Below are 144,179 nucleotides of genomic sequence, written 5' to 3'. Positions count from 1 at the left end.
CATTTGTGGGCTACATGCAAAAGGAGCCAATACTTACCTTGCGCAGAAAAAAATATAAATGTATTTGCTCCTCTTGCATAGCAACATGGTTTGTTCCAAAGACAGTTACTTGCTTTTTTGCTTTACTTACAAACATGAATCAGGCCCAGTGTACACAATATGGAAACTTAGATGCAAAACTGAGGAAAAATTAGCGAATTTGCGGAAACCGCGCACAGCAGGGAAATCGTGCCAGGCGTCTCGCGTCATATGGTGCAAAAATGAAAAGTGGATGAGGGACACATCTGTAATATGTGTGTATATGTTCCTCTGTTTTACCTATATACAATATCTAATACACGTCAAATAAAAAAACAAAAAAACGTTTTTAGTGAAGTTACGTTAGTAAGAAGGTGCCAAGTAGGCCGAGGTTTATGTGAGGGGAAGCCTTCACCCCCTTTGCTTTCCTGCCGACTACGCCACTGGTGCGAATCAGTATGGAATATACTCCAGCTGACTTTGCTGCATCCTGTTGTGTTCTAACTCTCACGATTCTTTTATTCTTCTAGGTTACTCTCAGGTAACAAAGGAAAAGTGGGACCATCATCGACTCTCTTCCATTTGCCGATCGGTAATTGTCTGTGTAGCAGTACTAGTAATACTACTAGTTTCTTCCTATGCATTCCACCGACTGCGTACAAAGTAAGTTCACTGAGCTGTAGCAATATTGGCCCTCATTCCGAGTTGTTTGCTCGCTAGCTGCTTTTAGCAGCCGTGCAAATGCTAAGCCGCCGCCCTCTGGGAGTGTATTTTAGCTTAGCAGAAGTGCGAAAGAAAGGATCGCAGAGCGGCTACAAAAAAAAATTTGTGCAGCTTCAGAGTAGCTCCAGACCTACTCAGCGCTTGCGATCACTTTAGACTGTTCAGTTCCTGTTTTGACGTCACAAACACGCCCTGCGTTCGGCCAACCACGCCTCCGTTTCCCCCGGCACGCCTGCGTTTGTATTTAGACACACCTGCGTTTTTCCGCACACCCCCTGAAAACGGTCAGCTGACACCCAGTAACGCCCACTTCCTGTCAATCACTCTGCGGCCAGCAGTGCGACTGAAAAGCGTCGGTAGACCTTGTGTGAAACTACTTCGGCTTATGTGAAAGTACGACGCGCGTGCGCACTGCGCCCCATACGCATGCGCAGAACTGCCGCTTTTTGACCTAATCACTGCGCTGCGAACAACGGCAGCTAGAGAACAACTCGGAATGGCCACCTATATTATCCTCTGTATTACATTAGCACCAATAAGGTTGTTACTTTATCCACTAGTATGACTGTAGCTTGCTAAAGCGTGACTGTAGTCACAAGTCAGAAATACTGTAGTACTGATGTGACGGTTACATTACCAGGCACCAGGCCCTGCAGGTCCCAGCTGGTGGGACAAACCCAACATCAGATATAATGAGATCTATGCAGATAAAGCTGCTTCTTACAGCCAGCACCCATTAGAGTCTGAGCTCACACTGACAATGTATCATGGGATATATGTACAAAATCGACATCTCTCATCTTACTGCACACCCCTACGGGTAAGATGCGCTATGGTGAGGTCATGATGTACCTTTGTTACGAGTGTCCATGCCATTCCGCCGGCACATGGCAAATTACTGAATTTCCCCCTAATATTCAATTATTTACAAATTTTAATGCTGGTAATTACCGTAGCCCGTGCTTTATATATGTATTGGTGTCTGTAGCCATCTTCTTGTGTGTACGTCTATTTTACTAACAACTTTTTATGACGCGGTGGCTTTTGTTAGCCGCCGCTTCCTTGCCGGTTGGTGCTGACTGTGAGTGCTGCTTGAAAATTTAAGGCCCATACATATGCCAGGTTTTGCGGCAATTCCCCATTCTGCCAATGGTGGTCATTCCGAGTTGTTAGCTCGTTGCCGATTTTCACTGCGCTGCGAATAGGTGAAAAATGCGCATGCGCATGGTACGCAGAGCGCATGCGCTTAGTAATTTTACTAAGAACTTAGTAGATTTACTCACGAGCGAACAAAGTGATGGTAGTGTGATTGACAGGAAGTGGGTGTTTTTGGGCAAAAACTCAGCGTTTTCAATGCGTTTGCGGAAAAACGCAGGCGTGCCAGGGAAAAACGCGGGAGTGGCTGGAGAAACGGGGGAGTGGCTGGCCGAACGCAGGGCGTGTTTGTGACGTCAAACCAGGAACGAAACTGACTGAACTGATCGCTAATCGTGAGTAGGTCTGGAGCTACTCAGAAACTGCTAAGAATTATGTAGTAGCAAATCTGCTAATCTTTCGTTCGCTATTCTGCTATTCTAAGATACACTCCCAGGGGGCGGCGGCCTAGCGTGTGCAATGCTGCTAAAATCAGCTAGTGAGCGAACAACTTGTAATGAGGGCCAATGTCTGGGTCGGGGCAAAGCTGGATTAAGGGGGGGGGGGCCCAGGGGGTACGTACCCCGGGCCCCACAGTTTTAGGGGGCCCCCCAGCTGGAGTAGCTCTGTCCCAGCTCTGAAGCTCCCCCGTCCTGCCAGCAGCAGCAGCAGCATTGTGCTACAGTCAGCACACTCTGCTGTGTGTTGGCAGGTCTGTGGTGTTGCTGGGAAGCAGCAACCTCCCTGCTTTCTTCTGCCTGTGCGGGTGTGTAGGGGGGAGCGACCACCCCCTCTGGATTTACCCCTAGCTGAGGGGCCAAAATCCCATTTAAAAAAAATAATCCGGAATTTGCATAAGGGGACGTGGCCATTCGGGCGCGATTAGGCCACACCCCCGAACCCGCAGCAGGCACAGCAATGAGATAGGGCCCCCCTGTCTCAAGTACCCTGGGCCCCCCAGACTCATGATCCACCCTTGGGTTGGGGGATCAGGGAAATCGAACTTTTTGTAAATCCTCGATTTGCCAATTGTAATCTTAGATGTATCGCTCACATAAGTCACTACCAATTAAATTGACCCCATTGTATTTAATCTGCCTATAGTATGTGGACAAAAGATCTGGGCTTTTGGTACTTTTGCTGTCAGGTGATAATAAATAAGGTTACCTTCATTTCTGCCTAATTCATATCTCATGTAAAAATGAACTGCGGTTGTTTCTTGATGGAAATGGCAATAATGCTTAAAGTTGTGAAACTATTGATGAATACATTTCCTTTTTATTTTATTTGAATAGACCTACAACTTCTGCTTCACAACCAGAGACGCCACAATTGCGGTAAGGAGGCACAGAGCGTAAATATTCCCTGTTACATTTCTCTACCCCCAGTGTTGGGGAAATCTGACCTTTGCAGTATAAAACAAGAAATCTGAGTGCCTGAATTGTTAAATCCCCTTTCTAATATACTGTACTGGAACATAAACAAACTTAAAAAAACGATTAATTTGCTTCTGTTCTGCGCTGAGATTCTTGGACTTCTGTATGACGGAAGGGACATCTCCGCCACTGAAGAAGAGGCCACTTTACACCCCTTCGTGACGAGAAAGATCATCATTCTGCAGACTTTCACCATTGGGCTACTCCCAGTGAAATGATCCTATTCCTTGTATTACATCTTTGTGTGGGGCTTTCTGATATTATAGAACAGGGTTAGACAACGTATTACTCTTTGGGTTCCAAGGGTTGCCCAGTCCTGTTACAGAAGATACCAAGATATGTCCTTCCGCATATAGGGGGTCATTCTGAGTTGTTCGCTCGCTAGCAGTTTTAGCAGCAGTGCAAACGCTATGCCACCTCCCACTGGGAGTGTATTTTAGCTTAGCAGAAGTGCGAATGAAAGGATGGCAGAGCGGATACAAAATGATTTTGTGCAGTTTCAGACCTACTCAGCGCTTGCGATCAGTTCCTGTTTTGACGTCACGAACACGCCCTGCGTTCACCCAGCCACGCCTGCGTTTTTATCTGGCACGCCTGCGTTTTTCCGAACACTCCCTGAAAATGGTCAGTTGACACCCAGAAACGCCCTCTTCCTGTCAATCACTCTGCGGCCAGGAGTGCGACTGAAAAGCTTTGCTAGGCCCTGTGTGAAACGGCATCGTTCGTTGTAATAGTACGATGCGCGTGCGCATTGCGCCGCATGCGCAGAAGTGCCTTTTTTTGCCTCATCGCTGCGCAGCGACCGAAAGCAGCTAGCAATCAACTCGGAATGACCCCCCCATAGCTTTCTTCCTGTGCAAATCACAGATTTCTCAGAAGAACCTGTGTGGCTAGGCTGTATAGTAGTTACCGCTAGGCTCTTCCAGCGGGGCATCGCGTCCTGCCCGGTTTTAAAAAAACTAAAATGTGTCTTGCCCTTACGGAGGCACCCCGCTAAAACAGCCTACCAGGTGCCATCCACACCCCCGGGTCGCATTGTCCCTTGGGTGGGAATAGTTGCGGTGTAACACTCATCACTGGTTGAATAGATGCGCATGGCATCTGTTCACAGTGTGGTTAGCACTTGGGGGCAGCGCAGCATCTCCGTAATTGCTGGGCATGCCCCCTAGAGTGACGGACAGTGGGCGTGTCACAAAACCACACCCCGTCCCAGAGCAGCAACGCCCCCTTTTCACCCTGCACTATGTTCACCCTATAGTGAACACTATAAAGGCTTATCCACGCAGGAGACTCTGGACGTTATGTACCAAGCAATTGTCGCATCGCAGTGCTACTACACAAAGGACCGCTGTCCCGTTAAGAGCGGTCCTATACAATCTAAGAACTTCCGGGTTTTGACCCCGGGAGTCCCACGGCAGATAAGCAGACGGCAGCGGGGGGTGTTGAAAGGGATCTGATTGGATACCTCTCACAGCACAATGTGGAAAGAAGCCCATAGACTTCTATAGGGCAGGGACGTGCAGTCAGGGGAGGCAGTGCCTCCCCTGTCATTAATGATTAAAATAATATAAAGAAGATATTTATGACACATATACGATATATATAATATGCCTTCGGAGCTTGCAGGGGTAGTGGTGGTAGCCAGTATCAGCTCGGAGGCGGTAGCGGGCATCGGCGGGACTCGACTGACATTATAGCTGCAGTGCCTCACCAGCCACTGACCTCACCGCACGCCACTGCTATAGGGTAATGCCAGCAAAAGCTGTCGATAATCTCTGCAATGGAGCCATGCGGGGCTTAGTACTCTACAAAGGGAAAATGCGACCAAAGTCCAACAAAAACCAAACGTGCGTTTTCAGGGTTTTGGCCGCATTTCCATTTAGTACATTATGTCATTAAACCTTCGGTCCATCCTCTACTGTTGTGGAAAAGGTCAGCTGGTTAGAGCCTATCCGAAAACTACAAAATACCAATATTTAGATGGGCAGAGCAATAGCTGTATAAATGGAGAAATCCATCTAAATAATCGGGTGCCTTCTCCAGATTTGATAAGCAGATCTATCAGTGGAACTTTGTTGGGACTTTATTAATGTCTAAGCGTTCCTAGACTGCATGTCTATGTAGATATTGAGTTTTGTAAAGAGTTATTTGTTCTATTGGGTGGTCTTCAGGTTGCCGACTGTCGGGATCCCGGCGCACAGTATACCAGCGCCGGAATCCCGACAGCCGGCATACCGACAGATATTCTTCCTCGTGGGGGTCCACGACCCACCCGAGGGAGAATAAATAGCGTGGCGCGTGTAGCGCACCACCGTGCCCACAGCGTGGCGAGCGCAGCAAGCCCACAAGGGGCTCATTTGCGCTCGCCACGCTGTCGGTATGCCGGCGCTGGTATGCTGGTCGCCGGGAGCCCGGCCGCCGGCATACCATAGTACACCCGTTCCATTTTGGTTTCTTGAAAATGCTGATTTATTAAGGGCTGCAGCTGGTGATACTTGGTGGTGGCCATCGCAACCTTTGTAACAACAAATACCGTTGCTGTCCCATCGCTATCTCCATCTCCGGATGGGGACTGTATCCCTGGTGCAACTGAAAGTGACGCCGGGAGCTAAATTCTGTCTCCCACCATGGCCTGCTATTGTGATTGGGCTATGGTGACTCACGCCTGTGATTGCCCGGTAGTACCGCTGCCAGCCAGTATCACCATGGTAGCTGAGCATCGGTCAGATGCCCCAGTAACAGGGTTACACATAAAACACAGAAACATAGGGGGACTTTTACTAAGCAGTGAGAAGAGCGGGGAAGTGAGCCAATGGAGAAGTTGCCTATGGCAACCAATCAGCACTGAAGTAACATCTATAATTTGCATACTATAAAATGATACAGAGCTGTTGATTGGTTGATGGAGCCACTTCTCCACTGGCTCATTTCTCTGCTCTTATCACTGCTTAGTAAATGTCCCATATAATTTTACGGCAGATAAGAACCACTTACCCTTTTTTACCTCAAGCCTCGTTTGATCCTTATTACTTTGTAAGGATATCCTTATGTCTATCCCATGCATGGTTAAATTTCTCTACAGTCTTAGCCTCTACCACCTCTGATGGGAGGCTATTCCACTTGTCCACTACCCTTTCTGTGAAGTATTTTTCCTCAAATTTCCCTGAACCTCCCTCCCTCCAGTCTCAGTGCATGTCCTCGTGTCCTATTGCTTCTCTTCATTTGGAGAATGTTTCCCTCCTGGACTTTGTTAGAAACTTTTATATATATATCAAGGGTTTTATCATGTCCCCTCTTTCCCTTCCCTGCTCCAATCTATGGTTCTAGGAACAGTTCAAGCAGCCGGCTCAATACAAGATCTTAAATACCATCCAACAGATTGGGAATTGTGCCAATAGTTATAGATTTTTCATTATGTATTGATCTTCATTAGTTTAAACCCATTTCTGCTTGTGTCTATACATGCATAGTGAATAAGAACAAAAGAAGGCGCTCGCTGGATGGTAGAGATGAGCGCCTGAAATTTTTCGGGTTTTGTGTTTTGGTTTTGGGTTCGGTTCCGCGGCCGTGTTTTGGGTTCGAACGCGTTTTGGCAAAACCTCACCGAATTATTTTTGTCGGATTCGGGTGTGTTTTGGATTCGGGTGTTTTTTTCAAAAAACCCTAAAAAACAGCTTAAATCATAGAATTTGGGGGTAATTTTGATCCCAAAGTATTATTAACCTCAAAAAACATAATTTACACTCATTTTCAGCCTATTCTGAACACATCACACCTCACAATATTATTTTTAGTCCTAAAATTTGCACCGAGGTCGCTGTGTGAGTAAGATAAGCGACCCTAGTGGCCGACACAAACACCGGGCCCATCTAGGAGTGGCACTGCAGTGTCACGCAGGATGTCCCTTCCAAAAAACCCTCCCCAAACAGCACATGACGCAAAGAAAAAAAGAGGCGCAATGAGGTAGCTGACTGTGTGAGAAAGATAAGCGACCCTAGTGGCCGACACAAACACCGGGCCCATCTAGGAGTGGCACTGCAGTGTCACGCAGGATGTCCCTTCCAAAAAACCCTCCCCAAACAGCACATGACGCAAAGAAAAAAAGAGGCGCAATGAGGTAGCTGTGTGAGAAAGATAAGCGACCCTAGTGGCCGACACAAACACCGGGCCCATCTAGGAGTGGCACTGCAGTGTCACGCAGGATGTCCCTTCCAAAAAACCCTCCCCAAACAGCACATGACGCAAAGAAAAAAAGAGGCGCAATGAGGTAGCTGTGTGAGTAAGATTAGCGACCCTAGTGGCCGACACAAACACCGGGCCCATCTAGGAGTGGCACTGCAGTGTCACGCAGGATGGCCCTTCCAAAAAACCCTCCCCAAACAGCACATGACGCAAAGAAAAAAAGAGGCGCAATGAGGTAGCTGACTGTGTGAGTAAGATTAGCGACCCTAGTGGCCGACACAAACACCGGGCACATCTAGGAGTGGCACTGCAGTGTCACGCAGGATGTCCCTTCCAAAAAACCCTCCCCAAACAGCACATGACGCAAAGAAAAAAAGAGGCGCAATGAGGTAGCTGTGTGAGTAAGATTAGCGACCCTAGTGGCCGACACAAACACCGGGCCCATCTAGGAGTGGCACTGCAGTGTCACGCAGGATGTCCCTTCCAAAAAACCCTCCCCAATCAGCACATGATGCAAAGAAAAAGAAAAGAAAAAAGAGGTGCAAGATGGAATTATCCTTGGGCCCTCCCACCCACCCTTATGTTGTATAAACAAAACAGGACATGCACACTTTAACCAACCCATCATTTCAGTGACAGGGTCTGCCACACGACTGTGACTGATATGACGGGTTGGTTTGGACCCCCCCCAAAAAAGAAGCAATTAATCTCTCCTTGCACAAACTGGCTCTACAGAGGCAAGATGTCCACCTCATCTTCACCCTCCGATATATCACCGTGTACATCCCCCTCCTCACAGATTATCAATTCGTCCCCACTGGAATCCACCATCTCAGCTCCCTGTGTACTTTGTGGAGGCAATTGCTGCTGGTCAATGTCTCCGCGGAGGAATTGATTATAATTCATTTTAATGAACATCATCTTCTCCACATTTTCTGGATGTAACCTCGTACGCCGATTGCTGACAAGGTGAGCGGCGGCACTAAACACTCTTTCGGAGTACACACTTGTGGGAGGGCAACTTAGGTAGAATAAAGCCAGTTTGTGCAAGGGCCTCCAAATTGCCTCTTTCTCTATCGTCCTAGTGGATGCTGGGGTTCCTGAAAGGACCATGGGGAATAGCGGCTCCGCAGGAGACAGGGCACAAAAAGTAAAGCTTTTTCCGATCAGGTGGTGTGCACTGGCTCCTCCCCCTATGACCCTCCTCCAGACTCCAGTTAGATTTTTGTGCCCGGCCGAGAAGGGTGCAATCTAGGTGGCTCTCCTAAAGAGCTGCTTAGAAAAAGTTTAGCTAGGTTTTTTATTGTACAGTGATTCCTGCTGGCAACAGGATCACTGCAGCGAGGGACTGAGGGGAGAAGGAGTCAACTCACCTGCGTGCAGGATGGATTGGCTTCTTGGCTACTGGACATCAAGCTCCAGAGGGACGATCACAGGTACAGCCTGGATGGTCACCGGAGCCGCGCCGCCGGCCCCCTTGCAGATGCTGAAGTCAGAAGAGGTCCAGAATCGGCGGCTGAAGACTCCTGCAGTCTTCTAAAGGTAGCGCACAGCACTGCAGCTGTGCGCCATTTTCCTCTCCGCACACTTCACACGGCAGTCACTGAGGGTGCAGGGCGCTGGGAGGGGGGCGCCCTGGGAGGCAAATGAGTACCTATAAAGGCTAAAAATACCTCACATATAGCCCTAGAGGCTATATGGAGATATTTAACCCCTGCCTAATTTTTCTAAATAGCGGGAGACGAGCCCGCCGGAAAAGGGGCGGGGCCTATCTCCTCAGCACACGGCGCCATTTCCTCTCACAGCTCCGCTGGTCAGGACGGCTCCCAAGTCTCTCCCCTGCACTGCACTACAGAAACAGGGTAAAACAGAGGGGGGGGGCACATTTATGGCGATATTTTGATATAACAAAGCAGCTATAAGGGAGCACTTATTATAAGGCTATCCCTGATATATATATAGCGCTTTTGGTGTGTGCTGGCAAACTCTCCCTCTGTCTCCCCAAAGGGCTAGTGGGTCCTGTCTTCGTTAGGAGCATTCCCTGTGTGTCTGCTGTGTGTCGGTACGTGTGTGTCGACATGTATGAGGACGATATTGGTGTGGAGGCGGAGCAATTGCCAAATATGAGGATGTCACCCCCTAGGGAGTCGACACCAGAATGGATGCCTTTATTTATGGAACTACGGGATAGTGTCAACACGCTAAAGCAGTCGTTTGACGACATGAGACGGCCGGACAATCAATTAGTGCCTGTCCAGGCGACTCAAACACCGTCAGGGGCTGTGAAACGCCCTTTGCCTCAGTCGGTCGACACAGACCCAGACACAGGCGATGACTCCAGTGGTGACGGTGACGAATCAACCGTATTTTCCAGTAGGGCCACACGTTATATGATTTTGGCAATGAAGGAGGCGTTACATTTAGCTGATACTACAGGTACCACTAAACAGGGTATTATGTGGGGTATGAAAAAAACTACCTATAGTTTTTCCTGAATCAGAAGAACTAAATGACGTGTGTAATGAAGCGTGGGTTGCCCCTGATAAAAAGCTGATAATTTCAAAGAAATTATTGGCATTATACCCTTTCCCGCCAGAGGTTAGGGAGCGCTGGGAAACACCTCCTAGGGTGGACAAGGCGCTAACACGCTTATCTAAACAAGTGGCGTTACCCTCTCCTGAGACGGCCGCACTTAAAGATCCATCAGATAGGAGGATGGAAAATATCCAAAAAAGTATATACACACATGCAGGTGTTATACTACGACCAGCTGTAGCGACTGCCTGGATGGGCAGTGCGGGGGTAGTTTGGTCAGAGTCCCTAATTGAAAATATTGATACCCTGGACAGGGACAATATTTTACTGTCGTTAGAACAAATAAAGGATGCATTTCTTTATATGCGTGATGCACAGAGGGATATATGCACACTGGCATCACGGGTAAGTGCTATGTCCATTTCGGCCAGAAGAGCTTTATGGACGCGACAGTGGACAGGCGATGCGGATTCAAAACGGCATATGGAAGTTTTGCCGTATAAAGGGGAGGAGTTATTTGGAGTCGGTCTATCAGATTTGGTGGCCACGGCTACAGCCGGGAAATCCACCTTTCTACCTCAAGTCACTCCCCAACAGAAAAAGGCACCGACTTTTCAACCGCAGCCCTTTCGTTCCTTTAAAAATAAGAGAGCAAAGGGCTATTCATATCTGCCACGAGGCAAAGGTCGAGGGAAGAGACAGCAACACGCAGCTCCTTCCCAGGATCAGAAGCCCTCCCCGGCTTCTACAAAAGCCTCAGCATGACGCTGGGGCTTCTCAAGCGGACTCGGGGACGGTGGGGGGTCGTCTCAAAAATTACAGCGCGCAGTGGGCTCACTCGCAAGTAGATCCCTGGATCCTGCAGATAATATCTCAGGGATACAGGTTGGAATTAGAGACAGATCCACCTCGCCGTTTCCTGAAGTCTGCTTTACCAACGTCCCCCTCCGAAAGGGAGACGGTTTTGGAAGCCATTCACAAGCTGTACTCTCAGCAGGTGATAGTCAAGGTACCTCTTCTGCAACAAGGGAAGGGGTATTATTCCACTCTTTTTGTGGTACCGAAGCCGGATGGCTCGGTAAGGCCTATTCTAAATCTGAAGTCCTTGAACCTGTACATAAAGAAGTTCAAGTTCAAAATGGAGTCACTCAGAGCAGTGATAGCGAACCTGGAAGAGGGGGACTTTATGGTATCCTTGGACATCAAGGATGCGTATCTCCACGTTCCAATTTACCCCTCACACAGGGGTACCTCAGGTTCGTTGTACAAAACTGTCACTATCAGTTTCAGACGCTGCCGTTCGGATTGTCCACGGCACCTCGGATCTTTACAAAGGTAATGGCCGAGATGATGATTCTTCTTCGAAGAAAAGGCGTATTAATTATCCCATACTTGGACGATCTCCTAATAAGGGCGAGGTCCAGAGAACAGCTAGAGATGGGATTAGCACTGTCTCAAGAAGTGCTAAAACAGCACGGGTGGATTCTGAATATTCCAAAATCCCAGTTAATGCCGACAACTCGTCTGCTGTTCCTAGGGATGATTCTGGACACGGTTCAGAAAAAGGTTTTTCTCCCGGAGGAAAAAGCCAAGGAGTTATCCGAGCTTGTCAGGAACCTCCTAAAACCAGGAAAGGTGTCTGTACATCAACAAGAGTCCTGGGAAAAATGGTGGCTTCTTACGAAGCAATTCCATTCGGCAGATTCCACGCAAGAATTTTCCAAAGGGATCTGTTGGACAAATGGTCAGGGTCGCATCTTCAGATGCACCTGCGGATAACCCTGTCTCCAAGGACAAGGGTGTCTCTTCTGTGGTGGTTGCAGAGTGCTCATCTATTGGAGGGCCGCAGATTCGGCATACAGGATTGGATCCTGGTGACCACGGACGCCAGCCTGAGAGGCTGGGGAGCAGTCACACAAGGAAGAAACTTCCAGGGAGTATGGACGAGCCTGGAAACGTCTCTTCACATAAACATTCTGGAACTAAGAGCAATATACAATGCTCTAAGCCAGGCAGAACCTCTGCTTCAGGGAAAACCGGTGTTGATCCAGTCGGACAACATCACGGCAGTCGCCCATGTGAACAGACAGGGCGGCACAAGAAGCAGGAGTGCAATGGCAGAAGCTGCAAGGATTCTTCGCTGGGCAGAGAATCATGTGATAGCACTGTCAGCAGTGTTCATCCCGGGAGTGGACAACTGGGAAGCAGACTTCCTCAGCAGACACGATCTTCACCCGGGAGAGTGGGGACTTCATCCAGAAGTCTTCCACATGCTGGTAACCCGTTGGGAAAGACCAATGGTGGACATGATGGCGTCTCGCCTCAACAAAAAACTGGACAGGTATTGCGCCAGGTCAAGAGATCCGCAGGCAATAGCTGTGGACGCGCTGGTAACGCCTTGGGTGTACCAGTCGGTGTATGTGTTTCCTCCTCTGCCTCTCATACCAAAAGTATTGAGAATTATACGGCAAAGAGGCGTAAGAACGATACTAGTGGTTCCGGATTGGCCAAGAAGGACTTGGTACCCGGAACTTCAAGAGATGATCACGGAAGATCCGTGGCCTCTACCTCTACGGAGGGACTTGCTTCAGCAGGGTCCCTGTCTGTTTCAAGACTTACCGCGGCTGCGTTTGACGGCATGGCGGTTGAACGCCGGATCCTAAAGGAAAAAGGCATGCCGGAAGAAGTCATTCCTACTTTGATTAAAGCAAGGAAGGAAGTAACCGTGCAACATTATCACCGAATTTGGCGAAAATATGTTGCGTGGTGCGAAGATCGGAGTGCTCCGACGGAGGAATTTCAACTGGGTCGATTCCTACATTTCCTGCAATCAGGATTGTCAATGGGTCTCAAATTGGGATCTATTAAGGTTCAAATTTCGGCCCTGTCGATTTTCTTTCAAAAAGAATTGGCTTCAGTCCCTGAAGTCCAGACCTTTGTTAAGGGAGTGCTGCATATACAGCCTCCTGTGGTGCCTCCAGTGGCACCGTGGGATCTCAATGTGGTTTTGGACTTCCTAAAATCTCATTGGTTTGAACCACTAAAAAAGGTGGATTTGAAATATCTCACATGGAAAGTGACCATGCTTCTAGCCCTGGCTTCTGCCAGGAGAGTGTCAGAATTGGCAGCTTTATCTTACAAAAGCCCATATCTGATTTTCCATTCGGACAGGGCAGAACTGCGGACTCGTCCGCATTTTCTCCCTAAGGTGGTGTCAGCATTTCATCTGAACCAGCCTATTGTAGTGCCTGCGGCTACAAGTGACTTGGAGGACTCCAAGTTACTGGACGTTGTCAGAGCATTAAAAATATATATTGCAAGGACAGCTGGAGTCAGAAAATCTGACTCGTTGTTTATATTGTATGCACCCAACAAGATGGGTGCTCCTGCGTCTAAGCAGACGATTGCTCGTTGGATCTGTAGCACAATCCAACTTGCACATTCTGTGGCAGGCCTGCCACAGCCTAAATCTGTAAAGGCCCACTCCACAAGGAAGGTGGGCTCATCTTGGGCGGCTGCCCGAGGGGTCTCGGCATTACAACTTTGCCGAGCAGCTACGTGGTCAGGGGAGAACACGTTTGTAAAATTTTACAAATTTGATACTCTGGCTAAGGAGGACCTGGAGTTCTCTCATTCGGTGCTGCAGAGTCATCCGCACTCTCCCGCCCGTTTGGGAGCTTTGGTATAATCCCCATGGTCCTTTCAGGAACCCCAGCATCCACTAGGACGATAGAGAAAATAAGATTTTACTTACCGATAAATCTATTTCTCGGAGTCCGTAGTGGATGCTGGGCGCCCATCCCAAGTGCGGATTATCTGCATAAATTGTACATAGTTATTGTTAACTAATTCGGGTTATTGTTGAAGGAAGCCATCTTTCAGAGGCTCCGCTGTTATCATACTGTTAACTGGGTTTAGATCACAGGTTGTACGGTGTGATTGGTGTGGCTGGTATGAGTCTTACCCGGGATTCAAAATCCTCCCTTATTGTGTACGCTCGTCCGGGCACAGTACCTAACTGGAGTCTGGAGGAGGGTCATAGGGGGAGGAGCCAGTGCACACCACCTGATCGGAAAAAGCTTTACTTTTTGTGCCCTGTCTCCTGCGGAGCCGCTATTCCCCATGGTCCTTTCAGGAACCCCAGCATCCACTACGGACTCCGAGAAATAGATTTATCGGTAAGTAAAATCTTATTTTTTCCTGCCAGTATAAGTACGGACTGTGTGACGTGCCTACTTGGATGCGGTCACTCATATAATCCTCCACCATTCTATCAATGTTGAGAGAATCATATGCAGTGACAGTAGACGACATGTCCGTAATCGTTGTCAGGTCCTTCAGTCCGGACCAGATGTCAGCATCAGCAGTCGCTCCAGACTGCCCTGCATCACCGCCAGCGGGTGGGCTCGGAATTCTGAGCCTTTTCCTCGCACCCCCAGTTGCGGGAGAATGTGAAGGAGGAGATGTTGACAGGTCGCGTTCCGCTTGACTTGACAATTTTGTCACCAGCAGGTCTTTCAACCCCAGCAGACCTGTGTCTGCCGGAAAGAGAGATCCAAGGTAGGCTTTAAATCTAGGATCGAGCACGGTGGCCAAAATGTAGTGCTCTGATTTCAACAGATTGACCACCCGTGAATCCTTGTTAAGCGAATTAAGGGCTGCATCCACAAGTCCCACATGCCTAGCGGAATCGCTCCGTGTTAGCTCCTTCTTCAATGCCTCCAGCTTCTTCTGCAAAAGCCTGATGAGGGGAATGACCTGACTCAGGCTGGCAGTGTCTGAACTGACTTCACGTGTGGCAAGTTCAAAGGGCATCAGAACCTTGCACAACGTTGAAATCATTCTCCACTGCACTTGAGACAGGTGCATTCCATCTCCTATATCGTGCTCAATTGTATAGGCTTGAATGGCCTTTTGCTGCTCCTCCAACCTCTGAAGCATATAGAGGGTTGAATTCCACCTCGTTACCACTTCTTGCTTCAGATGATGGCAGGGCAGGTTCAGTAGTTTCTGGTGGTGCTCCAGTCTTCTGTACGTGGTGCCTGTACGCCGAAAGTGTCCCGCAATTTTTCTGGCCACCGACAGCATCTCTTGCACGCCCCTGTCGTTTTTTAAAAAATTCTGCACCACCAAATTCAAGGTATGTGCAAAACATGGGACGTGCTGGAATTTGCCCATATTTAATGCACACACAATATTGCTGGCGTTGTCCGATGCCACAAATCCACAGGAGAGTCCAATTGGGGTAAGCCATTCCGCGATGATCTTCCTCAGTTGCCGTAAGAGGTTTTCAGCTGTGTGCGTATTCTGGAAAGCGGTGATACAAAGCGTAGCCTGCCTAGGAAAGAGTTGGCGTTTGCGAGATGCTGCTACTGGTGCCGCCGCTGCTGTTCTTGCGGCGGGAGTCCATACATCTACCCAGTGGGCTGTCACAGTCATATAGTCCTGACCCTGCCCTGCTCCACTTGTCCACATGTCCGTGGTTAAGTGGACATTGGGTACAACTGCATTTTTTAGGACACTGGTGAGTCTTTTTCTGACGTCCGTGTACATTCTCGGTATCGCCTGCCTAGAGAAGTGGAACCTAGATGGTATTTGGTAACGGGGGCACACTGCCTCAATAAATTGTCTAGTTCCCTGTGAACTAACGGCGGATACCGGACGCACGTCTAACACCAACATAGTTGTCAAGGACTCAGTTATCCGCTTTGCAGTAGGATGACTGCTGTGATATTTCATCTTCCTCGCAAAGGACTGTTGAACAGTCAATTGCTTACTGGAAGTAGTACAAGTGGGCTTAAGACTTCCCCTCTGGGATGACCATCGACTCCCAGCGGCAACAACAGCAGCGCCAGCAGCAGTAGGCGTTACACGCAAGGATGCATCGGAGGAATCCCAGGCAGGAGAGGACTCGTCAGACTTGCCAGTGACATGGCCTGCAGGACTATTGGCATTCCTGGGGAAGGAGGAAATTGACACTGAGGGAGTTGGTGGGGTGGTTTGCGTGAGCTTGGTTACAAGAGGAAGGGATTTACTGGTCAGTGGACTGCTTCCGCTGTCACCCAAAGTTTTTGAACTTGTCACTGACTTATTATGAATGCGCTGCAGGTGACGTATAAGGGAGGATGTTCCGAGGTGGTTAACGTCCTTACCCCTACTTATTACAGCTTGACAAAGGGAACACACGGCTTGACACCTGTTGTCCGCATTTCTGGTGAAATACCTCCACACCGAAGAGCTGATTTTTTTGGTATTTTCACCTGGCATGTCAACGGCCATATTCCTCCCACGGACAACAGGTGTCTCCCCGGGTGCCTGACTTAAACAAACCACCTCACCATCAGAATCCTCCTGGTCAATTTCCTCCCCAGCGCCAGCAACACCCATATCCTCCTCATCCTGGTGTACTTCAACACTGACATCTTCAATCTGACTATCAGGAACTGGACTGCGGGTGCTCCTTCCAGCACTTGCAGGGGGCATGCAAATAGTGGAAGGCGCATGCTCTTCACGTCCAGTGTTGGGAAGGTCAGGCATCGCAAACGACACAATTGGACTCTCCTTGTGGATTTGGGATTTCAAAGAACGCACAGTTCTTTGCGGTGCTTTTGCCAGCTTGAGTCTTTTCAGTTTTCTAGCGAGAGGCTGAGTGCTTCCATCCTCATGTGAAGCTGAACCACTAGCCATGAACATAGGCCAGGGCCTCAGCCGTTCCTTGCCACTCCGTGTGGTAAATGGCATATTGGCAAGTTTACGCTTCTCCTCCGACAATTTTATTTTAGGTTTTGGAGTCCTTTTTTTTCTGATATTTGGTGTTTTGGATTTGACATGCTCTGTACTATGACATTGGGCATCGGCCTTGGCAGACGACGTTGCTGGCATTTCATCGTCTCGGCCATGACTAGTGGCAGCAGCTTCAGCACGAGGTGGAAGTGGATCTTGATCTTTCCCTAATTTTGGAACCTCAACTTTTTTGTTCTCCATATTTTATAGGCAGAACTAAAAGGCACCTCAGGTAAACAATGGAGATGGATGGATTGGATACTAGTATACAATTATGGACGGACTGCCACGGTTAGGTGGTATAAAAAAACCACGGTTAGGTGGTATATATTATAATAATAATACAATTATGGATGGACGGACTGCCTGCCGACTGCCGACACAGAGGTAGCCACAGCCGTGAACTACCGCACTGTACACTGGTTGATAAAGAGATAGTAGTATACTCGTAACAACTAGTATGACACTATGACGACGGTATAAAGAATGAAAAAAAAACCACGGTTAGGTGGTATATATTATAATAATAATACAATTATGGATGGACGGACTGCCTGCCGACTGCCGACACAGAGGTAGCCACAGCCGTGAACTACCGCACTGTACACTGGTTGATAAAGAGATAGTAGTATACTCGTAACAACTAGTATGACACTATGACGGTATAAAGAATGAAAAAAAAACCACGGTTAGGTGGTATATATTATAATAATAATACAATTATGGATGGACGGACTGCCTGCCGACTGCCGACACAGAGGTAGCCACAGCCGTGAACTACCGCACTGTACACTGGTTGATAAAGAGATAGTAGTATACTCGTAACAACTAGTATGACACTATGACGACGGTATAAAGAATGAAAAAAAAACCACGGTTAGGTGGTATATATTATAATAATAATACAATTATGGATGGACGGACTGCCTGCCGACTGCCGACACAGAGGTAGCCACAGCCGTGAACTACCGCACTGTACACTGGTTGATAAAGAGATAGTAGTATACTCGTAACAACTAGTATGACACTATGACGACGGTATAAAGAAAGAAAAAAAAATACCACGGTTAGGTGGTATATATTATAATAATAATACAATTATGGATGGACGGACTGCCTGCCGACTGCCGACACAGAGGTAGCCACAGCCGTGAACTACCGCACTGTACACTGGTTGATAAAGAGATAGTAGTATACTCGTAACAACTAGTATGACACTATGACGACGGTATAAAGAATGAAAAAAAAACCACGGTTAGGTGGTATATATTATAATAATAATACAATTATGGATGGACGGACTGCCTGCCGACTGCCGACACAGAGGTAGCCACAGCCGTGAACTACCGCACTGTACACTGGTTGATAAAGAGATAGTAGTATACTCGTAACAACTAGTATGACACTATGACGACGGTATAAAGAATGAAAAAAAAACCACGGTTAGGTGGTATATATTATAATAATAATACAATTATGGATGGACGGACTGCCTGCCGACTGCCGACACAGAGGTAGCCACAGCCGTGAACTACCGCACTGTACACTGGTTGATAAAGAGATAGTAGTATACTCGTAACAACTAGTATGACACTATGACGACGGTATAAAGAATGAAAAAAAAACCACGGTTAGGTGGTATATATTATAATAATAATACAATTATGGATGGACGGACTGCCTGCCGACTGCCGACACAGAGGTAGCCACAGCCGTGAACTACCGCACTGTACACTGGTTGATAAAGAGATAGTAGTATACTCGTAACAACTAGTATGACACTATGACGACGGTATAAAGAATGAAAAAAAAACCACGGTTAGGTGGTATATATTATAATAATAATACAATTATGGATGGACGGACTGCCTGCCGACTGCCGACACAGAGGTAGCCACAGCCGTGAACTACCGCACTGTACACTGGTTGATAAAGAGATAGTAGTATACTCGTAACAACTAGTATGACACTATGACGACGGTATAAAGAATGAAAAAAAAACCACGGTTAGGTGGTATATATTATAATAATAATACAATTATGGATGGACGGACTGCCTGCCGACTGCCGACACAGAGGTAGCCACAGCCGTGAACTACCGCACTGTACACTGGTTGATAAAGAGATAGTAGTATACTCGTAACAACTAGTATGACACTATGACGACGGTATAAAGAAAGAAAAAAAAATACCACGGTTAGGTGGTATATATTGTAATACAATTATGGATGGACGGACTGCCTGCCGAGTTCCGACTGCCGACACAGAGGTAGCCACAGCCGTGAACTACCGCACTGTACTGTGTCTGCTGCTAATATAGACTGGTTGATAAAGAGATAGTATACAATACATACAACAATATACTACTATACTGGTGGTCAGGCACTGGTCACCACTAGTCACACTGGCAGTGGCACTCCTGCAGCAAAAGTGTGCACTGTTTAATTTTAAATTAATATAATATTATGTACTCCTGGGGGCTCCTGCTATAACAACCTGCAGTGCTCCCCAGTCTCCCCCACAATTATTATAAGCTTTGCCTTTTATACATTGATGTGCAGCACACTGGGCTGAGCTGAGTGCACACAGACTGAGTCACACTGTGTGACTGGCTGCTGCTGTGTATCGTTTTTTTTCAGGCAGAGAACGGATATAGCAGAGAACGGATATATTATATTAAAATAAATAAAAGTTAACTAACAACAACTGCACTGGTCACTGTGGTAAACTCTGTCTGACTCTGCACAATCTCTCTCTCTCTTCTAATCTAATTTCTAATGGAGAGGACGCCAGCCACGTCCTCTCCCTATCAATCTCAATGCACGTGTGAAAATGGCGGCGACGCGCGGCTCCTTATATAGAATCCGAGTCTCGCGAGAATCCGACAGCGTCATGATGACGTTCGGGCGCGCTCGGGTTAACCGAGCAAGGCGGGAGGATCCGAGTCTGCTCGGACCCGTGAAAAAAACATGAAGTTCGTGCGGGTTCGGTTTCAGAGAAACCGAACCCGCTCATCTCTACTGGATGGGTGCAGATCAATGCTTCATTTTGGCTGCTGACCTATTATAATTCTAAATATTCAATAACATTTTACTTTACACGTCTAGACCTCGTCTTTTTTAACGCAAGTAACAACAGGTGTTAGGTCCATCTGCCGTTATGTGATTTTATGTTGCATGGTGCTGCCTTTGACCCTATTATTAAAACATTAACTGTTGCCTACATGAAATGTACCCTCATGATGGTGACCATGTGAGATACTGCTGCCTCATACCAGTATCTGATCCCGTTTGCACCTAGTTTGAATAACTTTCATATTTACTAAACTAATCTTAAAGTACTAGATTGTTTTCATCTGGGGTACTTTCTTCTGCCTACTATAGGTCACCGCTCAGTAACTCAAATAACATATATAAGGATGAGATTTGCATAAAGCGTGGAGAAGTGACACCATCCAACAGCACCAAGAAGAGTGACAGAGTGAGTTATTAGGATTATGTTGCTGTAGAGAAAGAACTGTCTGTTGTTCTCATCTCAGGGTTCTATTTTTCTCTGACGTCCTAGTGGATGCTGGGGACTCCGTAAGGACCATGGGGAATAGACGGCTCCGCAGGAGACTGGGCACATCTAAAGAAAGATTTAGGTCTATCTGGTGTGCACTGGCTCCTCCCCCTATGACCCTCCTCCAAGCCTCAGTTAGATTTCTGTGCCCGGCCGAGCTGGATGCACACTAGGGGCTCTCCTGAGCTCCTAGAAAGAAAGTATAGTTTAGGTTTTTTATTTTACAGTGAGACCTGCTGGCAACAGGCTCACTGCAGCGAGGGACTAAGGGGAGAAGAAGCGAACCTACCAAATGTGGTAGCTTGGGCTTCTTAGGCTACTGGACACCATTAGCTCCAGAGGGATCGCACACAGGACCCGACCTCGTCGTCCGTTCCCGGAGCCGCGCCGCCGTCCCCCTTACAGAGCCAGAAGCAAGAAGGTCCGGAAAATCGGCGGCTGAAGACTTCTGTCTTCTCCAAGGTAGCGCACAGCACTGCAGCTGTGCGCCATTGCTCCTCATGCACACCACACCCTTCGGTCACTGATGGGTGCAGGGCGCTGGGGGGGGGGGGCGCCCTGAGCAGCAATATTAACACCTTGGCTGGCAAAACGGACACCATATATAGCCCCAGGGGCTATATAGGTGTAAATTACCTCTGCCAGAATAACACAAAAAGCGGGAGAAAGCCCGCCGAAAAAGGGGCGGAGCCATCTCCCTCAGCACACTGGCGCCATTTTCCCTCACAGCTCCGCTGGAAGGATCGCTCCCTGGCTCTCCCCTGCAGTCCTGCACTACAGAAAGGGTAAAAAAGAGAGGGGGGGCACAAATTTAGGCGCAGTATAATATATATGCAGCTATAAGGGAAAACACTCTTTATAGGTGATATCCCTGTGGTATATAGCGCTCTGGTGTGTGCTGGCATACTCTCCCTCTGTCTCCCCAAAGGGCTTTGTGGGGTCCTGTCCTCTGTCAGAGCATTCCCTGTGTGTGTGCTGTGTGTCGATACCGCTGTGTCGACATGTATGATGAGGAAAATGATGTGGAGGCAGAGCAAATGCCTGTAAATGTGTTGTCACCCCCTGAGGGGTCGACACCTGTGTGGATGGACTTATGGAAGGAATTACGTGACAGTGTCAGCTCCTTACATAAAAGGTTTGACGACATAGGACAGCCGGCTACTCAGCTTGTGACTGTTCCAGCGTCTCAAATGTCATCAGGGGCTTTAAAACGCCCGCTACCTCAGATGGCAGACACAGATGTCGACACGGATACCGACTCCAGTGTCGACGACGATGAGACTAGTGTACCCTCCAATAGGTCCACCCGTTACATGATTGAGGCAATGAAAAATGTATTAACACCACAAAAAAAAAAAAAGGGTATTATGTTCGGTGAGAAAAAACTACCAGTAGTTTTTCCTGCATCTGAGGAATTAAATGAGGTGTGTGAGGAAGCCTGGACTTCCCCCGATAAGAAATTGATAATTTCTAAACGGTTATTGGCAGCGTACCCTTTCCCGCCAGAGGATAGGTCACGTTGGGAAACGTTCCCTAGGGTAGATAAAGCGCTTGCACGTTTATCAAAACAGGTGGCACTACCGTCTCTGGATACGGCCGCCCTAAAGGATCCTGCTGATAGAAAGCAGGAGGCTACCCTAAAAGCTATATATACACACACGGGCATTATATTGCGACCAGCGATTGCATCAGCATGGATGTGCAGTGCTGCTGCTGCGTGGTCAGATTCCCTGTCGGATAATATTGTTACCCTGGATAGGGACACTATTTTGCTGACAGTAGAGCATATAAAGGACGCTGTCTTATACATGCGTGATGCACAGAGGGATATTTGCCGGCTGGCATCAAAAATAAGCGCAATGTCCATTGCCGCCAGAAGGGGGTTATGGACTCGGCAGTGGTCAGGTGATGCCGATTCAAAAAGGCACATGGAAGTTTTGCCTTATAAGGGGGTGGAACTGTTTGGGGATGGTCTTTCAGACCTCGTTTCCACAGCTACGGCTGGGAAATCGACATTTTTGCCACAGGCTACCCCACAGCAAAAGAAGGCACTGTATTATCAAGTACAGTCCTTTTGGCCCCATAAACACAAGAGGGCTCGAGGCGCATCCTTTCTGCCGAGAGGCAAAGGTAGAGGGAAAAAGCTGCAGCATACAGCCAGTTCCCAAGAGCAAAAGTCCTCCCCCGCGTCCGGTAAGTCCACAGCAGGACGCTGGGGCTTCACAGGCGGATCCGGGTACGGTGGGGGCCCGTCTCAGAAATTTCAGCACACAGTGGGCTCTCTCACAGGTGGATCCCTGGGCCCTTCAAGTAGTATCTCAGGGGTACAGGCTGGAATTCGAGACTCCCCCCCCCCCCCCCCCCCCCCCCCCCCGCCGTTTTCTAAAATCTGCCTTACCAGCAACTCCCTCTGCCAGGGAGGCAGTGTTGGTGGCTATCCAAAAACTGTATTCACAGCAAGTGATTGTCAAGGTACCCCTCCTTCAGCAAGGGAAGGGTTACTATTCCACAATGTTTGTGGTACCGAAACCGGACAGTTCGGTGAGACCCATCTTAAATTTAAAATCCTTGAACACTTATATCAAAAGGTTCAAGTTCAAGATGGAATCGCTCAGGGCGGTTATTGCGAGCCTGGACGAGGGGGATTACATGGTCTCCCTGGACATCAAGGATGCGTACCTGCATGTCCCCGTTTACCCTCCTCACCAGGAGTACCTCAGATTTGTGGTACAGGACTGTCACTATCAGTTCCAGACGCTGCCGTTTGGGTTATCCACGGCACCGAGGGTCTTTACCAAGGTAATTGCCGAAATGATGATACTCCTTCGCAAGAAGGGAGTTTTAATTATCCCGTACTTGGACGATCTCCTGATAAAGGCGAGGTCCAAGGAACAGTTGGTAGTGGGGGTAGCACTTTCTCGGGAAGTGCTCCAACAGCACGGCTGGATTCTCAATATTCCAAAGTCACAGCTGGTCCCGACGACACGTTTTCTGTTCCTGGGAATGATTCTGGACACAGACCAGAAAAAAGTGTTTCTTCCAGTGGAAAAAGCCGAGGAGTTGTCATCTCTAGTCAGAGACCTCCTAAAGCCGGGACAGGTGTCGGTACATCAATGCACACGAGTCCTGGGAAAAATGGTAGCTTCGTACGAAGCGATTCCATTCGGAAGGTTCCACGCAAGGACTTTCCAGTGGGACCTGTTGGACAAATGGTCCGGGTCCCATCTCCAGATGCAACAGCGGATAACCCTGTCGGCAAGGACCAGGGTGTCGCTGCTGTGGTGGCTACAGAGGGCTCATCTACTAGAGGGCCGCAGATTCGGAATACAGGACTGGGTCCTGGTGACCACGGATGCCAGCCTTCGGGGCTGGGGCGCAGTCACACAGGGAAGAAATTTCCAAGGACTGTGGTCAAATCAGGAGATTTCGCGTCACATAAATATTCTAGAGCTAAGGGCCATTTACAATGCCCTAAGCCAAGCAAGGCCCCTGCTTCAGAACCAGCCGGTACTGATCCAATCAGACAACATCACGGCGGTCGCCCATGTAAACAGACAGGGCGGCACAAGAAGCAGGAGGGCAATGGCAGAAGCCACAAGGATTCTCCGATGGGCGGAAAATCATGTGTTAGCACTAACAGCAGTGTTCATTCCGGGAGTGGACAACTGGGAAGCAGACTTCCTCAGCAGGCACGACCTCCACCCGGGAGAATGGGGACTTCATCCAGAAGTCTTCCAAATGCTGGTAAACCGGTGGGAAAGACCACAGGTGGACATGAAGGCGTCCCGCCTCAACAAAAAGCTAAAAAGATATTGCGCCAGGTCAAGGGACCCTCAGGCGATCGCTGTGGACGCTCTAGTAACACCGTGGGTGTACCAGTCGGTTTATGTGTTTCCTCATCTGCCTCTCATTCCCAAGGTACTGCGAAAAGGGCATTCCGGAGGAAGTCATCCCTACCCTGATCAAAGCCAGGAAGGATGTCACTGCAAAACATTATCACCGCATTTGGCGGAAATATGTTGCTTGGTGTGAGGCCAGGAAGGCCCCAACGGAGGAATTTCAACTGGGTCGATCCCTGCATTTCCTGCAAGCAGGGGTGACGTTGGGCCTCAAATTTGGGTCCATTAAGGTCCAGATTTCGGCCCTGTCGATTTTCTTCCAGAAAGAACTGGCTTCACTGCCTGAAGTTCAGACTTTTGTCAAAGGAGTTCTGCGTATTCAGCCTCCTTTTGTGCCCCCAGTGGCACCTTGGGATCTCAATGTGGTTTTGGAGTTCCTGAAATCACATTGGTTTGAACCACTTAAGACTGTGGATTTCAAATATCTCACGTGGAAAGTGGTCATGCTGTTGGCTCTGGCTTCGGCCAGGCGTGTGTCAGAATTGGCGGCTTTGTCCTATAAAAGCCCTTATCTGATTTTCCATATGGATAGGGCAGAGTTGAGGACTCGTCCTCAGTTTCTCCCGAAGGTGGTATCAGCGTTTCACTTGAACCAGCCTATTGTGGTGCCTGCGGCTACTAGGAACTTGGAGGATTCCAAGTTACTGGACGTAGTCAGGGCCCTGAAAATTTATGTTTCCAGGACGGCTGGAGTCAGGAAAACTGACTCGCTGTTTATCCTGTATGCACCCAACAAACTGGGTGCTCCTGCTTCTAAGCAAACTATCGCGCGCTGGATTTGTAGCACTATTCAGCTGGCGCATTCTGCGGTGGGACTACCGCAGCCTAAATCTGTAAAAGCCCATTCCACAAGGAAGGTGGGCTCATCTTGGGCGGCTGCCCGAGGGGTCTCGGCTTTACAACTTTGCCGAGCTGCTACTTGGTCAGGGGCAAACACGTTTGCAAAATTCTACAAATTTGATACCCTGGCTGAGGAGGACCTGGAGTTCTCTCATTCGGTGTTGCAGAGTCGTCCGCACTCTCCCGCCCGTTTGGGAGCTTTGGTATAATCCCCATGGTCCTTACGGAGTCCCCAGCATCCACTAGGACGTCAGAGAAAATAAGAATTTACTCACCGGTAATTCTATTTCTCGTAGTCCGTAGTGGATGCTAGGCGCCCATCCCAAGTGCGGATTGTCTGCAATACTTGTAAATAGTTTTGTTACACAAATCGGGTTGTTATTGCGAGCCATCTGTTCAGAGGCTCCGTTGTTATCATACTGTTAACCGGGGTTCCTATCACGAGTTATATGGTGTGATTGGTGTGGCTGGTATGAGTCTTACCCGGGATTCAAAATTCTTCCTTATTGTGTCAGCTCTTCTGGGCACAGTGTCCTAACTGAGGCTTGGAGGAGGGTCATAGGGGGAGGAGCCAGTGCACACCAGATAGACCTAAATCTTTCTTTAGATGTGCCCAGTCTCCTGCGGAGCCATCTATTCCTCATGGTCCTTACGGAGTCCCCAGCATCCACTACGGACTACGAGAAATAGAATTACCGGTGAGTAAATTCTTATTTTTTTAAGTATATAAATTGAACTCTTACCTACACAGGTGCGGCCATGGGAATGTACACACTACAGTGGACATACAGTAGTGCTTGAAAGTTTGTGAACCCTTCAGAATTTTCTGTATTTCTGCTGAAATTTTGGCCTAAAACTACTTCAGATGTTCCCACAAGTCCTAAAAGTAGATAAATAGAACCAAATCAAAGAAATTACAAAATAAAATTAGACGTGATAAAAAAAATTATTGTGGAAAATGCTCCAATATAACATATCTGTGAGTGTCAAAAGTATGTGACCCTTTGCTTTCAGTAACTGGTATGACGCCTTTGTATAGCAATAACTGCATGTAAACGTTTCTGGTAATTGTTGATTAGTCCTGAACATCTGCTTGGATGAATTTAACCCCATTCCTACAAAACAGCTTCAACCCTGTTATGTTGGTGGGTTTCCTCCCATGAACTGTTCACTTCAGGTCCTTTCACAACATTTCGATTGGATTAAGGTCAGGACTTTGACTTGGCCATTCCAAAACTTTACATTTATTCTTTTTTAACCATTTTTTGGTGGAATGACGTGTGCTTTGGGTCGTTGTCTTGCTGCATGACCCACGTTCTCTAGAGATGCAGCTCATGGACAGATGTCCTGGCATTTTCCTTTGGAATATTCTGGTATAATTCAAAATTAATTGTCCCATGAATGATGGCAAATCATCCTTGGCCAGATGCAGAAAAACAGGCCTAAACCATGATACCACCACCACCGTGTTTCACAGATGGTATGGGGCTTTCATGCTGGAATGTAGTGTTCTCCTTTCTCCAAACATAATGCTTCTCATTTGCTGTAATCCAAAAAGATCTAGTTTGGACTAATCTGTCCAAAAGTATTGTTCCAATTACTTTCGGACTTGTCCAAGAAATCTTTAGCAAACTGCAGATGGGCAGCAATGTTCTTTTTGGAGAGCAGTGACTTTCTTCTTGCAATCCTGCCATGTACACCATTGTTGTTCAGTGTCCTCCTGATGGTGGACTCATAAACATTAGCTAATGTGAGAAAGTCCTTCAGTTGTTTAGAGGTTACCTTGGGTTCCTTTGTGACCTTGCTCTTGGTGTGATCTTTGTTGGTCGACCACTCCTGGGGAGGGTAATATTGGTCTGGAATTTCCTCCATTTGTAGACAATCTGACTGTTGATTGGTGGAGTCCAAACTCTTTAGAGATGGTTTGTAACCTTTTCCAGCCTGATGAGCATCCACAGCTCTTCTGAGATCCTCAGAAATCTCATGTGTTCATGGCATGATACAATTCCACAAACGTGTTATGAACATCAGACTTTGATAGATTCCTGTTCTTTTAAAAGACAGGTTGTCCCCTCACACCTGGCTGTCATTGCATAGATTGAAAATACCTGACTCTAATTTCACCTTCAAAATATCTGCTAAGCCTAAAGGGTCACATACTTTTGCCACTCACAGATATGTGATATTGGATCATTTCCTCAATAAAAAGAGCAAGTCTAATTTTTTTGGTCTCATTAGTTTGAGTTAGTTCTCTTTTTAGGACTTGTGTGAAAATCTGAGGTAGTCTTAGGCCAAATTGAAATATAGAAAATTCTGAAGGGTTAACAAACTTTCACGTACCACTGTAGATCACAGTATGAATACATCTTAGTGCGTAGATTTGCACAAGAGCTCCTAGAGTCCCTCCAGTTGTGTGGCACCAGGTGGGCTGACTGGTAGAGAATGACAGGATTAGAGGTTTTGTGGGAGAAGCAGCCATACATTGGGAGGGGTGGTGGATGCAAATTGTTTTGTTTTGGAACACATATAATTGTAATTGTATCAAGTGTGTAATTATGTGAGTCTCAGGGACCAAACATTTAAAAAACGTAAGGTCCTATTTCAATGTTTCTGGGTCCCAACATAATTTATGGTTTTTACTTGCCCACATGCCACTTAAATGCCACTCAGTCCTCCTGACATGCTCCTCAAACCTCCCCACATACCGTCGGACCTCCTCAAATGTCAAGAGACTTCTCCACATGCACCTTAAATGACCCCCAAATCTCCCCATATGCCATGAGATCTCCCCATGTGTCCCATAAATTCCTCTTATCCCCACATGCCCTGTAAATGCCCCCCAGACCTCCCCACATGTCATCAGACTTCCCCACATGCCACATAAATGCCCCTCAAACCTCCCCACAAGTCAACAGACTTCCCTACATGACACGTAAATGCCTCTCAGACCTTTCCACGTGTCAACAGACTTCCCCACATTCCCTGAAAATGCCCCTCGGACCTCACCACATGTCATCAGACTTCCCCATGTGCCACGTAAATGACCCTCAGACCTCACCACATTTCATCAGACTTTCCCATGTGCCAGGTAAATGCCCCAGACCTCCCCACATGTCATCAGACTTCCCCACATGCCGTGTAAATGCCCCTGGGACCTCCTGACATGCTCCTCAGACCTCCCCACATCCCATCAGACCTCTCCACATGTCATCAGACTTCCTATCATGTCCTGTAAATGCCCCTCAGACCTCTCCACATATCAGACTTCCCCACGTGGCATGTAAATGCTCCTCAGACCTCCCCACATGTCACCAAACTTCACCACATGCAATGTTAATGTCCCCAGTCCTCCCTGCATGTCATCAGACTTCCCCACATGCCATATAAATGCCCCCAGACCTCCCCACATGTCATTAGACTTCTCAACATGCCCCGTAAATGCCCCTCAAATGGTGAACTGGCCACATGTCATCAGACTTCCCCACATGCCACTTAAATGCCCCCAGACCTCCCCACGTATCAGACTTCCCCTTATTTCCTGTAAATGCCCCTCAGACCTCGCCACATGACATCAGATTTCCCCACTTGCCCCGTAAATACCCCTTAGACTTCTCTGCATATCATCAAGACTTCCCCTTAAGTGTCCATCAGATTTCCTCACTTGCCATTCTATGGGTGAGATTCAAATGATATATCACGCCCAATTTCCTTTCTAAAATAATCTCCGTTATCGCGCATATTGCGTCCATAGTAATCAGGTTTAGCTGTGTAAAGGGTTGGGTGCCTCGCTACTGCGGGGGTAGCGAGCTGAAATAATGATACAACGTCCCTGAGGGCAGAAACAGAACGGGTGTGGAAAGGGGTGAAAATAATTGAATCCCACCCTAGCATAATCATAACCTGGTGCTTGGCGCACCCTGCCGCTAGCATAATCATAACCTGGTGCTTGGCGCACCCTGCCACTCGCATAATCATAACCTGGTGCTTGGCGCCCCCTGCCGCTAGCATAATAATAACCTGGTGTTTGGCGCACGCTGCTGCTAGCATAATCGTGACCTGGTGCTTGGCGCCCCCTGCCGCTAGCATAATCATTACCTGGTGTTTGGCGCACGCTGCTGCTAGCATAATCATTACCTGGTGCTTGGCGCACCCTGCCGCTAGCATAATCATTACCTGGTGCTTGGCGCACCCTGCCGCTAGCATAATCATAACCTGGTGCTTGGCGCACGCTGCTGCTAGCATAATCATAACCTGGTGCTTGGCGTACCCTGCCGCTAGCATAATCATAACCTGGGGCTTGGCGCACCCTTCCGCTAGCATAATCGTGACCTGGTGCTTGGCATACCCTGCCGCTAGCACAATCATAACCTGGTGCTTGGCGCACGCTGCTGCTAGCATAATCGTGACCTGGTGCTTGGCGCTCCCTGCCGCTAGCATAATTATAACCTGGTGCTTGGCGCCCCCTGCTGCTAGTATAATCATAACCTGGTGCTTGGCGCACCCTGCCGCTAGCATAATCATAAACTGGTGCTTGGCGCACCCTGCCGCTAGCATAATCATAACCTGGTGCTTGGCGCACCCTGCCGCTAGCATAATCATAACCTGGTGCTTGGCGCACGCTGCTGCTAGCATAATCATTACCTGGTGCTTGGCGCACGCTGCTGCTAGCATAATCATAACCTGGTGCTTGGCGCACCCTGCCGCTAGCATAATCATTACCTGGTGCTTGGCGCACGCTGCTGCTAGCATAATCATAACCTGGTGCTTGGCGCCCCCTGCTGCTAGCATAATCATAACCTGGTGCTTGGCGCACACTGCTGCTAGTATAATCATAACCTGGTGCTTGGCATACCCTGCCGCTAGCATAATCATAACCTGGTGCTTGGCGCACCCTGCCGCTAGCATAATCATAACCTGGTGCTTGGCGCACCCTGCCGCTAGCATAATCGTGACCTGTGCTTGGTGCACGCTGCCGCTAGCATAATCATAACCTGGTGCTTGGCGCACCCTGCCGCTAGCATAATCATAACCTGGTGCTTGGCGCACACTGCTGCTAGTATAATCATAACCTGGTGCTTGGCGCACCCTGCCGCTAGCATAATCATAACCTGGTGCTTGGCGCACACTGCCGCTAGCATAATCGTGACCTGGTGCTTGGCTTACCCTGCCGCTAGCATAATCATAACCTGATGCTTGGCGCCCCCTGCCGCTAGCATAATCATAACCTGATGCTTGGCGCCCCCTGCCGCTAGCATAATCATAACCTGGTGCTTGGCGCCCCCTGCCACTAGCATAATCATAACCTGGTGCTTGGCATAGCCTGCTGCTAGCATAATCCTAACCTGGTGCTTGGCGCACCCTGCCGCTAGCATAATCATAACCTGGTGCTTGGCACACCCTGCTGCTAGCATAATCATAACCTGGTGCTTGGCGCACCCTGCTGCTAGCATAATCATAACCTGGTGCTTGGCGCCCCCTGCCGCTAGCATAATCATAACCTGATGCTTGGCGCCCCCTGCCGCTAGCATAATCATAACCTGATGCTTGGCGCCCCCTGCCGCTAGCATAATCATAACCTGATGCTTGGCGCCCCCTGCCGCTAGCATAATCATAACCTGATGCTTGGCGCCCCCTGCCGCTAGCATAATCATAACCTGGTGCTTGGCGCCCCCTGCCACTAGCATAATCATAACCTGGTGCTTGGCATAGCCTGCTGCTAGCATAATCCTAACCTGGTGCTTGGCGCACCCTGCCGCTAGCATAATCATAACCTGGTGCTTGGCACACCCTGCTGCTAGCATAATCATAACCTGGTGCTTGGCGCACCCTGCCGCTAGCATAATCATAACCTGGTGCTTGGCGCACCCTGCCGCTAGCATAATCATAACCTGGTGCTTGGCACACCCTGCTGCTAGCATAATCATAACCTGGTGCTTGGCGCACCCAGCCGCTAGCATAATCATAACCTGGTGCTTTGGGTACCCTGCCGCTAGCATAATCATAACCTGGTGCTTGGCGCACCCTGCCGCTAGCATAATCATAACCTGGTGCTTGGCATACCCTGCCGCTAGCATAATCATAACCTGGTGCTTGGCGCCTCCTGCCGCTAGCATAATCATAACCTGGTGCTTGGCGCACCCTGCCGCTAGCATAATCATAACCTGGTGCTTGGCGCACCCTGCCGCTAGCATAATCATAACCTGGTGCTTGGGGCACCCTGCCACTAGCATAATCATAGCCTGGGTGCCACAGTTCATCCAGATTTACACATGTCCCCAGCACCACACTCCCCAACTTGTAGTAGGCTTTTCTCAATCACCGGGCCCAGCACTTTGCTCCAGGAGCGGCCATTCTGCATTAGTGGGTCATCATATGCTCCAGCATCCTGTGGGACGTGGACTGTTTGTGGGGACTCCCACAGCTATTTCTGAGTAAAAGATGCAATACGGTAAATGTAATGCTACCACTGCATGATAAAGCAAATAGCCAGTCTCCTACTTTGCCTTCACCTCGTAGGGCTCCGGTGTTCACCCTGTACCCCTTGTGCATGAGTCTTTAGTGAGCATGAATGGAAATTAGGGCTTCCCAGTTGTTTTACAGGCCACAGTTGCGAGTATCATATTATTGGGATTTTTGTTTCATTTTATTATAGTAAAATAATAATTAAGAAAACATTAACAATCCTCCCTGCATCCAGATGACTAGTTCACTCTAAGTGCATTTATATACAAAGTGGAAAGTGAGCTACACTGATAACGCGCATTAGCATACAGTAGTAAATCGGGCTTCTGCGGCTACAGACACTTTACAGGCGACTCAGAATAAGCCCCACTATAGGGTGATTACCATATATATCCGGTAGGCAGAGCCGGCCCTAACCAATATGATGCCCTAGGCAAGATTTTGACTGGTGCCCCCTAGCACCACCGCTAGTTCTGCAGGAGATGATGGCATGAGTCAGCTGGCAGCTCTGCTAACATCGGGCGCCTATTGTTTATGAAAATGCATTTTATTTGCATTGCTATGTGGCTAGGATGCACAAACAGCGTATGCTGATTAAAATGATATGCTGTATCTGCATATGAAATGTACATTACAGTGATTTCCAGGAATACACTGCAACGTAGCATTTTGTATGCAGATAAAGCCTCAGTTACACACAGAATATAGGCATGGCACATATAATTTTAATCAGCATAAGCTGCTGGTGCCCCTAAGCACACCAAATGCCCTAGGCATTTGCCTAGTTTGCCTATGCCTAGGGCCGGCTCTGCCTGTAGGGCTCTCACTGTGTGAACTCTGTATATTTGTTTCAGCATTGTAAATAGAATGATTCTTCTGATTTTCAGTCAGACCAAGGAAGCTCGGTGACAAAAAGGAATCCGTCCAGCATCAGAAAAGAGAACATCCAAAACATCCAAAGGAGACTAGACTATAACGGTCTTTGAAAGGTCCCGGTTGGTCCGCGGTCTGCTGGGGCCATATGTCAGAAAGCGACTTCTGCCGTCCTGACGCGGGGAGAGGCGAGACCCAATTCTCTGGTTTACATTATCAGGAACCTATTCTATAAATGTGACTGGATAAATGACCGGGCAGCATGTCCGCCCCCATCGCTGGACGACCTTTGCAGCTGGGTCTGATGCCGACACAGATTCCATGGAGCGCCTTAACTAGAAAAGTGCTGCATCAGATTAAGAAGTTATTATGCTCATACCTGTATTATAATAGGTATATTTATATGTATATAGCTGTATATACTTGTGTGTGTGCTTTTATGTTATCCACTGTTGACTTGCTGGTGTGCTTGTCTATGCTGGCCTTCTGTATCGTGATGTCCTGCAATAACATTCTGTACCATGTATGATGTATTATATGATGAATTGGAATACCAAGTGATATATTTTTGTAAATTTGATGTAATACTACGTGATGAGCCATTTTTTAAATTAAATTTATAATTTTTTTATTTGCTACAATATTTCTTTAAACAAACCAGAGACAGGGGTCTTTATGGTAAGCCTGGGAGAGAGAAAAAGTGGACGGAGCTAAAGTATGGGCCAATCAGCTCCAAAAAATGACAGTTAAGAGCTGATATGCTGGTATTTATCTTTGTCCACTTAATCTATTTCCAAGGCTTAGTACATACAGTAGACCCTGCAGTGATGTATTTAAAGCCCACAATTATCCAGATACTAAGTAGAAAGCACTACGTATATGACATCAAGATGGGATCGCAGCAGAATCGCTAATTGGGGGTCACGCACACGCAATGTGATCGCAGCGCATGATGGAGATGGAGGATAATCTGCTGATCTGCCATTTTGCAACTGAAGCTGAATAAGGCCCTGTATGCAATACAGGGGGGCACTGTGGGGCATATTGGGGAGGAAGGGGGGTTGGTGTTGCATACAGGCAGGGGGTCTACTAAGATATCCCGGCTGTCGGGACCCCGGTGCCCAGCATACTGGCGCCGGACTCACAACCGCCGGAATATCGGCAGTGGGGCAAGTGCAAATAAGGCCCTTGCGGGCTTGCTACACTTGCCACGCTGAGGGCACGGTGGCGAGCCACACTATTTATTCTCCCTCCAAGGGTTGTCGTGGATGCCCCAAGAGGGAGAATAGTTGTTGGTATTCCGGCGCCGGTATGCTGAGCGGGAATATGCTGGAAGGAATTGTGGGGTATACAGTGGGCATATTGGGAGGGATCAGTGTCTGTCTGTCTGTCTGTCTCCTCCTTTTCATGTCCCGGTGGCTCCTATTTGTGGCATAGAGCACATAATGGCATGATGTCACTCCAGTGCAGTGAATAGAAGCAAGCACTGTGTGCAGAAGACAAGATGAAGGTGAGAGGGGTCTGGGGTAGAGTAACGGGGGTGAGTGGCTGGAGGAACACAGGTTTAGAACAATATTTCTCTAACGTCCTAAGTGGATGCTGGGGACTCCGTAAGGACCATGGGGAATAGCGGCTCCGCAGGAGACTGGGCACATCTAAAGAAAGCTTTAGGACTATCTGGTGTGCACTGGCTCCTCCCCCTATGACCCTCCTCCAAGCCTCAGTTAGATCTCTGTGCCCGAACGAGAAGGGTGCACACTAGGGGCTCTCCTGAGCTTCTTAGTGAAAGTTTTAGATTAGGTTTTTTATTTTCAGTGAGACCTGCTGGCAACAGGCTCACTGCATCGAGGGACTAAGGGGAGAAGAAGCGAACTCACCTGCGTGCAGAGTGGATTGGGCTTCTTGGCTACTGGACATTAGCTCCAGAGGGACGATCACAGGCCCAGCCTGGATGGGTCCCAGAGCCGCGCCGCCGGCCCCCTTACAGAGCCAGAAGGCAGAAGAGGTCCGGAAAATCGGCGGCAGAAGACGTCCTGTCTTCAACAAGGTAGCGCACAGCACTGCAGCTGTGCGCCATTGCTCTCAGCACACTTCACACTTCGGTCACTGAGGGTGCAGGGCGCTGGGGGGGGGGCGCCCTGAGACGCAATAAAAACACCTTGGATGGCAAAAAAAATGCATCACATATAGCTCCTGGGCTATATGGATGCATTTAACCCCTGCCAGAATCCATAAAAAAAGCAGGAGAAAAGTCCGCAAAAAAGGGGCGGAGCCTATCTCCTCAGCACACTGGCGCCATTTTCCCTCACAGCTCCGTTGGAGGGAAGCTCCCTGTCTCTCCCCTGCAGTCACTACACTACAGAAAGGGTTAAAAAAAAGAGGGGGGGGGGGCACTAATTAGGCGCAGTATTAACTATACAGCAGCTATAAGGGGAAAAACACTTATATAAGGTTATCCCTGTATATATATATAGCGCTCTGGTGTGTGCTGGCAAACTCTCCCTCTGTCTCCCCAAAGGGCTAGTGGGGTCCTGTCCTCTATCAGAGCATTCCCTGTGTGTGTGCTGTATGTCGATACTTTTGTGTCGACATGTATGAGGAGAAAAATGATGTGGAGACGGAGCAGATTGCCTGTAATAGTGATGTCACCCCCTAGGGGGTCGACACCTGAGTGGATGAACTGTTGGAAGGAATTACGTGACAGTGTCAGCTCTGTATAAAAGACAGTGGTTGACATGAGACAGCCGGCTACTCAGCTTGTGCCTGTCCAGACGTCTCATAGGCCGTCAGGGGCTCTAAAGCGCCCGTTACCTCAGATGGCAGATATAGACGCCGACACGGATACTGACTCCAGTGTCGACGGTGAAGAGACGAATGTGACTTCCAGTAGGGCCACACGTTACATGATTGAGGCAATGAAAAATGTTTTACACATTTCTGATAATACGAGTACCACCAAAAAAGGGGTATTATGTTCGGTGAGGAAAAACTACCTGTAGTTTTCCTGAATCTGAGAAATTAAATGAGGTGTGTGATGATGCGTGGGTTTCCCCCGATAACAACTGATAATTTCTAAAATGTTATTGGCATTATATCCTTTCCCGCCAGAGGTTAGGGTGCGTTGGGAAACACCCCCTAGGGTGGATAAAGCGCTCACACGCTTGTAAGGGCTCTACCTTCGCCTGAGATGGCCGCCCTTAAGGATCCTGCTGATAGAAAGCAGGAGGGTATCCTAAAAGGTATTTACACACATACTGGTGTTATACTGCGACCAGCAATCGCCTCAGCCTGGATGTGCAGTGCTGGGTTGGCGTGGTCGGATTCCCTGACTGAAAATATTGATACCCTAGATAGGGACAGTATATTTTTGCCTATAGAGCATTTAAAAGATGCATTTCTATATATGCGTGATGCACAGCGGAATATTTGCCGACTGGCATCAAGTCTAAGCGCGTTGTCCATTTCTACCAGTAGAGGGTTATGGACACGTCAGTGGTCAGGTGATGCGTATTCCAAACGGCATTTGGAAGTATTGCTTTATTAAGGGGAGGAGTTATTTGGGGTCGGTCTTTCAGACCTGGTGGCCACGGCAACAGCTGGGAATTCCACGTTTGTACTCCAGGTCGCCTCTCAACATGAGAAGACGCCGTATTATCAGGCGCAGTCTTTTCGTGGACAAGGTTCCTCATTTCTGCCCCGTGACAGAGGGAGAGGAAAAAGGCTGCAGAAATCAGCCAGTTCCCAGGAACAGAAACCCTCTCCCGCCTCTGCCAAGCCCTCAGTATACGCTGGGGCTTTACAAGCAGAATCAGGCACGGTGGGGGGGGCCCGTCTCAATGAATTTCAGCGCGCAGTGGGCTCACTCGCAAGTAGACCCCTGGATCCTTCAGGTGATATCTCAGGGGTACAAATTAGAATTCGAGACGTCTCCCCCTCGCCGTTTCCTAAAGTCGGCTTTACCGATGTCTCCTTCTGACAGGGAGACAGTTTTGGAAGCCATTCACAAGCTGTATTCCCAGCAGGTGATAATCAAGATACCCCTCCTGCAACAGGGAACGGGGTATTATTCCACACTGTTGTGGTACCGAAGCCGGACGGCTCGGTGAGACCGATTCTAAATCTAAAATCTTTGAACACTTACATACAGAGGTTCAAATTCAAGATTGAGTCACTCAGAGCAGTGATTGCGAACCTGGAAGAAGGGGACTACATGATGTCTCGGGACATCAAGGATGCTTACCTTCATGTCAAAATTTACCCTTCTCACCAAGGGTACCTCAGGTTTATGGTACAGAACTGTCACTATCAGTTCAGACGCTGCCGTATGGATGGTCCACGGCACCCCGGGTCTTTACCAAGGTAATGGCCGAAATGATGATATTCCTTCGAAGGAAGTGAATTTTAGTTATCCCTTACTTGGACAATTCCCTGATAAGGGTAAGATCCAGGGAACAGTTGGAGGTCGGTGTAGCACTATCTCAGGTAGTGTTGCGGCAGCACGATTGGATTCTCAATATTCCAAAATCGCACCTGGTTCCGACGACGTGTCTTCTGTTCCTAGGGATGATCCTGGACACAGTCCAGAAAAAGGTGTTTCTCCCGGAGGAGAAAGCCAGGGAGTTATCCGAGCTAGTCAGGAACCTCCTAAAACCGAGCCAAGTCTCAGTGCATCAATGCACAAGGGTTCTGGGTAAAATGGTGGCTTCCTACGAAGCAATCCCATTTGACAGATTCCACGCACCAGTGGGACCTGCTGGACAAATGGTCCGGGTCGCATCTTCAGATGCATCAGCGGATAACCCTGTCACCAAGGACAAGGGTGTCCCTCCTGTGGTGGTTGCAGAGTGCTCATCTTCTAGAGGGCCGCAGATTAGGCATTCAGGACTGGGTCCTGGTGACTACGGATGCCAGCCTGCGAGGCTGGGGAGCAGTCACACAGGGAAGGAATATCCAGGGCTTATGGTCAAGCCTGGAGACATCACTTCACATAAATATCCTGAAGCTAAGGGACATTTACAATGCTCTAAGCTTAGCAAGACCTCTGCTTCAAGGTCAGCCGGTGTTGATCCAGTCGGACAACATCACGGCAGTCACCCACGTAAACAGACAGGGTGGCACAAGAAGCAGGAGGGCAATGGCAGAAGCTGCAAGGATTCTTCGCTGGGCGGAAAATCATGTGATAGCACTGTCAGCAGTATTCATTCCGGGAGTGGACAACTGGGAAGCAGACTTCCTCAGCACGACCTCCACCCGGGAGAGTGGGGACTTCACCCAGAAGTCTCCCACATGATTAAAAACTCGACAGGTATTGCGCCAGGTCCAGGGACCCTCAGGCAATAAGCTGTAGACGCTCTGGTAACACCGTGGGTGTACCAGTCAGGGTATGTGTTCCCTCCTCTGCCTCTCATACCCAAGGTACTGAGATTGATAAGATGGAGAGGAGTAAGCTCTATATTCGTGGTTCCGGATTGGCCAAGAAGAACTTGGTAACCGGAACTTCAAGAGATGCTCACGGAAGATCCGTGGCCTCTACCTCTAAGAAGGGACCTGCTCCAGCAAGGACCCTGTCTGTTCCAAGACTTACCGCGGCTGCGTTTGACGGCATGGCGGTTGAACGCCGGATCCTGAAGGAAAAAAGGCATTCCGGATGAAGTCATCCCTATCCTGATCAAAGCCAGGAAGGATGTAACCGCAAAAACATTATCACCGCAATTGGCGAAAATATGTTGCGTGGTGCGAGGCCAGTAAGGCCCGACGGAGGAAATTCAACTGGGTCGATTCCTACATTTCCTGCAAACAGGAGTGTCTATGGGCCTGAAATTGGGGTCCATTAAGGTTCAAATTTCGGCCCTGTCAATTTTCTTCCAAAAAAGAACTAGCTTCAGTCCCTGAAGTTCAGACGTTTGTAAAAGGGGTACTGCATATACAGCCTCCTTTTGTGCCTCCAGTGGCACTTTGGGATCTCAATGTAGTTTTGGGTTCCAAAAGTCACATTGGTTTGAACCACTTAAATCTGTGGAGTTAAAATATCTCACATGAAAAGTGGTCATGCTTTTGGCCCTGGCCTGGGCCAGGCGCGTGTCAGAATGGGCGGCTTTATCCTGAAAAAGCCCTTATCTGATTTTCCATTCGGACAGGGCGGAATTGAGGACTCGTCCTCAGTTTCTCCCCAAGGTGGTTTCAGCGTTTCACCTGAACCAACCTATTGGTGGTGCCTGCGGCTACTAGGGACTTGGAGGCCTCCAAGTTGCTAGACGTTGTCAGTGCCCTGAAAATATATGTTTCCAGGACGGCTGGAGTCAGGAAATCTGACTCGCTGTTTATCCTGTATGCACCCAACAAGCTGGGTGCTCCTGCTTCTAAGCAGACTATTGCTCGTTGGATTTGTAGTACAATTCAGCTTGCACATTCTGTGGCAGGCCTGCCACAGCCAAAAATCTGTAAATGCCCACTCCACAAGGAAGGTGGGCTCATCTTGGGCGGCTGCCCGAGGGGTCTCGGCTTTACAACTTTGCCGAGCAGCTACTTGGTCAGGAGCAAATACGTTTGTAAAATTCTACAAAATTGATATCCTGGCTGAGGAGGACCTGGAGTTCTCTCATTTGGTGCTGCAGAGTTATCCGCACTCTCCCGCCCGTTTGGGAGCTTTGGTATAATCCCCATGGTCCTTACGGAGTCCCCAGCATCCACTTAGGACGTTAGAGAAAATAAGAATTTACTTACCGATAATTCTATTTCTCATAGTCCGTAGTGGATGCTGGGCGCCCATCCCAAGTGCGGATTGTCTGCAATACTTGTACATAGTTATTGTTACAAAAATCGGGTTATTATTGTTGTGAGCCATCTTTCAGAGGCTCCTCTGTTATCATGCTGTTAACTGGGTTCAGATCACAGGTTATACGGTGTGATTGGTGTGGCTGGTATGAGTCTTACCCGGGATTCAAAATCCTTCCTTATTGTGTACGCTCGTCCTGGCACAGTATCCTAACTGAGGCTTGGAGGAGGGTCATAGGGGGAGGAGCCAGTGCACACCAGATAGTCCTAAAGCTTTCTTTAGATGTGCCCAGTCTCCTGCGGAGCCGCTATTCCCCATGGTCCTTACGGAGTCCCCAGCATCCACTACGGACTATGAGAAATAGAATTATCGGTAAGTAAATTCTTATTTAACATACCATGAACCCTTCACCCACCACCACCAGGGGTGCGTGTTTAGCCCCGGGCTTTTCATGCTGGTTATCGCTCAGGAGGACACCATTTTATTTTTGGGGTCCCCACTTTCTGAGGAATTTCAGCCCTGGGCTGACCAGATTTGGGTCTGGTTAAAGTGATGACAGGGGCACCCCACACTGACTGTTCCGCTGCTATGGCATTATCACCCTGCTGGTTCAGCCTGGTGCTGTTCGTTGTAAAATAAAAGAAACAACACAATTTCTCTAACGTCCTAGTGGATGCTGGGAACTCCGTAAGGACCATGGGGAATAGCGGGCTCCGAAGGAGGCTGGGCACTCTAGAAAGATCTTAGACTACCTGGTGTGCTCTGGCTCCTCCCACTATGACCCTCCTCCAAGCCCCAGTTAGATTTCGTGCCCGGCCGAGGTTGGATGCACACTAGGGGCTCTCCTGAGCTCTTAGAAAGTTATAGTCTTAGAATTTGTTATTTTCAGTGAGACCTGCTGGCAACAGGCTCACTGCAGCGAGGGACTAAGGGGAGAAGAAGCGAACTCGCCTGCTTGCAGCCGGATTGGGCTTCTTAGGCTACTGGACACCATTAGCTCCAGAGGGATCGACCGCAGGCCCAGCCTTGATGTTCGGTCCCGGAGCCGCGCCGCCGTCCCCCTTACAGAGCCAGAAGCAAGAAGATGGTCCGGAAAATCGGCGGCATGAAGACTCTGTCTTCACCAAGGTAGCGCACAGCACTGCAGCTGTGCGCCATTGCTCCTCTCACACACTTCACACTCCGGTCACTGAGGGTGCAGGGCGCTGGGGGGGGCGCCCTGAGGCAGCAATAAAAACACCTTGGCTGGCTAAAATACCTCAATATATGGCCCCAGGGGCTATATATGAGGTAAATACCCCTGCCAGAATTCCATAAAAAACGGGAGAATAGGCCGCGAAAAAGGGGCGGAGCCTATCTCCTCAGCACACTGGCGCCATTTTTCCCTCACAGCTCGGCTGGAGGGAAGCTCCCTGGCTCTTCCCTGGAATTCTACAGTACAGTAAGAGGGAAAAGAGAGGGGGGGGCATTAAAATTGGCACTGTATACAGTATATTATATAAAAGCTATTAGGGACATAACTCAGTTAGTCCCTGTATATATATATAGCGCTCTGGTGTGTGCTGGCATACTCTTACTCTGTCCCCCCCAAAGGGCTTTTGTGGGTCCTGTCCTCGTTTAGAGCATTCCCTGTGTGTCTGCGGTGTGTCGGTACGGCTGTGTCGACATGTTGAATGAGGAGGCTTATATGGTGACAGAACAGAGGCCGATATATGTGATGTCGCCCCCTGTGGGGCCGACACCAGAGTGGATGGATAGGTGAAAGGTATTAACCGACAGTGTCAACTCCTTACATAAAAGGGTGGATGACGTAACAGCTATGGGACAGCCGGCTTCGCAGCCCGCGCCTGCCCAGGCGTCTCAAAGGCCATCAGGGGCTCAAAAACGCCCGCTCTCTCAGATGGCAGACACAGATGTCGACACGGAGTCTGACTCCAGTGTCGACAAGGTGGAGACATATGCACAATCCACTAGGAACATCCGTGACGTGATCCCGGCAATAAAAAATGTGTTATACATTTCTGACTTTAACCCAAGCACCTCTAAAAATGGGTTTTAGGTTTGGGGAGAAAAAAAACAGGCAGTGTTTTGTTCCCCCATCAGATGAATAAATGAAGTGTGTGAAAGCGTGGGTTCCCCCGTTAAGAAACTGGTAATTTATAAAAAGTTACTGATGGCGTACCCTTTCCCGCCAGGTGGATAAGTTACGCTGGGAGATATCCCCTAGGGTGGATAAGGCGCTCACACGTTTGTCAAAAAAGGTGGCACTGCCGTCTTAGGATACGGCCACTTTAATAGGTACCTGTTGATAAAAAACAGGAGGCTATCCTGAAGTCTGTATTTACACACTCAGGTACTAGACTGAGACCTGCAGATAGTGCTGCTGCAGCGTGGTCGGTGACCCTGTCAAACAGGGATACTAGTTGGCAAACATAAAAACATATTAAAGACGTCGTCTTATATATGGGGGATGCACAGAGGGATATTTTGCCGGCTGGCATCCAAAATAAATGTAATGTCCATTCTGTCAGGAGGGTATTAGAGACCTGTCACTGGACAGGTGATGCTGACTTAAAAAGCGCATAGAGAGCCTTATAAGGGTGAGGAATTATTTGGGGATGGTCTCTGGGACCTCGTATCCACAGCAACTGCTGGGAAGAAATAATTTTACCTCAGGTTTCCTCACAGACAAAGGTACAGTCCTTTCGGCTTCAGAAAAGCAAGCGGGTCAAATGGCGCTTCCTTTCTGTACAGAGACAAGGGTAGAGGGAAAAAAGCTGCACCAGTCAGCCTGTTCCCAGAATCAAGATTCTTCCCCCGCCTCCTGTGAGGCCACACCATGACGCGGGTGCTCCACAGGTGTAGCCAGGTACGGTGGGGGGCCATCTCAAAAATTTCAGCAATTATTGGGCTCGCTCACAGGTGGATCCCTGTTTCTTTCAAGTAGTATTTCAGGGGTACAAGCTGGAATTCGAGATGTCTCCCCCCAGCCGTTTCCTAAAATATGCCTTGCTGACAACTCCCTCAGGCAGGGAGGCTGTGCTAGAGGAAATTAATAAGCGGTATTCCCAGCAGGTAATACTCAAGGTGCCCCTACTTCAACAAGGACGGGGTTACTATTCCACACGGGTTGGGGTACCGAAACCGCATGGTTCGGTGTGACCCATTTTATATTTAAAATCCTTGAACACAAAAATTCAAGTTCAAGATGGAATCGCTCAGGGCGGTTATTCCAAGCCTGGACGAGGGGGGTTACATGGTATCCTGGGACATCAAGGATGCTTACCTGCATGTCCCCATTTACCATCCTCGCCAGGAGTACCTCAGATTTGTGGTACAGGATTACCATTACCAAGTCCAGACACTGCCGTTTGGACTGTACTTGGCACCGAGGGTGTTTTATCAAGGTAATGGCCGAAATGTTGATACTCCTTCAAAAAAAAGGGAGTTGTAATTATCCCGTACTTGGACAATCTCGTTATAAGGGCGAAGTCCAAGGAGCAGTTGGTAGTCGGGGTAGCACTATTTTGGAAAGTGCTACAACAGCATGGTTGGATTCTAAACAGTCCAAAGTCACAGCTGGTTCCTATGACACGTCTACTGTTCCTGGGGATGGTTCTGGACATAAACCAGAAATAGTGTTTCTCCCGGAGGAGAAAGCCAAGGAGTTGTCATCTCTAGTCAAAGACCTCCTGAAGCCAAAATAGGTAGCGGTGCATCATTGCACGCGAGTCCTGGGAAAAATGGTAGCTTCCTACGAAGCAATCCCATTAGGCAGGTTCCATACAAGAACTTTTCAGAGGGACCTGTTGGACAAGTGGTCCGGATCGCATCTTCCGATGCATAGGCTGATAACCCTGTCTCCAAGGACCAGGGTATCTCTACTGTGGTGGCTGCAGAGTGCCCATCTTCAAGAGGGCCGCAGGTTCGGCATACAGGACTAGGTCCTAGTGACCATGGATTCCAGCCTTTGAGGCTGGGAGGCAGTCACACAGGGAAGAAATTTCCAGGGACTTTGGTCAAGTCAGGTTATTTCCCTACACATAAATATTCTGGACCTGAGGGCCATTTACAATGCCCTGAGGCCGGCAAGGCCTCTGCTTCAAAACCAGCCGGTACTGATCCAATCAGACAACATCACGGCAGTCGCCCATGTAAACCAACAGGGCGGCACAAGAAGCAGGATGGCGATGGCAGAAGCCACAAGGATTCTCCGATAGGCGGAAAATCATGTGTTAGCACTGTCAGCAGTGTTCATTCCCGGAGTGGACAACTGGGAAGCAGATCTTCTCAACAGACACGACCTCCACCCGGGAGAATGGGGACTTCCTCCAGAAGTCTTCCAATAGGATTGTACACCATTGGGAAAGGCCACAGGTGGACATGATGGCGTCCTGCCTCAATGCACCGGGTCAAGGGACCCTCAGGCGATAGCTATGGACGCTCTGGTAACACCGTGGGTGTACCAGTCGGTTTATGTGTTCTCCCCTCTGCCTCTCATACCAAAGGTACTGAGAATAATAAGAAGGCGAGGAGTAAGAACGATACTCGTGGATGGCCAAGAAGAGCTTGGTACCCAGAACTTCAAGAATTATATCAGAGGACCCATGGCCTCTGCCACTCAGACAGGACCTGCGGCAGCAGGGGCCCTGTCTGTTCCAAGACTTACCGCGACTGCGTTTGTCGGCATGGCGGTTGAACGCCGGATCCTGAAGGAAAAGGGCATTCCGGAGGAAGTCATTCCTACGCTTACTAAAGCCAGGAAAGAGGTTACAGCAACTCATTATCACCGCATATGGCGAAAATATGTTGCATGGTGTGAGGCCGAAAGGGCCCCAACAGAGGAAGTTCAACTAGGTCGATTTCTGCATTTCCTGCAAGCAGGAGTGACTATGGGCCTTAAATTGGGTTCCATTAAGGTACAGATCTCGGCTCTGTCGATTTTCTTTCAAAAAGAACTAGCTTCAGTACCTGAAGTTCAGACATTTATAAAAGGAGTGCTGCAGAGTCAGCCCCCGTTTGTGCCTCCTGTGGCACCTTGGGATCTCAACGTGGTGTTGAGTTTCTTAAAATCACATTGGTTTGAACCACTAAAAACCGTGGATCTGAAATATCTCACGTGGAAGGTGGTTATGTTATTGGCCTTGGCTTCTGCCAGGCGAGTATCAAAGTTGGCGGCTTTGTCTTGTAAAAGCCCTTATTTGATTTTCCATATGGATAGGGCAGAATTGAGGACTCGTCCCCAGTTTCTCCCAAAGGTGGTGTCAGCGTTTCACCTGAACCAGCCTATTGTGGTGCCTAGGCTACTAGGGACTTGGAGGACTCCAAGTTGCTAGACGTTGTCAGGGCACTGAAAATATATGTTTCCAGAACGGCTAGAGTCAGAAAATCTGACTCGCTGTTTATCCTATATGCACCTAACAAGCTGGGTGCTCCTGCTTCTAAGCAGACTATTGCTCGTTGGATTTGTAGTACAATTCAGCTTGCACATACTGTGGCAGGCCTGCCACAGCCAAAATCTGTCAATGCCCATTCCACAAGGAAGGTGGGCTCATCTTGGGCGGCTGCCCGAGAGGTCTCGGCTTTACAACTTTGCCGAGCAGCTACTTGGTCAGGGGCAAACACGTTTGCAAAAATTCTACAAATTTGATACCCTGGCTGAGGAGGACCTGGAGTTCTCTCATTCAGTGCTGCAGAGTCATCCGCACTCTCCCGCCCGTTTGGGAGCTTTGGTATAATCCCCATGGTCCTTACGGAGTTCCCAGCATCCACTAGGACGTTAGAGAAAATAAGAATTTACTCACCGGTAATTCTATTTCTCGTAGTCCGTAGTGGATGCTGGGCGCCCATCCCAAGTGCGGTTTATCTGCAATACTTGTACATAGTTATGGTTAACTAAATCGGGTTATTGTTGAGCCATCTGTTGAGAGGCTCTATTGTTTCATACTGTTAACTGTGTTTCATATCACGAGTTGTACGGTGTGATTGGTGTGGCTGGTATGAGTCTTACCCGGGATTCAAAATCCTTCCTTATTGTGTACGCTCGTCCGGGCACAGTACCTAACTGAGGCTTGGAGGAGGGTCATAGTGGGAGGAGCCAGTGCACACCAGGTAGTCTAAGATCTTTCTAGAGTGCCCAGCCTCCTTCGGAGCCCGCTATTCCCCATGGTCCTTACGGAGTTCCCAGCATCCACTACGGACTACGAGAAATAGAATTACCGGTGAGTAAATTCTTATTTTTCCCCTGCTGTTTTCCACCAGATCAGGCTCAAGGGTCGAGGGCTGGTTATTGGCCGAGGGAGCCCCACATTTTTTTTTATCACAACAACCATTAATGATAAAAATTCTGTCTCCAGCCACTATGATATCAATAGTTCTCCCACCGCCTTCAATATTATCATAATTTCCCCCACCACATAATAACTCCCCTTTCGCCAGCAAAAATTAAATGTATTCATCAGATTGTTTCAGCAGACAAAAAATTGGACAAGTGTGTAGGCATGGATTGGCTGCAGAATCTGGGAACAGGTCTGCAGTAGCATTGTATGAATAGTCTGATCTGCCAAGGATTGGACAAGTGTGTACCCATCTTAATCCTTGATGTATTGGTGATGGGCTGGCAGTTAGCCTCAATCTAAGCTTTGAGGTATTGGTAATGGGCTGGCAGTTGGCCTTAATCTAATACTTGAGGTATTGGTAATGGCTGGCAGTTGGCCTCAGTCTAAACCTTGTGGATTGGTGATGGTCTGGCAGTTGGCCTTAATCTAAACCTTGAGGTATTGGTGATGGTCTGGCAGTTGGCCTCAGTCTAAGCCTTGAGGTATTGGTGATGGGCTAGCAGTTGGCCTCAGTCTAAGCCTTGTGGATTGGTGATGGCCTGGCAGCTGGCCTTAATCTAAACCTTGAGGTATTGATGATGGTCTTGCAGTTGGCCTCAATCTAAGCCTTGAGGTATTGGTGATGGGCTGGCAGTTGGCCTTAATCTAAGCTTTGAGGTATTGGTGATGGGCTGGCAGTTGGCCTTAGTCTAAGCCTTAAAGTATTGGTGATGGGCTTGTAGTTAGCCCCATCTATACTTTTTATTAGATTATTTGGTCAGGATGACCATGCTATGTGTAGGGCTGTTCTGTCTATGTCACTATACCTTTTCCCTCCTTTCAATAAATAAATGCTGTAAGTCTGATGCTTTTCCTCTCCGATATGTTTCCGTGGCTTTGTTGTAAATATGTTTTTTCATTCAACTGGTTGAGAAATGTAGCCTGACATCACTCAATTGGAAGTTTAAGTAGATTCTGTCAAGAATCTTATACTGTACATGGTCTTGGTACTGCAAGGCAGCGAGTGATAGCTGAAGCAGAGGGAGGCTGAGAAAGCTCCTGTTTAGAAACGTAACAGTCAAGAGCTTAACTAAGCAGATGGCCGGAGCACAGTTGCTCTGCAGATGAAGAACTAAAGGCATCCACTACTGCTTGGGAGCTGCTGTGACGGTGGCAGGGTCCTCAACTGGCTGTATGATCTAGCACACATTCAGAGAGGAGTAGATTAGAATATACTGATGTGAGGTATCCGTTTAGATGGTCGACAATGTTAAGGTCGACACTCATTAGGTTGACCACTATTGGTCGACATTGACGGGGTCGACATGGACAAATGGCTGACACATGAAAAGGTCGACATGCTTTTTTTAATAAAAAAAATAGATTTTTAACTTTTTCATACTTTACCATCCACGTGGACTACGATTGGGAATTTGGTTGCCATGCAAGGGGACGCGGTACACTAATTGGGGTTCCTGGTCATGTTACGGAAAAAATGACACCAAAAACTGTTCAAAAATCCATGTCGACCTTTTCACGTGTTGACCATTTTCATGTGTCGACCAATAGTGGTTGACCTAATGACTGTTGATCTTAACATTGTCGACCATTCATACCGGAACCCTGATGTGATCCTTTTTGAGAAAGCATTGCAGGTGATCTTAGCTCTCAGAATTCCCCTAAAATTGAAAAGTTTGTGTCTGGGCATGAGAGGGAGCCCTATTTAGTGATGTGTAATGTAAAGAGAAACGATCAAGGACACTTAATAAAGCCTAAGAGAAGGGCACTGACTACAGCTACCAAGCCTCAACCAAACTTCACCGAAATGAGAACCGATGCTCTATAGAAATAACCAATCAGAAACTAGCCACTGGATTGGACAGGCCCATTTCAATAATTTGCTATGGTAACTTTCTAGGAGCAAGTCTCCCCTGTGGGTTTAGAAGCGGGTGGAGGACTAAAATGTAATGAATTGAGGCATAAAGTACAATTAAGAGGAACATTAGGGGTTTAGATGTGTGTTTATTTCAAATAAAGTGTGTTTGTTCTTTGGTAGGTTTTTGGAAGTACGTGTTCCAGTGGACCCTGGCTACCAGAGCATGCTGGCACTTGTAGTTTGAGTAGAAGCATGCATTCATGGCCATAACAAATGGGTTAGAACTTAGAATATAAAGTAATGATATCCCTTAGTGAAACTCTTTGGGGCTACAGTGCTACAATGTTGACTCAGTATATATGCCTGATATGGGTAATTCTGGCCAAGCACAGTAGCAAAACTGGATAATAGTATTTTCTCTTTAGTAAATTACAAGGCTATTTCACCCAGTGTCAGCTGGAACATTTGTGAGCAGCAGGTGTTTGGAGGACAATGTGTGCTCAGTGTCAGCTATTTAGGCAAGCAATGACCTTGATGGATATATAGGAGTAAGCATGGGTAGTGATGTTGGTGATTGTGAAGTATCCATGGCTTGAACTTTTCAAGAAACTTCAGAATCCCCCAGTGAACAGTGAAAGCCATATAGTGACTCAGACCATAGTTATTTGATGGATTTCACATCTATAATTCCAGAACTGTCACAGATGAAACAAATGTGAAATAGTCTCTGATTTCATTTTTGCTAGTTGCACATTTAAGGGGAGTGCTCTGTGATGCTCTACAGTTGGAATTTTTCCATAAAATTGTTACAAACCTTAATTGATGACTACAAATTTACAGTTTGAACTTAACACTTATTGTTACAGAGAATCTTCTAGAACATGCTCATATTGTCACCCTTATCTTGTACCCCCAACTCCCTACCTGAGCTCATATGAAAGTTGTCCACGAGAGGTCTGCACTTCTGTCCCCAGTTCCCTGCAGGAGGTAGTGGCCCCTCTTGTAGCTTCCCCCCCACAGCCAAAGAAACATGAAATCAGCAATACCACACACTGGAGGTGCCACAAATTGCCACCCGCTCCCTGGATGTCCTGTGAATTGGTGCCTTCTGCATCACCCAATCCCCCTTCTCCCCCACACCTGAGGTCCTGTGACATTCTGGAAGTCCCATGAATTATCATACCTCCAACCCCCACCAGAAGTACCTCACACACATCAGAGGTCCCGTATATCAGTAAACCCCCTCCCCAAGCTGGTCAGCTCTTCCTACCACCCAAAGCTGATCAACCCCCCCCCCCCCCCCCCTTTTGAAGGTCTTATGGCTTGGCACCTCCTAAACTTTCTTCCCCCTATGCCAGAGGTACTGCAAATTAGCATGCAGAGTGGGAGATGGGAAAGAGCAAGATGGAAAGTAGAGGGGGAGTGAGTGAGATGAAAGGAAGAGGGAAAGGTGTTGGAGAGAAATGGGTAAGTGGGGGAAGAGAGAAGAAAAATATCTCATAGTCCAGCAAATAACAGGTCCAATATACTAGTAAGAAATATCCTCTCTATAGCACTGTATAATTGGTGGCAATACATAAATCCTATATAATAAAAGGCTAACGCTGCTCCTTACCTCTCTGGTGGGAATTCAAGTGTTTTGCACGCCGGTGGCCACTAGGTGGTACCAGATGGAGTAATTCAATTGTTGCTCTGTTCGGGCGAGCACAGCCGCCGGCGCTGACATTACAATTATGTTGCTCCGTCATTTTGACCGGTTGGTAACTAGTAAACTATAATTACTAAGGGGGACATTTACAAAGCAGTGATAAGAGTGGAGAAGTGAGCCAGTGGACAAGTTGCCCATAGCAACGAATCAGCACTGAAGTAACATCTATAATTTGCATACTATAAAATGATACAGAGCTGCTGATTGGTTGATGGGGCAACTTCTCCACTGGCTCACTTCTCCGCTCTTATCACTGCTTAGTAAATGTCCCCCTAAGTCTTTTATCCAAGCATGAGGTAGACCAACAGATGGCAGCAGTGTGCACTTTTCCTATGGTCTACGTCTGGATGCTAAAGGAAATGGCTTACAGACGTGTCCAGAACTTGCAATGGGCTGGAAGGTAAGGAACGACTTGTATGTGTCTCTCCTACTAAATTAATTTATGCTCTGTGCATTGTTTTGCTACATTTACAATTAAGAGTAAGAAGCCCTCGTACAGTATGTATGATTACAGTTGCTATAAATGTGGGAAATGGAATTGTTTCTCTATCTCACTCTCATCCAAACGATCAAAGTTCTTTACAGTTTCTTTTCTTTATTATGTCTTTAAAATTCGGTCTGAATTTCTAGTACATCCAATTTATTTCACAAAGGGGATTACACATGAAAACTTAACAATCAATTATTTTGCTGAACAGAACATGGGCGCGCTAATTATATTTTACACATTTCTGCTTTTATGATATTTTGTTGGCTTTTTGCTAAATGGTTTAAGTGATTTTCGGATGCAGTCTGTCTCCAGATTGTTTGCACCCTTAGGCGTGAGTGCTGTACAGTACAGTATGTTGGTGCATCCAATGCTTTGTATTATAGCTACAACTAATGTATAATACTGCCATAAAAATGTGTTTATGACCCGACATTGAAGTAACGTAGTAAATAAAACATTTCATATGACTTTATTATTAGACAATGTTAAAACGATCGGTTTCCTGTAGGAAACTCTATAACCCTTTCCCTCCGTGCCGTGATTGCAGCACTTTCTTTCTCCACACTGCGCTGGTTTTATTTCCCAGCAAAACTCTATTTTCTAAATAAAATATAGTTTATTTCAGCATTTACATCAGTGGTTCCCAAACGCAGTCCTTAAGGCACCCCAGCAGTTCAGACTTTAAGGATATCCCTGTTTAGCAGCAGGTGATTTAATTAGTACCTTACTCCGTTTGATTATACCATCTGTGCACAATCAGGGACATGGATTGATGGGGTGGCCTTGTGGACCACACCAACAATCCAATCCAGTCCTCACATACCCCCAACAGGTCATGTTTTGTGGATTTTTTTAATCATGCACAGGTGATGTCATCTTTGTTGCTGGGTCAGTAATTATCCCACCTGCTTCCACAGACAGAAATCCTGAAAACATGACCTGTTGGGAAAACCCGAGGGTTGAGAATCACTGCTATAAATCTTGCTTAAAAATTAATGCAGAGGGTTAAATAAAAATGATTAGGATGAAGCTACTTGTGCTGTAATGTGAACATACTGAAAACCTGGACTGCTAGGGTGCCTTGAGGGAGTTTGGGAACCACTGCCTTAGGCGATTGTGATGAATAATCCCCAAACTGAAAGGAAAACCCTATTTCTTGATGTCACTTTCCTCAGATGATCCTAGCGTTTCACTTTCCCCGCTACCGGTGTCCGCGGAGAATTTCCTGGTACCAGGATCTATTATAACAGCGATTAATCTACTGCTCTAATATACTCTGTGCAGGAAAATCATTAATGTTTTAATTGCATAAACCTAATCATTGCATAACTGTGCGAATGAGTATAATCATCACTCTACGTTGCAATTAAAAATCATATAACAAGGTGATCCCAGAAGGTGCGCGAGATGTTTAGAGATTAATCACTAGCAATCAGGAAACTTATTTATTTATTAACATTTACTTACAAAGCGCCAGCATATTATGTTACGCTTACATGTAGTTGTGTGCGACCATTAACTAGGATACATTGTTGTGGCAGATGTATTAAGCTTGGAGAAGAGATAAAGCAGTGATAACGCACCAGCCAATCAGCTCCTAACTGTAATTTTTCAAAACCGTAATGATTGGCTGGTGCATTTTCACCTTGCGCTTATCACTGCTTTTGTTACTTTATTATGATCACTGCAGCGTTTGCCCTTTGGATGTATAACTAAGGGGCATATTCAATTGGGCGTGTTAAAATTTTTATATTTTATTTTTGGATGACCGTAGTGTTTTTGGCGTTCGATTGACAATGACCATTTTGGCCGCAGTAATTTCTATAGGACTTCTTGCTGCGTCAGATCAGACGCAAAGCAGGGAAAATCATTAAGTTAAAAATGTTGGCATTAAATTAGGCATTTGGAAGTTTTCAATAATTACATGTCAATATTGGAGTTTTATTCTGCAAAGTGCAGAATTATGGGTTAAAAGATGTGGGACAGGTATTCGGGGACGCTGTATAGATGGGAAATGTGTTTTTAAGATTGCAGGTGGGAGTTACAGGTGGGTTTTTTTTTTTTTTAAATAACATTTCTCTATCGTCCTAGTGGATGCTGGGGTTCCTGAAAGGACCATGGGGAATAGCGGCTCCGCAGGAGACAGGGCACAAAAGTAAAGCTTTCCGATCAGGTGGTGTGCACTGGCTCCTCCCCCTATGACCCTCCTCCAAGCCAGTTAGATTTTTGTGCCCGGCCGAGAAGGGTGCAATCTAGGTGGCTCTCCTAAAGAGCTGCTTAGAAAAGTTTAGCTTAGGTTTTTTACTTTACAGTGAGTCCTGCTGGCAACAGGATCACTGCAACGAGGGACTTAGGGGAGAAGAAGTGAACTCACCTGCGTGCAGGATGGATTGGCTTCTTGGCTACTGGACATCAGCTCCAGAGGGACGATCACAGGTACAGCCTGGATGGTCACCGGAGCCTTGCCGCCGGCCCCCTTGCAGATGCTGAAGTAAGAAGAGGTCCAGAATCGGCGGCAGAAGACTCCTCAGTCTTCTAAAGGTAGCGCACAGCACTGCAGCTGTGCGCCATTTTCCTCTCAGCACACTTCACACGGCAGTCACTGAGGGTGCAGGGCGCTGGGAGGGGGGCGCCCTGGGAGGCAAATGAATACCTATTTTGGCTAAAAATACCTCACATATAGCCTCCGGAGGCTATATGGAGATATTTAACCCCTGCCAGAATCCGTTAAGAGCGGGAGACGAGGCCGCCGAAAAAGGGGCGGGGCCTATCTCCTCAGCACACAGCGCCATTTTCCCTCACAGAAAGGCTGGAGGGAAGGCTCCCAGGCTCTCCCCTGCACTGCACTACAGAAACAGGGTTAAAACAGAGAGGGGGGGCACTAATTTGGCGTTAGAAATATATAAAAAATGCTATAAGGGAAAACACTTATATAAGGTTGTCCCTATATAATTATAGCGTTTTTGGTGTGTGCTGGCAAACTCTCCCTCTGTCTCTCCAAAGGGCTAGTGGGTCCTGTCCTCTATCAGAGCATTCCCTGTGTGTGTGCTGTGTGTCGGTACGTGTGTGTCGACATGTAGGAGGACGATGTTGGTGAGGAGGCGGAGCAATTGCCTGTAATGGTGATGTCACTCTCTAGGGAGTCGACACCGGAATGGATGGCTTATTTAGGGAATTACGTGATAATGTCAACACGCTGCAAGGTCGGTTGACGACATGAGACGGCCGACAAACAATTAGTACCGGTCCAGACGTCTCAAAAACACCGTCAGGGGTTTTTAAAACGCCCGTTTACTTTAGTCGGTCGACACAGACACAGACAGGGACACTGAATCCAGTGTCGACGGTGAATAAACAAACGTATTCCTTATTAGGGCCACACGTTAAAGGCAATGAAGGAGGTGTTACATATTTCTGATACTACAAGTACCACAAAAGAGGGTATTATGTGGGATGTGAAAAAACTACCATAGTTTTTCCTGAATCAGATAAATTAAATGAAGTGTGTGATGAGGCGCGGGGTTCCCCCGATAGAAAATTATTGGCGGTATACCCTTTCCCGCCAGAAGTTAGGGCGCGTTGGGAAACACCCCTTAGGGTGGATAAGGCGCTCACACGCTTATCAAAACAAGTGGCGGTACCGTCTATAGATAGGGCCGTCCTCAAGGACCAGCTGACAGGAGGCTGGAAAATATCATAAAAAGTATATACACACATACTGGTGTTATACTGCGACCAGCGATCGCCTCAGCCTGGATGTGCAGAGCTGGGGTGGCTTGGTCGGATTCCCTGACTAAAAATATTGATACCCTTGACAGGGACAGTATTTTATTGCCTATAGAGCATTTAAAGGATGCATTTCTATATATGCGAGATGCACAGAGAGATATTTGCACTCTGGCATAAAGAGTAAATGCGATGTCCATAACTGCCAGAAGATGTTATGGACACGACAGTGGTCAGGTGATGCAGATTCCAAACGGCACAAAGGTGTATTGCCGTATAAAGGAAGAGGAGTTATTTGGGGTCGGTCCATCGGATCTGGTGGCCACGGCAACTGCTGGAAAATCCACCGTTTTTACCCTAAGTCACATCTCTGCAGAAAAAGACACCGTCTTTTCAGCCTCAGTCCTTTCGTCCCTATAAGATCATATCTGCCCAGGGATAGAGGAAAGGGAAGAAGACTGCAGCAGGCAGCCCATTCCCAGGAACAGAAGCGTTCCACCGCTTCTGACAAGTTCTCAGCATGGCGCTGAGACCGTACAGGACCCCTGGATCCTACAAGTAGTATCCCAGGGGTACAGATTGGAATGTCGAGACGTTTCCCCTTCGCAGGCTCCTGAAGTCTGCTTTACCAAGGTCTCCCTCCGACAAGGAGGCAGTATGGGAAAAAATTCACAAGCTGTATTTCCAGCAGGTGATAATTAAATTACCCCTCCTAATACAAGAAAAGGGGTATTATTCCACACTATATTGTGGTACTGAAGCCAGAAGGCTAGGTGAGACTTATTCTAAAAAAATTTTTGAACACTTACAAAGGTTCAAATCAAGATGGAGTCACTCAGAGCAGTGATAACGAACCAGGAAGAAGGAGACTATATAGTGTCCCGGGACATCAGGGATGCTTACCTCTATGTCCCAAATTTGCCCTTCTCACTAAGGGTACCTCAGGTTCGTGGTGCAGAACTGTCACTATCAGTTTCAGACGCTGCCGTTTGGATTGTCCACGGCACCCCGGGTCTTTACCAAGGTAATGGCCGAAATGATGATTCTTCTTCGAAGAAAAGGCGTCTTAATTATCCCTTACTTGGACGATCTCCTGATAAGGGCATAGTCCAGGGAACAGTTGGAGGTCGGAGTAGCACTATCTAGGATACTGCTACAACAGCACGGGTGGATTCTAAATATTCCAAAATCGCAGCTGATCCCGACGACACGTCTGCTGTGCCTAGGGATGATTCTGGACACAGTCCAGAAAAAGGTGTTTCTCCCGGAAGAGAAAGCCAGGGAGTTATCCGAGCTAGTCAGGAACCTCCTAAAAACAGTGCATCATTGCACAAGGGTCCTGGTAAAAATGGTGGCTTCCTACGAAGCAATTCCATTCGGCAGATTTCACGCAAGAACTTTTCAGTGGGATCTGCTGGACAAATGGTCCGGATCGCATCTTCAGATGCATCAGCGGATAACCCTATATCCAAGGACAAGGGTGTCTCTCCTGTGGTGGTTATAGAGTGCTCATCTTCTAGAGGGCCGCAGATTCGGCATTCAGGATTAGATGCTCGTGACCACGGAGCCCAGCCCGAGAGGCTGGGGAGCAGTCACACAAGGAAAAAATTTCCAGGGAGTGTGATCAAGTCTGGAGACTTTTCTCCACATAAATATACTGGAGCTAAGGGTAAATTTATAATGCTCTAAGCTTAGCAAGACCTCTGCTTCAAGGTCAGCCGGTATTGATCCAGTGGGAAAAACATCACGGCAGTCGCCCACGTAAACAGACAGGGCGACACAAGAAGCAGGAGGGCAATGGCAAAAACTGCAAGGACTTTTCGCTGGGCGGAAAATCATGTGATAGCACTGTCAGCAGTGTTTCATCCCGGGAATGGAAACTGGGAAGCAGACTTCCTCAGCAGGCACGACCTCCACCCGGGAGAGTGGAAACTTCATCGGGAAGTTTTTTCCACATGATTGTAAACCGTTGGGAAATACCAAAGGTGGACATGATGACGTCCCGTCTGAACAAAAAAACGGGACAGGTATTGCGCCAGGTCAAGAGACCCTCAGGCAATAACTGTGGACGTTCTGGTAACACCGTGGGTGTACCAGTCGGTGTATGTGTTCCCTCCTCTGCTTCTCATACCTAAGGTGCTGAGAATTATAAGACGTAGAGGAGTAAGAACTATACTCATGGCTCCGGATTGGCCAAGAAGGACTTGGTACCCGGAACTTCAAGAGATGCTTACAGAGGTCTTATGGCCTCTGCCGCTAAAAAGGGACTTGCTTCAGCAAGTACCATGTCTGTTCCAAGACTTACCGCAGCTGCGTTTTGTCGGCATGGCGGTGGAAAGCCGGATCCTAAGGGAAAAAGGCATTCCGGAAGAGGTCATTCCTACCCTGGTCAAAGCCAGAAAGGAGGTGACCGCACAACATTATCACCACATGTGGCAAAAATATGTTGCGTGGTGTGAGGCCAGGAAGGCCCCACAAAGAAATTTCAACTCGGTCGTTTCCTGCATTTCCTGCAAACAGGAGTGTCTATGGGCCTCAAATTGGGGTCCATTAAGGTTCAAATTTCGGCCCTGTCGATTTTCTTCCAGAAAGAATTGGCTTCAGTTCCTGAAGTCCAGAAGTTTGTCAAGGGAGTATTGCATATACAACCCCCTTTTGTGCCTCCAGTGGCACTGTGGGATCTCAACGTAGTTCTGGGATTCCTCAAATCACATTGGTTTAAAACCAGTCAAATCTGTGGATTTGAAGCATCTCACATGAAAAGTGACCATGCTCTTGGCCCTGGCCTGGACCAGGCGAGTGTCAAATTGGTGGTTTTTTCTCAAAAAAGCCCATATCTGTTTGTCCATTCGGACAGGGCAGAGCTGCGGACTCGTCCCCAGTTCTCTCCCTAAGGTGGTGTCAGTGTTTCACCTGAACCAGCTTATTATGGTGCCTTGCACCTACTAGGGACTTGGAGGACTCCAAGTTGCTAGATGTTGTCAGGGCCCTGAAAATATGTTCCAGGACGGCTGGAGTCAGGAAAACTGACTTGCTGTTATCCTGTATGCACCCAACAAACTGGGTGCTCTTGCTTCTAAGCAGACTATTGCTAGTTGGATGTGTACTACAATTCAGCTTGCACATTCTGTGGCAGGCCTGCCACAGCCAAAATATGTAAATGCCCATTCCACAAGGAAGGTGGGCTCATCTTGGGCGGCTGCCCGAGGGGTCTCGGCTTTACAACTTTGCCGAGCAGCTACTTGGTCAGGGGCAAACACGTTTGCTAAATTCTACAAATTTGATACCCTGGCTAAGGAGGACCTGGAGTTCTCTCATTCGGTGCTGCAGAGTCATCCGCACTCTCCCGCCCGTTTGGGAGCTTTGGTATAATCCCCATGGTCCTTTCAGGAACCCCAGCATCCACTAGGACGATAGAGAAAATAAGAATTTACTTACCGATAATTCTATTTCTCGGAGTCCGTAGTGGATGCTGGGCGCCCATCCCAAGTGCGGATTATCTGCAATACTTGTACATAGTTACAAAAATCGGGTTATTATTGTTGTGAGCCATCTTTTCAGAGGCTCCGCTGTTATCATACTGTTAACTGGGTTTAGATCACAAGTTGTACGGTGTGATTGGTGTGGCTGGTATGAGTCTTACCCGGGATTCAAAATTCCTCCCTTATTGTGTACGCTCGTCCGGGCACAGTACCTAACTGGCTTGGAGGAGGGTCATAGGGGGAGGAGCCAGTGCACACCACCTGATCGGAAAGCTTTACTTTTGTGCCCTGTCTCCTGCGGAGCCGCTATTCCCCATGGTCCTTTCAGGAACCCCAGCATCCACTACGGACTCCGAGAAATAGAATTATCGGTAAGTAAATTCTTATTTTTTTAAAGTGGCTTAAAATGACTAAAAAAATAAACTTTTTTATGCAGAACAAATTAAAATACAGCATTTAATTTAATGGAAAGAAAGCGTTCTAGCATTTTTTCACTCTATTAAAAAATGCACAAATTGGCCATTAGAAACATTTTAATAGCGCAAAACATGTTTATTTGGGACTATAATAGATGTCTATACTGTTATATTAAAGTTTTTAGGGTACAGACTGATTCCCCATGTTTTTAAAAAAATTGCCACTGGTTTTTGAAGAAAAACATACAGTATTGCGCCAATTTTAAAAAAATCGGATAGCACAAGAATCGGAGTCACACATAGCGACGAGAATTGGGAATTGGCCAGAATAGAAGCATTACGTTTTGCGGCAAAATCATGCGGTCAATTGAATATGCCCCCAACTCTAGAATGTAATTAATTTGATTGCATTCTCTATGGGTCTGTAATTCTTTACATTACCCTTATTGATCTACAGTAGATACAGAGTATCAGCAGAACCATCATTTGTAGCTGTATAACTAGAAACAGTGTATCTGCAGATATTCTTATAATGAACCAACTGAGATTCGATAAATGTGATCCGTCAATATAATAGTATATTGTACACAGGGTCTTTTTACCTATTTATCTGTCAGTTATTACTAGAGATGAGCGGGTTCGGTTCTCAGAGAACCGAACCCTACCGGATTTTGCCTTCCGAGCCCGGATCCGAGTCAGGCTCGGGTTTTCCCGCCTGACTCAGAAACCCGACCGAGGCAAAACGTCATCATCACGCTGTCGGATTCTCGCGGGATTTGGATTCCATATAAGGAGCCGCGTGTCGCGGCCATTTTCACTCCAGTCTCGGAGAGTGTATTGAGAGGACGTGTCCTCAGTGTTCAGTGTCTGTGTGGGGGCGGGAAAGTGGGATGGCGAGTCTTGTGCTGTGTTGTGCTGTACAGTCCAGTGTAGTCAGTGTATTGTGCTGCATCAGTCCAGCCAGTCACAGTGTTGGTGTCCTCTGCTGCTATATGTCCCCAGTGCTGCTGGCTTGCATTTTTGCTGTGTTGTCCTGCATTAGACCAGGGGAAGTCTCCTGTGCATCAGTCCAGTGACCAGTCACAGTGGTGGTGTCCACTGCTGCAGTGTAGCTGTACAGGTCCCTTACAGTGTTGTTGTGTTGTGCTGCATCAGACCAGTGGTAGTGTCCTGTCCATCAGTCATTCCAGGGACGAGGCATAACAACAACCACAAGTCCCTTACAGTGTTGTTGTGTTGTGCTGCATCAAACCAGTGGTAGTGTCCTGGCCATCAGCCATCAGTCATTCCATCAGCCGCATATTTTGTTATATAACTCCAGAAACATAATGGAGAACAAAAATTTAGAGGATAAAATAGGGAAAGATCAAGAACCACTTCCTCCTAGTGCTGAAGATGCTGCCACTAGCCATGACATAGACAATGAAATGCCATCAACGTCGTCTGCCAAGGCCGATGCCCAATGTGATAGTAGAGGGCATGTAAAATCCAAAAAGCAAAAGTTCAGTCATAAGAACCAAAAAAAGAAAATTCAATCGTCTGAGGAGAAACGTAAACTTGCCAATATGCCATTTACGACACGGAGTGGCAAGGAACAGCTGAGGCCCTGGCCTATGTTCATGGCTAGTGGTACAGCTTCACATGATGATGGAAGCCCTCATCCTCCCGCTAGAAATATTAAAACAGTTAAGCTGGAAAGAGCACAGAAAAGAACTGTGTGTTCTGAGATGGTATCACAAATCCCCAAGGAGCGTCCAAGTGTGTCGGCAGTTGCGATGCCTGACCTTCCCAACACTGGACAGGGAAGAGGTGGCTCCTTCCACCATCTGCACGCTCCCTGCAAGTGCTGGAAGGAGCACCCACAGTCCAGTTCCTGATATTCAAATTGAAGATGTCACTGTTGAAGTACACTAGGATGAGGATATGGGTGTTGCTGGCGCTGAGGAGGAAGTTGACGATGATGATTCTGATGGTGATGTGGTTTGTTTAAGTCAGGCACCGGGGGAGACACCTGTTGTCCATGGGATGAAGAAGCCCATTGTGATGCCTGGGCAAACTACCAAAAAAGCTACCTCTTTGGTGTGGAATTATTTCTCCACAAATCCAGACAACAGCTGTCAAGCTATCTGTTGCCTCTATCAATCTGTAATAAGTAGGGGTAAGGATGTTAACCACCTAGGAACATCCTCCCTTATACGTCACCTGCAGCGCATTCATCATAAGTCAGTGTCAAGTTGTGAAACTTTGGGTAAGAGCGTAAGCAGTCCACTGACACCTAAATTCCTTATGTACCCAAGCTCCTGCAAGCCACATCACCAACTCCCTCAATGTCAACTTCCTCCTCAGTCAGGAACATCAGTAGTCCTGCAGGCCATGTCACTGTCAAGACTGAGGAGTCCTCTCCTAACCGGGATTCCTCCGGAGGATCCTTGAGTGGTACGCCTGCTGTTGCTGCCGCCGCTGCTGTTGTTACCGCTGGGAGTCGATCGTCATCCCAGAGGGGAAGTCGGAAGACCACTTGTACTACTTCCAGTAAGCAATTCACTGTCCAACAGTCCTTTGTGGGGAAGATGAAATATGACAGCAGTCATCCTTTTGCAAAGCGGATAACTGAGGCCTTGACAGCTATGTTGGTGTTAGACGTGCATCCGGTATCCCCCATTAGTTCAGTGGGACTTAAAGAATTGTTTGAGGTACTGTGTCCCAGGTATCAAATCCTATCTAGGTTCCACTTCTCTAGGCAAGCAATACCGAGAATGTACACAGATGTCAGAAAAGAGTCACCAGTGTCCTACAAAATGCGGTTGTATCCAGTGTCCACTTAACCATGGACATGTAGACATGTGGAACAGGGCAGACTAAGGACTATATAACTGTGACAGTCCACTGGGTAGATGTATTGCCTCCCGCAGCAACATCAACAGCAGCAGCACCAGTAGCAGCATCTTGCAAACGCCAACTCGTTCCTAGGCAGGCTACGCTATGTATCACCGCTTTCCGTAAGAGGCACACAGCTGACAACCTCTTACGGAAACTGAGGAACATCATTGCAGAATGGCTTACCCCAATTGTACTCTCCTGGGGATTTGTGATATCGGACAACGCCAATAATATTGTGCGTGCATTACATGTGGGCAAATTCCAGCATGTCCCATGTTTTGCACATACAATTCATTTGGTGGTGCAGAATTTTTTGAAAAATGACAGGAGTGTACAGGAGATGCTGTTGGTGGCCCGAAAAATTGCGGGCCACTTTCGGCATTCTGCTACTGCGTGCCGAAGACTGGAGCGGCAGTAAACACTCTTGAACATGCCCTGCCATCAACTGAAGCAAGAGGTGGTAACGAGGTGGAATTCAACACTCTATATGCTTTAGAGGATGGAGGAGCAGCAAAAGGCCTTTCAAGCCTATACATCCATCTACGATATAGGCAAAGAAGGGGTAACGCACCTGACTTAAGCGCAGTGGAGAATGATTTCCGTCTTGTGCAAGGTTCTCCAACCCTTCGAACTTGCCACACGTGAAGTCAGTTCAGACACTGCCATCTTGAGTCAGGTCATTCCCCTCATCAGGCTTTTGCAGAAGCAGCTGGAGAAATTGAAGGAGCAGCTAAGACGGAGCGATTCCGCAAAGTATGTGGGACTTGTGGATGAAGCCCTTCATTCGCTTTGCCAGGATTCAAGGGTGGTCAATCTGTTGAAATCAGAGCACTACATTTTGGCCACCGTGCTCGATCCTAGGTTTAAAGCCTACGTTGTATCTCTCTTTCCAGCAGACACAAGTGTGCAGAGGTGCAAAGACCTGCTGGTTAGTAAATTGTTAACTCAAGCGGAACGTGACCCGTCAACAGCTTCTCCTTCAATTTCTCCCACCACTGGGGCTGCAAAGAAAAGGATAAGATTTCCTAGCCCACCCGCTGGCGGTGATGCAGGGCAGTCAGGAGCGAAAGCTGACATCTGGTCTGGACTGAAGGAGCTGCCAACAATTACTGACATGTCTACTGTCACTGCATATGATTCTGTCACCATTGAAAGAATGGTGGAGGATTATATGAGTGACAGCATCCATGTAGGCGTGTCTGACAATCCGTATGTATACTGGCAAGGAAAAAGATGCAATTTGGATGCCCTTGCACAAACTGGCTTTATTTTACCTAAGTTGCCCCCCTCCAGTGTGTACTCCAAAACAGTGTTTAGTGCAGCTGGTAACCTTGTCAGCGATCGGCGTAGGAGGTTACTTCCACTAAATGTGGAGAAGATGATGTTCATCAAAATGAATTATAAATTCCTCCAGGAAGACCTTTACCAGCAATTGCCTCCAGAAAGTACACAGGGACCTGTGATGGTGGATTCCAGTGGGGACGAATTAATACTCTGTGAGGAGGAGTATGTACACAGTGAAAGGGGTGAGGAGGATGAGGTCGACATCTTGCCTCTGTAGAGCCAGTTTGTTCAAGGAGAGATTGATTGCTTCTTTTTTGATGGGGGCCCAAACAAACCAGTCATTTCAGCCACAGTCGTGTGGCAGACCCTGTTGCTGAAATGATTGGTTTGTTAAAGTGTGCATGTCCTGTTTATACAACATAAGGGTGGGTGGGAGGGCCCAAGGACAATTCCATCTTGCACCTCTTTTTCTTCTTTGCATCATGTGCTGTTTGGGGACTAGTTTTTTTAAGTGCCATCCTGTCTGCCACTGCAGTGCCACTCCTAGATGGGCCAGGTGTTTGTGTCGCACACTTGTGTCGCTTAGCTTAGTCATACAGCCACCTCAGTGCAACTTTTAGGCCTAAAAACAATATTGTGAGGTGTGAGTTGTTCAGAATAGACTGGAAATGAGTGGAAATTAATGTTATTGTGGTTAATAATACAGTAGGAGCAAAATTACCCCCCAAATTCTGTGATTTTAGCTGTTTTTATGTTGTTGTTTTTTTTAAATTATCCAGATCCAAAACCAAAACACGAAAGGGTGGTTTTGGCAAAACCAAGCAAAAACCAAAACACGAAAGTGGAATTAGAACCAGAACCAAAACACAAAACACGAAAAGTGCCCGCCGCACATCACTTACTACACAGTCTTGTTTTATTTCTATTGTGTTACTGAAGTGCAATGGAATATGTTGGCGCTATATAAATAACTGGTAATAATAATGATATCTTGATAAACAAAATAGATTATAATACATTATTCAAGCACATTCTTCTCAGAAAATTTCATATATGTAAGGGATATTTAATAAAATGTTTCATTAACTTAAATTTGAAACAATAAAAAGAAGATTTTACATGGATGTAAATAAATTGACATTCTGCAATTACACTTGTGACCGGATGGTCCCGTACGAAAGCCCTCACCGCTTTCGTGTCCCGTCCCCAGTACATGTTTAGGTCACACAGGACCTTGCCACATAGGGGATTCCCGCTTACCGTCAGTAACCGCCTGTTACTGACTACACCCACTGCGCCATGGGCGGGTTTATGCTGCCACCACCAAACTCCTAACCTGCCGTGGCGTTTGGAACCACGGTTCTGCTCTGTATGCGTCGTTACGCCACCTTACCACACCTGTGTGGTGTTGACGAATCCCCACTAGTCGCTTGACTAGGCCTCTACCGGTAGCTGGCGGAAAGCGGAGCTTGGAGACGTTGGGTGCTCCCTGGACAGCCGGAGAACAGGGCTATGTTTGGCATAGCCCTGCAGGTCACAAGAGGAAGCGGTCTTCTTGAGTCGGATGATGTTTATTTGCCCAATAAATAGTTCTGATAAGAACTCAGCAATACAGCAAGATGTTACAGCAGAATGAAACTGGTATAATACACTCTGGAGCTCACAGGCCTCCTCTTTTTATATAGTAAAATCACAAACCACAGTCCTTTCCATCCAATCAGGATATCTTACAAAATATAAATAAATTACATTTTAAAAGGATATAAGTGCATGAAGCAATTTCCTCCTTCCTGTCACACACAAAGTTTGGTATAGTTTAAACTCCAATTCCTACCACCTGGGAGTTTACACTTCGCCATTGATACATTTAACATATAGCTTCAAAATACAAATGTTTCTGTCTCATTCACATCTCCATGCAAACCCAGTGTTTGGGATTACGACAGGAAAGGCTGCAACACAAACAATCTTCCTTCCACCTTCGTTTGTATTTCAAAGATAATGCTTGGCCACTAAAAGGCCGGCTAATTGACACTTACTTGTACATAGCAAGTCTGGAGCTAGGACAATTACCATACGACTTCCTATGCAAAAGTGTCTCAAAAACTATTTTCAAGGCCTTTTTAGAAACAAAATACCTTGTACTTTTCTTGTAAGTACCCTGTCCATACAGTTCTATAACTGTGCAGTCCATCTTTCTCCAACTGCACACTGCGCAGCGATATAACATATGACACATTATTAAACATATTTTAAATGCCCGGTGCTTAGCACCCACAATACATTTAAAGATGGCGCCTAGCGCCAGTGCACAGTTTAAAATTGGCACCAACCGCCCATTGTCCTCCTAATGCCGCCGGGCACTAGGGGTTAATCCCTTCAGTGCCACGGCCGCCATTGTCCATGTGGCCACCAGGGGCTATCCGGCCACAACACTATAATGGAAGAGAGCCATAGGTTACCACAATGGGAGTACCCATGCTTTTTTTTTTTTGGCATAACAATTCAAGGACATGATTGAAAATTAATGTATTATGTTTGATGGTCACCTCGTGTGTGTCTGTATATCAAAAAGTTTCAAGTGAACTTAGCTGTGCCACCAAGGTTTTTTTGCTACCTCAGTGTTTCCCAACCTCGTCCTTCTAGGAACACTAGGGAGGTAAAAATGTAATAGGGTGCAAGAAGCCGGAGGTGCAGGAATTTGTGTGAGAATGCCTCTCTTTTTAAAGCGGCAATCGCAGAATTCCGTAGCCCAGCAAGGCCTACCATTTTATAAACACAACTTACTGCAATAACAGCCTCATTCAGAGATGTGCACAAATCCGATAGTCTGGGTGCATCTCAGATTGTAGAGATGAGCGGGTTTGGATGTAACGCCAGAATTACCGCCAGTTCGGTTATATCCAGATTTTTATGATTGGCTATCCAAAACACGTGACATTCATGAGCCAATAAGATGCCATTTTGAGAACTGAGTAAATCCAAGTAAAACTGAACCCGTTCATCTCTATCAGATTGTTAGATATCGGCTCTTGTGCAGGATCTATACTGTTCCCCTTAGCCGCAGCATGTCAATAGCAATGGGGGGATGTCTTTAATTTACCGGCTGTTGGGATCCCGGTGGTCAGAATACCAATGCCGGAATCCGGACAGCCGACAATACCGCCAGCCGGAATGCTGGCGCTATAAGACTATTCCCACTCAGTGTCCACAACACCAATCAAGTGGGAATAGATCCTGAGACTGAAGTATGGCAAGTGCGAAGAGCCCGCAAGAGGATATTGACAGCCAGCATCCCGTCCGCCGGTCATCCATACTGAACCCCATTTGGGAGTGGTTCGGGGGAGGCAACAGGGACTGTTCTACAAAATATGAGTGCATCGTCCCCTTCTGTAGGAGTGCTGAACACAGGCTTCCTGGCAGCGGCTGAGCAGTACCCCCATCATTTTGAGTAAGCTGAGGCTTTCTCATATTGCCACCGATGATCGCAATGATCTGATGTTGTGCCTTTGGACACAGAAATCTGATCACAGATGTTGCCTGGGGTGAAAAAGAACCATGAAAAGTTACTGTTGCAAGGCAATAAGTGGATATACATTATACATGCCAAAGAATAGTGGGAGCTTGACAAGCTATTAAATAGCATTATTATCAGTGGGCCATGTAAGGGGCCCGGCGGTGGACGAGGGTCTGCATATGAAGCATCTGCAGGCACAACAGAGTTATAAAGGGAGTCCAACCACGGAGTTCAGATGTGCTCAAAATTGAACAGACTGGTGTATACATGTTTCTCATAGGTGACAATATTTTTTACCAGTATATCCCAGCCATCAAAGATCCTGAAGGGCCATCCAAACCCTTGCGATGCACACCTTTGCTAATGCATTAAGCACATTTCATTTGAGAGACTTATCATGTTGATGGTCATCTAGACAATAGGATAATTACAGGATGGCTAGACCGGCAAATGTCCAGGGCTTACATGGTGACTGGGGCCCTCCGAGCTTAAGCATCTGGATAGACCCGAAGCCATGACCTGGATTTTCAGACTGCCGGATCATCGTCTGCCACTCCGACGCTTCTGCCTCATTGGCCCATCTGACCTTCCCACTGTCTGTCGCTTACCTGGGGAGGTTCCTCTCTCATCGGGGTCCACCTATGGAGGTCGGTGTTCTCATGGGTACCCCCTGCTGCCTGTTGGTGTGCTTTTTCCATGGAAGTGCCTCTGACCAGCATTCTGTTCAACTCCCTCCTCGTTGGTTCCCTGCTTGGCTCTGTTGGTACCTACACAACTGCGGCTGCGTATGTAGACCTAATTCTGGCCATACATCAGACCAACTTTCCTCCAACCATCCAAGTGACCAACCATCCAACTTGTCTGCCCAACTAAAACACTGCCTCATACATCTAACCAACTTTTCTCTGACGTCCTAGTGGATGCTGGGACTCCGTAAGGACCATGGGGAATAGCGGCTCCGCAGGAGACAGGGCACAAAATAAAAGCTTAAGGATCAGGTGGTGTGCACTGGCTCCTCCCCCTATGACCCTCCTCCAAGCCTCAGTTAGATTTTTGTGCCCGGCCGAGAAGGGTGCAATCTAGGTGGCTCTCCTGAGCTGCTTAGAATAAAAGTTTAGTTAGGTTTTTTTATTTTCAGTGAGTCCTGCTGGCAACAGGCTCACTGCATCGTGGGACTAAGGGGAGAAGAAACGGACTCACCTGAGTGCAGAGTGGATCGGGTTTCTTAGGCTACTGGACACTAGCTCCAGAGGGACGATCACAGGTTCAGCCTGGATGGGTCACCGGAGCCGCGCCGCCGTCCCCCTTACAGAGCCAGAAGAGACGAAGAGGTCCGGTGAAATCGGCGGCAGAAGACATCCTGTCTTCAGACTAAGGTAGCGCACAGCACCGCAGCTGTGCGCCATTGCTCTCAGCACACTTCACACTCCGGTCACTGAGGGTGCAGGGCGCTGGGGGGGGAGCGCCCTGAGACGCAATATAACAGAATACCTTAGGTGGCAAAACAGAATACATCACATATAGCTCCTGGGCTATATGGATGTATTTTAATCCCCTGCCATTTTACACAAAAAAGCGGGAGATAAGGACGTCGTGAAGGGGCGGAGCCTATCTCCTCAGCACACAAGCGCCATTTTCCCTCACAGCTCCGCTGGAAGGACGGCTCCCTGACTCTCCCCTGCAGTCCTGCTTCAGAATCAGGGTAAAAAAGAGAAGGGGGGGCACGTTTGGCAGCAAATAAATATATTAACAGCAGCTATAAGGGAGTAACACTTATATAAGGTTATCCCTGTATATATATAGCGCTGGGTGTGTGCTGGCAGACTCTCCCTCTGTCTCTCCAAAGGGCTAAGTGGGGTCCTGTCCTCTATCAGAGCATTCCCGGTGTGTGTGCTGTGTGTCGGTACGCGTGTGTCGACATGTATGAGGAGGAAAATTATGTGGAGGCGGAGCAGTTGCCTGTGTTGGTGATGTCACCCCCTAGGGAGTCGACACCTGACTGGATGATTGTATTTAAACAATTAAGTGATAATGTCAGCAATTTGCAAAAAACTGTTGACGACATGAGACAGCCGGCAAATCAATTAGTGTCTGTCCAGGCGTCTCAGACACCGTCAGGGGCGCTAAAACGCCCGTTACCTCAGTGGGTCGACACAGACCCTGACACAGATACTGAGTCTAGTGTCGACGGTGACGAGACAAACGTAATGTCCAGTAGGGCCACACGTTACATGATCACGGCAATGAATTGAACCTTTCTGACACTACAAGTACCACAAAGAAGGGTATTATGTGGGGTGAGAAAAAACTACCAATATTTTTTCCTGAGTCAGAGGAAATAAATGAGGTGTGTGAAAAAGCGTGGGTTTCCCCCGATAAAAAACAGCTAATTTCTAAAAAATTATTAGCATTATATCCTTTCCCGCCAGAGGTTAGGGCGCGTTGGGAAACACCCCCTAGGATAGATAAGGCGCTCACACGTTTATCAAAACAAGTAGCGTTACCGTCTCCTGATACGGCTACCCTCAAAGAACCAGCTGATAGAAGGCTGGAAAATATCCTAAAAAGTATATACACACATACTGGTGTTATACTGCGACCAGCAATCGCCTCAGCCTGGATGTGCAGTGCTGGAGTCGCATGGTCGGATTCCCTGACCGAGAATATTGATACCCTGGATAGGGACAATATTTTGTTAACTATAGAACATTTAAAGGATGCATTACTATATATGCGTGATGCACAGAGGGATATTTGCACCCTGGCATCAAGAGTAAGTGCTATGTCCATCTCTGCCAGAAGAGCGTTATGGACGCGACAGTGGTCAGGGGATGCGGATTCCAAACGGCACATGGAAGTATTGCCGTATAAAGGGGAGGAGTTATTTGGGGCTGGTCTATCGGACCTGGTGGCCACGGCAACGGCTGGAAAATCCACCTTTTTACCCCAGGTCACTCCACATCAGCAGAAAAAGACACCGTCTTTTCAAACTCAGTCCTTTCGTTCCCATAAGTACAAGCGAGCAAAAGGCCATTCTTTTCTGCCCCGGGGCAGAGGAAGAGGAAAAAGACTGCACCATGCAGCCGCTTCACAGGAGCAGAAGCCCTCCCCTGCTTCTGCCAAGTCTTCAGCATGACGCTGGGGCTTTACAAGCAGACTCAGATATGGTGGGGGCCCGTCTCAAGAATTTCAACGCGCAGTGGGCTCACTCGCAAGTGGATCCCTGGATTCTACAGGTAGTATCGCAGGGGTACAAACTGGAATTCGAGGCGTTTCCCCCTCGTCGTTTCCTGAAGTCTGCTTTACCAAAGTCTCCCTCCGACAGGGAGGCAGTTTTGGAAGCCATTCACAAGCTGTATTCCCAGCAGGTGATAATCAAGGTACCCCTCCTGCAACAAGGAAAGGGGTATTATTCCACGCTGTTTGTGGTACCGAAGCCGGACGGCTCGGTGAGACCAATTTTAAATCTGAAATCCTTGAACACTTACATAAAAAGGTTCAAATTCAAGATGGAGTCACTCAGAGCAGTGATAGCAAACCTGGAAGAAGGGGACTATATGGTGTCTCTGGACATCAAAGATGCTTATCTCCACGTCCCGATATACCCTTCTCACCAAGGGTACCTCAGGTTTGTAGTACAAAACTGTCATTATCAGTTTCAGACGCTGCCGTTTGGTTTGTCCACGGCACCTCGGGTCTTTACCAAGGTAATGGCCGAAATGATGATTCTTCTACGAAGAAAAGGCATTTTAATTATCCCTTACTTGGACGATCTCCTGATAAGGGCAAGATCCAGGGAACAGTTAGAAGTCGGAGTAGCACTATCTCAGGTAGTGTTACGTCAGCACGGGTGGATTCTAAATATTCCAAAATCGCAGCTGATTCCAACGACACGTCTACTGTTCCTAGGAATGATTCTGGACACAGTCCAGAAGAAGGTGTTTCTCCCGGAGGAGAAGGCCAGGGAGTTATCCGAGCTAGTCAGGAACCTCCTAAAACCAGGACAGGTCTCAGTGCATCAGTGCACGAGGGTCCTGGGGAAAATGGTGGCTTCTTACGAAGCGATTCCATTCGGAAGATTCCATGCAAGAACATTTCAGTGGGATCTACTGGACAAATGGTCCGGATCGCATCTGCAGATGCATCAGCGGATAACCCTGTCGCCAAGGACAAGGGTGTCTCTCCTGTGGTGGCTGCAGAGTGCTCATCTACTAGAGGGCCGCAGATTTGGCATTCAGGATTGGATCCTGGTAACCACGGATGCCAGCCTGAGAGGCTGGGGAGCAGTCACACAGGGAAGGAATTTCCAGGGCCTGTGGTCAAGCTTGGAAACGTCTCTTCATATAAACATTCTGGAACTAAGGTCCATTTACAATGCCCTAAGTCAAGCAAAACCTCTGCTTCAGGGTCAGGCGGTGTTGATCCAATCGGACAACATCACGTCAGTCGCCCACGTAAACAGGCAGGGCGGCACGAGAAGCAGGAGGGCAATGGCAGAAGCTGCAAGGATTCTTCGCTGGGCGGAAAATCATGTGATAGCACTGTCAGCAGTATTCATTCCGGGAGTGGACAACTGGGAAGCAGACTTCCTCAGCAGACACGACCTTCACCCGGGAGAGTGGGGACTTCACCCAGAAGTCTTCCACCTGATTGTAAACCGTTGGGAAAAACCAAAGGTGGACATGATGGCGTCACGTCTAAACAAAAAACTGGACAGATATTGCGCCAGGTCAAGGGACCCTCAGGCAATAGCAGTGGACGCTCTGGTAACGCCGTGGGTGTACCAGTCAGTGTATGTGTTCCCTCCTCTGCCTCTCATACCAAAAGTACTGAGAATCATAAGAAGGAGAGGAGTAAGAACTATACTCGTGGTTCCGGATTGGCCAAGACGGACTTGGTACCCGGAACTTCAAGAGATGCTCACGGACGAACCGTGGCCTCTACCTCTAAGAAAGGACCTGCTACTGCAGGGGCCTTGTCTGTTCCAGGACTTACCGCGGCTGCGTTTGACGGCATGGCGGTTGAACGCCGGATCCTGAGGGAAAAAGGCATTCCAGAAGAAGTCATCCCTACTCTGGTCAAAGCTAGGAAGGACGTAACCGCAAAACATTATCACCGCATTTGGCGTAAATATGTTGCGTGGTGTGAGGCCAAGAAGGCCCCTACAGAGGAATTTCAACTGGGTCGTTTCCTTCATTTCCTGCAAACAGGACTGTCTATGGGCCTAAAATTAGGGTCCATTAAGGTTCAAATTTCGGCCCTGTCGATTTTCTTCCAGAAAGAACTGGCTTCAGTACCTGAAGTTCAGACATTTGTAAAAGGGGTGCTGCACATACAGCCTCCTTTTGTGCCTCCAGTGGCACCTTGGGATCTCAATGTGGTGTTGAGTTTTCTAAAGTCACATTGGTTTGAACCATTTTCCACTGTGGACTTAAAATATCTCACATGGAAGGTGTCGATGCTGTTAGCCTTGGCTTCAGCCAGGCGTGTGTCAGAATTGGCGGCTTTATCATATAAAAGCCCTTACTTAATTTTTCATTCTGACAGGGCGGAATTGAGGACTCGTCCTCAATTTCTACCTAAGGTGGTTTCTGCATTTCACATGAACCAACCTATTGTGGTACCTGCGGCTACCAGGGACTTAGAGGACTCTAAGTTGCTTGAAGTTGTCAGGGCCTTGAAAATATATGTTTCCAGGACGGCTGGAGTCAGAAAATCTGACTCGCTGTTTATCCTGTATGCACCCAACAAGCTGGGTGCTCCTGCTTCTAAGCAGACGATTGCTCGTTGGATTTGTAGTACAATTCAGCTTGCACATTCTGTGGCAGGATTGCCACAGCCAAAATCAGTAAAAGCCCATTCCACAAGGAAAGTGGGCTCATCTTGGGCGGCTGCCCGAGGGGTCTCGGCTTTACAACTTTGCCGAGCAGCTACTTGGTCAGGGGCAAACACGTTTGCTAAATTCTACAAATTTGATACCCTGGCTGAGGAGGACCTGGAGTTCTCTCATTCGGTGCTGCAGAGTCATCCGCACTCTCCCGCCCGTTTGAGAGCTTTGGTATAATCCCCATGGTCCTTACGGAGTCCCAGCATCCACTAGGACGTCAGAGAAAATAAGATTTTACTTACCGATAAATCTATTTCTCGTAGTCCGTAGTGGATGCTGGGCGCCCATCCCTAGTGCGGATTGTCTGCAATACTTGTATATAGTTATTGTTACAAAGATTCGGGTTATTATTGTTGTGAGCCATCTTTTCAGAGGCTCCTTTGCGTTTATCATACTGTTAACTGGGTTCAGATCACAAGTTGTACGGTGTGATTGGTGTGGCTGGTATGAGTCTTACCCGGGATTCAATATCCTTCCTTATTATGTACGCTCGTCCGGGCACAGTATCCTAACTGAGGCTTGGAGGAGGGTCATAGGGGGAGGAGCCAGTGCACACCACCTGATCCTTAAGCTTTTATTTTGTGCCCTGTCTCCTGCGGAGCCGCTATTCCCCATGGTCCTTACGGAGTCCCAGCATCCACTACGGACTACGAGAAATAGATTTATCGGTAAGTAAAATCTTATTTTTCATCAGACCAGCCAAATTCTCTCCAACTTATGATGTCACAAAAGTAGGCCAATAGTGGACTTAATTCATGTTTGTACACAAATGCAATAGCAATTTTCCAGGCAATGGAACTGAACTGAAATGAAAAGAGACGCCCACCGGAGCCATCGCTAACTCATTTGCAACTGTGTACACATTCACGACCTATATGGAAAAATGAGAAACACTGGGTATAAGGGTTGGTCTATGGCTATCCAGACTGGACACAGCAGTAGCAGTACTGGCATGTTTTTGCATGTATGAGCTCGCAGTCATCAGCAGGTACAGTATATGTCCTGAAAATGGCCATGACAGGCCGGTGTTTATGGTTTTTCCCATAAACTCCCCGTCAACACCGCCATACGGCCACCTCCTGTCAATCACTTTTCCATGAAATCCTAACTGCAAGCGATGACTTGATATGCAGGGGTATTGGTGTCTTGAAGCCGAAGCACAACGATGGCAGATTCAGTTTATAAGGTCAAAACGACACCATGAAATGGCCGTCACCTTGCAGCGGATCCCACCGGTTTCAGAGCTCCAACAAAACCGACATTTAGTAATTTTAGCCCTTCACGTCCACCATCATTATATTTTAATAAGTACATTTATGAAAGGGTTGTGATACAGAAGATAGGGGTATGGGTCGTTAGGTCGACCCAACTTAGGTCGACAGTCATTATGTCGACCACTGAAGGTCGACATGGGCATTAGGTCGACATGTGAATTAGGTCGACATGTACTAGGTCAAAAGGTCGACATGAGTTTTTGGACTGTTTTTGGTGTTGTTTTCTTCGTAAAGAGACGGGGAACCCCAATTAGTGCACCGTGTCTCCTCACTTCGCTCGGCACAGGTTACCATTCCGATCGCAATCCACATGGATCGTCAAGTATGGAATAGTCCACAAAATGAAATAAAATGTGAAAAACTCATGTCAACCTTTTGACATGTCGACCTAGTACATATCGACCTAGTACATATCGACCTATTGACCATGTCGACCTAATGCATGTTGACCTTCAGTGGTCAACCTAATGACTGTCAACCTAAGCTGTGTCGACCCAAGGACCATATCCCGAAGAAAGACATAAAAAAGTCAACATGGCCAAAAAGGTTGACAGTCAAAATGTCGACAGGCAAAAGGTCAACAGGATCAAAAGATCGACACAAAAAATTGTATTTAAAAAAAAATTACTCCAGTTTGTTGAAATTCGTCCACTCAAAAGCCAAAAGGTCGACAGGGTCAAAATGTCGACATACAAAAGGTTGGCAAGGTCAAAAGACCGACACACGAAAAAAATGTGGGTGTTGTTTTGAAGTTTTAAACATTTTTTTTATCCATTTGTTGAAAAGCGCCCCCCTCGTGGGTTCACTTCGCTCGCCACGCTTCAGGCTTTCTTCGCTCGCTACAAGGTTACTAAAGGTCATAGTTTGTGATTTGGATAGCAAGTGCAGCAAAAGTTGTAAGAATGGTAAAACCCTTAAAAAACATGTGTCGACCATTTGACCCTGCCGACCTAATGTACGTCGACCATTAGTGGTAGACCTTTTTATTGCAGATCTGTAGACCGGATACCTTATGAAAGTGGGGCAGCAATTTCTGTTGACTTGTGGTTTGTGAAATCTAGGCTTGAGAATCGCAATACACAACGCGGCTCCAGCTTCCTGTGACCAAGCCACAGTCTCTGGTATTCTTGATTTCTCAATATCATCTGAAAATGTTCCTTTATATTCCAACTTGCATGGACATGATCTAATCAGTATTGCGATGGGGCATTTTGGTACCAGATTGATAGATCAGGCATATATTATATTTAGGGGTATATTCAATTGAAGTTGGATCCATTCTGACATTCATTTGTCCGAATGGATCCGACCTGGGCTATTCAATGCATTATCAATTCGACTTTAAAAAAAGTCGAATTGAGATGCAAGAGGGGCGGAGACGGGGGAGAGCCACGGGCAGACGGGGGAGAGCAGCGCTACAGCAGCAGCTATATAGGAAAAGAAAACAAAAAACTGCTTATACAGCGCCTAAATAGCAAAAAGCTAGTGGACTAATTCCCTGATATTTTGCGCAGCTGAATTTGTTCTTTCTATAGCAGCAGCTATATAACCGCTGCTGTAGCGCTGCTCTCTCCCGTCTCCCCCCTCGTATGTCTGTCTCTCCCCATCCCTCCTCTCCACGGCCCTGCATCACAGCCGCCGCTCACGACAGCGTCCACCCGGCTCCAGCAAGCGAGGGCTCGCTTGCTGGAGCCGGTGGGACGCTGCTGTGAGCGGCGGCTGTGACATCCTCCTGCTCTCCCCGTCTGGCTGCCCACGGCTCTCCCCGTCACTGCTCCCGCATCCCACTCACTTCAACTTTTTTTAAAGTCGAAATGAGATGGTTGAAAAGGGGTCAAAAACTGTCGGTTTTGGCCCCGTTTTCGACACAAGCACCTGATCGGCAGCTATTCCGCCGATCCACGTGCTTTTCGACAAGTCGAATTCCTCGACTTGTAGAATATATTGAATAGGTCGGAACCCCTTCTGACCTAAAAAAGTCGAAAACTGCCGTCTTTTCGACAGATGGCAGCTTTCGACGTCAATTGAATATACCCCTTAGTATTTAAACTTTTGTGTGTATCATCATTATCCACTGTTCAGAGAGGAGTATATTCAGTCGTGGACCCTGCACCCCCAAAGACTCATTGCACCAAAGACAGCTGCCTCTGCTGCCTTCCAATATCAATCATTGTAAAAAACAACAACCTGCAATTGTGGGGTGAGGCGATGACGTGGGGGCCAGATATTCGTGGAGACAAATAGTTGAGCAGCTGATTCAGCAGCAGCAGCAGTTCCCATCCTCCTCTTCTCTCTCTCCGCTGCAGCTGCCAAGTAATGAAGTAAAAGGTGATGAAGTGATCTAACAGATAAGTCTATAGGATAGAAATCAGACACTTAGGGCCCAGGGACATAAGAATTCCTCATGGAAGACTCCAAGAAGGCAGGCGAGCCCACCGGGACTGAGCTAGTAAGGCTTGTTGTAGCTGCAAATAACAGAAAAAAAATGCAAATTCCAAAGTCAGATGAGAAAAGGATTTTAAAGTGTCTTCTACATATAGTTGCCCTATAGAAGCCACTCCCCAATGTCCCCAGGCCATATCCATCTGCAGGTTTCGCAGCTACCTCAATTTCAGGGCTGTCTTATACCCCTTTTACACTCGCACACCCGGGTCACTCCCGGGATGCATTCCCGGGACTGATCCCTTTCACACTGCACTAAGACCTGGGATCGACCGGGGACAGCCCCATTTACACTGATCCCGGGATATCCCTGCAAATGCATATGTATGTCATTAGAAATGGCCTTTTTCTGGCTCACATAGATGAGGTCACACTAGTCAACAAAGGGAGGGGTGAAGAAGAATCAACACAACATGTTTGGCGAATTGATTTTTTTTTTCTCTCTAACGTCCTAGTGGATGCTGGGGACTCCGAAAGGACCATGGGGAATAGCGGCTCCGCAGGAGACTGGGCACAAAGTAAAAGCTTTAGGACTAGCTGGTGTGCACTGGCTCCTCCCCCCATGACCCTCCTCCAAGCCTCAGTTAGATCTTTGTGCCCGGCCGAGAAGGGTGCAATCTAGGTGGCTCTCCTGAGCTGCTTAGAAGTAAAAGTATACTTAGGTTTTTTATTTTTTATTTTCAGTGAGTCCTGCTGGCAACAGGCTCACTGCAGCGTGGGACTAAGGGGAGAAGAAGCGAACTCACCGGCGTGCAGAGTGGATTGGGCTTCTTGGCTACTGGACATTAGCTCCAGAGGGACGATCACAGGCCCAGCCATGGATGGGTCCCGGAGCCGCGCCGCCGGCCCCCTTACAGATGCTGAAGCAAGAAGAGGTCCATAAATCGGCGGCAGAAGACTTTCCTGTCTTCATAAGGTAGCGCACAGCACTGCAGCTGTGCGCCATTGCTCTCAGCACACTTCACACTTCGGTCACTGAGGGTGCAGGGCGCTGGGGGGGGGCGCCCTGGGAAGCAATGAATTTACCTTATTTGGCAAAAAATACATCACATATAGCTCCTGGGCTATATGGATGTATTTAACCCCTGCCAGTTTTCCAGAAAAAAGCGAGAGAAGAGCCCGCCGTGAAGGGGGCGGGGCCTATCTCCTCAGCACACAGCGCCATTTTTCCCACACAGCTCCGCTGGTAGGAAGGCTCCCAGAATCTCCCCTGCATCCTGCACTACAGAAACAGGGTAAAAAAGAGAGGGGGGCACTTATTTGGCGAAATAACAGATATAAGCAGCTATAAGGGATAGACACTTATTGTAAGGTTGTCCCTATACATATATAGCGCTCTGGTGTGTGCTGGCAAACTCTCCCTCTGTCTCCCCAAGGGGCTAAGTGGGGTCCTGTCCTCTATCAGAGCATTCCCTGTGTGTGTGCTGGGTGTCGGTACGTGTGTGTCGACATGTATGAGGAGGAAAATGATGTGGAGGCGGAGCAATTGCCTATAATGGTGATGTCACCCCCTAGGGAGTCGACACCTGAATGGATGGCCGTAATTAAGGAATTACGTGACAGTGTCGGCACGTTACAGAAAACTGTTGACGACATGAGACAGCCGGCAGCTCAGTTAGTGCCTGTCCAGGCGTCTCAAACACCGTCAGGGGCTATAAAACGCCCGTTACCTCAGTGGGTCGACACGGACACAGACACTGACTCCAGTGTCGACGGTGAAGAAACAAACGTATTTTCCAGTAGGGCCACACGTTACATGATCACGGCAATGAAGGAGGTTTTGCACATCTCTGATACTGCAAGTACCACGAAAAGGGGTATTATGTGGGGTGTGAAAAAACTACCCGTAGTTTTTCCTGAATCAGATGAATTGAATGAAGTGTGTGATGAAGCGTGGGTTACCCCCGACAAAAAACTGCTAATTTCTAAAAAATTATTGGCACTATATCCCTTCCCACCAGAGGTTAGGGCTCGTTGGGAAACACCCCCTAGGGTAGATAAGGCGCTCACACGCTTATCAAAACAAGTGGCGTTACCGTCTCCAGAAACGGCCGCCCTTAAGGAGCCAGCAGATAGGAGGCTGGAAAATATCCTTAAAAGTATATACACACATACTGGTGTTATACTGCGACCAGCAATCGCCTCAGCCTGGATGTGCAGTGCTGGGGTGGCTTGGTCGGATTCCCTGACTGAAAATATTGATACCCTGGACAGGGACAATATATTATTGACTATAGAGCATTTAAAGGATGCATTCCTATATATGCGAGATGCACAGAGAGACATTTGCACTCTGGCATCAAGAGTAAGTACGATGTCCATTTCTGCCAGAAGAGGATTATGGACGCGACAGTGGTCAGGGGATGCGGATTCCAAACGGCATATGGAAGTATTGCCGTATAAAGGGGAGGAGTTATTTGGGGGCGGTCTATCGGACCTGGTGGCCACGGCAACGGCTGGGAAATCCACCTTTTTACCCCAAGTCACCTCGCAGCAGAAAAAGATACCGTCTTTTCAGGCTCAGTCCTTTCGTCCCCATAAGGGCAAGCGGGCAAAAGGCCACTCATATCTGCCCCGGGGCAGAGGAAGGGGAAAAAGACTGCAACAGACAGCTTCTTCCCACGAACAGAAGCCCTCCCCCACTTCTGCCAAGTCCTCAGCATGACGCTGGGGCCTTACAAGCGAACTCAGGCACGGTGGGGGCCCGTCTCAAGATTTTCAGCGCGCAGTGGGCTCACTCGCAAGTGGACCCCTGGATCCTGCAGGTAGTATCTCAGGGGTACAAATTGGAATTCGAGACGTCTCCCCCTCGCCGGTTCCTGAAGTCTGCTTTACCAACGTCTACCCCCGACAGGGAGGCGGTATTGGAAGCCATTCACAAGCTGTATTCCCAGCAAGTGATAATCAAGGTACCCCTCCTACAACAGGGAAAGGGGTATTACTCCACGCTGTTTGTGGTACCGAAGCCGGACGGCTCGGTGAGACCCATTTTAAATCTGAAAGACTTGAACACTTACATAAAAAGGTTCAAGTTCAAGATGGAGTCACTCAGAGCAGTGATAGCGAACCTGGAAGAAGGGGACTACATGGTGTCTCTGGACATCAAGGATGCTTACCTCCATGTCCCAATTTGCCCTTCTCACCAAGGGTACCTCAGGTTTGTGGTACAGAACTGTCACTATCAGTTTCAGACGCTGCCGTTTGGATTGTCCACGGCACCCCGGGTCTTTACCAAGGTAATGGCCGAAATGATGATTCTTCTTCGAAGAAAAGGCGTCTTAATTATCCCTTACTTGGACGATCTCCTGATAAGGGCACGGTCCAGAGAACAGTTAGAGGTCGGAGTAGCACTATCTCAAATAGTACTACGACAGCACGGATGGATTCTAAATATTCCAAAATCGCAGCTGATTCCGACGACACGTCTGCTGTTCCTAGGGATGATTCTGGACACAGTACAGAAAAAGGTGTTTCTCCCGGAAGAGAAAGCCAGGGAGTTATCCGACCTAGTCAGGAAACTCCTAAGACCAGGCCAGGTGTCAGTGCATCAGTGCACAAGGGTCCTGGGAAAGATGGTGGCTTCTTACGAAGCGATTCCATTCGACAGATTCCACGCAAGAACTTTTCAGTTGGATCTGCTAGACAAATGGTCCGGATCGCATCTTCAAATGCATCAGCGGATAACCCTGTCTCCAAGGACAAGGGTGTCTCTCCTGTGGTGGTTACAGAGTGCTCATCTCCTAGAGGGCCGCAGATACGGCATTCAGGATTGGGTCCTGGTGACCACGGATGCCAGCCTGAGAGGCTGGGGAGCAGTCACACAGGGAAAAAATTTCCAGGGCTTGTGGTCAAGCATGGAAACGTCACTTCACATAAATATCCTGGAACTAAGGGCCATTTACAATGCCCTAAGTCAGGCAAGGCCTCTGCTTCAGGGTCAGCCAGTATTGATCCAGTCGGACAACATCACGGCAGTCGCCCACGTAAACAGACAGGGCGGCACAAGAAGCAGGAGGGCAATGACGGAAGTGGCAAGGATTCTTCGCTGGGCGGAAAATCATGTGATAGCACTGTCAGCAGTGTTCATTCCGGGAGTGGACAACTGGGAAGCAGACTTCCTCAGCAGACACGATCTTCACCCGGGGGAGTGGGGACTTCACCCAGAAGTCTTCCACATGATTGTAAACCGTTGGGAAAAACCAAAGGTGGACATGATGGCGTCTCGCCTCAACAAAAAACTGGACAGATATTGCTCCAGGTCAAGGGACCCTCAGGCAATAGCTGTGGACGCTCTGGTAACACCGTGGGTGTACCGGTCAGTGTATGTGTTCCCTCCTCTTCCTCTCATACCAAAAGTACTGAGAATCATAAGAAGGAGAGGAGTAAAGACTATACTCGTGGCTCCGGATTGGCCAAGAAGGACTTGGTACCCGGAAATTCAAGAGATGCTCACGGAAGACCCGTGGCCTCTACCTCTAAGACAGGACCTGCTCCAGCAGGGACCATGTCTGTTCCAAGACTTACCGCGGCTGCGTTTGACGGCATGGCGGTTGAACGCCGGATCCTGAAGGAAAAAGGCATTCCGGTTGAAGTCATCCCTACCCTGATCAAAGCCAGGAAGGATGTAACCGTACAACATTATCACCGTATTTGGCGTAAATATGTTGCGTGGTGCGAGGCCAGGAAGGCCCCTACGGAGGAATTTCAACTGGGTCGATTCCTGCATTTCCTGCAAACAGGACTGTCTATGGGCCTCAAATTAGGGTCCATTAAGGTTCAAATTTCGGCCCTGTCGATATTCTTCCAAAAAGAACTAGCTTCTGTTCCTGAAGTTCAAACGTTTGTCAAGGGAGTACTGCATATACAGCCTCCTTTTGTGCCTCCAGTGGCACCTTGGGATCTCAATGTAGTGTTGGGATTCCTAAAATCACATTGGTTTGAACCACTCACCACTGTGGACTTGAAATATCTCACATGGAAAGTGGTAATGCTGTTAGCCCTGGCTTCAGCCAGGCGTGTATCAGAATTGGCGGCTTTCTCCTATAAAAGCCCTTACCTAATTTTTCATACGGACAGGGCAGAATTGAGGACTTGTCCTCAATTTCTCCCTAAGGTGGTTTCAGCATTTCACTTAAACCAACCTATTGTGGTGCCTGCGGCTACTAGGGACTTGGAGGATTCCAAGTTGCTGGACGTAGTCAGGGCCCTGAAAATATATGTTTCCAGGACGGCTGGAGTCAGAAAATCTGACTCGCTGTTTATCCTGTATGCACCCAACAAGCTGGGTGCTCCTGCTTCTAAGCAGACGATTGCTCGTTGGATTTGTAGTACAATTCAGCTTGCACATTCTGTGGCAGGCCTGCCACAGCCAAAATCTGTAAAAGCCCATTCCACACGGAAAGTGGGCTCATCTTGGGCGGCTGCCCGAGGGGTCTCGGCTTTACAACTTTGCCGAGCAGCTACTTGGTCAGGGGCAAACACGTTTGCTAAATTCTACAAATTTGATACCCTGGCTGAGGAGGACCTGGAGTTCTCTCATTCGGTGCTGCAGAGTCATCCGCACTCTCCCGCCCGTTTGGGAGCTTTGGTATAATCCCCATGGTCCTTTCGGAGTCCCCAGCATCCACTAGGACGTTAGAGAAAATAAGAATTTACTTACCGATAATTCTATTTCTCATAGTCCGTAGTGGATGCTGGGCGCCCATCCCAAGTGCGGATTGTCTGCATTACTTGTACATAGTTATTGTTACAAAAATCGGGTTATTGTTGTTGTGAGCCATCTTTTCAGAGGCTCCTTCTGTTATCATGCTGTTAACTGGGTTCAGATCACAAGTTGTACGGTGTGATTGGTGTGGCTGGTATGAGTCTTACCCGGGATTCAAAATCCTTCCTTATTGTGTACGCTCGTCCGGGCACAGTATCCTAACTGAGGCTTGGAGGAGGGTCATGGGGGGAGGAGCCAGTGCACACCAGCTAGTCCTAAAGCTTTTACTTTGTGCCCAGTCTCCTGCGGAGCCGCTATTCCCCATGGTCCTTTCGGAGTCCCCAGCATCCACTACGGACTATGAGAAATAGAATTATCGGTAAGTAAATTCTTCTTTTTTTTTTTCACCTTTGATCTTTGGTTTCATTTTTAATGATTTCCCCCCCAAAAAAACACATTGCCAGCAACTGTGTATATATGGAGAAACAATTATTTAGAAAACACTGAAAACATGGTCTACTGTTACGCACATTACTGTACTTTTTACCCCCAGCGCGGTGTTTGTACACAAATGGGTATATGCAATTGCGGTCGAATTGCTGCAAAAGTAAAAAAATGGGCCACAATGCAATACAGTACTTTTCGACAAAAAAACGTACGTTTCAAATTCGACTTTTTGCAATTCGACAGTTTTCAAAATTTGACATGTCTGCAATTTCCTCGAGTGTAAAAGAGGTATCACTTTGGTTTCAAAACATACCTGTAGCTAATCATAGACTGGATTTATTTATAGCAATATTTTTGTCAAGAAAAAAATAAATCCGCATCTGCCTGCAAATGCCATGCTGCCTTCCTCAAACGCTTCCTGGACGCTCCCCAGGGCATTTCTGAGCCCAAGAAAGCTCCAATCGGAGGCCTTTTAACAGTCCCGGGTAGTAAATCCCGGGACGGGCCCTTTCACACTACACAGCTTCCCGGGACAGTCCCGGGACCAACCCTGGTCGAGACCTGGATTGAAATCCCGGGATGCTCGTCCCGGGAAATTGTCCCTTTCACACTGAGAAAAATCCCGGGATGATGCGCGTTCACGTGCAAAATCCCGGGATTTTCATGCGAGTGTAAAAGGGGTATAAGTAAACCCTCAGAAAAACTCTAAGTCAGACAGAACCCAAGATGTCTGACTGGGAAGAGCAATTAACAGGCTCCGATGGGGACTACTGCTTTGAAGTCGGATATCTCCAGTTCCCCAGGGTTTATTTAAAAAAAATCTGGTTCCCCTGCAGAAAGGGGACCCTCAGCTATCAGCCCATGGCCCTTATAGTCCCGGGGCCCTTGGGAAACTGGCCCTTGAGCCCACATGAAAAGACTGCCCTGGTCTCTTTTTTTTCCATTCTTAACTCCAGTTAAGACCTTATCTATCTATCTATCTATCTTTCTTCTATCTATCTACACACAGTCACACACACACACACACACACACACACACACACACACACACACACACACACATTAAGTACACATATGCTATCTGCATGTTATGTATTTTATTGTTTATGTATACACTGTTATTTCTGCATTTAGCTTTAGTTCCTATCTTTTTAGTTTCTTACTGTTTTGTACTTTTTCAGGAAGCATACTTTGGCGCCGTCTGCATGCTGTGTTCGGCAGTGATTGGTGCTGATGGTAAGAATCATGAATATAAATGTTCCAATAAATAGCAACGACTTTGCGGGGAATAAATTTACTGTTCATGTTTTGCGCTGACCGTTATGCCGTTTGCACACACTGACGCACCTTGGTGCCAGTGCACCTCACCCATTTACTTCCGCTCTAATATGCACGTATGGCACTATGTGAATGAGTGAGGTACTCTGCCACAGTCTCACGGGATCCCTATCCCGTGAGATTGACTGTGCAGGAGCTCCTCGGTGTACGCTGTTACTAAACTGCTGAGCCGCCGGATGAAGACTCTGAATTCTACAATTCAAAACACAGTGTGTTGCACCTGTCGCCCCTCCCCTAATCCGCCCCTACATGAACCTGTGTAGATGGCCGTTGACCTATTGTCAACACTTTATCATGGCTTCCCAATGCTGCAAACCTTGGCTTTCTTCTGCTGCTAATCTAACCTGAGACTCTCCATATTGACGCCTTACTACCAGTCATACCATAACCAGACGTGACCACAGTCAACTAATAAACCAATTGGTAAACATGTTTTAATTATTGATTTTTTTTCTAGTTATTCATTTTTAAACAAAACTTTATTCATTTAGGCAACAGCAAAATAACTAATGTACTTCACAGTTTATTATTATTGGGGAACAGAACAGCGCTTTGTATTGGTCAGTGATTCCCAAACTTTCTTGAATCACGGCGCCCTAGAGGATCAGCATTTTTTCCAAGGCACCCTAAGAACAAATTTTCTCAAAAAACTCAATAAAATGTATTTAAGTAAATCGTGTCCACCTGTCATCCTTAGGTTCAGTTATTTGGTGAGGGACATGGTTGAGGTCCGATTCATCCACTTAGTTTATGCTTGGCAGCCAATATCACTGATTTTGCCTATCACACTGACCAAAATCATTTTATATGCTACAGGATCGCCAAAACATGGTATAAGTAATTCACAAACATAATATGGACAAAAAAGTAAAGAAACGCAGTGCCTCATTCAGTAGTGATCGCTTGTTCAATCAATTGCGCAGTTTCCCGATTATCAGGAAACTGCGCAAGTGCAGGACCCTTTAGGAGCTTGTGGACCATGGTTCCTGGGTGATCACGGGCAGCCATCAGTAAGTCTCTGCTTGATTGACTGGCAGAGGGGTTCGAGACCGGGGATGCCCAGCGTTGCCGGAAATGGGGGCGTGTCATCCTGTTTTCCAGGAGTGATGAGGTCAAGGTCTTCATCTAAAGATGCACATTTCTTGGCCTCACAATGCCTCCTGCAATGGCCAGGCTGTGTAAGCTGAGACTTACTCAGCTGCCCGTTTGCAGGGGAACATCGCAACCATCGCTCATGATGTTGATCCCAGGCTGCGACGCTGGTCTCAGCACTGGGATCGCAAATGCAGCAAGGAGGTGTTTAATACTTCCTACTGTTTATGCATTTTTACTGATTTGCAATTGTACAGCTGCCTGTGTGCAACTTTGCAATTGCGATCACTGCTGAATGAGGCCCACTGTTCCACAGTGTAAGATTTGATATCCTTTAATTGTGATCATTTTGAGGAACATTTTAGAAAGCGGTTTCTCTTTTCCGTATTGGTCATTTCTTGTAAAGTTGTTTAGAAAATATATAATTTTACTGCCAATCACAGCATGCAAAGTTCCGGAATGGTTCAAGACCAGTTTAACTTTCCTGCATACCACTGATGCCAATTTATTATTATATTGTTTGACTGTCTTCAATTCAGTATCTTATGTATATCAAGATTTGGGGGTAAATGTAATAGGGTGCGAGAAGCCGGAGGTGCGGGAGTATGTGCGAGAATGCACATTTTTTTTTAAAGCGCCAATCATTTACAAAGCAAACACGGTTGATTGTGAGATGCACTCGCGAGTCGCTATGACAACACTGTGTATCAGGATTTCTCATTGCTTCGGGGGTGGAAACTCATGACTCCTTTAATCTGCATTTGGACTGACCAATAAAGAAGATGTACATCTTTAATACACTTGTAGGTCAGTATGGCGCTTTGCGAGGGTCTCAGAAAGTGAGTCCGTCAATAACATTTATCTATAGATGAACATTGCATCACTGGTTTGTGAAAGCGTCATTTGACCCAAGACACTGAACCTGAATGACACCAAGATGTCCTGTGTTAATTAGTGTTCACTGTCTGTAGGTGCTGGATGCTGATCGGTAAGTAGGGCAAATTTTAATTTTGAAGGGCAAAATTTTAGTTGCGATGTATCGCTACAGCTACTGTAGCGGTAGTTATCCATCACGACTAAAAGTTTTCCCTTCAAAATTAAAATATGCCCTACTTACCGATCAGCACCCAGCACCTACAGACAGTGACCACTATTAATGTTAACTTGATCATCTGTGGACAACTACCAACTATTTCCCTTGTTCATCTTTTGGGAGAGAAATACTGCAGCCCTACTTTACCCTACTGTATTGCCATTGGGGGTAATTCTAAGTTGATCGCAGCAGCAAGTTTGTTAGCAATTGGGCAAAACCATGCGCACTGCAGGGGGGCCAGATATAACATGTGCAGAGAGAGTTAGATTTGGGTGGGTTATTTGTTTCTGTAAAGGGTAAATACTGGCTGCTTTATTCTTACACTGCAATCTAGATTCCAGTTTGAACACACCCCACCCAAATCTAACTCTCTCTGCACATGTTATATCTACCCCTCCTGCAGTGCACATGGTTTTGCCCAACTGCTAACAAAATTGCTGCTGCGATCAACTCGGAATGACCACCATTGAACTAAAGCTCCAACTATTTTGTTAATTGCACAAGTCCAGGTAATCAGACTTTTTGGCGTCACAAAAATATCACTTGGCAAATGTTCTGCTAGAATGGACACCTGATGGGGAAAAGGAGAGAATATGGGGTAATTATTAAGGAAAGGGCAATGCATCTTGTGTTGTGGAGTGGTCTAGTACCACCTATGTACACATGGAAATGTTCTAGGTAATAACAGACTTTTCATAAATTTTGCAGCTAGTGTGAAAGCTAAAGACGATCTGGTAGAGTTTGGTGAGAGTGCGACCTTAGAGTGCACTTTATCCGAAGCAAAGGAAATCATTCAAGCCACCTGGACTAAGACGTCAGGAAACAAAGAAACGACTGTGGCCACCATCACCAGAAAGTCAGGGGCACTAATCACCAAGGGATATGAGAATCGCCTGAACGTCAGCCTGGCTGGGGTCAACAAGACTGCCATCACTGTGTATAGGGCCAGCATTGATGATGAAGGATGCTACACTTGTGTTTTGAATGTCTTCCCAATCGGAGCAAGCAAAGGGAAACCCTGCCTTTCTTTTATTGGTAAGAGTTTGCAAATACAGATGTGTCCTCATACACCATTCTGCTTCAGATTCCCAATGCACTGGAGCTGCTCTGAGTGGAGGAGTGTAAGGTCTGGAATTACACTTGAGTCAACCCAGCTGTTTCTCGTTTTTTCTCACCTCGGGATTCTGTGAGTCAAAATCAGTAAACAGGTGTCACTGCACATGCAGGTTTGAGAACAGGAGAAGAGGTGTAGCGCAGGTGCAGCTGGTTGCACAATTTGCAAAGTGTTCCACAGGGTTCAGGCTCTTCTGTTTCATCCCAGCTCTCTTGTAAGTTCACAGGTGACACTGGGGACAGTCTTGCCATGGCCTTCTGGGAGCTAGTATTGGCCATGATCTCTTCTACTTAGGTTGGGTCCGGATTAACTTCTGCCATTTCCTCTTCTTCAGTACCATTTTTTAAAGTTATCTCAACCTCCCCAACAAATATCTCTGCTGGCAGAGAAAGCCTTGCTGTTGATGTGGTTTCCTTAATCTAGCTTGTACTGGCACAGGAGTGTGACTGGTTGAAAAATCTCTCTCCATTCTCTATTTTGGGACATAGTATACTACTGTTGGATTAAGCTATGCAACTTTCAGCTACTGTATAGTCCACCTGATTCTAATTCCCATAGTGGATGGTCCAATGTGGCCATCACAACTCCAAGTTCCTCCGGTTAGATTGGACTGGAATCGGTTAAGGACTCATACAGTTGTCTTCCATCTTGTGCACACGCTGATAGTTTCCTCGTGTGTAGAGTCCAGCCGAAAAGATGTCACCAAAGTGTCTCTAGGACAAACTAGGACCCACTGTGTCACATTCCTATCATGCTATACTGAGCCAACAACCCTTGCTGTAAGAACCCTTGCCCACTGGCATTGCTGCACCTCCACTGCCTACCATGTCCGGCAATCTCTGGTCAAAACTCACCAAATGTCCAGCGGTATACACTGCTGTATCTTTGTATAATGCCCACATGAACCTTTGGACTCATATATTGTGTGTAAATTTGGCTCTGGTACTAGCCAGTGCCTCCTGAGCCATTTATATCACCGCTCGTCCCTTGCAAACACATAGCAAATTCATCTAAATATGAAACCCAGTCTATGTTCCCATGATTATGGCACCATTCTTCTCTTCTTCATATCCTTTGTAGTCAAAGGAAACTGTTGACCGCAAAGTCTTCAGTATAAACTGTCGCTCCTCTTTTTTGTTGGATCATTGGGAATCCCAGCTCTATAATCTGTGGCACAGAGACTGTAACTAATCCAATAATGCAGTGGGTGTGGGAGGCAAATGCAATCCATGTTTGTTGTCTGGGAGAAGAAGAAGAAGAGAGATGTTAGATGTCTGGACAATGCATTAAGTGTTGGACAGTCACAGAGAGGTAAATAATATTTCTATATTATATAATATTTATATCTATTATATCTAATATAATATCTATTATATAATATATCTATCAAATCTTGGAGAGGTAAAGGGGAGATTTATCAAAGCTTAGAGAAAGATAAAGTGTAGCGAGATAAAGGGGTCTATTCATTGAATCAGTACGAGATCCCAGCGCACGGTATGCCATCTATCATAATACCGATGTGGGATCCCGACGCAAAAAAGACTGACAGGGGTTAGTAAGGGGTGTTCTCCCCTCTCCCCATCCACCTAACCCTCCCTTCTCGCAGCCTAACCCTAACCTCCCCCCTTTGTGCCTAACCCTAACCCCCCCACAGAGGTGCCACCCCACTACCTAAACCTAACCCTCCCACCCCCGCCTAAACCTAACCCCCCTCCCCTGGGACCAAATTTAAGATTGCATGTATGCCTATGGTCAGGGTTCCATCTGTCAGAGTGCCGGCGTCGGTCTCCTGGCCCAGTCGGAGTTCCGATGTCTGGATTCTGAATGGTGTCGGGATCCCGGCTTCAGTATTACGACTACCAGTATCCCGACAGGCGGCATCTTGACCGCATCCCCTATTCATGGAGCAGAGAAAAGCGCTGTTTTGCTGAAAACAGGGTTTTTCTCTGTTTGTTCTATTCACAAGCTGTTTCTGTGGAGAAGTTCCTGACTACTCCAGTAGCACCCCCACCGCGTGATACTTTAGTATGGTGAGTGCGATTCATTAAAGGATGGAAAGCTCAGCTCTCTGCTTCTCTGGCGTAATCTGAACTGCAGTGCGAAAAGGCAGAGTAGCTGAGTACTTCTCTGCTCTCTACCCGGCACATGCTCCGCTCCCTTTATATCCAAGCAGCCACTAGCTGCCGACCTAGCACATGTCGACCTAATGATCATGTCGACCTAATGCATGTTGACCTATAGTGGTCGACCTAATGACTGTCGACCTACGTGGTGTTGACCTAACGACCGTATCCCAGCCGCAGGGAAAAGGCAAGGTAAGGGAGACTACTATTGCATTTCCCCAGCAGCTGCTAATGTCTGCAGCTGCGGGATCGGCGGTGCATGGCAAGCACTGGGGGAGGGAACCTGAGGGACCGCGAATCCTTCTGAGAGCAGCAGCTGCTGGAAGATTATCTTCCAGTAGCCGCACAGTGGGCTTTCTGACTGGTTGCATCAGATGTGACCATGTCAGGGAAAGCCCAGCCTAGAGTGGTTGTGTCTGAAGTGACCACACCAGGCAAGTGGTTAACATAGCTATATATTGCATCGAACCAATGCAATATATAGAGAAAAGAAGGAATTCATATAGACATATGTACATGAATAGGGGAAGCAGTTAGCTTCCCTACGGACAGGATTCCGGCAGTCGATATATAGATGCCGGTATCCTGAAGGATACAACAATCCCAGTGTCTAGATACCGACACCGCATGGGATACCGGCTTCACAATACTGACAGCCGGAATCCCGAATGTCCATTCAGCGGGATGCACTGGAGTCCTGCCATGGGGGAAGGTTTTGGCCAGAGAAGGGGATTAGGGTGCAGGGCCGGGAAGGTTAGGGTTAGGTACCAGGATGGGAGGGTTAGGGTTAGGCACATAGAAGGGGAGGTTAGGTTTAGGCAGCAGGGAAGGGAGTGTTAGGCACCACCCGGGAGGGTTAGGTTTAGTCACCCACAAGGGAGGGTTAGGGTAGGGGGCAGAGGGGTGTTAGGGTACTTTAGAGGGGGCTGTCGGGTTTCTGATGGATGGGGGGGCTGTTGGTATCCTGACCACCGGCATCCCGTCCATCGGGAAATCATACTGAACCCCATGAATAGACCCCAAACTACCAACCAATCAGCTCCTAAGTTTCTGTAAAATGACGGTTAGAAACTGATTGTTTGGTATTTTATCTCTCTCCACTTTATTTCACTCCAAGATTTAACGAATCTCCCCTTAGTTACTAGAAATTTGAAGGAGTAATATGCTTGTGGGTGGGATGCAATCAATTTTGGGGAATATCTTTAAAAAAATGTGTATTTTTTAATCAATAGTTGAGTAGGGAAAATAAATCAAGATGACAAGATATATTCAAGTCATTATTGCTTGTACATTCTAGGTCCTGTGCTAATTGAAAAACACCATAATGTCAGACTTGGTGAGGCCGTAACATTGAAGTGCCTTCTTCAGGGCAAATATGATGTCAAACAGGTGTCATGGCAGAAGGACGGGAGAAACGTAGCAACGTACTACACCGGCAAACAGACATTTATATTTCCCGAATATGAAAACGTATATAACATGACTATGGCGGGTCTGAATGTGACGGCAATCACCATACGGACATCCAAAGTTAGCGATGAAGGAGACTATCAGTGTATCTTCAACTCATACCCTTCCGGTTCTTCTACAGGGAAAACCACTCTACACATCTACGGTAAGTAGTATAAGAAGTTTTATTTACATTAGCGTTTTATTTGGTCTTGCAAGAAGCATAAATCAACTGATATTGGCCCTCATTCCGAGTTGTTCGCTCGGTAAAAATCTTCGCATCGCAGCGATTTTCCGCTTAATGCGCATGCGCAATGTCCGCACTGCGATTGCGCCAAGTAAATTTGCTATGCAGTTAGGAATTTTACTCACGGCTTTTTCATCGGTCTGGCGATCGTAATGTGATTGACAGGAAATGGGTGTTACTGGGCGGAAACAGGCCGTTTTATGGGCGTGTGGAAAAAAACGCTACCGTTTCCGGAAAAAACGCAGGAGTGGCTGGAGAAACGGAGGAGTGTCTGGGCGAACGCTGGGAGTGTTTGTGACGTCAAACCAGGAACGACAAGCACTGAACTGATCGCAGATGCCGAGTAAGTCTGAAGCTACTCAGAAACTGCTACGAGGTGTGTAATCGCAATATTGCGAATACATCGTTCGCAATTTTAAGATGCTAAGATTCACTCCCAGTAGGCGGCGGCTTAGCATGAGCAAATCTGCTAAAATCCGCTTGCGAGCGAACAACTCGGAATGACCCCCATGAGCCCCAGCTGGAGCGATACAGATGATTTGTGCGTAAATTTATTTTAGCATTTGATCTTAATGCTCACATTGTAAAGTAATGACTATAGAGCAGTGATTTTCTACCTTTTTTTACTCGCGGCACACCGAACAATGTTTTAAAATTGCAAAGGCACACCATCCATTCCCCACGGAAAACTCCCCAAAAAACACACATTGGCCCTCACAGTAATAAAAAAGCCACACATACATTGGCCTACACAGAAAAAAACAATGCCTTTGCTCCCCACATAAATCATGTTGCTTCTTACATAAATTCTATTGCTCCCCACATAAATCAATCACATTGCTCCCCACATAAATCAATCACATTGCTCCCCACATAAATCAATCACATTGCTCCCCACATAAATCATGTTGCTCACATATAAATCAATCACATTTCTCCTCACATAAATCCTATTGCTCCCCACAGGAGAAATAACATAACAAATATTAGCCCCTACCAGTCAGCTGTCCTCCTCCCTGTCCCTCAGTGGCGGAGGTTGTTCATAGTGGATTGCTGTGAACACTGAGCAACGGGCGGTCGGGCAGGTGTGGATGTGGGTGGGCAAAGACATCTTTGTAAGCAGGCGGAAATTGGAAGATGTGTATGCAGGCGGGTGGGCTGGCTGGGTGGGTGGTGAGATGCGGTGGCCGTGACTCATGATATCACACCGCCGCGTCATCAAGGCACAGGTCACAGCCGGAGCATGAATGATTCTCTAAGAAGAGCCTGGGCCAACAGTTCACTCTGAAGGTGCAGGAAGCTGCTCTGGCTCCGCGGCACACCTTGCAACTGGTCGCGGCACACTAGTGTGCCACGGCACACTGGTTGAAAAAGCCTGCTATAGAGGCTCCTAATAATTTACACACTTCATTTTACTTATACTTAATTGGCCTTTGATACAAAAACATAATGTTACTGGAATGATGATTTGCAGCATTTTCAATGCTTTTCCCTGCTGGTTTGCAGCTTTATCAGTGCGTTTCCCTGCTGGTTTGCAGCATTATCAATGCGTTTCCCTGCTGGTTTGCAGCTTTATAAATGTGTTTCCCTGCTGGTTTGCAGCTTTATCAATGCGTTTTCCTGCTGGTTTGCAGCATTATCAATGCGTTTCCCTGCTGGTTTGCAGCTTTATCAATGCGTTTCCCTGCTGGTTTGCAGCATTATCAATGCGTTTCCCTGCTGGTTTGCAGCATTATCAACGCGTTTCCCTGCTGGTTTGCAGCTTTATCAATGCGTTTCCCAGCTGGTTTGCAGCATTATCAATACGTTTCCCTGCTGGTTTGCAGCTTTATCAATGCGTTTCCCTGCTGGTTTGCAGCATTATCAATGTGTTTCCCTGCTGGTTTGCAGCTTTATCAATGCGTTTCCCTGCTAGTTTGCAGCATTACCAAAGCGTTTCCCTGCTAGTTTGCAGCATTACCAAAGCGTTTCCCTGCTGGTTTGCAGCATTATCAGTTCTTTTCCCTGCTGGTTTGCAGCTTTATAAATGCATTTTCCTACTGGTTTGCAGCTTTATCAATGTGTTTCCCTGCTGGTTTGCAGCATTAACAATACGTTTCCCTGCTGGTTTTCAGCTTTATCAATGCGTTTCCCTGCTGGTTCGCAGCATTGTCAATGCATTTCCCTGCTGGTTTGCAGCTTTATCAATGCATTTCCCTGCTGGTTTGTAGCATTTAAATGCATTTCCCTGCTGGTTTGCAGCATTATCAACGCGTTTCCCTGCTGGTTTGCAGCTTTATCAATGCGTTTCCCTGCTGGTTTGCAGCTTTATCAATGCGTTTCCCTGCTGGTTTGCAGCATTATCAAAGCATTTCCCAGCTGGTTTGCAGCATTATCAGTGCGTTTCCCTGCTGGTTTGCAGCATTATCAAAGCGTTTCCCTGCTGGTTTGCAGCATTATCAGTGCGTTTCCCTGCTGGTTTGCAGCTCTATAAATGCATTTCCCTGCTGGTTTGCAGCTTTATCAATGCGTTTCCCTGCTGGTTTGCAGCATTAACAATACGTTTCCCTGCTGGTTTGCAGCTTTATCAATGCGTTTCCCTGCTGGTTTGCAGCATTATCAAAGCATTTCCCTGCTGGTTTGCAGCATTATCGGTGTGTTTCCCTGCTGGTTTGCAGCATTATCTACGCGTTTCCCTGCTGGTTTGCAGCTTTATAAATGCATTTCCCTGCTGGTTTGCAGCTTTATCAATGCGTTTCCCTGCTGGTTTGCAGCATTAAAAATACGTTTCCCTGCTGGTTTGCAGCTTTATCAATGCATTTCCCTGCTGGTTTGCAGCATTATCAATGCGTTTCCCTGCTGGTTTACAGCATTTAAATGTGTTTCCCTGCTGGTTTGCAGCATTATCAACGCGTTTCCCTGCTGGTTTGCAGCTTTATCAATGCGTTTCCCTGCTGGTTTGCAGCTTTATCAATGCGTTTTCCTGCTGGTTTGCAGCATTATCAATGCGTTTCCCTGCTGGTTTGCAGCTTTATCAATGCGTTTCCCTGCTGGTTTGCAGCATTATCAATGTGTTTCCCTGCTGGTTTGCAGCATTATCAACGCGTTTCCCTGCTGGTTTGCAGCTTTATCAATGCGTTTCCCAGCTGGTTTGCAGCTTTATCAATGCGTTTCCCAGCTGGTTTGCAGCATTATCAATACGTTTCCCTGCTGGTTTGCAGCTTTATCAATGCGTTTCCCTGCTGATTTGCAGCATTATCAAAGCGTTTCCCTGCTGGTATGCAGCATTATCAGTGCGTTTCCCTGCTGGTTTGCAGCATCATCAACGCGTTTCCCTGCTGGTTTGCAGCTTTATCAATGCGTTTCCCTGCTGGTTTGCAGTATTATCAATGCATTTCCCTGCTTGTTTGCAGCATTTTCAACGCGTTTCCCTGCTGGTTTGCAGCTTTATCAATACGTTTCCCAGCTGGTTTGCAGCATTATCAATACGTTTCCCTGCTGGTTTGCTGCTTTATCAATGCGTTTCCCTGCTGGTTTGCAGCATTATCAATGTGTTTCCCTGCTGGTTTGCAGCATTATCAATGTGTTTCCCTGCTGGTTTGCAGCTTTATCAATGCGTTTCCCTGCTGGTTTGCAGCATTATCAAAGCATTTCCCTGCTGGTTTGCAGCATTATCGGTGCGTTTCCCTGCTGGTTTGCAGCATTATCAACGCGTTTCCCTGCTGGTTTGCAGCTTTATAAATGCATTTCCCTGCTTGTTTGCAGCTTTATCAATGCGTTTCCCTGCTGGTTTGCAGCATTAACAATACGTTTCCCTGCTGGTTTGCAGCTTTATCAATGCATTTCCCTGCTGGTATGCAGCATTATCAATGCGTTTCCCTGCTGGTTTGCAGCTTTATCAATGCGTTTCCCTGCTGGTTTGCAGCTTTAGCAATGCGTTTCCCTGCTGGTTTGCAGCATTATCAACATGTTTCCCTGCTGGTTTGCAGCTTTATCATTGCATTTCCCAGCTGGTTTGCAGCATTATCAATGCATTTCCCTGCTGGTTTGCAGTATTATCAAAGCATTTCCCTGCTGGTTTGCAGCATTATCAACGCGTTTCCCTGCTGGTTTGCAGCTTTATCAATACGTTTCCCAGCTGGTTTGCAGCATTATCAATACGTTTCCCTGCTGGTTTGCTGCTTTATCAATGCGTTTCCCTGCTGGTTTGCAGCGTTATCAATGTGTTTCCCTGCTGGTTTGCAGCTTTATCAATGCATTTCCCTGCTGGTTTGCAGCATTATCAAAGCATTTCCCTGCTGGTTTGCAGCATTATCAAAGCATTTCCCTGCTGGTTTGCAGCATTATCGGTGCGTTTCCCTGCTGGTTTGCAGCATTATCAACGCGTTTCCCTGCTGGTTTGCAGCTTTATAAATGCATTTCCCTGCTGGTTTGCAGCTTTATCAATGCGTTTCCCTGCTGGTTTGCAGCATTAACAATACGTTTCCCTGCTGGTTTGCAGCTTTATCAATGCATTTCCCTGCTGGTTTGCAGCATTATCAATGCGTTTCCCTGCTGGTTTACAGCATTTAAATGTGTTTCCCTGCTGGTTTGCAGCATTATCAACGCGTTTCCCTGCTGGTTTGCAGCTTTATCAATGCGTTTCCCTGCTGGTTTGCAGCTTTATCAATGCGTTTTCCTGCCGGTTTGCAGCATTATCAATGCGTTTCCCTGCTGGTTTGCAGCTTTATCATTGCGTTTCCCTGCTAGTTTGTAGCATTATCAATGCGTTTCCCTGCTGGTTTGCAGCATTATCAACACGTTTCCCTGCTGGTTTGCAACATTATCAACGCGTTTCCCTGCTGGTTTGCAGCTTTATGAATGCGTTTCCCAGCTGGTTTGCTGCATTATCAATACGTTTCCATGCTGGTTTGCAGCTTTATCAATGCGTTTCCCTGCTGGTTTGCAGCATTATCAATGCGTTTCCCTGCTGGTTTGCAGCTTTATCAATGCGTTTCCCTGCTGATATGCAGCATTATCAAAGCGTTTCCCTGCTGGTATGCAGCATTATCAGTGTGTTTCCCTGCTAGTTTGCAGCATTATCAACGCGTTTCCCTGCTGGTTTGCAGCTTTATAAAGGCATTTCCCTGCTGGTTTGCAGCTTTATCAATGTGTTTCCCTGCTGGTTTGCAGCTTTATCAATGCGTTTTCCTGCTGGTTTGCAGCATTATCAATGCATTTCCCTGCTGGTTTGCAGCTTTATCAATACATTTCCCTGCTGGTTTGCAGCATTATCAGTGCGTTTACCTGATGGTTTGCCGCATTTAAATGCGTTTCCCTGCTGATTTGCAGCATTATCAATGCGTTTCCCTGCTGGTTTGCAGCTTTATCAATGCGTATCCCTGCTGGTTTGCAGCTTTATCAATGCGTTTCCCTGCTGGTTTGCAGCATTATCAATGCATTTCCCTGCTGGTTTGCAGCATTATCAACGCGTTTCCCTGCTGGTTTGCAGCTTTATCATTGCATTTCCCAGCTGGTTTGCAGCATTATCAACGCATTTCCCTGCTGGTTTGCAGCTTTATCAATGCGTTTTCCTGCTGGTTTGCAGCATTATCAATGCATTTCCCTGCTGGTTTGCAGCATTATCAACGTGTTTCCCTGCTGGTTTGCAGCTTTATCATTGCATTTCCCAGCTGGTTTGCAGCTTTATCAATGCGTTTCCCTGCTGGTTTGCAGAATTATCAATACGTTTCCCTGCTGGTTTGCAGCTTTATCAATGCGTTTCCCTGCTGGTTTGCAGCTTTATCAATGCGTTTCCCTGCTGGTTTGCAGCTTTATTAATGCGTTTCCCTGCTGGTTTGCAGCATTATCAATGCGTTTCCCTGCTGGTTTGCAGCTTTATCAATGCGTTTCCCTGCTGATTTGCAGCATCATCAAAGCGTTTCCCTGCTGATATGCAGCATTATCAGTGCGTTTCCCTGCTGGTTTGCAGCATTATCAACGCGTTTCCCTGCTGGTTTGCAGCTTTATAAACGCATTTCCCTGCTGGTTTTCAGCTTTATCAATGTGTTTCCCTGCTGGTTTGCAGCTTTATCAATGCGTTTTCCTGCTGGTTTGCAGCATTATCAATGCGTTTCCCTGCTGGTTTGCAGCTTTATCAATGCGTTTACCTGATGGTTTGCACCTTTATCAATGCATTTCCCTGCTGGTTTGCAGCATTTAAATGCGTTTCCCTGCTGGTTTGCAGCATTATCAATACGTTTCCCTGCTGGTTTGCAGCTTTATCAATGCGTTTCCCTGCTGGTTTGCAGCATTATCAGTGCGTTTCCCTGCTGGTTTGCAGCATTATCAGTGCATTTCCCTGCTGGTTTGCAGCATTATCAACACGTTTCCCTGCTGGTTTGCAGCTTTCTAAGTGTATTTCCCTGCTGGTTTGCAGCTTTATCAATGCGTTTCCCTGCTGGTTTGCAGCATTAACAATACGTTTCCCTGCTTGTTTTCAGCTTTATCAATGCGTTTCCCTGCTGATTTGCAGCATTATCAAAGCGTTTCCCTGCTTGTATGCAGCATTACCAGTGCGTTTCCCTGCTGGTTTGCAGCATTATCAACACGTTTCCCTGCTGGTTTGCAGCTTTATAAATGCATTTCCCTGCTGGTTTGCAGCTTTATCAATGCGTTTCCCTGCTGGTTTGCAGCATTAACAATACGTTTCCCTGCTGGTTTGCAGCTTTATCAATGCGTTTCCCTGCTGGTTTGCAGCTTTATCAATGCGTTTCCCTGCTAGTTTGCAGCATTATCAATGCGTTTACCTGCTGGTTTGCACCTTTATCAATGCATTTCCCAGCTGGTTTGCAGCATTTAAATGCGTTTCCCTGGTGTTTTGCAGCATTATCAACTGCTGGTTTGCAGCATTATCAATGCGTTTCCCTGCTGGTTTGCAGCATTATCAATGCGTTTCCCTACTGGTTTGCAGCGTTATCAATGCATTTTCCCGCTGGTTTGCAGCATTATCAATGCGTTTCCCTGCTGGTTTGCAGCTTTATCAATGCGTTTCCCAGCTGGTTTGCAGCATTATCAATATGTTTCCCTGCTGGTTTGCAGCTTTATCAATGTGTTTCCCTGCTGTTTTGCAGCATTATTAATGCGTTTCCCTGCTGGTTAGCAGCATTATCAATGCGTTTCCCTGCTGGTTTGCAGCATTATCAATGCGTTTCCCTGCTGGTTTGCAGCTTTATCAATGCGTTTCCCTGCTGGTTTGCAGCATTATCAATGCGTTTCCCTGCTGGTTTGCAGCATTATCAACGCGTTTCCCTGCTGGTTTGCAGCTTTATCAATGCGTTTCCCAGCTGGTTTGCAGCATTATCAATACGTTTCCCTGCTGGTTTGCAGCTTTATCAATGCGTTTCCCTGCTGATTTGCAGCATTATCAAAGCGTTTCCCTGCTGGTATGCAGCATTATCAGTGCGTTTCCCTGCTGGTTTGCAGCATTATCAACGCGTTTCCCTGCTGGTTTGCAGCTTTATAAATACATTTCCCTGCTGGTTTGCAGCTTTATCAATGCGTTTCCCTGCTGGTTTGCAGCTTTATCAATGCGTTTCCCTGCTGGTTTGCAGCATTATCAATGCATTTCCCTGCTGGTTTGCAGCTTTATCAATGCGTTTCCCTGCTGGTTTGCAGCATTATCAATGCGTTTACCTGATGGTTTGCAGCTTTATCAATGCATTTTCCTGCTGGTTTGCAGCATTTAAATGCGTTTCCCTGCTGGTTTGCAGCATTATCAACGTGTTTCCTTGCTGGTTTGCAGCTTTATCAATGCGTTTCCCTGCTGGTTTGCAGCTTTATCAATGCTTTTCCCTGCTGGTTTGCAGCATTATCAATGCATTTCCCTGCTGGTTTGCAGCATTATCAACGCGTTTCCCTGCTGGTTTGCAGCTTTATCATTGCGTTTCCCAGCTGGTTTGCAGCTTTATCAATGCGTTTCCCAGCTGGTTTGCAGCATTATCAATACGTTTCCCTGCTGGTTTGCAGCTTTATTAATGCATTTCCCTGCTGGTTTGCAGCATTATCAATACGTTTCCCTGCTGGTTTGCAGCTTTATCAATGAGTTTCCCTGCTGGTTTGCAGCTTTATCAATGCGTTTCCCAGCTGGTTTGCAGCATTATCAATACGTTTCCCTGCTGGTTTGCAGCTTTATCAATGCGTTTCCCAGCTGGTTTGCAGCATTATCAATACGTTTCCCTGCTGGTTTGCAGCTTTATCAATGCGTTTCCCTGCTGGTTTGCAGCTTTATCAATGCCTTTCCCAGCTGGTTTGCAGCATTATCAATACGTTTCCCTGCTGGTTTGTAGCTTTATCAATGCATTTCCCAGCTGGTTTGCAGCATTATCAATGCGTTTCCCTGCTGGTTTGCAGCTTTATCAATGCGTTTCCCAGCTGGTTTGCAGCTTAATCAATGCGTTTCCCTGCTGGTTTGCAGCATTATCAATGCGTTTCCCTGCTGGTTTGCAGCATTATCAAAGCATTTCCCTGCTGTTTTGCAGCATTATCAGTGCGTTTCCCTGCTGGTTTGCAGCATTATCAGTGCGTTTCCCTGCTGGTTTGCAGCATTATCAATACGTTTCCCTGCAGGTTTGCAGCTTTATCAATGCGTTTCCCTGCTGGTTTGCAGCTTTATCAATGCCTTTCCCAGCTGGTTTGCAGCATTATCAATACGTTTCCCTGCTGGTTTGTAGCTTTATCAATGCATTTCCCAGCTGGTTTGCAGCATTATCAATGCGTTTCCCTGCTGGTTTGCAGCTTTATCAATGCGTTTCCCAGCTGGTTTGCAGCTTAATCAATGCGTTTCCCTGCTGGTTTGCAGCATTATCAATGCGTTTCCCTGCTGGTTTGCAGCATTATCAAAGCATTTCCCTGCTGTTTTGCAGCATTATCAGTGCGTTTCCCTGCTGGTTTGCAGCATTATCAGTGCGTTTCCCTGCTGGTTTGCAGCATTATCAACGCGTTTCCCTGCTGGTTTGCAGCATTATCAGTGTGTTTCCCTATAGGGCCAAGCGCCCATGCTTTTGAATTGTCCATTACTACCCAATTTCGGGACTGTATTATCTATGCCCAGAGACTTTATACATACAAAATGAGCAGTGACTGTTTTTAGTGGCCTATAATTGATTGTGTTTATTAAATGTTTTTTTATGTGTAATTATTAAATTGTGATCAGTTTATGCTCAATTGACACCTACCCACATCACTTGAACATTGTTCCTAGAGCGCTGTTTATACTTTGTTGCAATACCAACAGCTGCCTGGTAAAATAACCGAAGCAGCGTCTGATTCCAATTTATATTCTTGACATACGTTACTACTGCGGAATAATCACTGATTCCATTGTAATTGTGCAAAAAGATAGCAGCAGCAATATCACAAAAATATTTGCACAAAGGGGTAATCAGCCAATCAGATGTGGTTATATCTGTTTGTAATCATACAAGGTAATTGCACCATAATATTTCCAAAATATTTGCATAAATGGGCGGGGCGTAGATACATTCAACCAATAATATGCCGTTGCAGGTTATCATTATTATTAGTTTGTGAGGACCTGCAAGTGATCCTCCTCCAAACAGGTACATTGGTGGTCAGCACAGATCACATTTTGTGTGGCCACATCCTTACAAAATAGGGACAATTGTCTGCTCAGTCAGATTTAGTATTGGACACAGTGGGCCTGTGCCTAAGGGCTGCAGAGGAAGGGGGTCTTAACAATAACACATTTTGATTTCTTTCTTCAGATATTTACTATACTTTTTTTAAATGCACAATTGAACAAATATTTAAGTAGACTTAAACATAATTAATATCCATCTGTTTCATGACTGCATTTTCTGATACATTTATTAGAGAATATGTCCACTTTTAATGTATTTTTCTCAATGAATAAGTGGAGTAACAAATATTACTCGGTAATCTGCTGCCTTATTGCTGATTACAATAATGACAAGTCTCAGCTCCTCAGGAAGACAGAGGGATCACGGTTCTGCGGAGAGTCACAACGGTGTTGCAAAAATGAGAAAAAAAAACTTCCTTAAATCTCGGATGTCTGCAAAGCCTTGTGGGGGTGATTCGGAAAGAGGGTGGCAATAGCGAGTTTTAAATTGAAGTGATATGGCCTAGCTCACAAGTGGATACGTTAAAATCATTTTCCAATATATCAATTTTCCCACAGGTAGAACACGAATTCAGCATTGTTTACATTGGCTGCAATTACAATATTTATATTTATATGCTCTTATGTTGGGTGCACAGAAGTAAATGATGATAGTTACCCATATGCCGCAGTGTCAGCATCTCTGCGACTGGCTTGGGGTCATTGCTGCCATTATTTTCTGTGCGTATGTCATTCATCCTCGGTGTAAGAAAGGGATCTGAAAAAGACGGAGCAGCACAGCCCACAATTCAGTTTACAAGCTTTTAACGCACCCTCACTAAATTTGGGCTACATGGGAATGCACCATTGCCCCTCACTTAGGTCTTTTCAGCCACAAGTGGGGACACGACTTGCAAAAACACATGTATGTGCGTGCGTTGCACTAAGGAGCGTGCACATTGCCAAAAACGCAACAATCCCCTGCAAAATAGATGTGCGTGCAACTCCGCATCAACGCCAAAATGTGTACAGGTTTTCTGACACGCCGGCATCCCGATGGTCAAGATCCCGACAGGGGCGAGGTGGGTATTTAAACTCCCCCCCCCCCCCCCACACACCCCTAAACCTCCCTGCCCGCAGCCTAACCCTCCCCTCTTAGTGCCTAACCCTAATCTCCCCCCTTTGTGCCTTAACCCCCCCCCCTTTCTGCAACCTAACCCTAACCCTCCCCCATTAGTACCTAACCCCCCCAGGCAGGGCCGAAACTAGGATTTTTGTCACCCGGGGCAAGACAGTAATCAGGTGCCCCCCACCCGCACCACCACGTGTAACTTTGTGCGAAGACTGACAATGCCGCCGCCAGCTAACAGGGGCTATTTCCACTCGGTTCCGGTATGAATGGTCGACCATGTTATGGTCGACAGTCATTAGGTCGACCAGTATTGGTCGACATTGGCGTGGTCGACATGGGCAAATTGTCAACACATGAAAATGGTCGACACATTAAAGGTTGACACATGAAAGGGTCGACATGAGGTTTTTTTTTTCTTCACTTTTTGGGTGTCGTTTTCTGCGTAACATGGGCAAATGGTCGACACATGAAAATGGTCGACACATGAAAAGGTCGACATGAGTTTTTTCACTTTTTGGGTGTCGTTTTCTGTGTAAAGTGACGGGGAACCCCAATTAGTGCACCGCGTCCCCTCGCATGGCTCACTTCGCTCGCCATGCTTACCGTTCCCAATTGTAGTCTACGTGGATCGTAAAGTATGGAAAAGTTCCCGAAAATAACATTTTTTAAAAACTCACGTCGACCTTTTCATGTATCGACCATTTTCATGTGTCGACCATGTGTCCATGTTGTCCATGTCAATGTCGACCAATAGTGGTCGACCTAATGACTGTCGACCATAACATGGTCGACCATCTGAACGGATATCTTCCACTCATGGGTGTCCACGACACCTATAGAGCGGGAATAGAACCTGCATTCTGGCGGCCGGGATCCCGGCGTCGGTATGCTGACCGTGTACCGGCCACGTAACCCCAACCCATATATATATATATAGATATATAGATATAGATATATATATCTATATCTATATATCTATATCTAACTCCAGAAGAGCAGAGGGCTGGTAACTGCTATAAAGCTTCTTTTCTTGACATTTAGCTGGACTGATGGGCCCTACACACTATGCGACCCGCCGCTTAGCTGCCCAACGGCAGATACGGCCGACGGGCGACCCGGCGGCGGGGGAGCAGTGATGGGGGAGTGAAGTTTCTTCACTCCCCCCGTCACCCGGCTTCATAGCAGTGCATGCAAATATGGACGAGATCGTCCATATTGGCCTGCATGCACAAGCGACGGGGAACCAGCGATGAACGAGCGCGGGGCCGCACATTGTTCATCGTTGCTGCCTCCACACTGAAAGATATGAACGGTATCTCGTTCATTAATTAACAAGATCGTTCAGATCTTTCAGTAATATCAACCAATGTGTAGGGCCCATGAGTTAGACATTTGGGATACAGATGAAGTAAAAAAGGAAATAATACCCCATACATTGATACATATTGATACATACTGTCACACATCTAAACACATATACGCACGCATACATTCACTCACATACATACAGTCACACACCTGTATACATACATAGTCACACATACATACATACATACATACAGTGACACACAAGCACGCATACAGAAATGTAGTCACGCAGCTATTCACATACAGTCACACACATGCACACATTCATACACACATATATAGTAGTTATACACACATACAGTGCCCCTTCACTGTAACACACTCACTATTTAGGCTGTGCTGTGTGCTGCTGCTCTTCTCCCCTCCTCTCTTCCATGGTGCTGGCTGGCCTGGCACTGAGGGGCAGATTTATTAAGCTTGGTGAAGTGATAAAGTAGAAGGTGATAAAGGACCAGCCAGTCAGATCCTAACTGTCATTTTTCAAACCCAGCCTGTGACATGACAGTTAGGGGTCTATTCATGAATCAGTGAAATGTGTGGAGAAGTGAGCCAGTGGAGAAGTTGCCCATGGCAACCAATCAGCATTGACGTAACATTTATAATTTGCATACTATACAGTTGTACGGAGCAGCTGATTGGTTGCCATGGGCAACTTCTCCACAGGCTTACTTCTCCACTCTTTTCACTGCTTCATGAATAGACCCCTTAGGATCTGGTTGGCTGGTCCTTCATCACCTTCCACTTTATCACTTCACCGAGCATAATAAATCTGCCCCTGAGTACAGTGCCGTGTAGCTCTGCCCCTTTTCGGACCTCCGACTGTCATTCATTTTCCAGCTCAGCAGTGCAATAGTGCACTGCTGCGGTGATCTAAGGCAGCAGGGGGAGGCTGGGGAAACTTGTTCCCTGTGCCCCCTCTTAGGGCAGAACAGGCAGCACCCACGAATACACATTGAAGAAACTGAAAGTAAACTACAGCTCCCACAGTAAGGGCTTCTGGGAGCTGTTGTTTATTTTCAGTTTCATCACAGTAGCCGGCAGCTAGTAGAGCCTGGACTGACTTGTGCTGCTCCGACGGCTCTAAGGTACCTGTGCGCATCGGGACTCGGAGAGGGTATTAGGGGGATTAAACTGACCATTGCAGGACCCCTCCAATCCGGCGCCCAGGTCATATGCCCCCCCATAGCCCCCCCTAGTTACGGCCATGCCCCAGGTGGCACCTCCACCCTCGGTGGGGCCTAATCCACCCTCTTCCCACAGCTTAAACCTAACCCCCCCAAGCCTAACCCCCCAGGTGGCGCCTAAACCTACACCCCCTCACAGCCAAACCCTAACCCTCCTGGCTATACATTTGGGATTCCAGCGTCGGGATTCTGATCTGTTCTGGATTCCGGGGTCTGTTTTCTGACAGCTGTCAGGATTCCGGTTTTGGTATTCCAGCTGCTGGGATCCTGACAGCCGGTATCTAGAACGTATACCATTTCAGCCCTGTGCTGGATTATCAATTTTGCCAGACTAATGGAGGTCGGGTAGTAAACCATATGGTTACCTCTGACACACGAATTATGCACCGCCAAAACCTTTGGACCTTCCTTGTGCGAGTTTTTACAGCCACGGGCAGTATGTTCAGATTGCAGAGAGGCACAGAACATTAGAGCAGGGAGACGCCCTTCCACCACCGCCGGACGCCGCTAGTGAGGGTGACACCCCCCATCGGGGAATTAGCACATCAGGCGCGTACGGACCATAGCTGCTGCTAGAGAGGTTCAGCCGTTTCCGCCATTGGGACTAATTCATGCTGCTGCCCTCCCTGTTTTACACCGCCCATCCGGTAAGAGAACCGATAGTCTTATCTTCCTTGTTTGAAATTGGCCACCCTGTATGTCCGAATTAAATGCCGGACAATAAGTTGTTGGAAAATTGGTGATTTACCTACATAACATAACTTACATGTATAAAAAATGTCCCGCTAGTAAAATAAGCAGGTGATGCTGAGCCTGGCTTTAAATATTGAGACATCAAGATGTACTCAACAGATTACACTAACAGATCTCAGAGACCATTAAGAATCCAATGCAGAAATCCCCATTTCTCTTCCAGAGCCTCTGAACGTGGCCTTGTCCAAGGATCACTGGAATGATTTCCTTAACATCACCTGTGTGGCCAGGGCGCGGCCTCTCCCTGTGATTTCATGGTCCGGCGTAGGTGGCGGTTACACCAATGGGAGCAGCTCTGACGGCCTGGTAACAGTTACCAGCTGGATAGTGATAAAAGCTGCGGACAGTCAGCTGAGCGACACGATGCAATGCAGAGTCCTTCACGCAGGGAAGGAGACCGCGCACAAAGTGTCTGAGATAAAAAGTAAGTATTTTCTACATTGTATTTTATATAGCTTATACATTTTACATAGATTTTTTTCTACATACTGTATTATCAGCAGCGCATAAAGTTGGACGAGTCTAATTCCCACGGCGCAAGCATCCAGAGTCTGGGTGTACGGTGGCACGGTTGCGATTGAGGCGCACAGTCTCAGAAATGTCTTGAAAATGTCTTGCGCTATGCGGGTACACACAGATGCTCCGTCTTATGGGCATGCTATGGAAGTGTCACTGCAGAGGTTGCAAACTCTAAAGACACATCAAGCTGTATATCATCTAAAGAAGGCCAAAGTGGGCCTCGCAGTGCTTGCACATTAGATCCATGGCTCTGCACCAGGGAAATGCCGCTGTCTTAAGACTCAGAATCAGCCTCAAATGCACTCAAGGTGTTATGTTCTTTGTACATGGAACCCAGGAGATAGGGTGGCAGCAGAAGAGTTCCAAGTACAGATGTGTGAAGCTGCGACAGAACTGGGGTACACAGCAATACCTAACGAAATCCCTGACTCCGTTGTCCTTCCATGTGGTCGATAAATGCCTGCGAGACTATGGTTTCTTGTGCCCACGGCAGCCGCGTTTGAATGGGCGGATTAGGTCTGCCCGAACTCCGATGCCCCCCAGTCTTACTAGGTGACAAGGCGTTAACTGAGACAGAGAGAGAACAAGGGGAAAGTAACTAAGAACAACAAGATACCAAAGAAGAAGGATACCGAAAATAACAAAATAGTTTATGTGCGGCGTGGCCGCCAGGGACAACAGCAAATCAAAGTAATGCCACCAACTGCCAAATACAAACCCATCGTAATAAGGCGAGGACAGCTATGCGGAAGCCTCCGCCAAAATTACTCAAACAAAAACAGATAAAAAGAACACGGCTTCAGCTGTAAGGTGCGGCAGAGCCGCTACTCACGACAACATGGAAGGTGCGCGCAGGAAATGACCGGAACCCCGAGGCTTCGGACACCAGACCACTCCACTTGAAGACAAACTCGGAGGACAGCAGAAAACGACACCTCAGACCGTACTCTGGAACCTGGACACAGGATACTGGAGTACACAAGCTGGATGCAGGAACACACCAGAGGCAGGAAGACAGGCTCCACTGGAAGCTGCTGACAGGGACCAGGAACAAGCTTGCAGGAAGCTAACCAAGAACTGGAACATACAGGTACCATAACAAACTTCTATCACCGGCGCTGGACTGCAGGGCTAGCTGGGTAATAAGGAAAGCACGCCCCACTCAAGATGGCTGGAAGCCAGGCACAAGGTAATGGCCAAAATACTGGCAGGTGAGGCTACACAGACAAGAGCCAGACTGCAGTACACAGACTCACCACATAATGACCAAATATCTGACAGGTGAGGCTTAACACATAGAAAACAGGCTGCAGTTACACAGACTCACCACCGGTGGCCAACAAGAGTCTTCTAAGCAAGTACAAGAGAAATCCTGGCATGCAAACAGAAATATAACATAAAATTCATGAACAGAAACCAAACAGGAATGAAACACTGCTTGTGGTTCATAAAAGTACCCCCTCCTTAAGGGTGGACTCCGGGCACCCCATAAAAGCCAAGGGTTACAGAAACAGAAGTATAACATAAAATACATAACCAAAATGCAAAACAGGAAGGGGCAAAAGCTGTGGCTCAATAACACAAAGAAACTTGCACCCAAATGCTCATGAAAAATAATAAAACTGTTGTCTGGCATTACCAAAATATGTTTTTACTTTAAATTTCGGTTTTATTACAGCTCCTCATCCTTCCTCTTCCTTTCTTCTCCTTCTTCCTCCTCCTCCCTTCTCCTCGTTCCTCCTCTTTTCTCTTTCCTCCACTCTACTTATTCCTTCTCCTCCTTCTATTCTCCTCCTCCTCTCTTATCCTCCCTCCTTCCTCCTCCATCTTATTCCTCTTCCTCTTCTCCGTCCTCATCCTGCCTTCTCTTCTCCTTTCTCCTCCTCATCCTCTCTTCTCCTTCCTCATCCTCTCTTCTCCTCCTCTTCACCTCCTTCCTCCTCATATTTATGCACACAGAGTTAGGAAAACGCTTATATGCATGCAGTTAGTGCTGGGATGCATCACATTCATCGTGCATCCCTCCCACAGTGAGATAAAAGTGGAGAGCGATAAAGTATAAACCAATCATTTTCTAACTGCCATTTTTCTAACACAAAGTAACTCTCTCCACTTTAGCTCTCCAAGACTGTATCAATCTCCCCCCTTGCAAAAGATAAAGAGGAGAAGTTTCTCACGTCAATCAACCAGCATCTGTCACTTTATAGACTGTGCTAGATAAAGGACCGTTACTGTAGAGGCGATCGGTTGCTTTGGGCAACTTCTCCACTTTATCTATTTCCAAGGCTTGATAAATCTCCCCCATTAGAATATACAAATGCTGAAGACTGGACAACTGCCTACACGTCTAACTGTTCCCACAATTTACTACACCCATAACCGGCCTTTTGTTGTGAGTTATTGCTGTTTGCTTATTGCTATGTTACCTGTTTTGTATGTTTATTTGTAACCAGTCCAGGTTTGTGTCCACGAACCTGAGCAGCCTTGTTTGCTAAGATCCCATCTTTGATCCAGTAAACCATTTTGATTAAAAATTAAAAAGAACTAACAGGCTCATTTATCAATGAGTGATAAATTTCACTGTGAGTGATAAATTGCACCAGCCAAACAGCTCCTAACTGTCATTTTTCAAACACAGTCTGTAACATGTCAGCTAGCAGCTGATTGGCTGGTGCAATTTATTACTCACAGTGAAATTGATCATTCATTGATAAATTAGCCCATTAATACGGGAAACTGTTGTGTAATAAATGTGAATCTCTTCCATGTATTTTACCCTTGAACTTGTAATATATTTTCCCTTATATTTGTTGTTTAGACCCCACGACCAACATCCAGCCCACTATTATAGGGATGATTGTTGCCATTCTACTGGTGTTGGTGGCGGCTCTGACGTTAGTGTGCTGCCGTGCCAGGAGAAGGAAACCCTCAGAGGCACTCAGTCGCTAGACCTATTCCAGCATCGGCTGGTGGCTGCGTTATTTGGACTTTTTTGGCTTCTTCCAAGTCACAGATCTTGATGCCCGACGCGTCTGCTACAGGTGGATCCCGCAGTGCTTTGCTCTTATGCAATCTATGGCAAATGGTGCATAAATGCAGAGTAAACTCGCAAACTCTACCTGTTACAATTAAAGGCTGCTTGAACACTTTGGTCCACACATAAGCTGGACTCTTCCACATGTTCTCCTAATGTAAGACAGTGCTCTGCATGGCTCATGAATCCTCATTAATACGACACTTGGGATGTTGCCAAACTCAAAAATTATAGAGCACTGCGGTGGAAGTTTGCAAGAAAACACTGGATTGCCTCAGAAGACATAAAAAAATTGAAATAAAATTCTCTGATGCCCTCAGAATTCACAGCTGAATCTCCAGAAAGAACGGAAATACAGTATGCAGTATCACATGTCCAGCCCCTAACCAGGCACAGCTCCCTTATATGTGTCCTTATGTCTCTTGACTGTAATTTAAATGGCTCATCATGCAGACCACAATCTAAGGTTGCGTGTGGGATCAATACAGGGCGGAGGAGGGTGTTAAACCGGCATTTAAGCTGGAAACACCCCAATCCTACTAGTGCATTTTATTATAAGATACAAAATCTTGTGCCTCTGAAGATGCAGTCACCTTTAAGCGTCTAGGACACACAATAGGTGCATACGTGGCATAAAAAAACAGACGTTTGCATTGTGTGAGTACATTTATAACCCCCTAGTGCCCACAATATCCTAAGGGTATACGCTTGGACATAAATTAAAATTATATTATACTAGCCGTTCTTCGCAGGGGAGTTTCTGATTTTGACGGATGTAAATATAAATGCGTGTTGATAATTTGGTAAATCTATAGAGATATCAATTTGAGATGTCTTAATGGAAGTTAATATTAATCCATTGTTCTTGGCGTTACCCGAGGAGCACCCATAGAAGATACGGTAAAAAGTGACAGGACCATTTTTGTAGTTTATTACATTCTACACACTGGAGGTGCAATCTAAATTTTGATCCGATTGTCCTTTTGGGGTGTTATCATTCACGCAACGCAATTCCCGGAACGGTAATGACGTCATTATGTCAACCCCCTTTTCATCCCCTTAGGAGAGGTTTATTAAAATTCTAATTACGTAGTTTTCCTATTTCCCACCTGAAGATACCTATGTTACATTTCCATTATCTTCTTAAAATATCGAGTAGTCAGAGAATTAGTGATGAGTGAGTGAGTGAGTGAGTGAGTATGGGCTTTCGTATTTATATATATATATATAGATATACGTTTTACTCAAGTTAGAACTGTGTACATTAGGTCACATGGTAAACAGAGAAATCTTGAATAATACACTATGAGGCAGATGTATTAACCTGGAGAAGGCATAAGGAAGTGATAAACCAGTGATAAATGCAAAATGATAAAAACACCAGCCAATCAGCTCCCATATGTAAATTAACAGGAGCTGATTGGCTGGTGCATTATCCCCTTGCACTTAACACTGCTTTATCACTGGTTTATCACTTCCTTATGCCTTCTCCAGGTTAATACATTTACCCCTATATTACTACTGAGGCCTAGAAATGAGCTTTGGAAAAAGTTGTTTATGCAGCGGAAGCCTCCGGGCAGTACATGTTCCGTAGTCATCCCTCTTGCTGGTTCAATAAGCTATACTGTAAATATTAAGCTTTGTTTCTCCATCCCACTGTTCATTACTCCACACAATACCTCCCATATGTTCTCAAAACATCATTATATTGATTATCTTGCATCTGGGGAAACAGAGGATCTCCGGGGGATTCCGCGCCGTTCCTCGTCCATTGTTCCAGAAAAAGTCATAAAGAAGAGATGACTAGAAGACAATAGCATTGATGTAGTGCCAGTAATAATTGTCTAACACTAATTAAACTTCAGTTCAGTGATGAAACCTAAGGTCTGTCTGTTTGTTTTCCGTTATATTATATTTAAATTTATATTTCTCTATCGTCCTAAGTGGATGCTGGGGTTCCTGAAAGGACCATGGGGAATAGCGGCTCCGCAGGAGACAGGGCACAAAAGTAAAGCTTTTACAGGTCAGGTGGTGTGTACTGGCTCCTCCCCCTATGACCCTCCTCCAGTTAGATTTTTGTGCCCGGCCGAGAAGGGTGCAATTCTAGGTGGCTCTCATAAAGAGCTGCTTAGAGAGTTTAGCTTAGGTTTTTTATTTTACAGTGATTCCTGCTGGCAACAGGATCACTGCAACGAGGGACAGAGGGGAGAAGAAGTGAACTCACCTGCGTGCAGGATGGATTGGCTTCTTGGCTACTGGACATGAAGCTCCAGAGGGACGATCACAGGTACAGCCTGGATGGTCACCGGAGCCACGCCGCCGGCCCCCTCACAGATGCTGAAGCAAGAAGAGGTCCAGAATCGGCGGCTGAAGACTCCTGCAGTCTTCTTAAGGTAGCGCACAGCACTGCAGCTGTGCGCCATTTTCCTCTCAGCACACTTCACACGGCAGTCACTGAGGGTGCAGGGCGCTGGGGGGGGGCGCCCTGGGAGGCAAATGTAAACCTTTAAAAAGGCTAAAAATACCTCACATATAGCCCCAGAGGCTATATGGAGATATTTACCCCTGCCTAAATGTACTAAATAGCGGGAGACGAGCCCGCCGGAAAAGGGGCGGGGCCTATCTCCTCAGCACACGGCGCCATTTTCTGTCACAGCTCCGCTGGTCAGGAAGGCTCCCAGGTCTCTCCCCTGCACTGCACTACAGAAACAGGGTATAACAGAGAGGGGGGGCAAAATAAATGGCAATATATTAATATAAAAGCAGCTATAAGGGAGCACTTAATCATAAGGCTATCCCTGTCATATATAGCGCTTTTTGGTGTGTGCTGGCAGACTCTCCCTCTGTCTCCCCAAAGGGCTAGTGGGTCCTGTCTTCGTATAGAGCATTCCCTGTGTGTCTGCTGTGTGTCGGTACGTGTGTGTCGACATGTATGAGGACGTTATTGGTGTGGAGGCGGAGCAATTGCCAAATATGAGGATGTCACCTTCTAGGGGGTCGACACCAGAATGGATGCCTTTATTTGTGGAATTACGGGATAGCGTCAACTCGCTTAAGCAGTCGTTTGCCGACATGAGGCGGCCGGACACTCACTTAGTGCCTGTCCAGGCGCCTCAAACACCGTCAGGGGCTGTAAAACGCCCCTTGCCTCAGTCGGTCGACACAGACCCAGACACAGGCACTGATTCCGGTAGTGAAGGTGACGAATCAACCGTATTTTCCAAAAGGGCCACACGTTATATGATTTTGGCAATAAAGGAGATGTTACATTTAGCTGATACTACAGGTACCACTAAACAGGGTATTATGTGGGGTGTGAAAAAACTACCAGTAGTTTTTACCGAATCAGAAGAATTAAATGACGTGTGTGATGAAGCGTGGGGTGCCCCGATAAAAAACTGCTAATTTCAAAGAAGTTATTGGCTTTATACCCTTTCCCGCCAGAGGTTAGGGAGCGCTGGGAAACACCTCCTAGGGTGGACAAAGCGCTAACACGCTTATCAAAACAAGTGGCGTTACCCTCTCCTGAGACGGCCGCACTTAAAGATCCATCAGATAGGAGGATGGAAAATATCCAAAAAGGTATATACACACATGCAGGTGTTATACTACGACCAGCTATTGCGACTGCCTGGATGTGCAGTGCTGGGGTAGTTTGGTCAGAGTCCCTGATCGAAAATATTGATACCCTGGAGAGGGACAATATTTTACTGTCGTTAGAACAAATAAAGGATGCATTTCTTTATATGCGTGATGCACAGAGAGATATCTGCACACTGGCATCACGGGTAAGTGCTATGTCCATTTCGGCCAGAAGAGCTTTATGGACACGACAGTGGACAGGCGATGCGTAGAGGAGTTATTTGGGGTCGGTCTATCGGATTTGGTGGCCACGGCTACGGCCGGGAAATCCACCTTTCTACCTCAAGTCACTCCCCAACAGAAAAAGGCACCGACCTTTCAACCGCAGCCTTTTCGTTCCTTTAAAAATAAGAGAGCAAAGGGCTATTCATATCTGCCACGAGGCAGAGGACGAGGGAAGAGACAGCAACAGGCAGCTCCTTCCCAGGAACAGAAGCCCTCCCCGGCTTCTACAAAAGCCTCAGCATGACGCTGGGGCTTCGCAAGCGGACTCGGGGGCGGTAGGCGGTCGTCTCAAGAATTACAGCGCGCAGTGGGCTCACTCGCAGGTAAATCCCTGGATCCTGCAGATAATATCTCAGGGGTACAGGTTGAAATTAGAGACAGAGCCACCTCGCCGTTTCCTGAAGTCTGCTTTACCAACGTCCCCCTCAGAAAGGGAGACGGTTTTGGAAGCCATTCACAAGCTGTATTCTCAGCAGGTGATAGTCAAGGTACCTCTTCTACAACAAGGGAAGGGGTATTATTCCACTCTTTTTGTGGTACCGAAGCCGGATGGCTCGGTAAGGCCTATTCTAAATCTGAAGTCCTTGAACCTGTACATAAAGAAGTTCAAGTTCAAGATGGAGTCACTCAGAGCAGTGATAGCGAACCTGGAAGAAGGGGACTTTATGGTATCCTTGGACATCAAGGATGCGTATCTCCACGTTCCAATTACCCCTCACACCAGGGGTACCTCAGGTTCGTTGTACAAAACTGTCACTATCAGTTTCAGACGCTGCCGTTTGGTTTGTCCACGGCACCTCGGGTCTTTACAAAGGTAATGGCCGAGATAATATTTCTTCTTCGAAGAAAAGGCGTATTAATTATCCCATACTTGGACGATCTCCTAATAAGGGCAAGGTCCAGAGAACAGCTAGAGATGGGTTTAGCACTATCTCGAGAGGTGCTAAAGCAGCACGGATGGATTCTGAATATTCCAAAATCCCAATTAATGCCGACAACTCGTCTGCTGTTCCTGGGGATGATTCTGGACACAGTTCAGAAAAGGTTTTTCTTCCCGAAGAAAAAGCCAAGGAGTTATCTGACCTGGTCAGGAACCTCCTAAAACCAGGAAAGGTGTCTGTACATCAATGCACAAGAGTCCTGGGAAAAAATGGTAGCTTCTTACGAAGCAATCCCTTTCGGCAGATTCCATGCAAAGGGATCTGTTGGACAAATGGTCAGGGTCGCATCTTCAGATGCACCTGCGGATAACCCTGTCGCCGAGGACAAGGGTATCCCTTCTGTGGTGGTTGCAGGAGGCTCATCTATTGGAGGGCCGCAGATTCGGCATGCAGGATTGGATCCTGGTGACCACGGGTGCCAGCCAGAGAGGCTGGGGAGCAGTCACACAGGGAAGAAATTTCCAGGGAGTGTGGTCGAGCCTGAAAAAGTCTCTTCACATAAGCATTCTGGAACTAAGAGCAATCTACAATGCTCTAAGCCAGGCGGAACCTCTGCTTCAAGGAAGACCGGTGTTGATCCAGTCGGACAACATCACGGCAGTCGCCCATGTAAACAGACAGGGCGGCACAAGAAGCAGGAGGGCAATGGCAGAAGCTGCCAGGATCCTTCGCTGGGCGGAGAATCACGTGATAGCACTGTCAGCAGTATTCATCCCGGGCGTGGACAACTGGGAAGCAGACTTCCTCAGCAGACACGACCTTCACCCGGGAGAGTGGAGACTTCATCCAGAAGTTTTCCACATGCTATTAAACCGTTGGGTAAAACCAATGGTGGACATGATGGCGTCTCGCCTCAACAAAACACTGGACAGGTATTGCGCCAGGTCAAGAGATCCGCAGGCAATAGCTGTGGACGCGCTGGTAACACCTTGGGTGTACCAGTCGGTATATGTGTTTCCTCCTCTGCCTCTCATACCAAGGGTATTGAGGATTATACGGCAAAGTGGAGTAAGACTAGTGGCTCCGGATTGGCCAAGAAGGACTTGGTACCCGGAACTTCAAGAGATGGTCACGGACGATCCGTGGCCTCTACTTCTGAGAAGGGACCTGCTTCAGCAGGGTACTTGTCTTTTTCAAGACTTACCGCGGCTGCGTTTGACGGCATGGCGTTTGAATGCCAGATCCTAAAAGGAAAAGGCATTCCAGAAGAAGTCATTCCTACCTTGATAAAGGCAAGGAAGGAAGTCACCGCGAAGCATTATCGCCGTATTTGGCGAAAATGTTGCGTGGTGCGAGCAGCGGAGTGCTCCGATGGAGGAATTTCAACTGGGTCGTTTTCCTACATTTCCTGCAATCAGGATTGTCTATGGGTCTCAAATTGGGATCTATTAAGGTTCAAATTTCGGCCCTATCAATATTCTTCCAAAAAGAATTGGCCTCAGTCCCTGAGGTCCAGATTTTTATCAAAGGAGTACTGCATATACAGCCTCCTGTGGTGCCTAAGGTGGCACCGTGGGATCTAAATGTAGTTTTAGATTTCCTCAAATCAAATTGGTTTGAACCACTAAAGAAGGTGGATTTGAAATATCTCACATGGAAAGTGACTATGTTACTGGCCCTGGCTTCGGCCGGGAGAGTATCTGAACTGGCGGCTTTGTTTTATAAAAGCCCTTATTTAATTTTCCATTCGACATAGGGCAGAGCTGCGGACGCGTCCGCATTTTCTCCCTAAGGTGGTATCAGCGTTTCACCTGAACCAGCCTATTGTAGTGCCTGCGGCTACAGACGACTTGAAGGACTCCAAGTTGTTGGACGTTGTCAGAGCCTTAAAAATATACATTTAAAGGACGGCTGGAGTCAGAAAATCTGACTCGCTGTTTATACTGTATGCACCCAACAAGTTGGGTGCACCTGCTTCTAAGCAGTCGATTGCTCGTTGGATTTGTAACAAAATTCAACTTGTACATTCTGTGGCAGGCCTGCCACAGCCTAAATCTGTTAAGGCCCATTCCGCAAGGAAGGTGGGCTCATCTTGGGCGGCTGCCCGAGGGGTCTCGGCATTACTACTCTGCCGAGCAGCTACGTGGTCAGGGGAGAACACGTTTGTAAATTTTTACAAATTTGATACCCTGGCAAAGGAGGACCTGGAGTTCTCTCATTCGGTGCTGCAGAGTCATCCGCACTCTCCCGCCCGTTTGGGAGCTTTGGTATAATCCCCATGGTCCTTTCAGGAACCCCAGCATCCACTTAGGACGATAGAGAAAATAAGAATTTACTTACCGATAATTCTATTTCTCGGAGTCCGTAGTGGATGCTGGGCGCCCATCCCAAGTGCGGATTATCTGCAATACTTGTACATAGTTATTGTTAACTAATTCGGGTTATTGTTTAGGAAGCCATCTTTCAGAGGCTCCTCTGTTATCATACTGTTAACTGGGTTTAGATCACAAGTTGTACGGTGTGATTGGTGTGGCTGGTATGAGTCTTACCCGGGATTCAAAATCCTCCCTTATTGTGTACGCTCGTCCGGGCACAGTACCTAACTGGAGTCTGGAGGAGGGTCATAGGGGGAGGAGCCAGTACACACCACCTGACCTGTAAAAGCTTTACTTTTGTGCCCTGTCTCCTGCGGAGCCGCTATTCCCCATGGTCCTTTCAGGAACCCCAGCATCCACTACGGACTCCGAGAAATAGAATTATCGGTAAGTAAATTCTTATTTTTATTTAAACCTAACATGTTTGTTAAAAATGTCATAGACGCCAACCTGCAGCTCTGCGGATATTGTCACATTTATAATAAAATAGAATATTCTTATAGACGGGTTTCTCCTGCAGAAATTATTTAGTACAGTTTTCCACAATAATGTGTATATACAGCGGTCACCACTGGGATTCCAGGAACAAAGCTTTCACGCATCTGATTTATACAGTAGGTGCAATTAGTAGGTACTGATGGCTGCTGATCCTTGCAAAAGGAAGAGGCGGCACTCGATGGGTTTCACCGACGTTTCAGGACTACTCTGAGCACTTTCAGGGTGTTACAAATGAGCATTAAAGAAAGAGGCTTACCTTAAATATTGGGTGTCTGTCACCAGAAGAGAGAAGTGCGCCAATCCAAACATCCCCTTTTGATTATGTGAAAAGTGGCATCGTGCTTCTATCCTGGCGACTGCCGACAGAAGCGGACATTCCGCCGACGCCCCAGCTGCATGTGATCTTCCATCTGCAGTTGCCAGAGTGTTTTTACAATATACTGTAAGTCACTCTAGCAGGCTATAAGACGATACTTTTTAGGTTGCTATTAATAATCTATAGCGTCACAGTAGTACAATGGTTAAAGCTTATGATTAATGATTAATGTGGAAGTATATTATGAAAGGTTAGAGCTCTTAGTTTTGATAGATATGTATTGCATGTATAAATCGGAAGATAATGTATTTTCACTTCGATATTGGGTGTAATTACTTTAGTAGAGGACTAGGCCTGATCAAGCTTGCTGAAAAAGAGGAGGACACTAATACCTAGGGCACAGGCCTGTGGGAGAGGCCCGGCAGGGGCACATTCTGGGCCCAGGTCAGCTGCTAAGGGGAATAGATGTCCCACTGTGTGGCACTGACAAATATTTAATTTTGAGGGGGTGTAGCCAAGTCTACCCGGATCTGGCCACGTGCCCTCAGTACCTGGACCCATGTCTGCTCTCAGTGACCCTGCTGACCACATGTCTAAGTTCACAGATGAGTCATAGTCGGTGGTATTCATGTGACCGTCGGTCAGCTGACCGACAGTCACATGACCTCCTCCACGAGCCCGATGGCTCACTTTCCGGATGGTCGGCATGCCGACCAATAGGGACTATTTCCACTCGTGGGTGTCCACGACACCCATAGAGTGGGAATAGAACCCGTGGCGACCGCAGGTCGCCACCGAGCCCGCAAGGGGCTTGCTGCACTCGCCCCTCCCCGCTGGGATCCCGGCGTCGGTATGCTGCCGGGATCCCGGCGTCGGTAAGCTGACCGGCGGTCAGGAGACCGCCGGTCAGCCATACTACACCCGTCATAGTTATGTGCAGCTATTGGTTACCATAGCAGATCTGTAGACACACCTTGTAATATCATGGCTATCATAGTCACATAGAACATTGCGCCTGATTCTGATCAGTTGCGATATAGACGCAAGGAATGTAGTGGGCATTCCTGGTTGATGACTATGAGGAGGCTAGCCGGATGCTTAACACTTCCATAATTCCTTAGAGGAAATAAGTGATTCCGGGGGCACCTGCCCTCCTCCCCCCATAAACTGGCATGCCTACTCATTTCCTCTTTTCCTAGCATGCAGCTTACCAAAATCAGAATTCTACGGAAGAAAGTCTTTGCATTGCAGTGGGTGAAATTTATCTCATCAAATCAGATGACTTTACTCTAGAATTCATGGGGCAGTAAGGCCAGGAGAATTGCAGGGGGATTTGAGGGGTCCCAGCAAGTCTACTTTGCAATCAGAAGGATGGAAAAAGACAGAAGAAAATAATAATTTCAAATGTACTTTTTCTAATCCAATTTTCAGACTGCTCAGTCTCCGGAATGGCGTTTGGGTGTTGGCTTTCTAATGTGCTTCCTTTTTTATATTAAAGTCAATCATTTCACAGAAACAATCCAGGTAAGATCTGTCATACCGTATCATTAACAAAAGGGCGTTACAATGTATGAGCTGTGTTTCTTCTGTACTTTCTGTAGTGACAAAGCTGCGATCAGAGACACTTATCCGTATTTCTGTCTGTCCGTCTTCCTGATGAACAGGATGCGACTCCCTCACAGCCTGCGCTATATCTGGACGGGGACCAGCTTTCTAGTGACATGTGACATTAGCAATTCGGCCAAAAATAACAGAATCTATTCTAGAAATATCTAGAGATTACAGATGGGGGGTTTCTGGCTGGAAAAACGTTAATGACTCATTCTTGCAGATTTGTCTTCCCTATCTCCTCACTAATGAGTATAATAGCATGTGCTGTATTATTATGGGATGGGCAGAGTGGTACAATTAAGTTAATTATATACATATGTTCTAATTAAAATTTGATTGCATTGAGTATATTCATTATATTACAATAATTTTCATTGTTCGAGTGAAAAACAGACATTTATAGATGACCTTTTCTGGCACAGTTAGAAGAAAGTGGAATAAAATAGTTTGAACCACAGGTATTGTGGTATTTAAGTGAAAAATAGGAGTTTAACTTTATACAGGAATACTGTCATTTTTCTGACTATAAAGGGATAGAGTACAGACCAATAATCTATAACTATACCTACTGCCTTCTCTTGGCCGTCCTCCTACATCTCTGTCCGTTGCTTCTCTGTCTCCTCTCATGACTCAATCCCCCCCCCCCAATTCCTTTATCAGTAGGTGTCCCCCAAGGTTCTGTTCTTGGGCCTCTCCTTTTCTCTCTCTATACGTCCTCTTTAGGTGAGCTTGTTAACTCTTTTGACTTCCAATATCATATCAATGCTGATGATACTCAAATCTACCTTTCCTCCACTCTCTTCACTCATATCTCCAACTGCCTCTCTGCTATCTCTTCCAGGATGTCGCAGTACTTTCTTAAACTTAACATGTCTAAGACTGAGCTGATCATCTTCCCACCCTCCCACATAACCTCACCTCCCACAAGTTAATTATCCATTGATGGCACTACTATCTCCTCTAGCCCCCAAGTGCGCTGTCTTGTAGTTATCCTTGACTCCTCCCTTTATTTCAAACCAAACATTCAGAACCTCTCGCAGTCTTGCCATTTCCATCTCAAAAACATTTCCAGGATCAGACCCTTTCTCACCCAGGATGCTACTAAGACTCACTACTCACCTGTCATCTCCAGATTGGACAACTGTAAATCTTCTCCTATATGGCATCCCTGACAAATACTGTACCTCTCTTCACTCCAATCTATCCTCAATGCTGTTTCCCATCTCATCTTCCTCACCAAACGCACTACATCCACCTTCCCTCTCCTACAAGCCCTTCACTGGCTCCCCTTCCCTTTCAGAATCCAATTCTAGCTTCTCACACTCACCTTCAAAGCCCTCACCCACTCCTCTCCCATTTACATATCTGACCTCATCTTGCTCTACACTCCCACCCGTCCTCTTCGCTCTGCTAATGCACGCCGACTCGCCTGTCAACTGATTACTTCCTCCCACTCCTAGCTTCAAGATTTCTCACGTGCTGCTTCCTTTCTCTGGAATTCTCTACCTCTCCCCCTCAGACTCTCCACCTTTCTATAAAACTTCAAACGGGCTCTCAAAACCCACTTCTTCACCAAACCCAGCCAAATCTCCTCCTAACCCTCTTGCTCATGGTCTACCCCTCCTGTGTCACCCCTGTCTGTTAGCTCTTCACCTTTTAGAATGTAAGCTCGCAAGCGCAGGGCCCTCTTTCCTCATGTGCCTTTCCTTCTCTTACACTATCTTATACTCAATACTCCCTTTGATGGCACCTAACCCCGGGTGTTCTGTATATGCCTTGTACTTGCCCTATATTGTTTCAAACTGTAAGTGCTTTTTTTTATCATTATTCGTTTATGTACTCTGTAACTAAGCGCTGCAGATCCCTTGTGGCGCCATATAAATAAAATATGATGATGATGATGATGATAATAATAATAATAGTAATAATAATAATACAGTAACGATTTCAGTTGGAAAAAAAACAGATGTTTCTAATGTCGTAAATTCTATGGTTTTATATAGGTAAATCCAATATTTTTCAACCACACATAGGACCTGAATTAAGAGGTGGACGGTGGCGATGGCGCAACAAGCAAGCAAAGTTTTACATCAGCACATGCATCTGAATCACACTGCGTATAGAATAAAAATTCAGTGATCAAAAGAGTCTATACTGCATGTTAATATAAATAGAAAATAAAACTGCAGCCAAAGGGGTCTTGTGTAATTGGTATTTAATGCATATCAATCCATTTAGCATGAGTGTCACACTATCGGGACCTTGCAGTAGGGTATAAGAGGGGTCTATTCACTAAATCTTGGATGGATTTAAAGTGGACTCTTAACTGTCATGTTACAAGCTGTGTTTGAAAAATGACAGTGAGAAGCTGATTGGCTGGTGCTTTACCACCGTCCATTTAAAAAAAAAATATTTTTAATGAGTATAAAGGCACATATGAAGGTATACTATACAATACAACATTGGTAAATACAGCATACATTTGAGAGTTGTAATCACTATAAGATGTCTGATGGATAATACAGTTTAGAAACACAGGTTAAAGTGCATACAAACAAAAATGGATGTTTATCATTATCACTGTAATATAGAAACATAGAAACACTGAATTTGACGGCAGATAAGAACCACTTGGCCCATCTAGTCTGCCCCTTTATTATCCTTTAGGTAATCTCAACCCTTTTTAAACCTTAATTCTTTGTAAGGATATTCATATGCCTATCCCAAGCATGTTTAAATTGCTCTACAGTCTTAGCCTCTACCACCTTTGACTGGAGGCTATTCCACTTGTCCACTACCCTTTCTGTGAAGTAAGTTTTCCTTAAATTCCCCCTGAACCTGCCTCCCTCCAGTTTCAGTGTATGTCCTCGAGTTCTAATAATTCTCTTCCTTTGAAGAATGTTTCCCTCCTGAACTTTGTTGAGACCCTTGGTGTATTTGAAAGTTTCTATCATGTTCCCCCTTTCCCTTCTCTCCTCCAAACTATACATGTTAAGATCTTTTAGCCTTTCTGGGTAAGTTTTGTGATGTAGGCCATGCACCATTTTAGTTGCCCTTCTTTGTACACTCTCTAATGTATTTATATCCTTCTGCAGATATGGTCTCCAGAACTGGACACAGTATTCTAGATGGGGCCGTACCAATGACCTATACCGTGGCATTATTACTTCTTTTTTCCTGCTACTGATTCATCTCCCTATGCAACCAAGCATCTGACTTGCCTTTCTCATTGCTTTGTTACATTGCTTTCCTGCCTTTAAGTCACTTGAAATAGTGATTCCTAAATCCCTTTCCTCCTCAGTAGTTTCCATTATAGTACACTTGATACTATATTTAGCTTTTGGGTTTTTGAGACCCAAGTGCATGATTTAGCATTTTTTATCATTAAACTGTAGTTGCCACGTTGTTGACCATTTCTCAAGCCTAGTTAGGTCATCGATCATTTGTTTTACCCCTCCCGGTGTTTCTACCCTGTTGCAAATCTTTGTATCATCTGCAAAAAGGCATGCTTTCCCTTTAATACCATTTGCAATGTCACCAACAAAGATATTAAAGAGAACTGGTCCGAGTACAGATCCCCGGGGTACTCCACTGGTAACATTTCCTTCCAAAGATTGCCCTCCATTTACTACAACTGTCTGTTTCCTATCCTGCAACCAGGTTCTTATCCATTTAACTGTTTTATAACCCACCCCACCCTTTCAAGTTTAGCAGTCTGTGATGTGGGACAGTGTCAAATGCATTTCTAAAGTCTAGATATGCTACATCTGCAGCTCCCCCTTGATCTATTATTTTCATCACAGAGTCAAAAAAGTAAATAAGATTTATTTGGCATGATCTCCCACCAGTAAATCCATGCTGTTTTGGATCCTGTAAATTGTTTGATTTAAGATTCCACAACTCTTTCTTTTAATAGTTTTTCCATTACTTTCCCTACTACTGATGTAAGGCTTACTGGTCTGTAGTTACTTGCTTCTTCCTTGCTTCCACTTTTGTACAGTGGAACTACATTCGTTCTTTTCCAGTCCTCTGGTATAGCACCTGTATTTAGTGACTGGTTAAATAATTCTGTTAATGGTGTCACCTGCACATCTTTTAGCTCTTTTAGTATCCTTGGGTGTATCCCATCTGGCCCCATTGATTTTTCCACTTTTAGTTTTGAAAGTTCTGTTAGGACCTTCTCCTCTGTAAATGTAGTTTCATCTACCTTATTTTTATGAATGTCCTTGCAGCTTAACTGAGGCACCTTCCCTACTCCTTCTGTAGTAAATACAGAGCAAAAATTATGATTTAGGTGATCTGCTATTGCCTGTCTCCCTCCACCAAATGCTCACTCTCTGTCTTAAGTCTTATTATTCCTCCATTTGATTTTCTCCTTTCACTTATATACTTAAAAAAACTGTTGCCCCCTTTATCTACTGACTGGGCCATTTTCTCCTCAGCTTCTGCCTTTGCACTTCTGATCACTTTCTTAGCATCCTTCTGTCTGTCAAGATACACCTCTTTGTCGTTATTATTTTGAGTCTGTTTATATTTCCTAAAAGCCATCTTTTTTGCTTTCACACTAGTTGATACTTCTTTTGTGAACCACATTGGCTTTCTTTTCCTGATGCTTTTACTAACCCTTTTGATACAAAGGTCTGTTGCCCTTAGTATTGCACTTTTCAGTTTTTCCCACCTCTCCTGCACCCCTTCCAAGTTCCTCCAGCCTGCCAATGAATCACTTAAACATCTCCCCATTTTTGCAAAGTCAGATCAGAAACATGTAATTGTCTTTTAATGATGTAAGGAAAGCACTCCGGTATTACTCCTATTCGTACCCTATCCGTGTTCCTCCCTGGTCCACTCCTATGTTTCCCCACAATTAAACCAAATTGTGGATATGGGAAATATAGGAGGAGGTAGGGGAGGAACACGGATAGGGTACGAATAGGAGTAATACCAGAGTGCTTTCCTTACATCATTAAAAGACAATTACATGTTTCTTTTAATAGTGGGATAAATGATTTATAGAGATTTTCATAAAGGAGTACTGAATTTCATAAAATAATATTACCAGTAATACAAACTATGATAAGTTACGGCACAAATACCAAGAGGTAGTTTTGAAAACCTTTTAAGATCCTAGTTTGGACAGAGCTGTCAAGAAATTCGACAAATGCACCCCATTTTTTGTAAAAAGATATTACTCCAGTTTCTAGAGCCGGAAAAAAATCTATTGCCAGTCATAACAGAGAGTTTTAAGCAGCAGTGACTGCTAACATAAAGGAAGGGGAAGTAGAGGTCCAATTACACAAAATGACTTTCTTCACAATGGTGACTATAATAGTTAGTAAAGGGAGAATCCGGGGCTTGCACATCCCAAGATCCCACGCAGAAAAGTTTGCACATACTGTATAAGAGCCAGTGGATCTCTCTGTAGATTCAAATGAAAAATGGAATTGATATAATCACCAACCTTGCCCCATAAACTACCATAGAAATAGCTACAAACTTGCACAAGATCATATGACCTGTAAGTATGTGATGCTCCACTTAGTGTTATGAGCCACGGCTGTGGCTCATTCCTGTTTTGCATTTTGGTTCGGTATTTTATGTTATACTTCTGTTTATGTTCCCCGTGGGTGTCACGGGGTGCTCGGAGCTCACCCTTTAGGAGAGGCTACTGTTATGAACCACAGGTAGGGGTTCATTCCTATTTTATGTTTGTAGTTCTCTTGCAGGCCAGGATTTCCTTTTGCTCTGGTTTAGAAGATTATTGTTTGCTGTCAGTGGTGAGTCTGTGTAATTGCAGCCTGTTTCCATGTGGTTGGCCTCACCTGTCGGCTAATTGCATCTTGTCAGTTTGGAGTCATGCAACAGGGCAGCTGCACAAGATAATTAATTAGGCCTCTCTGTTATATGCTGGGTCAGTACAATTCACAGACGCTGGTGATATTTCTAGGTTTCCAGTCTTCCAGAGTGCTTGTGTTCTGAGCTTGTTCCTGCAAGTTCCTGAGCTCCTGTCTAGCAGTGTCTGTCTAGCTGCTTCCTGAGTGTCGGTTCCTGTGTCGATTCCTGTGTCTGGTCCCGTGTCCTGCCGTGAAGCGTTCCTGTCCAGAAGTCCTGTGGCTTTGCCTGTGCCTGGTCGAGTTTCTGGCTTCTTGGTGTCCACCGGTCTGTCGTTTGGGATTCTGCCTGTCCTCCAGTTCTGAGAGTCTGTGTCGGCAGCATTGGGGGTACCTGTTCGTTTGCCAGTATTTGTACCGGTTCCGTGAGTAGCGGCATTGCCGCGTCCATCGGCCTAGGCCGCTGTATTCCTTGGTTATATCTGTCACTGGTGTTTTGCAGAGGGTTCTACGTATGCTGTCACCGCCGGTACACAAAAGTATTGTGTCGGCGTGTGGACAGCATTTTCTTTGTAGTTCTTTTCCTTTGGTGGCAAGTGGCACATACATTTAGTTTTAGGCTAGTCAGTAGCCCCTGGCTTTGGTTGTTTCAGTCAGAGGTCCCCTTGTTACTACCCTGTCTCAGTTCACGCTTTGTCTCCCTTTAAGACCTGCTGGGGCATCGGAGTTGGGCAGACCTAATCCGCCCTTCAAACGCGGCTGCCATGGGCCCAAGAAACCATAGTCATGCAGGCATGAATTGACAACACGGGTAGAGCAACGAAGGAAGGGTGCCAGGGGCTATTCCTGTTCCATTTCCACACCACACCACACCTTGTCTCAGCGTCACGTTCTGGTGCTCAGGACTCACTACGCAACATCTCCCCTGTTCTGAGCACCAGGAACCTAACACTTAGAATGTCTGTACACTACATCTAAATAGCTGCAGAACTGTAGCAGCAAAGTAAATGTATCAGACAGGGGTGGTCTTTAGGTTGCCGAATGTCTGGATCCCGGCGCACAGTGTACCGGCGCCGGAATCCCGACACCCGGCATACCGACAGATATTCTCCCTCGTGGGGGTCCACGACCCCCCTGGAGGGAGAATAAAGAGCGTGGCGCGCCACCGTACCCGCAGCATGGCGAGCGCAGCGAGCCCACAAGGGGCTCATTTGCGCTCACCACGCTGTCAGTATGCCGGAGGTCAGGCTCCCAGCGCCGGTATCCAATTAAAGCTTGTACAGAAATATAACATGCTCAGTCCTCCGTTCTTATAACTAACTGACGTGTTTCATTGCTCAGTGACGCATTTAGAAGTATTTTTCTGCCTACACATGGGTACACTATACTCTTTTACCCTGAGTGTCCCTACTGTTGTATATTTATTTATGTGTAAAAGTATTTTTAAAAGTCAGGTGGCTAAGAGAAAACGTCATTATAAAAAATCTCCTATATAATAGCCCAGATCTGTGACTTTGTGACTCATTTGCTAACGCTGGGCGGAGTCACAACACTGGGCGGAGTTAGTCAAATGAGTCACAGATCTGGGCAAATCGATAGGAGACTAGAGCAGAAGCAGATGGTATGGGCATGGCACAGCCAGGGGTGCATACCTCCCAACTTTCTTCAGGCAGACAGGGGTGCATACCTCCCAGCTTTCTTCAAGCAGACAGGGGTGCATACCTCCCAGGGACACACGTGCAGCGAAAATGGGGCGTGACTTCCCGTTTTCATCAGTGAGGGGTCATGCCCAGCGCTCTGCGAGCTGCTGGCATGCCCCCAGGGCCGGATTATGAGTCCGGGGGGCCCAGGGACTTGAGACAGGGGGGCCCTATCTCATTGCTGTGCCTGTTGTGGGTTAGGGGGCGTGGCCTAATCGAGGGATGCGTGGCCACGCCCCCTTATGCAAATTCCGGGATTTTTTTTTTTAATGGGATTTTGGCCTCTCAGCTAGGGGTAAATCCAGAGGGGGTGTTCGCTCCCCCCTACACTCCCGCACAGGCAGAAGAAAGCAGGGAGACTGCTGCCTCCCTGCAACACCACAGACCTGCCAATACGCAGCAGCGTGTGCTGACTGTAGCACAATGCTGCTGCTGTTGCTGGCAGGACGGGGGAGCTTCAGAGCTGGGACAGAGCTACTCCAGCCGGGGACCCCCCTAAAACTGTGGGACCCACGGTATGTACCCCCTGGGCCCCCCCCCCCCTTAATCCGGCTCTGCTGCTGGACCCCCCACCCCTTAATCTGTACCCCCTGATGCCCCCTCTCCCTCTGTCTCCACTAAATAGATGCTGTGGGCATGCACACAGCGTCTATTCACCGCTGCCCTGCTAATCAGAACAACGAGTACAGGAGCTTCCCAACTGCCCCCACCCACCGCTGGACACTGCGGCCTGCGGGTGGGACAGCGGGACAGACCCAAAAAAATGGGACTGTACCACTAAAATCAGGACAGTTAGGAGGTATGGGGGTGTGTGAGGGGGTATGCCATACAGACAGACGGGCACCGGCTCACTGTGTGCTTGACCCCCCACATCAGCATACTCAGCAGGGTCTCTCTGGTGCAGAGGAGCGTCACTTTCTGGCACACTCCACGCTTCTTAGCTGCAGTTTTGTGGGGCACCTGCCGCTGTGCAGCTTCCGTACTGCCTCTGTTATCTCCAGCCCCAGCAACCCCACCGCTAGCTGCAGCGCTGCCGCCCCCAGCTCATTCACACACTTTAGCTGGCGACCAGTGCTGCAGAAGTCCGCGCTGCTTGAAGGCTCCGACCCCCTCCTCCCTCCAGCCGCAGCGTCTCCTGGGGGCTAACCAGTCACTCCCAGTCTCCCCTTACCACAGTGCCGGCAGCCGCAAGGTGCGCACCGCGTGCACGCTATGACCCCCTCCTCCCTCCAGCCGCAGCGTCTCCTGGGGGCTAACCAGTCACTCCCAATCTCCCCTTACCACAGTGCCCGGCAGCTGCGCGAGGTCCGCGGTGTGTGACTGAGGAGGGGGGGAGGGATGCGGACGGGCAGAGGAAGCAGGACTCCAGCCTGAGAGAGTCAGCCATGCCAAGTCTCCACCAGCAGCAGATCCCAACAGGTTGGAGTGGAACAGCAGCAGCCAGCTGACACATCTGTCTGTCACCACTGTTCTGTCCCTAATACCAATCTCTCCCGTGCCCTGTGTTCTGTCATGTCCCTGTCACCCCTGACCTTCCCCTCCACCACATGCGGCACTCCACCACTCCCCCACACGCTGTGCCTCCACACCCCCTACACCACCCGCGGCTCCCACTCCCTCGCCCCTCCACCACCCACAGCACCTCCAGACCCCCTCCACCATCCACCCCCCATATATGTCTCCCCTCACACCTGCCCCCCCTCCACCCGCAGCATCTGCAGACACCCTCCTCCATCCGCAGTCCCCCCTCCATCATCGTGTACATCGTGCCCTGCAGGTGCTGTTCACGCCGTTGCAAGGGGCTGCGCCTCCTTCACCACCGCACGCCCTTTCATTGTGCAATATTTAACCACTAACAAATGAATGCAGGTAATACTACATATAATACAAATATTGAACCCCAGAAAGGCATGCAAGGGTTAAGGGGGCGTAGCCCCTTGTGACGGTGTGAAGAGCACCCATAGGGCGCGATGAAGCACCTAGTATATATATATTTCCGGTTTCTGTAATATAAATGACTCGTGACAAGTTACTGAATGCAGAATATACATGTTAAGGCCAAAATGTATCAAAACTGTACAAAGTTACCTTGGGTCATGGAGTTGAAAGTTCCTCCCAGATTTCTCACCAGGTTCTATAAAGAAGACTTGGACTTTGCTACATGAAGACAAGTCACAGCCACCAATGAAATCTTACATAGAGACTTACAAACAATGATGTTACACGCAGTGAAAGGTTTGGTTTAGAGGACCAGTGGAAACATGGACCAGTGTATACAGTAAGTTGCCTGTAGCCACCAATCAGCTGTTGCCTATCATTTTGTAGAATGTACTCGATAAATGTTACCTCAAAGATGATTGGTGGCTATGGGCAACTTCTCCACTGACCCACTTCTTTACTCTTTTCACTGCTTGTAACATTATCCATCATCACTACTAGCAGTGGCTTCTGCCTCTCTGAAGGAGGGAGGTTGCCATACCTGTGTTGCCTGGAGGAGAGTTCTGGCCCGCCGGGTCCCAGCATCTGCGCAATGTATCTGGCAGGTGCCTGGTCCAGTGCTTGAGCATAACCGGCAGTGAGACTGTGCATGGGCAAGACACCAGCTTCTATGGACTGCATCGGCTGCAGCCCACAGAAGCCGGCTAGGGCTGACGATCAGGCAGGGAGTGGCTTCCTACAGCTCTCTGCTTATTGCAGCCCGGTCTGGCAGTCCTAGAGGAAGGAAACACGGCGGTGATGCTTTTGTACCTGAAGAGTAGCTCCCTACCAGCGCAGCTCAACGCGCTGGCAGGGAGCTTCCCATCGCTCTCCAGATCGCAGCGGCTGCATGTGACATCACGCAGCTGCCGCAGCCCACCCCCACACGGTCGGGGCACACCTGCATTGCCCAGACCGTGCCCCCAAAACGGTGGCCGAACGCCGCCGGCCCGCCCCCTCCCACCTCTGCCTGTCAATCAGGCAGAGTCGATCGCAAGGCTGATAGCATCTCTGGCATGCGCCGGCGCACTGTGGCGCATGTGCAGTTCAGACCTGATTTCCCACTGTGCATTCTGAATTAGCCCCAATGAGAGAGACTGGTGTTACATAGGAGAGGAAGCATGGAGAGGTTTTAAGCACTGATGGAGCTGCAAGTCGCATGTTGTAATATACTGTAGGGCGCTATTGTTATGTTTTGTTATTAACCTGTTTATATTCTAAAGAAACTGTGGAGATACAAACTACAGTATTGTTTAGCATTTGAGCAGGTTTCAGGATTTCCTCAGCGGGAACAGGGTAAGTGTACAGTAAGTAGTGCATCTGTCAGAGTACGCTGCTTTTCTCACCCTCATACAGTAGCTATTCACATACAACACACAAATAGGACGTTTTAAGCATCTATTGTGTACGTAAATCACTCCACCAAAACTATTATTTCTGTCATCCTGCTCGTTGGGATAGGACTCTTGGCTAACCCTGTTTCCTGCCGCTGCCGTAACATAAACTTTCACACGTTGTCTACGTATAGCCGGCAGCTGGTGATTTATCCGTTATTATAATACTGAGAAATATTGATAGAAAGTATAGTTTTGCAGTAATGAAAACTGCAAAGTCCGAGGCGTTTATTTCACATACTGTATATGGATTTACAATATTATTCCACATGTCAGTATTATGGTCAAACAATACTAGAGGAGCTTTAAAGTGGGTGTAAAATACAATTATCCACTAAAGGTCAATACCCCCAGGTACCAGTTCAGTAGTCAGGAGGAGAGTAATGAAATACTGATTTTCATGCAGTTATGACATGTGAGGACTCAGAGGGACATCATGTTAGTAAATGTAGCTCTTGTCTCTGGCCAGTGGCGGATCTTGCCACGGGCAAGCTGTACTTTTGCCCGGGGCGCCGGCTTCCGGAGGGCGCCGGCGCCATCCGGAAGGCGCCGCACCAGGACAAGTTCCGCCACTGGGCCCCCCGCAGTGCCCCGCTGTGCCCCCCCCCCCCCCCCCCCCGCTTTGAAGGGAACCAGACGCGTAGCGTCTAGTTTCCCTTCATTGAGAGGACCTTAGTTGTGCGGTGCGCGATGACGTCATCGCGCACCGCACAGCAAAGGTCCTCTCCATGAAGGGAAACTAGATGCTACGGTCTAGTTTCCCTTTATGTAGAGGACCTTTGCTGTGCGCACCGCACAGCATAGTGGCACAGACACTAGGGGTCATAATTGGCCTCTAGTGTCTATGCTGTTCTATGGGAAAGACATAATAACGTCTCTCCCATAGATCGAAGAGAGGAGAGGAGAAGAGCGGCGCCGCCGGCGGCGGGGGTCTGCAGCGGTCTGGATCAGGAACGGGGATGGTAAGTATACTTTTTCTCTGACGTCCTAGTGGATGCTGGGGACTCCATAAGGACCATGGGGAATAGCGGCTCCGCAGGAGACTGGGCACAAAAGTAAAGCTTTAGAACTACCTGGTGTGCACTGGCTCCTCCCCCCATGACCCTCCTCCAAGCCTCAGTTAGATTTTTGTGCCCGAACGAGAAGGGTGCACACTAGGTGGCTCTCCTGAGCTGCTTAGTAAAAAGTTTAGTTTTAGGTTTTTTATGTTCAGTGAGACCTGCTGGCAACAGGCTCACTGCATCGAGGGACTAAGGGGAGAAGAAGCGAACTCACCTGCGTGCAGAGTGGATTGGGCTTCTTAGGCTACTGGACATTAGCTCCAGAGGGACCGATCACAGGCCCAGCCATGGATAGGTCCCAGAGCCGCGCCGCCGGCCCCCTTACAGAGCCAGAAGACAGAAGAGGTCCGGAAAATCGGCGGCAGAAGACGTCCTGTCTTCAACAAGGTAGCGCACAGCACTGCAGCTGTGCGCCATTGCTCTCAGCACACTTCACACTCCGGTCACTGAGGGTGCAGGGCGCTGGGGGGGGGCGCCCTGAGACGCAATAAAAACACCTTGGATGGAAAAAAAAAATGCATCACATATAGCTCCTGGGCTATATGGATGAATTTAACCCCTGCCAGAATACACAGAAAAACGGGAGATAAGGCCGCCGAGAAGGGGGCGGAGCCTATCTCCTCAGCACACTGGCGCCATTTTCCCTCACAGCTCCGTTGGAGGGAAGCTCCCTGGCTCTCCCCTGCAGTCACTACACTACAGAAAGGGTTAAAAAAGAGAGGGGGGCACTAATTACGCGCAGTATTAAAAATACAGCAGCTATAAGGGGAAAAACACTTATATAAGGTTATCTCTGTATATATATAGCGCTCTGGTGTGTGCTGGCAAACTCTCCCTCTGTCTCCCCAAAGGGCTAGTGGGGTCCTGTCCTCTATCAGAGCATTCCCTGTGTGTGTGCTGTGTGTCGGTACGTTTGTGTCGACATGTATGAGGAGAAAAATGATGTGGAGACGGAGCAGATTGCCTGTAATAGTGATGTCACCCCCTAGGGGGTCGACACCTGAGTGGATGAACTGTTGGAAGGAATTACGTGACAGTGTCAGCTCTGTATAAAAGACAGTGGTTGACATGAGACAGCCGGCTACTCAGCTTGTGCCTGTCCAGACGTCTCATAGGCCGTCAGGGGCTCTAAAGCGCCCGTTACCTCAGATGGCAGATATAGACGCCGACACGGATACTGACTCCAGTGTCGACAGTGAAGAGACAAATGGGACTTCCAATAGGGCCACAAGTTACATGATTGAGGCAATGAAAAATGTTTTACACATTTCTGATAATACGAGTACCACCAAAAAGGGGTATTATGTTCGGTGAGGAAAAACTACCTGTAGTTTTCCTGAATCTGAGAAATTAAATGAGGTGTGTGATGATGCGTGGGTTTCCCCCGATAACAACTGATAATTTCTAAAATGTTATTGGCATTATATCCTTTCCCGCCAGAGGTTAGGGTGCGTTGGGAAACACCCCCTAGGGTGGATAAAGCGCTCACACGCTTGTAAGAACAAGGGCTCTACCCTCTCCTGAGATGGCCGCCCTTAAGGATCCTGCTGATAGAAAGCAGGAGGGTATCCTAAAATGTATTTACACACATACTGGTGTTATACTGCGACCAGCAATCGCCTCAGCCTGGATGTGCAGTGCTGGGTTGGCGTGGTCGGATTCCCTGACTGAAAATATTGATACCCTAGATAGGGACAGTATATTATTGTCTATAGAGCATTTAAAAGATGCATTTCTAGATATGCGTGATGCACAGCGGAATATTTGCCGACTGGCATCAAGTCTAAGTGTGTTGTCCATTTCTGCCAGTAGAGGGTTATGGACACGACAGTGGTCAGGTGAGGCGGAGGTGGCCACGGCAACAGCTGGGAAATCCACGTTTGTACCCCAGGTCGCCTCTCAACATAAGAAGACGCCGTATTATCAGGCGCAGTCCTTTCGTGGGCAAGCGGGCAAAAGGTTCCTCATTTCTGCCCCGTGACAGAGGGAGAGGAAAAAGGCTGCAGAAATCAGCCAGTTCCCAGGAACAGAAGCCCTCTCCCGCCTCTGCCAAGCCCTCAGTATGACGCTGGGGCTTTACAAGCAGAATCAGGCACGGTGGGGGCCCGTCTCAATGAATTTCAGCGCGCAGTGGGCTCACTCGCAATTAGACCCCTGGATCCTTCAGGTGATATCTCAGGGGTACAAATTGGAATTCGAGACGTCTCCCCCTCGCCGTTTCCTAAAGTCGGCTTTACCGATGTCTCCCTCTGACAGGGAGGCAGTTTTGGAAGCCATTCACAAGCTGTATTCCCAGCAGGTGATAATCAAGGTACCCCTCCTGCAACAGGGAACGGGGTATTATTCCACACGGTTGTGGTACCGAAGCCGGACGGCTCGGTGAGACCGAGTCTAAATCTAAAATCTTGAACACTTACATACGGAGGTTCAAATTCAAGATTGTGTCACTCAGAGCAGTGATTGCGAACCTGGAAGAAGGGGACTACATGATGTCTCGGGACATCAAGGATGCTTACCTTCATGTCCCAATTTACCCTTCTCACCAAGGGTACCTCAGGTTTGTGGTACAGAACTGTCACTATCAGTTTCAGACGCTGCCGTATGGATGGTCCACGGCACCCCGGGTCTTTACCAAGGTAATGGCCGAAATGATGATACTCCTTCGAAGGAAGGGAATTTTAGTTATCCCTTACTTGGACGATTCCCTGATAAAGGTAAGATCCAAGGAACAGTTGGAGGTCGGTGTAGCACTATCTCAGGTAGTGTTGCGGCAGCACGATTGGATTCTCAATATTCCAAAATCGCAGCTGATTCCGACGACTCGTCTTCTTTTCCTAGGGATGATCCTGGACACAGTCCAGAAAAAGGTGTTTCTCCCGGAGGAGAAAGTCAGGGAGTTATCCGAGCTAGTCGGGAACCTCCTATAACTGAGCCAAGTCTCAGTACATCAATGAAAGGGTTCTGGGAAAAATGGTGACTTCCTACGAAGCAATCCCATTCGGCAGATTCCACGCAAGAACTTTCCAGTGGGACCTGCTGGACAAATGGTCCGGGTCGCATCTTCAGATGCATCAGCGGATAACCCTGTCACCAAGCACAAGGGTGTCTCTCCTGTGGTGGTTGCAGAGTGCTCATCTTCTAGAGGGCTGCAGATTCGACATTCAGGACTGGGTCCTGGTGACCACGGATCCCAGCCTGCGAGGCTGGGGAGCAGTCACACAGGGAAGGAATTTCCAGAGCTTATGGTCAAGCCTGGAGACATCACTTCACATAAATATCCTGAAGCTAAGGGCCATTTACAATGCTCTAAGCTCAGCAAGACCTCTGCTTCAAGGTCACCCGGAGTTGATCCATTCGGACAACATCACGGCAGTCACCCACGTAAACAGACAGGGTGACACAAGAAGCAGGAGGGCAAGGCAGAAGCTGCAAGGAATCTTCGCTGGGCGGAAAATCATGTGATAGCACTGTCAGCAGTATTCATTCCGGGAGTGGACAACTGGGAAGCAGACTTCCTCAGTAGACACGACCTCCACCCGGGAGAGTGGGGACTTCACCCAGAAGTCTTCCACATGTTTATAAAACTCGACAAGTATTGTGCCAGGTCAAGGGACCCTCAGGCAATAGCTGTAGACGCTCTGGTAACACAGTGGGTGTACCAGTCAGTGTATGTGTTCCCTCCTCTGCCTCTCATACCCAAGGTACTGAGAATTATAAGATGGAGAGGAGTAAGCACTATATTCGTGGCTCCGGATTGGCCAAGAGGGACTTGGTAACCGGAACTTCAAGAGATGCTCACGGAGGATCCGTGGCCTCTACCTCTAAGAAGGGACCTGCTCCAGCAAGGACCCTGTCTGTTCCAAGACTTACCGCGGCTGCGTTTGACGGCATGGCGGTTGAACACCGGATCCTGAAGGAGAAAGGCATTCCGGATGAAGTCATTCCTATCCTGATCAAAGCCAGGAAAGATATAACCGCAAAACATTATCACCGCATTTGGCGAAAATATGTTGCGTGGTGCGAGGCCAGTAAGGCCCCGACGGAGGAATTTTTCAACTAGGTCGATTCCTACATTTCCTGCAAACAGGAGTGTCTATGGGCCTGAAATGGGGGTCCATTAAGGTTCAAATTTCGGCCCTGTCAATTTTCTTCCAAAAAGAACTAGCTTCAGTCCCTGAAGTTCAGACGTTTGTGAAAGGGGTACTGTATATACAGCCTCCTTTTGTGCCTCCAGTGGCACCTTGGGATCTAAATGTAGTTTTTGGGTTCCAAAAGTCACATTGGTTTGAACCACTTAAATATGTGGAGTTAAAATATCTCGCATGGAAAGTGGTCATGCTGTTGGCCCTGGCCTGGGCCAGGTGCGTGTCAGAATTGGCGGCTTTATCCTGTAAAAGCCCTCATCTGATTTTCCATTCGGACAGGGCGGAATTGAGGACTTGTCCTCAGTTTCTCCCTAAGGTGGTTTTCAGCGTTTCACCTGAATCAACCTATTGTGGTGCCTGCGGCTACTAGGGACTTGGAGGACTCCAAGTTGCTAGACGTTGTCAGGGCCCTGGAAATATAGGTTTCCAGGACGGCTGGAGTCAGAAAATCTGACTCGTTGTTTATTCTGTATGCACCCAACAAGCTGGGTGCTCCTGCTTCTAAGCAGACTATTGCTCGTTGGATTTGTAGTACAATTCAGCTTGCACATTCTGTGGCAGGCCTGCCACAGCCAAAATCTGTAAAAGCCCATTCCACAAGGAAGGTGGGCTCATCTTGGGCGGCTGCCCGAGGGGTCTTGGCTTTACAACTTTGCCGAGCAGCTACTTGGTCAGGAGCAAATACGTTTGTAAAATTCTACAAATTTGATACCCTGGCTGAGGAGGACCTGGAGTTCTCTCATTCGGTGCTGCAGAGTCATCCGCACTCTCCCGCCCGTTTGGGAGCTTTGGTATAATCCCCATGGTCCTTACGGAGTCCCCAGCATCCACTAGGACGTCAGAGAAAATAAGAATTTACTTACCGATAATTCTATTTCTCGTAGTCCGTAGTGGATGCTGGGCGCCCATCCCAAGTGCGGATTGTCTGCAATACTGGTACATAGTTATTGTTACCAAAAAAATCGGGTTATTGTTGTAGTGAGCCATCTTTTCTAGAGGCTCCTTCTGTTATCATGCTGTTAACTGGGTTCAGATCACAGGTTGTACGGTGTGATTGGTGTGGCTGGTATGAGTCTTACCCGGGATTCAAAATCCTTCCTTATTGTGTACGCTCGTCCGGGCACAGTATCCTAACTGAGGCTTGGAGGAGGGTCATAGGGGGAGGAGCCAGTGCACACCAGGTAGTTCTAAAGCTTTACTTTTGTGCCCAGTCTCCTGTGGAGCCGCTATTCCCCATGGTCCTTACGGAGTCCCCAGCATCCACTACGGACTATGAGAAATAGAATTATCGGAAAGTAAATTCTTATTTTTTTTATTTTATTTTTTCTTTCAGCGTCGCTACAGGGGGCATAAATGGGGGCGTAACTGACCACGCCCCCATTTGAAGCCACGCCCCTATATTTTGCCCGAGGCGCCACAAGGCCAAGAACCGGCTCTGTCTGTGGCTAGAAGCAGAACCTGAGGAATACTCTATGACGCTGACTCGGCCACCCCTGATTCATTGAATTGGCTTTCATTATGAAGCACTTCTGTCTGACCAGCACGGCTTTCCCCTGGGATTCAGTGTGTATCACATTTAGGCCTCGACCACGTGTATAAGCACCAATGGTCCAGATCGAGGAAAAAGTTGGAGATTATCAAAGTTTTTGGATGACACAAAAACTAGGAGAGGTGTAAGTGAGCGTGGTCACATATAGCTTTGTTCTCATGGGGACCATACTATCCATGTACAGACAATGGGCCTTATTCAGGTTTGTTAGCAAAGCAAAAAAGTTAGCAAATGGGCAAAACCATGCTGCACTGCAGGCGTGGCAGATGTAACATGTGCAGAGAGAGTCAGATTTGGGTGGGTGAGGTGTGTTCAAACTGAAGTCTAAATTGCAGTGTAAAAATAAAGCAGCCAGTTTTTACCCTGCACGGACACAATATATAACCTACCCAAATCTAACTCTCTGCACATGTTACATCTGCCCCACCTGCAGTGCAACATGGTTTTTGCCAATTGCTAACATTTTTGGTTTGCTTACAAACCTAAATAACCCCCAATGTGCGGATCCTTGCTTATGACAGATATATTTCATCTAGACACACATGATATACTGCACAGTAGGGGCGCACTACAATCAAATCATCATGGTTCTACTTTTTTTCTTTACCGATCAGTTAGTCCCGGTCAGGATTTGTGTTTTAGTTCTGGACTGGTAACAGCTCCCAAGGTGTAAGTACAGCTGGAGAGAGCATGGAGAACACTAGGAGGTCTGAACAAGTTCCTCATCACCAGTGGCGGATCTAGACTTAACTTTTAGGGGGGGTGGTTTAAGAATTATGACCCCACCCCCTAATCATAGCCCCTCCCACTTAGTAATGCACTTCCCGTTCGCTTCTAAAATTTCCTGTTGTTGCCATTACTAATAAAATGTTGCCAGTTAGTGGAGAGAACCCTGCGCACTGGTGATACAGACTGGCGAATCACCATTCCTTCCATCAGAGGTGGTAGAGGATAAGACAGTCGGGCAATTTAAACATGCATGGGATAGGCATAAGGATATCCTTACAAAGAAATAAGGATCACATAAGGTTAGAGATAAAAATAATGTAAAAAAAAAAAAAAAAGGGGCAGACTAGATGGGCCAAGTGGTTCTTATCTGCCGACAAATTCTGTTTCTACAGCACACAGAATGAGCCGAAATTCACATTATAGCACACTGTATGAGCTGAAATTCACATTATAGCACACAGAATAAGCCGAAATTCACATTATAGCACGCTGAATGAGCCAAAATTCACACTATAGCACACTGTATGAGCCGAAATTCACATTATAGCACACTGAATGAGCCAAAATTCACATTGTAGCACACTGTATGAGCCGAAATTCACATTATAGCACACAGAATGAGCCGAAATTCACATTGTAGCACACAGAATGAGCCGAAACTCACATTGTAGCACACTGAATGAGCCGAAATTCACCTTGTAGCACACTGAATGAGCCAAAATTCACATTATAGCACACTGAATGAGCCGACATTCACATTGTAGCACACTGAATGAGCCGACATTCACATTGTAGCACACTGAATGAGCCGAAATTCACATTATAGCACACTGAATGAGCCGAAATTCACCTTATAGCACACTGAATGAGCCGAAATTCACATTATAGCACACTGAATGAGCCGACATTCACATTGTAGCACACTGAATGAGCCGAAATTCACATTATAGCACACTGAATGAGCCGAAATTCACCTTATAGCACACTGAATGAGCCGAAATTCACATTGTAGCACACTGAATGATCCGAAATTCACCTTATAGCACGCAGAATGAGCCGAAATTCACATTGTAGCACACTGAATGATCCGAAATTCACCTTATAGCACGCTGAATGAGCCGAAATTCACATTGTAGCACAGTGAATGATCCAAAATTCACCTTATAGCACGCAGAATGAGCCGAAATTCACATTATAGCACGCGGAATGAGCCAAAAGTCACATTATAGCACGCTGAATGAGCCAAAATTCACATTATTGCACGTGGAATGAGCCAAAATTAACATTATAGCACACTGAATGATCCGAAACTCACACTGTAGCACACACTGAATGAGGCAAAAATCAAATTGTAGCACACTGAATGATCCGAAATTCACCTTGTAGCACAATGACTGAGGCAAAATTCACATTATAGCACACTGAATGAGGCAAAATTAACGTTATAGCACACTGTATGAGGTAAAATTAACGTTATAGCACACTGAATGAGACGAATGATGCAAAATGCACACTGAATGAGCCAGACTACAACCCGTTCCCAATACCGCGGCGGGACCCGGCCTCCATCCCGCTGCCGGTATATGTAGGGGGGGGCGTTCGCCCTAATCGCCCCCCGCTAAATCCGCCACTGCTCATCACACAAAACTATCTTTATCAATTACAGGATAAATGGTATAGCACAATCCGCACAACAGGAGAAGACCAGAATGCATGCAATACTGCAGGCAGGTGACCTTAGCAGCAACAGGTGCAGCCTTGAGGCTTGTAATACACAGAACAGATAAAACAGGTGCAGCCTTGAGGCATGTAATGCACAGAACAGATACAGCAGGTACAGACTTGAGGCTTGCAATGCACAGAACAGATACAACAGGTGCAGCCTTGAGGCATGTAATGCACAGAACAGATACAACAGGTGCAGCCCATACTTGCCTACCTGACCCTCTCCATGAGGGAGAAAATGCTCTGTTCCTGGACTTTCCTGGTAATGTATGATTGCCATCACCTGTGGTGAAACACCTTTCTTATCAATTACCTAGCTCACCACAGGTGATGGCAATCATACATTACCAGGAAAGTCCAGGAACAGAGCATTTTCTCCCTCATTGAGAGGGTCAGGTAGACAAGTATGGTGCAGCATTGAGGCATGTAATGCACAGAACAGGTACAACAGGTGCAGACTGGACTGGTAATGCAGTATACTGTAGAATACTCTGGCACAGAAGGCAACTGGAAGCAGGGACGGATCTAGACTTTTCTTTAGGGGAAGCGGTTTACTGTTTAATCTTGACTCCTCCCTCTACAGTCCCAACTCCTCCCATCTGCAATCCTAACTCCTCCTCTCTCAATTCTGACTGAACTTTTTGAGTGAGACTGAGATAGAGCTTTGTGATTGTTCTATGTACATGTGACTGTGCTATGGGGTAATTGTATTTATTAGCCCTAGTACCCACATACCAGCAAGTGAGGGGCAAATGCTCTGTAAACCTTGCTCTCCTGGCTCCTCTGTGCTGCTGTGGTATAAGCTGCAGCACATCGTTCTGCCTCAGGCTCTTCCCGGAGAGCTCTCCTCTGCTCCAAAGTGGGCGTGGCTATGACTGTGTTAGGGGGGGGGGGGGGGGCGGTCACCCCCTTCGCTCCCCTCTAGATCTGGCCCTGACTGGAAGCTGGCTGGTATTAGTAGTACACCAAACAGGAGCCAGCAGGATAGTAACTGACCGCTACAACAAGAGCGGATAGAGACTCGTAATTCTGTACACGGGAATACCGTATTGTGCTGAAGCCAGAGGCGGAACTACCGGCAGTGCAAGCAGTGCACTGCACTGGGGCCCGCCTCTGTCCAGGGGCCCAAGCATGTAATGAGTCAAACTGACTCATTACATGCCGCTGTGCGCTGCGGGCAACCGCTGCCCGCAGCGCACAGCCGCCCGGAGATGAGAGGAGCTGAGCAGCGGTACGGACGGGGGAAGGAGGAGGAGGGAGGTGGAGAAGGGAGCCGCAGCAGCGCTTTGTTACTGGTGGAGGCGCTGCTGCTGCTGCCCCTCTGCTTCCCTATAGGCTGTCTTCCGAGAACAGCCTATAGGGAAGCAGAGAGGCAGCAGCAGCAGCGCCTCCACCAGTAACAAAGCGCTGCTGCGGCTCCCTCCTTCACCTCCGTCCACCACCTCCTCTGCTGCCCGGGAATCGTCTGACGCTGCACCGAGGAGCCTGAGCCTGCGGAGAGGGTAAGTATAATTCTTCTTTCTTTCTTTCTTTCTTTCTTTCTTTCTTTCTTTCTTTCTTTCTTTCTTTCTTTCTTTCTTTCTTTCTTTCTTTTTCTTTCCTTCTTTCTTTCTTGTGCCTGCCTGCCGCAATGTGTAAAAAGGGGGGACTGCCTGCCGCAATGTGTAAAAAGGGGGGACTGCCTGCCGCAATGTGTAAAAAGGGGGGACCTCCTGCCACTATGTGTAAAAAGGCAGTGGCGCACCCAGGGGGGGTTTCCGAGTACCCAGAAACCCCCTCCACTAAAAAAAAAAAAAAAAAATTGTTTTTCTTTTTTTTAAGCTGCATGAGTATTATTAATGACTGTCTAGCGTCCTCTGCAGCCTGCTGTCTTCCTGGTGGCACTTGCAAGTGCAATAAAAGTTTACTTTATTTTAATTATAGTACATATATATCCATGTGCCTACATATATACACATGTATATACATACATACATACATACATACATACATATAAACACACACACACATATGATATATATATATATATATATATATATATATATACATGTGTATATATATGTGTACTGTATGTGTGTGTGTATATATATATATATATATATATATATATATATGTATGCATGTTTAATATGCTATGTATATGTGTATATGGGTTCACTACGATCTCCCGGCGGCCGGCCTCCCGGCGACCAGCATACCGGCGCCGGGAGGCCGGCCGCCGGCTTACCAACAGTGTGGCGAGCGCAAATGAGCCCCTTGCGGGCTCGCTGCGCTCGCCACGCTACGCGCGCCACACTATTCTATTCTCCCTCCAGGGGGGTCGTGGACCCCCACGAGGTAGAATAAGTGTCGGTATGCCGGCGGTCAGGCTCCCGGCGCCGGTATGCTGGTCGCCGGGAGCCCGACCGCTGGCATACTGAAGACCACCCGTGTATATGTATGTGTGTGTGTATGTGTATATATATATATATATATATATATATATGTGTGTGTGTAGATATATGTGTATATATATATATATACACACACAGACACACTAGTTTTACGGACCCAGCATATACTGGGTCACCTCAGTCCCCACCCCGGTGATTGGCTCCGCCCAGTTCTGGAAACCCCCCCCATGCAAATCCTGCGTTTGCCACTGAAAGGGGGAATCAGCCTGCCGCAATGTGTAAAAATGGGGGACTGCCTGATGCTATGTGTAAAAATGGGGAATCTGCCTGCTGCTATGTGTAAAAAGGAGGAATCTGCCTGCCGTAATGTGTAAAAATGGGGACGCTGTCTGCCGTAATGTGTAACAAGGGCACGCTGTATGCCGTAATGTGTAAAAAGGGCACGCTGTCTGCCGTAATGTGTAACAAGGGCACGCGGTCTGCCGTTATGTGTAAAAAGGGGTAATCTGCCCGACGCTATGTGTAAAAATGGGGAATCTGCCTGCCGTAATGTGTAAAAAAGGGGGACTGCCTGACGCTATGTGTAAAAATGGGGAATCTGCCTGCTGCTATGTGTAAAAAGGAGGAATCTGCCTGCCGTAATGTGTAAAAATGGGGACGCTGTCTGCCATAATGTGTAACAAGGGCACGCTGTCTGCCGTAATGTGTAAAAAGGGCACGCTGTCTGCCGTAATGTGTAACAAGGGCACGCGGTCTGCCGTTATGTGTAAAAAGGGCACGCTGTCTGCCGTTATGTGTAAAAAGGGCACGCTGTCTGCTGTAATGTGTAAAAAGAGGAATCTGTTCGCTGTAAGGTGTAAAAGGGTCTCTACCTGGTGTAGTGGTGCTACTGTGCGGCGTAATTTGAATAATGGAGACTACTGTGTTGGTATTATTTTGTGGCCACACCCCTTCCCCACGAAGCCACGCCACTATGTATTTTTGCGCGCGCCTACGGCGCGCACTGCCCCTGGGGTGGACTTGGATGGGGGGGGGGCCCAAAGCATTTTGTCGCACCTGGGCCCACCGCTTGCTTGTTCCGCCACTGGCTGAAGCAGAATTTGTAGCTGTACACATGAATAGCAGATTGTGCTGAGGCTAAAGGAGTACTTGTAGCCGGACACCTGTTTACACTGCGCCATTACCAGTGTAGCTACCAGGTCGGATTCCCAGGTAACAGGACCCAGGATCAATTTTTGGGACCCGTTTCCATTAAACAGCGACCAGGGTTGATCCGGCAATAACCCAGGTTATTATGGCAATATAAAAGGAGTATAAATAACTTGCTGGACTTTTAAGCAGGAACAGCAAGATGTGCTGAATGAGTCTTTCACGGCAGCAATGACGGTGATACTGTGGAGCCAAACTATGGGTGTGGCAGTCAGAGGTGACATACAGGAACATCAGAAATTGCACTGGCAATGTATTATGCACCTGCAGGGATTAAATAGAGAGTCCAGCCTGCTGATTGACAGCAGTTGTCATGTGCAGTAAAGATGAGCAAAATAGTGCCAAAATCTAGCACCTTCTAGAAGATAATACCTACGATCTGATTGGTTGCCATGGGCAACATCCCATCTTACATAAAACTCCCATCTTAGTACATCGCAGTCCACATTCTAAATCCCCCTGCAGTCCATTTTCTAAGCCCCCCCCTGCAGTCCATATTCTAAGCCCCCCCTGCAGTCCATATTCTAAGTCCCGGTGCAGTCCATATTCTAAGTCCCCCTGCAGTCTATTTTCTAAGTCCCCATGCAGTCCATATTCTAAGTCCCCCTGCAGTCCATAATCTAAGTCCCCCTGCAGTCCGTATTCTAAGTCCCCCTGCAGTTCGTATTCTAAGTGCCTCTGCAGACCGTATTCTAAGTGCCCCTGCAGTCCGTATTCTAAGCCCCCCTGCAGTCCATATTCTAAGCCCCCCTGCAGTCCATATTCTAAGCCCCCCTGCAGTCCATATTCTAAGTCCCCGTGCAGTCCATATTCTAAGTAACCCCGCAGTCCATATTCTAAGTCCACCTGCAGTCCACATTCTAAGCCCCCCTGCAGTCCACATTCTAAATCCCCCTGCAGTCCACATTCTAAATCCCCCTGCAGTCCATATTCTAAGCCCCCCCTGCAGTCCATATTCTAAGCCCACCCTGCAGTCCATATTCTAAGTCCCCCTACAGTCCATATTCTAAGTCCCCCTGCAGTCCATATTCTAAGTCCCCCTGCAGTCCATATTCTAAGTCCCCCTGCAGTCCATATTCTAAGTCCCTCTGCAGTCCATAATCTAAGTCCCCCTGCAGTCCATAATCTAAGTCCCCCTGCAGTCCATATTCTAAGTCCTCCTGCAGTCCGTATTCTAAGTCCCCCTGCAAAGCGTATTCTATGTGCCCCTGCAGTCCGTATTCTAAGTGCCCCTGCAGTCCGTATTCTAAGTGCTCCTGCAGTCCGTATTCTAAGTTCCCCTGCAGTCCGTATTCTAAGTTCCCCTGCAGTCCGTATTCTAAGTGCCCCTGCAGTCCGTATTCTAAGCACCCCTGCAGTCCATATTCTAAGCCCCCCTGCAGTCCATATTCTAAGTCCCTGTGCAGTCCATATTCTAAGTGCCCCTGCAGTCCATATTCTAAGTCCACCTGCAGTCCATATTTTAAGTCCCCCTGCAGTCCATATTCTAAGTCCCTGTGCAGTCCATATTCTAAGTGCTCCTGCAGTCCGTATTCTAAGTCCCCCTGAGGTCCGTATTCTAAGTCCCCCTGCATCCGTATTCTAAGTGCCCCTGCAGTCCGTATTCTAAGTGCCCCTGCAGTCCGTATTCTAAGTCCCCCTACAGTCCATATTCTAAGTCCCCCTACAGTCCATATTCTAAGTCCCCCTACAGTCCATATTCTAAGTCCCCCTACAGTCCATATTCTAAGTCCCGATACAGTCCATATTCTAAGTCTCCCTGCAGTCTATATTCTAAGTCCCCCTGCAGTCTATATTCTAAGTCCCCCTGCAGTCCATATTCTAAGTCCCCCTGCAGTCCATATTCTAAGTCCCCCTGCAGTCCATATTCTAAGTCCCCCTGCAGTCCATATTCTAAGTCCCCGTGCAGTCCATATTCTAAATCCCCCTGCAGTCCATAATCTAAGTCCACCTGCAGTCCACATTCTAAGTCCCCCTGCAGTCCGTATTCTAAGTCCCCCTGCAGTCCGAATTCGAAGTCCCCCTGCAGTCCGTATTCTAATTGCCCCTGCAGTCCGTTTTTTTAAGTGTCCCTGCAGTCCGTATTCTAAGTGCCCCTGCAGTCCGTATTCTAAGTGCCCCTGCAGTCCGTATTCTAAGTCTCCCTGCAGTCCGTATTCTAAGTGCCCCTGCAGTCCGTATTCTAAGTGCCCCTGCAGTCCGTATTCTAAGTGCCCCTGCATCCGTATTCTAAGTGCCCCTGCAGTCCGTATTCTAAGTGCCCCTGCAGTCCGTATTCTAAGTCCCCCTGCAGTCCGTATTCTAAGTCCCCCTACAGTCCATATTCTAAGTCCCCCTACATTCCATATTCTAAGTCCCGATACAGTCCATATTCTAAGTCTCCCTGCAGTCTACATTCTAAGTCCCCCTGCAGTCTATATTCTAAGTCCCCCTGCAGTCCATATTCTAAGTCCACCTGCAGTCCATATTCTAAGTCCCCCTGCAGTCCATATTCTAAGTCCCCCTGCAGTCCATATTCTAAGTCCCCGTGCAGTCCATATTCTAAATCCCCCTGCAGTCCATAATCTAAGTCCCCCTGCAGTCCACATTCTAAGTCCCCCTGCAGTCCGAATTCGAAGTCCCCCTGCAGTCCGAATTCGAAGTCCCCCTGCAGTCCGAATTCGAAGTCCCCCTGCAGTCCGAATTCGAAGTCCCCCTGCAGTCCGAATTCGAAGTCCCCCTGCAGTCCGAATTCGAAGTCCCCCTGCAGTCCGAATTCGAAGTCCCCCTGCAGTCCGAATTCGAAGTCCCCCTGCAGTCCGTATTCTAATTGCCCCTGCAGTCCGTATTCTAATTGCCCCTGCAGTCCGTATTCTAAGTGCCCCTGCAGTCCGTATTCTAAGTGCCCCTGCAGTCCGTATTCTAAGTCTCCCTGCAGTCCGTATTCTAAGTCTCCCTGCAGTCCGTATTCTTATTGCCCCTGCAGTCCGTATTCTAAGTCCCCCTGCAGTCCGTATTCTAAGTCCCCCTGCAGTCCATATTCTAAGTCCCCCTGCAGTCCATATTCTAAGTCCCCCTACAGTCCATATTCTAAGTCCCCCTACAGTCCATATTCTAAGTCCCGATACAGTCCATATTCTAAGTCCCCCTGCAGTCCATATTCTAAGTCCCCTGCAGTCTATATTCTAAGTCCCCCTGCAGTCCATATTCTAAGTCCCCCTGCAGTCCATATTCTAAGTCCCCCTGCAGTCCGAATTCGAAGTCCCCCTGCAGTCCGAATTCGAAGTCCCCCTGCAGTCCGTATTCTAATTGCCCCTGCAGTCCGTATTCTAAGTGCCCCTGCAGTCCGTATTCTAAGTGCCCCTGCAGTCCGTATTCTAAGTGCCCCTGCAGTCCGTATTCTAAGTGCCCCTGCAGTCCATATTCTAAGTCCCCCTGCAGTCCGAATTCGAAGTCCCCCTGCAGTCCGAATTCGAAGTCCCCCTGCAGTCCGTATTCTAATTGCCCCTGCAGTCCGTATTCTAAGTGCCCCTGCAGTCCGTATTCTAAGTGCCCCTGCAGTCCGTATTCTAAGTGCCCCTGCAGTCCGTATTCTAAGTGCCCCTGCAGTCCGTATTCTAAGTGCCCCTGCAGTCCGTATTCTAAGTGCCCCTGCAGTCCGTATTCTAAGTGCCCCTGCAGTCCGTATTCTAAGTCTCCCTGCAGTCCGTATTCTTATTGCCCCTGCAGTCCGTATTCTAAGTCCCCCTGCAGTCCGTATTCTAAGTCCCCCTGCAGTCCATATTCTAAGTCCCCCTGCAGTCCATATTCTAAGTCCCCCTACAGTCCATATTCTAAGTCCCCCTACAGTCCATATTCTAAGTCCCCCTACAGTCCATATTCTAAGTCCCGATACAGTCCATATTCTAAGTCCCCCTGCAGTCCATATTCTAAGTCCCCTGCAGTCTATATTCTAAGTCCCCCTGCAGTCCATATTCTAAGTCCCCCTGCAGTCCATATTCTAAGTCCCCCTGCAGTCCATATTCTAAGTCCCCCTGCAGTCCATATTCTAAGTCCCCCTGCAGTCCATATTCTAAGTCCCCGTGCAGTCCATATTCTAAATCCCCCTGCAGTCCATATTCTAAGCCCCCCCTGCAGTCCATATTCTAAGTCCCGGTGCAGTCCATATTCTAAGTCCTCCTGCAGTCCATATTCTAAGTCCCCCTGCAGTCCATTTTCTAAGTCCCC

General features: G+C 47.3%; 2 protein-coding genes across 4 annotated transcripts in view; both read left to right on the top strand.

Moving 5' to 3' along the window:
• LOC134988164 (uncharacterized) overlaps positions 1–33,067 on the top strand; it is a 53,352-nt gene extending 20,285 nt beyond the window's left edge. The window contains exons 6-9 of one of the 2 annotated variants that reach the window (XM_063950527.1): positions 549–681; positions 3,171–3,212; positions 20,195–20,291; positions 32,461–33,067. In XM_063950527.1, the coding sequence (XP_063806597.1) occupies positions 549–681; positions 3,171–3,212; positions 20,195–20,291; positions 32,461–32,559 (371 nt within the window). In that variant the 3' untranslated portion in view covers positions 32,560–33,067. The remainder of the gene's footprint in view (positions 1–548; positions 682–3,170; positions 3,213–20,194; positions 20,292–32,460) is intronic. The other variant, XM_063950528.1, reaches the window with a different exon arrangement.
• Positions 33,068–49,425: 16,358 nt separating this feature from the next.
• Positions 49,426–118,459, top strand: LOC135050309 (OX-2 membrane glycoprotein-like). 2 transcript variants are annotated; one of them, XM_063956712.1, is made up of 7 exons: positions 49,426–49,522; positions 81,853–81,907; positions 84,903–85,229; positions 88,729–89,046; positions 103,326–103,586; positions 116,084–116,176; positions 118,267–118,459. In XM_063956712.1, the coding sequence occupies exons 1-6, from the start codon at positions 49,511–49,513 to the stop codon at positions 116,146–116,148; spliced, it is 1,038 nt and encodes a 345-aa protein (XP_063812782.1). In that variant the 5' UTR covers positions 49,426–49,510; the 3' UTR covers positions 116,149–116,176; positions 118,267–118,459. The 2 variants fall into 2 exon arrangements, with proteins under 2 accessions (XP_063812782.1, XP_063812781.1); XM_063956711.1 differs by lacking the exons at positions 116,084–116,176; positions 118,267–118,459 and adding an exon at positions 106,500–108,593.
• The last annotated feature ends 25,720 nt before the right edge of the window (positions 118,460–144,179 follow it).

The sequence above is a fragment of the Pseudophryne corroboree genome, chromosome 2 (assembly GCF_028390025.1).
Source record: "Pseudophryne corroboree isolate aPseCor3 chromosome 2, aPseCor3.hap2, whole genome shotgun sequence".
In the NCBI taxonomy this organism is placed as follows: Eukaryota; Metazoa; Chordata; class Amphibia; order Anura; family Myobatrachidae; genus Pseudophryne; species Pseudophryne corroboree.
The sequence above is the reverse complement of the archived record's forward strand: the minus strand, read 5'-3'. Positions and strand labels throughout refer to the sequence as shown.

What these genes read in the sequence shown, in the direction of transcription:
- LOC135050309 (XM_063956711.1), top strand. An exon ending in AACCACTCTACACATCTACG is followed by an intron (nt 89,047 to 103,325) that starts GTAAGTAGTATA and finishes TTTCTCTTCCAG; the next exon opens with AGCCTCTGAACGTGGCCTTG. An exon ending in CAAAGTGTCTGAGATAAAAA is followed by an intron (nt 103,587 to 106,499) that starts GTAAGTATTTTC and finishes TTTGTTGTTTAG; the next exon opens with ACCCCACGACCAACATCCAG.